The 144,179-nt window shown below is 44.0% G+C and overlaps 5 protein-coding genes across 10 annotated transcripts in view; 4 read left to right on the top strand and 1 right to left on the bottom strand.

Moving 5' to 3' along the window:
• The first annotated feature begins 1,442 nt into the window (after nucleotides 1-1,442).
• Nucleotides 1,443-2,876, top strand: LOC138802180 (hemoglobin subunit beta-2-like). 2 transcript variants are annotated; one of them, XM_069985358.1, is made up of 4 exons: nucleotides 1,443-1,533; nucleotides 1,699-1,929; nucleotides 2,229-2,451; nucleotides 2,708-2,876. In XM_069985358.1, exons 2-4 carry the CDS (start codon nucleotides 1,838-1,840, stop codon nucleotides 2,834-2,836), a joined length of 444 nt encoding a protein of 147 aa, XP_069841459.1. In that variant the 5' UTR covers nucleotides 1,443-1,533; nucleotides 1,699-1,837; the 3' UTR covers nucleotides 2,837-2,876. The 2 variants fall into 2 exon arrangements, with proteins under 2 accessions (XP_069841459.1, XP_069841458.1); XM_069985357.1 differs by having other exon boundaries at nucleotides 1,443-1,929.
• Nucleotides 2,877-22,961: 20,085 nt separating this feature from the next.
• On the top strand, nucleotides 22,962-24,394 carry LOC138802179 (hemoglobin subunit beta-2-like). The gene is made up of 3 exons (XM_069985356.1): nucleotides 22,962-23,066; nucleotides 23,286-23,508; nucleotides 24,238-24,394. Exons 1-3 carry the CDS (start codon nucleotides 22,975-22,977, stop codon nucleotides 24,364-24,366), a joined length of 444 nt encoding a protein of 147 aa, XP_069841457.1. The 5' UTR covers nucleotides 22,962-22,974; the 3' UTR covers nucleotides 24,367-24,394.
• A 21,726-nt stretch (nucleotides 24,395-46,120) lies between these two features.
• LUC7L (LUC7 like) lies at nucleotides 46,121-66,918 on the bottom strand. 3 transcript variants are annotated; one of them, XR_011364564.1, is made up of 10 exons: nucleotides 66,727-66,918; nucleotides 63,436-63,530; nucleotides 62,031-62,129; nucleotides 59,553-59,663; nucleotides 57,769-57,912; nucleotides 54,182-54,358; nucleotides 53,351-53,439; nucleotides 52,808-52,992; nucleotides 52,135-52,547; nucleotides 46,121-46,553 (listed from the first exon to the last, which is right to left on the bottom strand). XR_011364564.1 is itself a non-coding variant. In XM_069983641.1 (9 exons), the coding sequence occupies exons 1-8, from the start codon at nucleotides 66,785-66,787 to the stop codon at nucleotides 52,830-52,832; spliced, it is 939 nt and encodes a 312-aa protein (XP_069839742.1). In that variant the 5' UTR covers nucleotides 66,788-66,918; the 3' UTR covers nucleotides 51,784-52,547; nucleotides 52,808-52,829. The 3 variants fall into 3 exon arrangements, 2 of the variants coding, with proteins under 2 accessions (XP_069839742.1, XP_069839743.1); XM_069983641.1 differs by lacking the exon at nucleotides 46,121-46,553 and having other exon boundaries at nucleotides 51,784-52,547; XM_069983642.1 differs by lacking the exon at nucleotides 46,121-46,553 and having other exon boundaries at nucleotides 51,784-52,547; nucleotides 52,825-52,992.
• Nucleotides 66,546-109,002, top strand: FAM234A (family with sequence similarity 234 member A). Of its 2 annotated transcripts, none has more exons than XM_069983640.1 (12): nucleotides 66,546-67,019; nucleotides 81,175-81,466; nucleotides 88,092-88,205; nucleotides 89,972-90,163; nucleotides 90,420-90,550; nucleotides 98,313-98,445; nucleotides 100,455-100,596; nucleotides 102,155-102,295; nucleotides 103,907-103,985; nucleotides 104,496-104,648; nucleotides 105,831-105,927; nucleotides 106,734-109,002. In XM_069983640.1, the coding sequence occupies exons 2-12, from the start codon at nucleotides 81,199-81,201 to the stop codon at nucleotides 106,937-106,939; spliced, it is 1,656 nt and encodes a 551-aa protein (XP_069839741.1). In that variant the 5' UTR covers nucleotides 66,546-67,019; nucleotides 81,175-81,198; the 3' UTR covers nucleotides 106,940-109,002. The 2 variants fall into 2 exon arrangements, with proteins under 2 accessions (XP_069839741.1, XP_069839740.1); XM_069983639.1 differs by having other exon boundaries at nucleotides 81,172-81,466.
• A 34,479-nt stretch (nucleotides 109,003-143,481) lies between these two features.
• Nucleotides 143,482-144,179, top strand: part of MRPL28 (mitochondrial ribosomal protein L28) — a 7,886-nt gene continuing 7,188 nt past the window's right edge. Inside the window, exons 1-2 of one of the 2 annotated variants that reach the window (XM_069983636.1) lie at nucleotides 143,482-143,587; nucleotides 144,158-144,179. The exon at nucleotides 144,158-144,179 is cut by the window's right edge and continues 277 nt beyond it. In XM_069983636.1, coding sequence (XP_069839737.1) covers nucleotides 144,169-144,179 — 11 coding nt within the window. In that variant the 5' untranslated portion in view covers nucleotides 143,482-143,587; nucleotides 144,158-144,168. Of the gene's footprint in view, nucleotides 143,588-143,608; nucleotides 143,755-144,157 lie in introns of those variants that run through there. The other variant, XM_069983637.1, reaches the window with a different exon arrangement.

Raw genomic sequence — 144,179 nt, 5'->3', positions numbered from 1 at the left:
ATGGTTGGAATTTTTTAAAAGCCATCAGATACAAGAAAAGTTATACATGTTATATATCGCTGTAATCGTAACGACTTGAGGAACATGAATAACCATTCAGTTTTACCATAGGGCAAACGGCGTAAATGCAAAACTCCCCGAAATCAGAACAAATTCCTTTTTTTTTTCAATTTGACAGCGCAAATGATTTCCAGTTTCGCAGCATATTTTATGGAAAAATAATGCCTGTCATTGCAAAGTACAATTGGTGTCGCAAACAATAAGGGCTCATGTGGGTCTCTAGGTGAAAAAATGCAAGCGCTATGGCCTTTTAAACATAAAGTGGAAAAAGCAAAAGTGCAAAAACGAAAATTGGCTTTGACCTTAAGGGGTTAAACTCTTACGATTGGTAATCAAAACAAATACTAGATGAGAGCAGATGAGTGGACTTGAATAGTCATCCATGTGACACAAGGACAACTCATCTGAGTAGTCCACTGAGGGAGAAATGGCTGGATGGTCACAGCTGGCAGAATTTGCTGCTGGGGCCTCTCTGAGCAGAATACCTGGAAAACAACTCTGGGAGCAGGACCCAGTTGATGGCTGCAGTGCCTGCATTGTAAAATGGGTTATTTCTGATAAGACAAGCAATTCTTCACATAGCATATTTCCTGGAAACACTGCATACAGCATGACATCATGTACAAGTTTATTGTAGTGTTCCCAGGGCACACTGTGAAGAAGACTTGGTTTATTCAGGTGTATTCAGCATGACACTGGTACATTTTGTCTTGCAGCCAAAGGCTATGTTCACACAACATATTTTTTTATTAATAGAACTGCTACTTTTTCTTAGTGAAATGTGTTGCATTGAAGTCAATGCAGACAACGGAAGTTGTTCAAACAATGTACTGAACAACTTCTGTTGTTTGATACGGCTGTTGAAATAATTGAAATGTCAATAATTTCTGGTCGTTGCACATTGCTGTCAATGATATTTTCAATAGCACGGACATTGTTTGACGCTCAATACAATACAATACAATTCAATGCTTTTGAGTGCCAAACAACAGCAGTTGTCCGTACATTGGGTGAAGTTAGCCTTAGGGTACATTCACACACAGTATTTCTGTCAGTCTTTTTTCAACCAAAACCAGCAAAAAAAGCAAATTTTTCCATTATAATTTTGCCCTGTCAGTTACAACCCTGATTTTGGATGAAAAAATACTGACCAAAAGACTGACAGAAATACTGGGGGAGATTTATCAAACATGGTGTAAAGTGAAACTGGCTCAGTTGCCCCTAGCAACCAATCAGATTCCACCTTTCATTTTCCAAGGGGCCTGTGAGGAATGAAAAGTGGAATCTAATTGGTTGCTAGGGGCAACTGAGCCAGTTTCACTTTACACCATGTTTGATAAATCTCCCCCTATATGTGTGAACATAGCTTTAGGTTGACTTTTATGTGCTAATATATTACAGTGGAACAATTACTAAATTCTAGATGTTTTGTATGCTGACTGTAAATGTCTATTTACCGATTGCAGATACCATGTAAGATTATATCATGTGTAAGATTCCCCCAAATAATTCTCCTGAACAGGCCATATTTTACCCCAATAAAAAGTACAATGCTGGACTATAAATTGATCACTGATAAGGAGTAACACTGTGTGTTAAGCAGTTTTGAATAGCTTAGTATGTGCTTTTTACAATCAGACCAATTGCTAGAATAGCTAGAAAGTGACACAGCAGTAATGAAGACTGGGTGGACCTCTAGAATGAGGAGTATAAAGGGGACGGTCCATTGCATGGCTTCACTGGCATTTGCTGTGCACAGTATCACTAAACAGCCATCATGGTTCATTGGACTGCTGAAGAGAAAGCTGCCATCACCTCCACATGGAGCAAGGTCAATGTTGAACAGGACGGCCACGATACTCTGTCCAGGTAATACTTATAAATTATATTAAATATGTATTACAATGCATTCAGCTGTATAATATTACGTTGGGTTGTTTAATCTATAGACTTGATTCATAACTTTTACTTAGCTTGTAAGATACACTGTAGCACGTAACTGGATTTAAGGTTCTGTAATAAATTGACTCTTCAGTCTCTTACCTGTTAATGTTTCCACGATATTATATTACTCTTATACTCTAAGCAACAAACAGTTAAAGGATGTAAATGGGTGGAAAATTAGGATCATAGTAAATGTTTTTCTTTCTACTGTTGTGTATCCCTAGGGTGCTGATCGTGTACCCCTGGACCCAGAGATACTTCAGCTCCTTTGGAAACCTCTCCAATGCCACCGCTGTCTCTGGCAATGCCAAGGTGAAGGCTCATGGCAAGAAGGTGCTCTCCGCTATTGGTGGTGCCATCCAACACCTGGATGATGTGAAAGGTCACCTCGCTGACCTCAGCAGGTCTCATGCCCAGGAACTCCATGTGGACCCCGAGAACTTCAGGGTACGACAAGCACTGCAACTTTTATAAGCTAAATTTTTACATAAATATGAATATTGGTATCTACTTTCTATAAAATTATTATCTACAAGTTTAAAAGCAACACTTATAATAAAATAGTATCTTGTTGTGATAATAACTTCACATACATCATTTTTTTTAAAATGTAGGACAATTACAGTTTGGGGAAATATTACACAATATTGGGGCATTTATGCTAAAAACTAATATTTTTTTTTTTTTTTTTTTTTATCCACAGCGTCTGGGAGAAGTTCTGGTCGTCGTCTTGGCCTCCAAGTTGGGATCTGCATTCACCCCTCAGGTCCAGGCTGCCTGGGAGAAGTTCATCAATGCCCTGGTGGCTGCTCTGAGCCATGGCTATTTCTAAATCAATGTGACAAAGCTTTCTGAACATTATTCCATCTATGTTCCCAGAGACTTGCAGAATAAACTTTTATTTTGAAATTTATTAAAAGACACAGCTCATATTGTCTGTCTTTTTCCGTCTCACAACATGATTTATTTTAAATATTGAACCCTGAAATAAGTATTGTCCAAATAAACTTCTCATAAACAACACTTATCAACTATTCACTGGATAGGGGGTAATTGTGTGGTCACTGGAGGTCCTAGCACTGAGGGAGGAAGGTCCCAGGTCTCCCCTATGAATGGGGTGGCAGTCACGCATACACACTGCCTCTCTATTCACTACCTATGTGGCTGATAGAGATGCACAGTGTACCAAGTGTTCGGACCCCAGCAACTATACATTTAACCCATATCAACTGGACATGAGGCAAATGTTGCTAGTGGGACAAATGCTTCAATGGACAACAACCTCATACTGCACAATGATGAAAGCAGTAAGTGATATGGCAGTTATATTAGAGGCATGCTGTATATAGCACCTTACTATCTCTCTAAACACACATACATACAGTACATACACACACATACACACACAGATATGTGTGTGTGTGTGTGTGTGTGTGTGTGTGTCTCTGTGTGTGTCTCTGTGTGTGTGTGTGTGTCTGTGTGTTATTGTTATTTTTTTTATATGTTTCTACACAGTTGATATATGTATAATCATAGTCTTGTTAAAGGGCTTTGGGATGTAAAATGGATGTGTGATTGTTGGGGTCTCAACGCCCATACTACTACCTGCAGCCCTATCGCATCAGTAACTGCCATCCATGTGCATACAGTTGTCTCTGCTACTGCAGCTCAGCTCCATCTATTTGAATGAGACACTGCCTGAGTATTGCAGATCACTGGAGCCACCAGAAATCCCAAGGATATTATAACCCCAGAAGTGCCAATTATAGAGGACCTATAACCATTAAGCATAATCAGTTATATTACAATACTATTACGCACTATGGTCTGATGCATGTTCATAATAAATCACTGTGTGCAGAGGCTCCTGTTGGCTGCAATCTGTGGGTCACAACCATCAGCTCTGAAGATCCAGTAATATATCTGTCTACAGCGGCAGGTATCAGAAGATTGTCTCCTTACTGTACTACAACTCCCAGCATATCCTGATTGCTGCAGACTGTCAACTTGGGCCTCGACCAAGTGATGCTATTGAGATATATATATATATATATATATATATATATATATATATATATGCCAAGACCGACATTACTGACCAAATCCTGTATACCAACCAATATTGCCAATAATACTAGTATCCAAGGGAGAAATATTACCATATAAAGCAACAAATGAACACACGCTACACCAAACAGTGGTTTTCAATTGCTTATGACTTCATTTTCTCATTCGTATTTTTCAAGGACAATTACATGTCTCATAATGAATAAAGTCACTTAAATTTTACATCACCCAGTGGCAAACGGTAGCAGAGTCTCTTAGTATGCGTCCTAATTCAGCTTGTAGCCATCAGGACACACTTCCCGGACGGGAATAGAAAGTCCAACTTCATGGAAGTTGGACTTTCTATTCCCGTCCGGGAAGTGTGTCCTGATGGCTACAAGCTGAATTAGGACGCATACTAAGAGACTCTGCTACCGTTTGCCACTGGGTGATGTAAAATTTAAGTGACTTTATTCATTATGAGACATGTAATTGTCCTTGAAAAATACGAATGAGAAAATGAAGTCATAAGCAATTGAAAACCACTGTTTGGTGTAGCGTGTGTTCATTTGTTGCTTTATACGGAATCTGAATGTGGGCTGTGGAGCTGCCTAATTGAACACATATGTGAGACCCAGTTGGTAGGATCCTATTCCCATACATATGAACGAGAAATATTACCTTCACATCATCACCCCTACCATCACCACCATATTCCTGACCAAATCCTATATACTAAGACCAATAAAACACAGTACCGGATCACAAGAAACAAATATTACCACCACATACTGAGTAATGCTACTGAATACACAGCTCTACACAGGGTCTGTACACCATATACACTCAGTGCAGTTATATCAAGTGACTCACAGGGGACGTCTTCTCTGATCAGAGTTCTTCCCTTTTCATTTTCTTCTCTATCTGCCCAGGGCGATTATGAGAACTTCTCCGAGCCACGAATCCACAGAATCTGCCAGAGAAACATATTAGGCTCCTCACGCTGGCATCGTCCTCATCTCTCTACAAACTGCACATCTGTATTGGCCCCTTTCTGCCCTCATTTAGTGGGTAGGCTGACTCTATGTGATCCCCCTTATAGATGGACCCCTGTATTATCCCCCTTATAGATGACCCCCTGTGTTATTCCCCTTATAGATGGCCCCCTGTATTATCCCTCTTAGAGATGGCCCCCTGTATTATCCCCCTTATAGATGCCCCCTGTATTATCCCCTTTATAGACACCCTGTGGTATCCCTCTTACAGATGCAACCCTGTGTTATCCCCCTTATAGATGGCACCCGGTGTTATCCCCTTTATAGATGACCCCCTGTATTATCCCCTTTATAAAGGACCCCCTGTGTTATTTCCCTTATAGATGGCACCCTGTATTATCCCCCTTATAGATGTCCCCCCCTGTATTATCCCCCTTATAGATGGCCCCGTGTTATCCCCCTTATAGATGACCCCCTGTGTTAGAATGAGACAATCTAGTCATCAGGAGGTTAAATGAACCTCCTTTGAGCCAGACTGTGCTTAGGGGGGATGACGATTACACGGTGGGAAGGAATGGTTAACATACCCCCTGGTCTTCTCCCCATCTTCCTGTAATTAGCTGCTGAATAGGGACAATGATGGGTGTTCTGCTCATGGCCTATTTTTTGTGTGTTTTTCCTTTTTCTTTTTCAGATATCGGTATCCAGAGGATTACATTGGATTCGGTGGACTACATTGATGACCAGTGTTGTTGTTTTTTTAACAAAATGGTCAAAGAGGGGTGTGGGTATGTTACTTTTTAGAATAAAATACTTTTTCTCTATTGTGTGGTGTTTCATTTGTATTTTCTTACAGGCTTAGTAGTGGAAGCTGTCTGATAGATGGCATCCATTACTAAGTCGGGGCCTAGTGTTAGCTGGTATAAAATGACTAACACTAATCCGGTGTGAGCTGATTCTCCACACTGTAAACTGTAAAAACATGAGAAAACCCTGCATCCACTGCATTAACTAAGCCTGGCATTGTCTATGACAGAAAAAGTAAAGAAATAGATTTATTTTAACTGGAAGGAGCCTCTTTCAAAAGTGATTTTTTCTCTATTAGTCCATGTAAGTACTTAAAGGCGTCCTACTCCCTGTAAGCTATAAGGGTATGTTCACACTGAGTAAATTAGGCAGAATCCCATGGCGGAACTTTCCGCAGCGGAATCCCGTCTGTCTCAGTGTGTCATTGCCCCTCTATGGGAGAGACTGCGCTCCTCCACTGCCGTCACTCTCCGCTCAAAGAAGTGACATGTCACTTCTTTGAGCGGAGAGTAGCGGCAGTAGCGGAGTTTTTTGTTTGGACGGCCGTCATTTTGCGGCCAAACAACATCTGTCAAACAGCCTAAAAAAGACGTTGTGTGGTTGTGGCCTATCATTGTTATATAACCAAATAGCTTTATTACATTTATGGGGCCTTTCATGTGATGTATACACGGTTCAAAATAAAACTTAAATGTACACCTTAAAGGGGTAGTGCAGCGTTTTTCTTTTTCCGCTGAATTAACACACATTACAAAGTTATATAACTTTGTAATGTGTGTTAATAGGCGGTCTGGCCCCGATCCCCCCTTTTCCACCCCCTGGAAGTTAAATAAAGTATACATAAAAAAACACTGTCAACCCCGTTCTCTTCTCCCGGGTGCCATCTTGGGTCAATGTTGTCACAGCAGTGGGCGGTCCTGGTCTCCTTCCTCTTCGCAGTTTTCCGCAGCAGTGAATGGGAGAGGGAAAGGCTGCTGGTACACATGCGCACCAGCAGCCTTTTCATTGGCTGGAGTGCATCACATGGCTTCCAGCTTGCTCAGCCCTGATTGGCTCAGCTTGCTGGAAGCCATGTAATGCGTTCCAGCCAATGTGCATGCGCACCAGCAGCCTTTTCTTTCCCATTCACTGCACCCGGACCCGGAATTAAGGACGGCGGACGAAGATGCGGCCGGAGTGAAATTCGAATGTTGATTGTCACCAGTGGAATGTTAAGTATATTTTCTGTGTATGTCTATGTTTTGGGGGGTGATACATGATACAGAATGCAACAATTCAATTCTCCCAGTTGCTCTTGTAAATAGTATACCCAGCTTACTCCCACTCTGGTAAAAAAAACATGGCATTTTACAAAGCAGCCACTATTATCTCTGATGTTAACAATTTAACAACACAAGTGTAAGTGATTCATTTCCAGACCCTCCCAAGATACCATGACTGCAAACCACTCAAATGTTATCTCATTTTTCCAGAAAAGCTAACTAGGCAGACCTAACTATCTCTTGACACTAGAATGGACAAAACTGTAACACTATATGTAGGCAAACCATTGTTTATTAGGTGCTAAAACCATTTTACAATATTTATAAGGTTATGTTCACACTACGTAAGAAAAAGAGGCGTCCACTTTTGCAACTTAAAAAGACATCCGTTAATTGACGTCAATGGAATGATGGACATCCAATGCACACAGTGTATTTAATGACAGACATTGTCTGCGCGAACATCAAATTAATGATCATGATAATAATAATTTTTATCCAACATCTTTTGCAAACACCAGACGTTATTTTTTAGTTGTTTACTTTTTTTTTTTTACTGTTCAATAGACTTTTCAATTAAAGACACACCCAAAGGTCAATTAGTCCACCCAAACTAGAATAATGTACCGACAGCCGTCATTGCACAGACGGGCAGTCATTTTTTTTTTCAAAAATGGAGAGGAAAAACCATTGTGGGAACATAACCCAAAGATGCTTTCACACTGTGCAGTTTTTTCAGCAGTTTTGAAGAAGAAAAAAAAGGGTGTGGATTATAATGAATATGATGTTAACATCAGATGCTACTTCTGGTCTTTTTTTTTTCTTTTTTATTCCATTTCATACCCGGAGTGACTAGAGGTAGCATTTGTTCATATTAATATTATATCATATTAACTATTCTAACTCATTCTGATTCACACCTGCTTTTGACTGCTGCAAAAACTGCACTATGCTGTGTATCACAAAGTTTAAACCAAAAAAATGAAGTATTGAAGTATAAAAAATGAAGTATTAAAAGTGATTTTTTGTTGTTGTTAATTTTTATGTGTTGTAAGGAGATCTGAAAATTTTTTTTAATTCTTTATTAGATTTTTCAAATTAAAAAAAAAAAATTACATACAAAGCAGGGACCCGCACAACCCGAGACCCTGCCAATATATACAGATACATTCTCGCACAAGGGTAAATCTTGCCCATAGGTCAATCCCAAAATCCACATGTACAAAAATAAAACATCCTTATATAATCTAGATATATATATACACATTATAGTTTAACATAAGACCCATGCCCCGGTGCCATGTATCTTTCCACAACGCATGACATTTCCTACAAAACCCCAGACCCCCCCAACCCCAACCCCGGGGACCAGTGAGAGAGTGAAGAGAAGGGAAAAAATAAACAAACCAAATATTACAAAAAAAATAACAAAAAAAACAAAACAAGAACTAATGTTAACTCAAAAGTTGCCTAAACACAAAATTCATTTATCGATGCCATCTTTGCCACATTCTCTGATGGCGGTTCAAACCAACTATACTACGTGAATAATAAATTTTTTCATATCTATATATTTTGTCAGCCAGTTGTTCCCATTCCTGAATAGCGGGGGCATCTTCCTCAATCCAGTGTCTCATCAAGATGATCCTTGCAATAAGCAGTAATTTTGCTATAATAGTCTGTTGTTCGGGAATATAGATAGTACAGCCCAGAATCAAAGTAACAGGGTTATATGGAACAGTCACCTTTATGCGATCTCGGATCCCATCCACTATCTTACTCCAATACCCCTGTATCACTCTACATTCCCATAATAAATGCACATCATTAGCCTCTAGTGCCCCACATCGTGAGCATGTTGGGTGATGGGTTTACCCCCATCTTCCAAATAGTATATGGAGAGTAATATATTCTTTTTAAAAAATTTTATTGTGCCAGTCGGTGTAATGCTTGTAATATTAGACCATTCGTCCTCGGAAATTGTGCCAATGACCCGTTCCCATTTATATTTACTCTCCTTTTGTATTTTTTCTGGGAAGGTGTTAGGAATAATCTTATATAAATTCCCCAGTTCCCCTCTTCTTTTCCCCCTAAGACGGAATAAATTAGTGATAACTTCATGTGATTGTACAGTAAATACTTCCTGTTCTTTTGTGCATCTCACTGCGTGACAAAGCTGCAAATAATAAAACAAGTGCTGTATTTTTAATGAGAATTTTTCCTGCAAAGATTCAAAACTCAGCAGGGATCCATCTTCAAATATCTGTGCTACCTCCATAATACCCTTTTTAATCCAGAATTTTTTAGTGTCCATCTTATTTAATTCGGCTAAGTGCGGATTATCTCATAGTGGGGTAAATATAGTGCTCCCCTTAATTAAACATATCTTCTTAACATTATTTCATGTTTTACTCCATAGCCTCCTATAGGTCATCTTTATTTTTTCTTTCTTACCTGTATCTAGTGCACTCAAAAGGTTTCTATGAGAAATTCTTTTCAGACCAATAACATGAGACCCTTTTACTGAGTAATTGTTTCTTAGTATATTATGTAGTTGAATTGCCAAAAAATAAATTTTAAAACCTGGCAATGATAACCCCCCTCTGTCTTCTCTAACACTGTAAGATGGCTGTAACATATCCTAACTCGCTTTTGCCCCTATATTAACCGGTTCAGGAATACCTCTATCAGTTTGAACCGCTTGTCTGGGATCCATATAGGAGTAGAACGGAGTACATAAAGAATCTGTGGTTGTAAAACCATTTTAACTAAAGACATGCGGTCTGCCTGAGATAGTGGAAGTCTCAGCCAAATTTCTATTTTTTTTTCCAGCCTGGACAACAACGGTTTTAAATTATATTCAACAAATTTTTTGGGATCTGATGTCAAATTTATCCCTAGGTATTTAAGACATTGATCTTCCCCTACTCTCTTGAGCCCGTAGTCAGGCATATGAACATCCTGTCCGACCATCAAGAGGGAGTACTTAATCCAATTGATCTGCAGACCAGAAATTAACCCAAACTGGGCAATACATTCTATCACCTTAGGGATGGCCCTTCGAGGATCCCGGACTGATATCAACATGTCATCCGCTTAAAATATTATTTTCCCCTGAGGCCCTCTAAGACCAAATCCTTCAATACTGGGATTCTGCCACAGAGATATTGCCAAGGGTTCAATGTATAATGCATAGAGAAAGGGGGACATGGGGCATCCCTTCCTGGTCCCACGAGATAGTGTGAACCAGCCAGAGAGGCCACCATTGACCACTAGTCTCGCCCTGGGAGAATCATACATCATCCTAATCCATTGAATCATAGTTGACCCGACGCCAAAAGCCTCAAGGGCCCTCCAGAGTTAGCCCCACTCCACCCTGTTGAAGGCTTTGACAGCATCCAACGACAGGATGGAGCAGGGCCCTGTTCCTCCTGATTGCATATCAGAAAATACCCTTTCGATGTTAATAAACGCCGATCTTTCTGGCATAAAGCCATTTTGATCCTCATGGATTAGGGAACTGATAATACTTCTAAATCTTAAAGCAATAATTTTAGCAAACCACTTTATGTCTGAATTTAATAAAGAAATTGGCCGATAAGAGTCAATCTCTCTAATATCTTTGTACTTCTTGGGAAACACGACTATTGTAGCCTCAAGCATAGAAACTAGTAATTTTCCTGTAGCACAAGCATAAGTAACCACTTCATGGAATATTGGCAAGATATATTCAGAATATTTTTTATATAACTCGGACGGAAGTCCATTTGGACTTTTCAGAGGAGATCTGAAAAATTAAATAATTTTTTATATTTCCCAGTGATGGCCACCAGGGGGAGCTCCAGCAGGTAAGAGCAACCTGAAAATCATCTGCTTAAAAAAAGTCCCTGCTCAACTGTTATGACATCATCTCCTCTCTCCTCTTTTCACAAGGGAACAAAGACAGGAAAGGTCATAAAAAGTGTATTGCCATGCAGCGCCATTTTGTTGTCCCCACAACAGTACACATACAAGAGTATCCCCAGCCAACTTTATAATACACCTCAGTTGCTGCAGAACCTCATCATACACCTCCTAGTTCTCCCAAGACTGCATCCAGCTTTTCCATTTACCTGGAGCTGATAAGCCCGCAGCTGAGTATAGCATTTCGCTCCTATTATGAATTGTAAAAGCTCTATGTGTGACAGTTCATACATGCACACTCATACAGATAGCTCATAAATGCAAACTCCTACAGACAGTTAATACATGCACACTCATACAGACAGCTCATACATGCCCATTCATACAGACAGTTTATACATGCACACTCATACAGACAGCTCATACATGCACACTCATTATAGACAGCTCATACATGCACACTCATACAGACAGCTCATACATGCACTCTCATACAGACAGCTCATACATGCACACTCAGACAGCTCATACATGCACACTCATACAGGCAGCTCATACATGCACACTCATACAGGCAGCTCATACTTGCACACTCATACAGACAGCTCATACATGCAAACTCAAACAGACAGCTCATACATGCACACTTATAAAGACAGCTCATTCATGCACACTCATACAGACAGCTCATACATGCACACTCATACAGACAGCTCATACAGGCACACTCATACAGACAGCTCATATATGCATACTCATACAGACAGCTCATACATGAACATTCATACAGACAGTTCATACATGCAAACTGATAGACAGTTCATACATGCAAACTCATACAGACAGCTCATACATGCACACTCAAACAGACAGCTTAACTCCTTTACTTCAGGTGGCATCACTATTATACAGTTGGGTACATAGGGAGCAAATGGCTGAAATGCTGAAAGTCATCAGTATTACAGAAAGGTGGAGATACAAAATGTATTGTCACATTACGTCTTCCATCCAACAATGTAGCAATACGACATCTCTTCCCATTTGCCGCACATGTTATGCGTATGTCCCGATGGTGGCCCAAAGAGTGTCCTAGAGGTCTCTATTAGAATCACAGGAAAACACAGCAGACTATGCTTCCCTAAACAGTGAACTGCTTAGTATGAACAGCGTCTAAGAAGGCCAATCTGCCACTATAATGGTCTATAGCCCCTATATCCCCGTAACATGTCATCTTCCTTTACAGGTGACAGACAGGTCAGGGTGGCACCAAGCCTGATAGGAGACAATTACCAGGAGGCCTGAGACACGGCCAGCGGGAGATTCAAACAGCGATAGTCACCGGTGGGATGGTAAGTATATATGCTGTGTGTGTCTGTGGTTTTTTGTTTGGGGGGGCCGGAGTACTCCTTTAAGGAATTAGGACTGAACCAAAGTTGCATTCTGGGGGTAAACGCAATGCCTCCGTCTGTTCACTTCAATGCTCTGTGTGTGCCGTACAGCGTCTGTGTAGGTGTTGTAAAATTACAACATACACAGATGCTATTCAACACGGTAGCCCCCTGTGCACAAGCATTACAGTGTTTGATGACACATGCCAAAGAAAACATAAAAAATACTAAACCACTTATTTTTTATAATTACATTTTTTTTTTTTATGAAAGAAAAAAAAAAGTGTCACTTTCCCTTTAAGGCTATGTTTCCACACAGTATTTTTGCTCAGTATATTGGTCAGTATTTTGCAAGCAAAACCAGGAGTGGATTTAAAACACAAAAAGGCTCTGTTCACCCACTGTTAAACCTGAATGGATGGCGGTCATTTAACAGAATATAATTGCTATTATTTTAAAACAAAGGCTGTTATTTGCAATTAAATGGCGGCCATCTACTCATTTTTAACAGTGTGTGAACAGCTTTTCTGTGTTTTCAATCCACTCCTGGTTGAAAATATGTGACAACAAATCTGCTGCAGATCCTGTACGTGTGAATGGACCTTAAAGTATCACTGTCGTTGTAACTTTCCAAATGTAAATCAACAGTAGATGTGAAATAAAGCAAAGTTTGCTGTATACATTCATTATTTTTGTTGTTGTCATGCTGTAAAACAAGGCTACACTTACCAAAAATCCAGGTCCAGTCTCCTAAAGGCAGATTTTTAGTCCTGCGCTGGTCGATAAAACAGACTAAACACAGGAAGTGCTGTGTTTTCCATGATAACTGTAACAAATGGAGTCGTGGATCCGCTGTACCGTAACCAGCGATGGCTTAAACCACACCAGGGAGCGGAGTCTAAGGGGCCGCTGGTTTTTACGGCAGCCCGCCGCAAGGCGGAATGGGCTTGCTGCGGCAGGTGACCCCCAGGTCGCTACCCCTGGCTTGGTTTGCTGGTGACGGCGGGCAAGGTGAAGCAGGAGCAGTAGGCAGGAGATGGTGCAGATAGTGGTCTTAGGCGTAACCGCAGGTGGCGGAGGCGATGGACAGGAACTACAGACAAGGGCAGCGGACAGGAACAACGGACAAGGGCAGCGGACAGGAACAATGGGGAGCTGGGCCAAAATGCTATGGGAAGCATATAGAGGCTCTAACATGAGGGACAGGACATGCTGGGATTTATAGGGAGTGATTATGTGCAGACACCAATTAGGGGCGGACTGGCCCTTTAAATCTGTGACAGCCGGCGCGCGCGCGAGCCCTAGGAGGCGGGGACGCGTGCGCCAGCTGGGACAGACGGAGACAGGAGCGGGAGTTCTCTGTGTGCTCAATGCCATGCTGTGTCTGGCCTAATTTTTGGGAGGCTCACTTGCTTCCTCACTCACTTTTAATGGTTCTCTGTGTGCTCACTGCCATGCTAGGTCTGGTATAATTTTTGGAAGGCTGACTGGCTACCGCTTCTACTATGTTCACTCTGTCCTCACCGCCATGCTGTGTCAGGCTGAAATTTTTGGCTGGTTCATGATATGCTACCTCTGTTTTAATGGTTCCCTGTGTTCTCACTGCCATGCTGTGTCAGGCTGAGTTTTTGGTGGTCCATATGCCTACCTCTGTTATAACCAGGCTGTTGCACAGAATTAGGCATAATGGTGCCATTAGGCAGCCTCAGAGGCATGCATACAGACTGCCCCTGCTGTTTCCTGTCCATTTCCGTGGTATTTCCATCATTTTCTGAGGTTGACAGGTTTTCACACGACCTTCCCCCTACCGAACTTGGGTCCCCTGCAAAAATCAATGTGGTTCGTTACTCGAAACGAGCACTCGAGTATCAGGAGATATTCGTCTCGAGTAACGAGCACCCGAGCATTTTAGTACTCACTCATCACTAGTAATAATCTAAATAAACGGAAACTAGAGAGAAAGGAACAGCTGCACATCCCATCTATGGCTGATACTAATGCCGCTTGGCTATAATAGCCCCGTGTACCAACGGGGTCCTCTGGTTCACACGGGTCCCTACGCTAACTTCACACCGTGTCGGTCAGTAACCGCCACCCCCGCAAAGCGTGCACGTGCAGGGTAGGGGGGCCATGGAATGGCTCTGCAACACCCATGTCACAGGACCAGACCCAAAAAGCACCACCAGAACCCGGCCAGCACCACCGGCGGGGGAGGCTGCCCCCAAACGACACAAGTATGGATATGGTATTACACTTACCACTGCTGCACTCACAGAGTGGGGAAGACATAAGGTACTGACATGTGAGCACAGGCATATCCTGCTGATTTTGGTCATGTGGGTCTTATAAAGGAGTGCGAGCTGTTCAGAGAGGGAGAACTGTAAAACACGTAAACTAGAGAGAAAGGAACGACTGCACTACTAATGCCGCTTGGCCTATATTAAAAATCAACACCAGAGTGTCTGTATATGATTTGATGGAACCATAATAGCCCCATGTACAAACGTGCAGGTCCTCTGGTTCACACGGGTCCCTACGCTAACTCCACACCGTGTCGGTCAGTGACCGCCACCCCCGCAAAGCGTGCATGTGCAGGGAAGGGGCAACCCCCATGTCACAGGACCAGACCCAAAAAGTCCCATACTTGTGTCGTTTGGGGGCAGCCTCCCTGCCGGTGGTGCTGGCCGGGTTCTGGTGGGGCTTTTTGGGTCTGATCCTGTGACATGGGGGTTGCAGGGCCATTCCATGGCCCCCCTTCCCTGCACGTGCGCGCTTTGCGGGGGCGGTGGTCACTGACCGACATGGTGTGGAGTTAGCGTAGGGACCTGTGTGAACCAGAGGACCTGCACGTTGGTACACGGAGCTATTATGGCTTGATCAAATCATATACAGACACTCTGGTGTTGATTTTTATATAGGCCAATAGGCCCATAGATGGGATGTGCAGCCGTTCCTTTCTGTCCAGTTTCCGTAATCTAAATAAAACTCATTATTTTAAAAGAATAACATTCCTTAACCCTTAGAGGACCAGGCCAATTTCAATTTTTGCATTTTTGTTTTTTCCTCCTTGTGCTTAAAAGGCCATAGCACTTGCATTTTTTCACCTAGAAACCCACATAAGCCCTTATTTTTTGCGCCACTAATTGTACTTTGCAATGACAGGCTGATTTTTTTCATAAAGGACACTGCAAAATCAGCAAAAAATGTAATGCGTGGCGAAATTGAAAAAAAAAATCGCATTTCTTTTGTTTGGTTTTTTTTCATTTTTACGCCGCTCATCCTGGGGTAAAACTGACTTGTTATACATGTTCCTGAAGTAGTTACGATTACAACGATATGTAATATGTATAACTTTTATTGTATCTGATGGCCTGTAAAAAATTCAAACCTTTGTTAACAAAAATATGTTCTTTAAAATTGCTTACAGGCTTACAGCGATTTTATCCTTTGGTCTATGGGGCTGTGTGTCATTTTTTGCGCCATGATGTGTTCTTTCTATTGGTACCTTGATTGCGCATATGCAACTTTTTGATCTATTTTTATTACAATTATTCTGGATTTGATGCGACCAAAAACGCGCAATTTTGCACTTTGGGATTTTTTAACGCTTATGCCATTTACCTTGCGAGATCAGGAATGTGATAAATTATTGGTTTGGGCGATTACACATGCGGCGATAACAAACATGTTTATTTATTTGTTATTATTTATAACATGGGAAAAGGGAGGTGATTCAAACTTTTACTAGGGAAGGGGGCTTTTTATTAATAACAACACTTTTTTTTTTACTTTTACACTTATACTAGAAGTCCCCCTGGGGGACTTCTAGTATAAGCACTCTGATCTCTCATTGAGATCTATGCTGCATAGATATACAGCATAGATCGATGAGATAGGCACTATGATTGCTTCCGGCTGCTGCAGCCGGAAGCAATCGAGTGGCGAGTCGGGATCAGCGCCACTACGGCGCTGAGCCCGCACAGAGGAGGAGGTGTGGATCGCTCCACCCCACTAGACACCAGGGATGGCTGCATTCAAGTAATCGGATGCAGCTGTCAACTTTGAAAGCTGCATCTGATTACTTTATTAGGCTGGGTTCACACTACGTATATTTCAGTCAGTATTGTGGTCCTCATATTGCAACCAAAACCAGGAGTGGATTAAAAACACAGAACGAATCTGTTCACACAATGTTGAAATTGAGTGGATGGCCGCCATATAACAGTAAATAACTGCCATTATTTCAATATAACAGCCATTGTTTGAACGCAGCCTCAGTGGGCACGGCGATAGGACTGTGCCCGCTAATAGCCGCGGTCCTGGGCTACATGCGGCACCCGGGACAGCGGCGGTTCAGATCGTGGCCACTGGGCGGCCCCGCTCTGAACACATGTAGGCGGCCCTGGACGTACAGGTACGTCCAGGGTCGCCTAGGGGTTAATTTATTCATTTCACCTCCAGACCCATATGGGGTCTTATTTTTTGCAGCACTAATTTGTAATGAAATGCTACATTTTTCCATAAAATATGCTGCAAAACTGAAAAAAAAAATTGGGGGGGTGAAATTGAAAAAAGCTATTTTGCACAATTCAGTTTATGTGGCAAAACTGACATGCTATGTATGTTTCTCAAGTCAGTATGTTTACAATTATTTAAAGGCAATTTATACAACTTTTATTTTATTTTAGTACTTTCAAAAAATTTAAAAATTTAAAGAAAAATAAATGTGTTTAACCGTTTAAGGACGGGGCCAATTTTCATTTTTTCCTCCTTGTGTTTAAAAGGCCATAGCACTTGCATTTTTCCACCTAGAAACCCACATGAGCCCTTATTTTTTGCGTCACTAATTGTACTTTGCAATGACAGCCTGAATTTTTGCATAAAGTACACTGCGAAACCAGAATAAAATTCAAAGTGTGGTGAAATTGAAAAAAAAATGTTTTATTTGGGGGGATGGTGTATTTACGCCTTTCGCCCTGGGGTAAATCTGACTTGTTGTGCATGTTTCTCAAGTCGTTACGATTAAAACGATATGTAACATGTATAACTTTTATTGTATCTGATGTCCTGTAAAAAATTCAAACCGTTGTTAACAAATATATGTCCCTTAAAATCACTCTCTTCCCATGCTTATAACGCTTTTATCCTTTGGTCTATGGGGCTGTGTCAGGTGACATTTTTTGCTCCATGATGTGTTCTTTCTATCGGTACCTTGATTGCGCATATTCGACTTTTTGATAAATTTTTATTACATTTTTTCAGGATTTGATGCGACCAAAAATGCGCTATTTTGCACTTAGGAATTTTTTTGCGCTGACGCCGTTTACTGTGCGAGATCAGTAATGTGATTAATTAATAGTTCGGGCAATTACGCACGCGGCGATAGCAAACATGTTTATTTATTTATTTACTTTTATTTAAAACCTGAGAAAAGGGGGGTGATTCAAACTTTTATTAGGGGAGGGGGCTTTTTACTAATAACAATACTTTTTTTTTTTTTTTTACACATATACTAGAAGCCCCCCTGGGGGACATCCAGTATATACACTTTGATCTTTCATTGAGATCTTTGCTGTATAGTTATACAGCAAAGATCAATGAGATCGGCACTCGTTTGCTTTCGGCTGCTGCAGCCGAACACAAACGAGTGCCGAGCCGAAGACGGCGCCATCTTGGAGCGGTCCCCGGCCGGCAGCAGTAACGGAGATCGCTCCTCCGGGATAACGTCCCGGAGGAGCCATCTCCTCCATTAGACACCAGGGAAGTGCTGCATCCGGTAATCGGATGCAGCTGTCATGTTTGACAGCTGCATCTGATTACTGTATTAGCGGGCACGGCGATCGGACCGTGCCCGCTAATACCCGCGGTCCCGGGCTACAAGCGGCACCCGGGACCGCGGCGGTTCAGAGCGGGATCGCCGCGCGGCCCCGCTCTGAACACCTCTTACGGGCACATGACGTACGGGTACGTCATGCGTCCTTAGGGTAGATTCACACGTACCGTTTCGCAACAGATCCGCAGCAGATTTAAATAAATAAACACAGCATCAAATCTGCACCATCAACTTTATTCTGATCCTTATAACACTTTTATTTTTTAGGCTACAGGGCTGTGTTAGGTGTAATTTTTGCAGCGTGATCCGCAGTTTTTCTCCGTACCACATTTACATATATGCAACTTTTCGATCACTTTTTTTGCACTTTGGGCAATCCCACACGTGGTGATAGCAAATACAGAGCGTTTTGCAAGAAGATATCAGTTTTTCAAAATTGTAACTTGGTTTAAGAGCATTGCTTTGGTTTAAGAGCTCCCTGTACTGGGTGGGAGGAGGGGCATGGCCTGCATAGGTGTCTACAGCTCTGTACCCTGACCCAGGAAGCCTCCATCACGTTCCAAATCATAGCAGATCCACTTCCTTCCTACTTCATGCTACCTGCAGTTTCTGTCAGCCCTTGTTTCCCATCCTCTCCATTCCTGCTAAAATATGCCTGCACTTAAACTCAGCCATGCACTTACACTCAGCTATACACACTGCTGTATAGAAAAGTCTCTGTCACTGTCCTCCTGCGCAGCTCTGTGATTCTCACTTCCTGATTGGTCCATGCTGATTGGTCCATGCTGGTCCCTTCCCCATTGCTTTCATGTGACCACACAGACATCTGACTGCAGCCCTGCTTCTCTATTCTAGCCTGTTGTACTACACTACTGCATTATGGGGATCTACAGTTATATCCTGTATCTACAAACTGTTGCTGTTTTTCAGGTTTATGCACTTACTATACATTATAAACCATATGCTGGTTGCTATACTGTACAGTAACTTATCACATATTCAGCTGTTTCTAAATGTTTGTTTCTTCTGTTCTACATGTTATTCAGAATAATAAATCATTATTTTGGGAGTGTGGAACCAATTGTCTGCATTTCAGGAATTTATTATGGGAAAATATTATTTGGTTTAAAAGTGGATTTGGATTACAAGCATGGGCCTGTAATCCAAGGAACCACTGTATATATTTTTTGTTTATATTTTTTAATTTTAAAAATAGAAAAAGGGGGTGATTTAAACTTTTATTATGGGATGGATTTAAATAAATATAAAAAGTTTTTTTTCCATTTGTGTCACATACTTTTGTAGACCCCCCATCCCCAGATGAGTACTATGAGCAATACCATGATTGCTCATAGGGATCAAAGTAGCACATTTGTACTGCATTGATCCATTGTATCTGCAGTTGAATATTAGAACCTGCCTTCAGCAGCCCCTAACAATCGTCAAATACAAGAAGCCCCGAGGCATAGAAGAGGACATGAGCTTCCTGTAGTATGGATAGGCTACTCACAATCTCTGTGGGGAGCCCATCTGGCCACCAGAGCATCAATGAAAGGTAACCCAGGCCATTTAAACACCATTGTGAGTTTTAAATTGTTTAGCCGAGCGTAGCTGATAACATAGAGAGGGGTGACGTCATGACACCCCCCTATACCCCCTTACAGGAAACTCTATGTCATGGTGCTCATGGGGGTTAAAAATGAAACAAAAACGATTATTTAATGACACAACTTAAATGACACAATTCCCACAGTGTACTTTCCTACATTCATGTGTATGCTAAGTCATAGCTTTAAGCTCCTGGGCCACAGAGCAAACTCTTTGAGCTTCCCCTCTACTGTGAGCCATGTATAACATTACCTTTTATTTGATCGCCTATTAAAGCCCTGAAGGGTTAAATTGTGAATTCTATTCTTCAAAAATAAAGTTCAGAAAACCATCTGACACTAGAAGAAAAACAATACATTATTTAAATCATCCAATGAAAGTTGTCATGCTACTTGCTTCCCAGTGACAACTTATCTGTATTTATCTTGTGCCGGAATGAACATGTCTTACGGTGCTATGTAGAGATAATCCTGCAAGTTGCTCATATGATACCAGACCATTTACACATTCTGCACGTAGGCAACTAGAGAAGTGATCCTATTCTGACATCTAAAGAATATCTCTGTTGAGGCATGTATAGCAGAACTGCTTATGCGGGTTATATACATTATATACATGAAGAAAAAGATTGTGTGTTGTCCTTGTGCAAATATAGAGAATGAGGAAATATGTGATATATTATTGAGAAAAGGCTCTAGGGAATGGAAAAGAAAGCAATTTAGCAAATGCTTTGCATTATCAAAATTGCTTCCTTTTGAAGTTTGGCCCCTTGGTGTCCCTGTAGTGTTGATAGTGGTTGCCTATGTTCCTGACCACCGCTCTCTGTTCTGAGAGGGCCAGGTTGTAAGCCATTCGGGTGGTCGGGACCTCAAGAAGCAGTAAGTAAAGTTTTACTCCTCTTGAGCTTACACACGTCTCCAGGGCTTAAATTGTCCATGAAGACATGTAAACTCTGTGGAAGACACAGCCAATTGTCCAGCCGATTCATCCCGCCAATCCCAAGCTCCCCCGCTCAGAACCAAGAGTTTAGCAGGGACACAGCAGTGCTGAGAATTCCCAGCAAATGGGTAAACCCTTTTGACTATGGATTTGGGCCCAAAATTGCAAATCGGCAAAATCTTTATAATAGCTGCTTCATTTATATAATGGTGACATATTCTGGCAGTGAAGAAGCAGCTTCTAAATTCAGTACAATGAGACCTTGTTGGCTGCTTTGTATAGAAAGCTACATCTTTGTCTTAGACAGCTACTCAAAATGTAGGGCAAACTAAAGTAATTCTAAACCAAGCCAATACTGGTCTTTAGTCAGGTAAGTGGAAACTTGCTCGTCTGATGTGGTACTCCATTTTTTTTTCTTTTTTAAATAGTTTATAAACAACCTGAATGTGCATACTAATAGGTAAATTCTAGGTCAACTGCATTCAAACTGGATAGTATGTTGTATAGCTATAGAATGCGGCCATGCTGGTTAGTGTGATTTCAAGTGTAAATAAATCACCAACAGCAAGGCAACCCCACACCATCACACCTCTTCCCCCACGCACACAGAAGAAGCCTTAATTCCTGCAGTCTCCTTTGAAATGTTTTCTTTTTTTATGTGTTTGTGGCCTGAACTTAATGCAGCATTTATTTTGGCCACTAGTAGGCGGTGTTGTCATAAGTTTTCTAAGGATCATGCACTGAGCATTCTCATAAAAGCATAATTCATTATAGTTCTTTACTGTTCTTATTACTGCACAAAAATGTAAAGGTACAGAATTTTTGTGGTTTAGTTTTTCAAGCAAGTAACAGATTTTCTGCCACATTTTATACTACTATTACTGACCAAAAAGGGCTGTATAAGAGCCACCCCCTCTTGGTATAACACAGCATCCAGTGCTTGGTAATAATGGTACAGGCTGAGTCCAGGACATTGTGTTAGCAGAACAGTAAATGCTCACTACCTGGCAGTTATCCATATTCTTAATGTCCCATTGACTTTCTTACCTTTTCTATAACTTTTGCTGCCTGGGGTTTAGACGTTAGACTGTAATCCTTTTTTTTTTTTAAACCTGAGAATGTCTTCCCTCGAGCAGTGTCATAAAAAACTGAGAGCAACAGTCCCGACTTTCATAAAGTAAATGTATATGTGCGGTAAACAGACAAAAAGTAGCTACTAGGTGCCTACGTTCAGTACATTAAACTCAATGGACTTGCTGGTAGTGTCCACTGGTACACATAGGAATTTGTCACAATGTTGATCTATAAATGTATTGCCAAATCATGAGGTGTACAGCTCCTAAATGTGCGGTAACATACAAGCTATAAGAATTTGCACCCTTTGATCTCTGGATTCATGATTTTATGAAAATGTGTTTTTTGTGTACACATGTACATTTTATACAGATATACGTGGGCTATATAGTCCTACGACACTTCTTACATGTATAGGAAAGAGAAGTACAAGTCCTCCCTATATATTTTCCATCCCATTTCAATCTGCTTCTTGTTTTGGCACAAAAACTGCCATGTGTTTCCAGCCTCAGCCACACACTGGGGCATAGACCAGGTCACTATTAATATGGTGCCATGACAATAACATATCTCCCCTATTATAAACCCTTTAAGGGAAATAACTTAATAGCTAAAAATATATTGCAGCATCACTCAACAATTGTTAGCTATAAAATGGGAATTTCTAAATGAATGAATGAATAAATGACTACTCCCTTGTTGTTAAATTAAGAAAATAATGTGAACTTCAGAGCTCTGACTGGCATAAGTAAATATTTAAATACTTTTCTTTAGGCAATTACTATATGTTAAAATGTTTATATTTATACTTTGAATAACTGATAATGAAACTGTAATGGAAAGAAAACTGTGTGGTTAATAAAACACTAAAACGTGTGCAGGAACATTTTGGTAAAATGTATAAATCATAAATGTCTAAAAAAAAAAAATGTAAAAAAGAGTCACTAGCTACGCAGCGGTAGGTAGGGTGGAGAAGAAGAAATATGACACAGCAAAATGAAGACTGGGTGTGACGCTGCAAATTTGCTATAAATCAGGGCAAGGATCCCTAAAAGGCAGAAGCATCTTACTTCTCGCTCAGAAGCCTCTGCAGCCACTTACATTCACCCACCAACATGGTTCACTGGACAGCCGAAGAGAAGTCCATCATCACCTCTACCTGGGCCAAGGTCAATGTGGAGGCTGATGGCCTTGAAGCCCTGACTAGGTAAGCACATTACAACACATCATCCTATACTTTATCTGTTACAGTATGGCAGTGGTCATAATGCTTATACACACTCCAAAAGATTAGGTTAATTTATAAAAAATAATAATTCAATATAGTTTACAAGTATTTTTATATGGTTGTTTTATTTAATTTAGTTGCACTATGTTTTATATACCTACATCAACTGTAATTCTTTCTTTCCTAATACCTGACTAGGCTGCTGGTCGTGTACCCCTGGACCCAGAGATACTTCAGCAGCTTCGGAAACCTCTCCAATGCCACCGCCATCTCTGGCAATGCCAAGGTGAAGGGTCATGGCAAGAAGGTGCTCTCCGCTGTTGGTGGTGCCATCCAACACCTGGATGATGTGAAGCATTACCTGGCTGACCTCAGCAAGTCCCATGCCCAGGAACTCCATGTGGACCCTGAGAACTTCAAGGTATGATTTATTTATGCTATCTGTTGTACATAGAAACACAGGTTAATGTATAAACTTAAATTACAAGAAAAACATTCTAACTAGTTTTCAGTTATGTTAAAAAAAAACAACTTTTGACACGTCCTAGAGAAATATGAAAAGTATTGATCAGAGTCTGAGTGTTGAGACTAGGGATGGTCCGAACAGAGTTCGGTTTGGGTTTGTACGAACCCGAACTCTTGGCAATGATTCCCGCTGTCTGCCCTCTTCGTGGAGAGGGTGGATACAGCGGGCGGACCGCCTGGAAAACTGGGATACAGCCATAGCCTGTATCCCAGTTTTCCAGGCGGTCCTCCCGCTGTATCCACCCGCTGCACGGAGAGGGCAGACAGCAGGAATCTGTAATCGCTAAGAGATTTCAACACTCAGCCCTGAAGGGGCTATAGGCAGATTATTAATAGCAACAGCACACTGCTCCACCATATTAATTTACATAGACCTGGTTTGGTTCTACTGCATATGGTTTATTTGGTAGTAGTTTGACTGTTGTGTTTTTTTATACTTTCTTTCAACCAGTTGAACACAGTTTTTATTCATATATAAAATTAAAAGTTATATATTAGTTGGGTCTCATTAAAGGGGGCGGTTGTCCCCAGGCGTTTAGCCTGAGGGATTGGGAGTATATGTTATATGATATGCACTTACAGTACAATGCTAGAAGAATTTACTGTTTTATTTATCTATTTGCAGCGTCTGGCAGAAGTTCTGGTCATTGTCTTGGCTGGCAAGCTTGGATCCGCTTTCACCCCTCAGGTCCAGGCCGCCTGGGAGAAATTTAATAATGTTCTTGTGGCTGCTCTGAGCCATGGATACCATTAAATCCACTATGTACAACATACCTAACATCTTGATGGACAATTATAGTTGTCACAATGTGTAACTACCAATAAAGCATTGATTGTACAAATTTAACGGTCCCATGGGTTCATATTTTATTTAACTATGTCATGGTGGTTCTATGTGGTTATTTAATATGAATATATTACTGTCTATAAGCTTGATCTACGTAATATATAAGCACAGATATGTATCCATAAAAAAAACTTTTCCAACAAAAAGTAAGCAATCAGTTATTACCTTTTTAGCCATGGCTCGAATAACAACGTGAATCAGATTGGTTACTATAGGGGCGCAAAAGGGCTAAACAAAAAACAGTTAGGGGTAACTTATCATGTAACCCTATTAAAGAGCATTTAAAAGAAATTATAATTAAAGGGGTATTCCCAATTCAAAGGAAATGGGATGACAAGCTGACTGGATTCCGGCCACTAGGACCCCTAACCCCACGAAAACGGATGAAAATGATCCCCTGAATGAATGGCAGACACTGCGCTCCATCCATTCCTGGGACAGGTCTCCTCTGTTCTTGTGAATAGTTGGGGTCCTAGCGGTTGGAACCACAGTGGCCAGCTTGTTATCCCCTATGTTGTGGATAGGGAATAATTTGGCAATTTTGAAATCTCCCCTTTTTCTGTTTGTTTTGTAGAGAGCCTATAGTTTTAGTGATATGTTGAAAACTACATTTCCCATACTGCCCATATCTTCCTCATCTCAGTTGACCACCAACCTCTTATTCCCCCCTTTCATTCCACCTACTGAAAAAGTAAAAAACAAGTTTTATCAAGCACATATGCTACAAGGCGTTTGCAGTACACACAGTGTGGTAAAGGTCAATGATATCGGCAGCATGTGCACTTCAAGGACTTAGTGAGCTAAATGGTCTGCTCACTGAACATGTGTCAGAGCTGAATTGTAACCCTGCTCAATACAAGGTACATAATTCATGATGCACAGTACCTTGGCAGAAATCTGGCGTATTCCTGATCAGTCTATGCATGCAACATTGCAGACAGACACAAACTATCTTCCTTAGGCTATGTTCACATATAGTATTTTTGCCAGTCCTTTGGTCCGGACAAAATTATAATGGAAAGATTTGTCCCGCTTAAGTTTTTTAACCCGCTTCTGGTTTTGAAAAAAGACTGATTGAAATACTATGTGGGAACTCGGGGTGTTTAAGTACATACATTTACTTACACATTGCACTTTTGTCATTGACACAGGTAATTCATGGATGATGGGACTGTAAGGTCAATTATTTCTCTGTGATTTGCAATAACATCACAAGAAAAAGCAATACATATGACACAAACAAAAAAAAGGTTAGGAATATTAGAAAAACCTCACAAACCATGCATTTACAATAAGCCCTATGTGTCCCACTAGGTAACTCAGAATTACAGGATTAAGATAGCATTATGCTTGTGCACACAAAGGGGGGGGGTTGTTATCAATTAATGTAAGACTTCGGTCTTATAAAATGCTGTACCAGCTCCAGAGCAGGTACAGATTGTTTCTATGATTTGCTCCTACTAGAAGATATAATTATGATATATCATAAGCGAGGAGAGGCCACACCTCTGCCCATCAGACAAGCAGGGTGTACGTCGAACAAAAGGTGCTGTTTTTTGTGCAAACAGCTTGGCGCAGTAAAGATAAATCCCCCCTACAGTATTTTTTTTTTTTGTTATAACATTTTTTAAAAGTCAGTTGTTTTTTTTAAGGTTTTAAAATATTTTATTATTCTATTTGTGTACTTTAACCCTTTGAGGACCAAGCTCAAAATGACCCAGTGGAGCGCACCAATTTTCATTTTTATGTTTTTGTTTTTTCCTCCTCCTCCTAGCACTTTCAGTTTTCTGAAAGGGCCATGTAAGGGGTTGTTTTTTTCAGGACTAGGTGTACTTTGTAATGGCACCTTTCATTCTACCTTAACATGTATGATGGAACCAAAATTTTTTTTTTTTTTCCAAATATTTTTATTAGATTTTTCAAATTTTATCTATAACAATACAGTTACATATCAAAGGAAGACATAAATAGGATACAATATAGTAAGTTTGAAAACAATTTTGCTATAAAAAACAATAGAATCTAAAGAACAAAAATTAATGCTCTACAGGATCGAAAGAAATATAGATAAAGAATCTCTATCTTTAATATAATTAAGGAACTCTGAGTACTCCTAGGGTGCCCCTTGCCTCCGCCGTCTGATACCAAACAGTATTACAAAATTGTTTCATAACAGCTTCCCTCTCCTCCTGCGACATAACCTTTATGAGAAAAAAATTCCATTTTTTAATGAAATTTTTTGTGGAAACATCTTTGTTGCGGATTGCATCCAGCATTTCCCAATGAAGAGTTTCTTTAAGCGAGGTTGTTAGCTCAGAAATAGTGGGAAGTGTGTCAGAGATCCAGTGGTTTAGTAAGCCTTTTAAGGCTAATAACAGAGTAAGATGAATACATTTTGAGGCTATAGGTTTCTCAGAGGGATCTCCATCCCCGGCCACCACAACATGAAAAACATAACTGAGTAGAGTTAGAGGTATGGATTCATTCCATGTATTCTGAATAAAGGTTTGTACTAATTGCCAGTATGTCTGAATTTGAGAACAAGACCAAACACAGTGTAATAAATCTGCGCTAGGTTCTTTACATTTTGGACAATATGTCAAGAAATCATCTGGCATGGTGGAGTAAGAAAAGTTAAAAGCGTAAATTGCCTTATGGAGTAGCCAGAAGTGGATTTCCCTCAATTTCACACTGGGAGTGGCTGCAGTAACATATCGGATGCTATTTAGCAATTTTTGTTCCAAATTATCTGTTTGTATTTCTGCAGCCCATTTCCGGAGAAAAGGGGGAGGAGATTTGTGTAAGGAATCAACACATATCCTACGGTATATTTGTGAAATAGATAAGGTGAGAGAAGAATAGGAGCATAGAAAATCAAAATCATTCGTTTTTTCTGCCTTTGCACAAGATTTAACTCTATTAATAGCAAAAGAACACAGTTGTTCAAATAAAACCTGGTGATGGGGAGGGATAACATACATGTCTCTAAATTTTTCCCAAGATAACAACTCTCCCTTATCTGAGTCCAGTAAGTTACTTAAGTCAGTGATTTGTTTTTGTTTCTATACCATATAGTCAGGATTGATGTTACCATGCAGAAAGAGGGGATTGTCCCATAATGGGAAAAACTTAGAAAGACTAAATGGGAGTTTATACAATTTTCTTAAAGCTTTCCATGTGGCCACGGTATCAGCGATAATAACATTGTGTTTTAAATGTGAGGGTAGTTCTGAAATAGAGAAGTGAAGAAGCAAAGCCAAAGGCCAAGGAGAAGAAAGAGCAGACTCCAAGGAATAATTAGAAAAGAAAGAAGTACCGTTAATCCAGTCTCTGATGTGTCTGAAAATGGAAGCCAAATTATAGAATCTGATATTAGGTAATTGAGCACCACCTTTATGTTTGGGGAGGCTGAGAGCATCATATGCTATTCTTGGTCGTTTTGACCTCCAAATAAATTTGGTAAAGGCTGATCTGAGTCGAGAAATATCCTTATGTTTTAGTAGTAAGGGGATCATTTGTAAGGGATACAATAATTTAGCAAATGACATCATCTTAATAAGATGAATACGGCCTAAGATTGAAAGGGGTAAATTTTTCCACCTATCAAGTTCTTGTTCTATTTTTTGGAAGATTGGGATATAATTTAATGAGTAGAGAGAAGAAGGGGTATGTCCAATTTTAATTCCTAAATATAAAAGGTGTTGTTTTAGCTATACCTATACCTTCAGGGTAAATATGGGGAGCCAAGTGTGGTATTAAGGGTAACAATTGGCTTTTAGTAATATTAATTTTAAAACCAGAAAATGAGCCAAAGTTTTTCAAGATTTTTAAAACACCAGGGATGTGTGATGTGGGATTTTCTAGGAATAATAAGATGTCATCAGCGAAGCAAGCTATACTTACTTCTTCATTGCCTACTTGAATGCCTTTAAATTCGGGTGTGAGGAGAAGAAATCTAATTAAGGGCTCTAATGCTAAATCAAAAAGAAGGGGGGACATTGGGCAACCTTGTCTGGTTCCTTTAAGGATTGGGAAAGTGTCAGACAAGAATCCAGGTGTATGAATGCGAGCTATTGGGTTCAGGGCCGCTTTAACCAGAGGGCACATGGTGCACGTGCACCGGGCCCACTGGTTAAAGGGGCCCCCCGAGCAGGCCGGCCGTTGCTATGTGCGACCAATGCAGTCGCACAGGGCTCCGGCCACCAGCCTGTCAGGGGGGAGCGCCATGGATGGGTAATCTACTTACCCCTCCATGGCGCCCCCTGCATGGCCCCCCCGGCGTTCGCCGCTGCCCCCGCCCGCTGCTGCTGCGGCGCTTCAGCGCTGCAGCAGCAGTGACACTGACAGAGAGAGAGCCATTGGCTCCCTCCCTGTCAGTCCCTCTTGAGGCTGCACTTCCTGCGGTCACAAGAGGCCGCACTCTCCCTCTAGCGCCCGACGTCACTGGAGCGTCGGCGCGAGGGTAAGGGGAGTGCAGCCTCTTGTGACCGCAGGAAGTGCAGCCACAAGAGGGAAGAGAAGAGGAACGCAAGGACCTAGGTGAGTAACAGTGTTTGTTTTTTTCAATGTTATATGGGAGGGGGAGCTATATACTATGGGGGGGGGCACAGGGGGCTATATACTATGGGGGGGCACAGGGGGCTATATACTATGGGGGAGGACAGGGGGCTATATACTATAGGGGGGGACAGGGGGCTATATACTAGGGGGGAGCACAGGCGGCTATATACTACTGGGGAGCACAGGGGAGCTATATACTATGGGGGAGCACAAGGGGCTATATACTATGGGGGAGGACAGGGGGCTATATACTATAGGGGAGGACAGGGGGCTATATACTATGGGGGAGCACAGGGGGCTATATACTACTGGGGAGCACAGAGGAGCTATATACTATGGGGGAGCACAAGGGGCTATATACTATGGTAGAGCACAGGGGGCTATATACTACTGGGGAGCACAGGGGGCTATATACTACTGGGGAGCACAGGGGAGCTATATACTATGGGGGAGCACAGGGGGCTATATACTACTGGGGAGCACAGGAGGCTATATACTACTGGGGAGCACAGGGAGCTATATACAATGGGGGAGCTTAGGGGGCTATATACTATGAGGGAGCACAGGGGAGCTATATACTATGGGGGAGCACAGGGGGCTATATACTATGGGGGAGCACAGGGGAGCTATATACTATGGGGGAGCACAGGGGAGCTATATACTATGGGGCAGCACAGGGGAGCTATATACTATGGGGGAGCACAGGGGAGCTATATACTATGGGGGAGTACAGGGGAGCTATATACTATGGGGGAGCACAGGGGACTATATACTACTGGGGAGCACAGGGGTCTATATACTATGGGGAGCACAGGGAAGCTATATACTATGGGGGAGCACAGGGGAGCTATATACTACTGGGGAGCACAGGGGAGCTATATACTACTGGGGAGATCAGGGGAGCTAAATACTACTGGGGAGCACAGGGGGCTATATACTACTGGGGAGCACAGGGGGCTATATACTATGGGGGAGCACAGGGGGCTATATACTATGGGGGAGCACAGGGGGCTATATACTATGGGGGAGCACAGGGGAGCTATATACTATTGGGGAGCACAGGGGGCTATATACTATTGGGGAGCACAGGGGAGCTATATACTATTGGAGAGCACAGGGAGCTATATACTATTGAGGAGCACAGGGGTCTATATACTATGGGGGAGAGCACAGGGGGGCTATATATTATGGAGAGCACAGGGGGGCTATATACTATTGGGGAGAGCACAGGGGGCTATATACTATTGGGGGGAGCACAGGGGGGCTATATACTATTGGGGGAGAGCACAGGGGGGCTATATACTATTGTGGGAGAGCATAGGGGTCTATATACTATTGGAGAGCACAGGGGGGCTATATACTATTGGGGGAGAGCACAGGGGGGCTATATACTATTGTGGGAGAGCACAGGGGGGGCTATATACTATTGTGGGATGGCACAGGGGTCTATATACTATGGGGAGAGCACAGGGGGGCTATATATTATGGAGAGCACAGGGGGGCTATATACTATTGGGGAGAGCACAGGGGGCTATATACTATTGGGGGGAGCACAGGGGGCTATATACTATTGGGGGAGAGCACAGGGGGGCTATATACTATTGTGGGAGAGCATAGGGGTCTATATACTATTGGAGAGCACAGGGGGGCTATATACTATTGGGGGAGAGCACAGGGGGGCTATATACTATTGTGGAAGAGCACAGGGGGGCTATATACTATTGTGGGAGAGCACAGGGGGGGCTATATACTACTGGGGAGAGTGCACAGGGGGGCTATATACTAATGGGGGAGCGCACAGGAGGGCTGTATATAACTGGAGGAGCACATGAGGGGCTATAAACTACAGGGACACCTTAAAACTATGGAGGCACAGAGGGGTGTAACTATGTAGGTGTACAGAGGGGTGTAACTACTGTATAGGGGTACAAGGGACCTAACTACTGTATGTGTTGGAGCCTAAAATATTTGTCTGGCAGATTCTGGATAGAAGATTCACAGCCAGGAGAAGACTTCAAGGTGGCCCAGGCTGGATGGAGAGAAAAAGAAAAGGTGACAGACTCTGATCGGAGAAGATGCCCCCGGTGAGTCACTGGATGTAACTGCACTCTGTTATAGGGTTGTAGTGTTAGGGGTCATGATGTGGCGGTATTATGTAATGGTATCATTGGTGATATCTTTCTGTTTTGTTCAGTGCAGTTTTTATGTAATATGTAATCACTGTATGGTGGAAATAGTGTTATAAGGTAACTACTGTATGTATTGGGGCTCTTAATACAGTGTGGGGGCAAATTCAGTACATTATACAATGTGCCGAAAGGGAAGGGGGGGGCCCACTCTTGAGGGCTGTGCACTGGGCCCACCAATGTATTAAAACGGCTCTGATTGGGTTATTGTATATGGTACAGATAAGATCTTTAAAAGGTCCTGTAATGCCATAACGAGAGAGGGTCACATCCATCCATTCCCAGTTAAGATTATCAAATGCCTTTTCAGCGTCTAAGGCAAGCAGTCCTGGTGAATGGTTTGGATTTTACCTTCGTCGTACTAATTCCTGTACGGTTAGAACTGTCCTAATATGAGTTATCGCTGAGCGGCCCTTTATAAAGCCAACTTGGTGGCTACTAATCAACTTAGGGAGAAATAAAGCAAGCCGGTCAGCCATAATTTTCGTAAGAATTTTTAAATCTTGATTTATAAGAGAAATAGGCCGATATGAGGATGGAAGTTGTGGGTCTTTCCCTTGTTTATGGAGTAAACTAATATAGGCCATTTCCCCTGAAGGTAACATGCATTTATTATCTACTATATGTTGATATACTTTTTGGAGAGTTGGAACCAGATCAGTATTTAGAACTTTATAAAATTCCCCACTAAATCCATCTGGCCCTGGTGTTTTATTATTATGAAGGGAAGATATTGTTTTAGAGATATCCTCAGGAGAGATGGGGGCATTTAATGATGCCAGAGAAGATTCATCCAATTTGGGAAGATTCAGAGACTGGAGAAACTGTTGACCCGCTAAAGGATCTATAAGATCAGAAGGGTAAAGGGATCGGTAAAATTTTTGAAGAATATTAGAAATAGTTTTTGGATCAGAATGTAATAAACCATTATGATCTTTCATATTTTTGATATGGGAAATAGGGTGTTTACTCTTTGCTAAGTTAGCTAATAATTTTCCTGTTTTATTACCATATTTATAAAGACGAGAAAAATAGTGATCTTTATATAAATTATTACGTTTTTCTTGAGCTAATTCAAATTCCTTTTTTGCTATACACCAAAGGGATTTATTTTGTTCAGAAGGTAAAGATAAGAAGGTAGTGTATGCATTACGAAGTTTAGTAGTAAGAGTATTGTAAGAGGTGGTCGCTTCTTTTTTACGTGCAGAGAGATAAGAAATTATATTGCCCCTTAGTACAGCTTTGGCAGTTTCCCAGAACAGTATAGGAGTTGTGGTATGTTGCGAATTAGTGTCGCAAAACTGTGACCACCATTTTTGAAGAAGATTTTTGAAGACTTCATCTGAAGCTAAAACTGCTGGGAATCTCCAAATAATGTCTGTTCCTTTAGGGTAAGAATCACGTAGGGTTAAAGTAATCGGAGAATGGTCAGATATAACCATATCATTTATGAGTCATCTAGTAGGCTCAAGGCTCCCTGTGAGACTAACATATAGTCAAGTCTGGACCAAGCCATCTGAGAATGTGAGAAAAAAGAAAATTCTCTTTCTTCAGGATGAAGATGACGCCAGGAATCCACTAGATGAGTACTAGATAACAAATTTGTTAAAAATAATTCAGGAGGAGGAGAATTCCTTGTCAGAGGAGTGGAACGTTTCCTATCTTCATGCGGGTGTAAAACTGTATTGAGGTCACCTCCTACTATTATTTTGGATTCACCATCTTGAAGAAAGGACGATTCTAAGTGTTGGAAAAATGGAGCTCGTCTGTTATTAGGGCCATAAACATTATATAAGCTTATATGTCCAGATGGAGTATCCAAAATCATGTGGTGAAATCTCCCTTCTGAGTCTGAGGTTTGAGAAACAATAGAGTGGACAAAATTTCTATGAATAAGAGTTACCACACCACACTTCCTATTTTGAGCAGGAGATCCAAAGACTTCACCTACCCAAAACCTTTTCATTCTAACATAATCTGATTCAGACAAATGAGATTCCTGTAATAACGCTTCATCCGCTCCCAGTCTTCTAAGGTGTTTAAGGATGAGCACTCTTTTGGAAGGAGAGCGCAAACCTTTTACATTCCAAGAAACGATTTTCATAAAAGCCAGGAGCGGATAAAGTGATAAGAGGCAGGCACCCCAAGAGCACACAGCAGTAGTAGGGATAAGAAAAATATAGATGAGAGATTCATGTTACAATTACACCTGAGAGCATAAAAAATGAAAAAAACCTTACATAATATATACAGAGAGCAGTATAGCAATAATATTGCAATATATCTAAATCTTACAACTAAATAAGCGAAAGAAAGTTGGTATAAGACTTCACTTTTTTCACACAGAAACATACAGAGTATTCGCTGACTCCGAGCGGGCATATAGCCTGGTGAGAAAATAGAAAGATACAAGAAAAAGAAGAAATAGAAAACAAATAGAAACATGGCGAGAAAACGTAACTGGCTAATATCAATAATACTACATAGCAATATCTCTTCCTATACATTTTCCTATTCAAGCAGGATTTGTACAAGTAAACAAATGCCATGACTAATTTGGTAAAGGAAAACTCTTTCTTTAAGGTGAAACCTTAGGAAGTCATAGTAGAATAGGAGGAGCATAAGTAAAGGGAGAAAATGATGGAATATAAAGGAATAGGAGATATAAATAAATATCTGAAGTAAGATGATGACTCTTGTTAGACATGTTAGTCAGTATAGTTCATCACTCCATATCTGCTGAAGGAGATGTAGGACTATCAAGACGTCGTCTCTTGTTCTTATCCCCAGGGGGAGTAGCAGAAATCGGGTCTCTCAAATTCTCTAGGAGAGATGAAGCTTCTTCAGGGGTCTGGTATACACTGGTAGATCCGCCTGATTTGAAGACTTTTAGAATAGCAGGGAAGAGGAGTGCAAATCTAAGTTGCTGCTGTACTAGAGCCGTACATATTGGTGCAAATGCTTTTCGTTTTTGGACTACTGTAGCAGAATAGTCATTGAATATCAGAATTTTGTGACCTCCTATAAGAACTTCAGTTTTCATTTTCCTAAACGCCTGTAAAATAGCAGCTTTATCTGCATAATTAAGATATTTGACTATCACTTGTCTCGGTTTGTTAGTAGTCGCCTTTTTGGAAGGGGTTAAAGTGTTTGCTGGAGGGCCTATACGATGTGCCCTTTCTACTTGACAAGAGCCTTGTAAACCTAGGGTCTGTGGTAATTCTGAGGTACAGATGATGGATAATTGTGACAGTGGTATGCTTTCAGGCAGACCTATTATGAGAAGGTTACTCCGTCTTGATCTATTTTCTAGATCATCTGTCTTGTCCCTTAATTTTGCTGTAAGTTTCATAGTTGTTTGTAGCTTAGATTTAGTCGTGGCTAGTTCATCCTCCACTAACCCTAGGCGCTCTTCTAATTCATGTATTTGGGAGGTATGATGAGAAATGTCTCGCTGTATAGTAGATAGTGAGGTCATTATAGTGGCTTCCAAGGAAGCAGTAATGTCTGGTATTATTATTTTGGCCACTTCTATGGCTAGTGATTTACAGGAAATAGACAGTCCAGGAATAAAAGATTCAGTGTTGGGGTCATTTGTGACCATTTCAGAAGAAGCAGGAGGTGAATGATTTATATTTGTGTCTCCTGTGGTGATGTGCTGCGCTGCTGTGTGAGGAGACACAGCCATCTTGGATTTTGTTTTCTCCCTCTGTGGGAGAGGTATAGAGGAAGAGGGGGCTCTGTGTTGCTTCCCAGCGCGCTGCTGTTGTTTCTCCATGTCCCTAACGGGTAGAGGAGTATGTCAGGCGCTCTGGTATTTACCGTGGTAACGGGTAACAGCTGGGAGCCGAGTCTATAGCGAGTTACTGTGGGAGCTCCTTCACAGTGCTGCCATCCTGTGCGCGCTGGAACTGGAAGTCCCAACCCCAAAATATTATTTATGAAAATATAAATTGGTGAAATCGAATGAAAAAAAAGAATGCAATATGGTAACTTCTAGGGGGTTCCTGTGTCTACGTAATGTACTATACAGTAAAAGTGACATGATACCATTATTCTATAGGTCAGTCCAAACACAACCACATGCAGGTTTACACAGATTCTCTGTTATATATATTTTTTTATGGAATCCTTTTTTTTGCAATCAATTATTAATAAAATGTGACGCCTATAACGGTTTTAGTTTTTTACCTAAGGGGCGCCATGATCTCTACTTTTTATCAATACCATATTTGTGTAGATAGGACATTTTGATCACTTTTTATTGATTATATATATATATAATGTAACAAAAAATCAGCAATCCTGATGCTTTTTTCCCTCTTCATTTACGCCATTCACAATACAATTGTTATATTTTAATAGATCGGACAATTACACAAACTAGGGTATATAATATGTTCATTTATTTATTTTTGTTTTATTTATATAATGGGACAGGGGGTGATTTTAACTTTTATTGAGGGAGGGGCTTTGGGGGACTTTTACCTGCAATCATTAGATTGCATACACAGTGCGATAGGCGCTCTGCTCATTGAGCCTGCCTGTGGCAGACTTAATCAGCAGAGCGCCGATCGGACTGCACGGAGAAAGGTAAGAGCCCTCCTTCGGTCCGTGAAAGCGATCTGGACCCCCACAGTCACACTGCGAGGGTCCCGATGGGTAAGTGACAGGAGATTGCGGCATTTAAGGCTTTAATGACACACTGCGGCGCGATTGCTGCAGACTGTCATTAACGGTGAGGGCCTCCACCTGCTATGAAGCAGGATAAACATCCAGGACGTACAGTTATGTCCAGGGTCATCTGGTGACAGGTGGCCAGGGTGTAACTGTACAACCAAGGTCGTCTAGGGGTTAAATGAGTAAAAAAATTGTTCACAAACTTTTCCAACTGATGGAATTGATTACATTTTATTTTTGTTTCCCCCCCCCCCCCAGCTATGGCAGAGAAAGAAATAAAACACCTTTAAACATTCTACCCTAAACTGCCTTCCATTTTTCCCAAATCTTCTTAAAACTACTTTTTTTGATGCTCGAGAAGCTATACTCTCATAACTTTTAATGTTTTCCACTAAATTAGACCATTCCCTCACCTGTGGGGTGACATCGTCCATCCAGTGCCCTACAATAAGGACCTTTGCGCGCAAAAATTTTTACGTAGTGTTCCTCCCTCCCCATCATCTTCTACTCCTCCGAAAACAATCTTGGCTGCTGTAAAATGAAGCAACCTGCCCAAGCAGTGTTCCGCATGAGTTACAGATTTAGTCCAAAATTTGTCTTAGGGCAAGACCAAACTTAATGTACAAGATCTGCCCTTTCTTCTCTGCATTTTCTCCAGCATATCACCTTATTTTCATGTATCTCAGACAGAAATCTTGGTGTGTAATGTAGGCAGTAGAGAAGCTTTAAGTGAATAATTCTATGAGCTTACCAAAATTTTTAACACTTAACTCCCAAGTCTGTTCCGAAATGTATCCCAGTGCCTTTTCCCACTTATTCCGTGCTCTAAGTGAGACGTTTTAACCTCCCCTATCAACAATCTATAAACCTTAGTAAGGCGTTTTCTCCTATGCGCACTAAGCATTCTATCACCTCCTGCGAATTAACTTGTAGGGAGGACTTGTGCTTCTCTTTCCTGTTGGATCCTTCTTCTGGATTTGGCACAAAAACTACAAAGTGCATTTGAAGTAACTTAGGTTTTAGAACTGAATTCAGTAAGATTTTTGGACACAGTTGGTGGAAGTTGGTAGAGGGGAACTTTTTTATCTTTAACCCTTAGACGACCCAGGGCGTATAGTTACGCCATGGAAGTCTGTCCCCAGACGACCTAGGGCGTAACTGTACGTCCTGGGTGGTTCTCTCGCTATGAAGTGTGCTCCGGAGCGGAGCGCGCTTCATAGCAGGTGGGGGCCGGCTGCAATCAGCAGCCGGGACCTCACCGGTAATGACACACTGCAGCGATCGCGCTGCCGCGTGTCATTAACCCCTTAAACGCCGCGACCACAGCGTTTAAGTGTAAGTGACAGGGGGAGTCCCCTGTCACTTACCGATCGGGACCCCCGCAGTGTGACTGCGGGGGTCCCGATCAGTAAAACGGACCGCCGGAGGTCTGTCACCTTCCTCCGTGCGGTCCGATCGGCGATCTGCTGCACTAAGCCTGCACAGGCAGGCTCAATGAGCAGATCGCCGATAACACTGATCAATGCTATGCCTATGGCATAGCAATGATCAGTGTGTGTAAACACACTAGCAGGCCCGGACTGATAATCCGGCAGGCCGGGCAAATGCCCGCTGGGCTGCTCAGATTATCAGTCCGAGGGCCGCCGACCAACCCCCCTCCGCTAGCCCTACCGGCCGCCGCCGCTCTGAATCTGCTGCTGCTGTTGTCTGCTTACATTTTCCGTCATCAGCAGCCCGATGCAGACCGGCCCCGGAGTCTCACAGCTCCAGCCCCGCGGCGCCTGCACCTCTCTCATCTACTGCTCTGTGGCCGCCAGTAACGGATGACGTCACACGTCCGCCGACGTGCAGTAGATGAGAGAGGTGCAGGCGCTGCGGTGCTGGAGCTGTGAGACTCCGGTCTGCATCGGGCTGCTGATGACGGAAAATGTAAGCAGATAACAGCAGCGGACCAGAGAGGACCGGAAAGAATCTGCTGGATCCGAGGTGAGTATACTTTTGTTGTTTTTTTTACAATGTGGGGGCTGTACAGAGAGCCACATTTACTATGTGGGGGGCTGCATGGGGGGGGGATAATATGCTGGGGGCTATACTATGTGGGGGCTGACTACACAGGGACCTATACTATGTAAGGGGCTACAGGGGGGGGTAATAACATGTTGGGGGCTATACTATGTGGGGGCTGACTACACAGGGACCTATACTATGTGGGGGGCTGCATGGGGGGGATAATATGTTGAGGGCTTTACTATGTGGGGGCTGACTACACAGGGACCTATACTATGTGGGGGGCTACAGGGGGGGGTAATAACATGTTGGGGGCTATACTATGTGGGGGCTGACTACACAGGGACCTATACTATGTGGGGGGCTACGGGGGGGGGGGGTAATAATATGTTGGGGGCTATACTATGTGGGGGCTGACTACACAGGGACCTATACTATGTGGGGGGCTACGGGGGGTTGTAATATGTTGGGGGCTATACTATGTGGGGGCTGACTACACAGGGACCTATACTACGTGGGGGGCTACATGGGGGGGTAATATTTTTGGGCTATACTATGTGGGGGCTGACTACACAGGGACCTATACTATGTGGGGGGCTACACAGAGGGGGGATAATATGTTGTGGGCTATACTATGTGGGGGCTGACTACACAGGGACCTATACTATGTGGGGGGCTACAGGGGGGGATAATATGTTGGGGGCTATACTATGTGGGGGCTGACTACACAGGGACCTATACTATGTGGGGGGCTCCAGGGGGTGGGAATAATAGGTTGCGGTTATACTACGTGGGGGCTGGCTACACAGGGACCTATACTATGTGGGGGGCTACACCATGGCGGGAATAATATGTTGGGGGCTATACTATGTGGGGGCTGACTGCACAGGGATCTATACTATGTGGGGGGCTACACGGGGGGGGGTAAATTTTTGGGGGCTATACTAGGTGGGGGCTGGCTACACAGGGACCTATACTATGTGGGGGGCTACACCGGGGCGGGAATAATATGTTGGGCTATACTATGTGGGGGTTGGCTACACAGGGACCTATACTATGTGGGGGCTACAAAGGTAGGATATACTTTGCGGGCTACACAGGGGAAAGGGCTATACTATGTGGGACTGCACAGGGCATCTATATTATGTGTGGGGGCTATATTATTTAGGGGCTGCATATGGGGACCTGTGCTTTATAAGTTCTGCTGCTCAGTGGGACCTATGGTATATGGGGACTGCTGCTCAGGGGAGCCTACTATAGGGGAGCATTGAAGTTGCCTATATAATGACATAACACAGAGGGTCTAATACTATATAGGCACACGGAGCTGCTTGACTACTATCTGGAGGCACATATTGGGCCTGACTGCTTATGTAGGAGCACAGAGGGGGCACTGTTACTGTGTAAAGCAATGGGGAATATAGGGTTATGATGAGGTATAAGGTTAGGATGGTGCTGCAGCGTGGAGCCTAAAGTCTTTGTCTCGCAGATTCTGGGGAGATGAGTGATGGCTGGAATAATCTTCATGATGGGCTAAGCCAGATGGAAAGAAGAGGAAAAAACAGACAGCTGTGACTACCATGAACGTCACTTATGATTCATGTAGGAAGACACCTCCTGTAAGTCACTGGATGTAACTGCACTATAGTCACTTTTTGGGTGCATTTACACGTACAGGATCTGCAGCAGATTTGATGCTGGGTTCCGTCATTGAGTAACAATGATATCTGCAGCATGAAATCTGCTGCAGATCCTGTTTGTGTGAACGTACTCTTAAGGTCTGTAGATCCATTATATAGCTGGATCTCTACCTCTATGTGGTCACTGCTAGAGATGAGTGACCTTACAGTAAGTTTAGGTTCACATGAACCCAAATGCTCTGAACTTCATCTCTAGTGAATGCTGAGGCAGAATATTAAATTTTATATACCGGTAGTATAAAGGGAATATTAATTTACAGTACAGCAGTATTATCCAGTCACTGTATGGTGATGATGGTAGTGGTCATGGTGTGCCGTATTATTTGTCCTGTGTATACTTATTTTATTGGTAATACTTGTGTTCACATAGTGGATTTATTCAGTGACAGTATAGTGGTATTAGTCATGTTGTTGTGATGATGGTAGTGGTCACAGTGTTGAGGTATTATCTGTTACTTGTAACTCTTACATAATCCAGTCCTACAAGGAAAGTGGATTATGAAGAAACAAATAGGCTCTGTTCACACACAGTATATGGGGCCATTTAAAACTCTATAATGGCTGGTGTATGGGACTAAAAACCAGAGGGAAAAAGGGACCAGAAGCAAAAATTTTTTATAAAAATCAATTTTGTTTCAACTTGTAACAATGGGGGTTTCAACTTGTAACAATATCAATGTCTTACTAAATATATAGATAGATGGATAAATAAATAGATAATAGATAGATAGATAAAGAGATACATAGATAGATAGATAGATAGATAGATAGATAGGAGATAGATAGATAGATAGATAGATAGATAGATAGATAGGACATAGAGAGATAGATAGATAGATAGATAGATAGATAGATAAAGAGATAGATAGGAGACAGACAGACAGATAGATAGGAGAGATAGATCATAGATAGATAGATAGATAGATAGATAGATAGATAGATAGGAGATAGATAGATAGAAGATAGATAGATAGGAGATAGATAGATAGAAGATAGATAGATAGATAGATAGATAGATAGATAGATAGATAGATAGATAGATAGATAGATAGATAGGAGATAGATAGATAAAGAGATAGATAGAGGTAGAGAGATAAATCCAAGAATTCGCAGCGCTTCCATATGGTGAAAAAACTTGCGGTATTTTATTTCAAAAAATCATCATCCAGTGCAATGTTTCTATCTCATCATGAGACCTTTCTCAAGCATTCTTGAAAAAATAAACAAAGTGGAGGGACTGTGGTGAAAATGCTATAATACGTCTTATAGCATGTATTTATTAATATGTACATTAAACACAAACATGAAAAACAGGTTTTATACTTAGATGATTATAGGTAAAGATATAGGAGGTACGGGGTAAAGGTACGAGATGGGTTACCCCTAGTTTAACCCTGCCTATTGCTGAAGTGGGACCCCCTGGTTTAGGCGTCCCCAAACAACAGGAGGGACTGACCCTGTGCTAGGGTTGTGTAGGTCTTTCCCGTCACAGATGTCAGTTGTCACTGTGTCTGGTAATATAATTTTGTATATTACCAGACACAGTGACAACTGACATCTGTGACGGGAAAGACCTACACAACCCTAGCACAGGGTCAGTCCCTCCTGTTGTTTGGGGACGCCTAAACCAGGGGGTCCCACTTCAGCAATTGACAGGGTTAAACTAGGGGTAACCCATCTCGTACCTTTACCCCGTACCTCCTATATCTTTACCTATAATCATCTAAGTATAAAACCTGTTTTTCATGTTTGTGTTTAATGTACATATTAATAAATACATGCTATAAGACGTATTATAGCATTTTCACCACAGTCCCTCCACTTTGTTTATTTATTCCTAAAAAGCCTAGGACTGTGGGAACTCTCTACCTAAGTTTAATCATTAGGTTCCCCGACCCAACTGCTAAGCTCAAGCATTCTTGAGAAAGGTCTCATGATGAAACAGAAATGTTGCACTGGCTGATGATTTTTTGAAATAAAATACCACAAGTTTTTTCACCATATGGAAGCGCTGCGAATTCTTGTATTTGTTTGAATAGGGGACGTGGTTCCAGTCTCCATTGCTGGCACTCCAATCACTTTTTCTGTGAGTGCACTCCATTCTGCTGTTTAGATAGATAGATGGAACTGAGGTGCAATACAACACAACACGACCTAAGGACACAGTGTGATATGGTATGTGGGCTGGAGGGGTGTGAGTGCCAGGGCTGATTTTCAGTCCCAGTCCGGCCCTGCACACTAGTGTATGTAAAAGTCCCCCAAAGGGACTTCAAATATGTAAAAAAAAAAAAAAAAGTTAAAAACACTAACACACTACCCCAAAACCCCTCCCCCAATAAAAGTTGAAATCACCCCCCTTTCCCATTATATAAATAAAACATATAAAAATAAATAAACAATTAAACATATAATATACCGTAGCATGCGTAATTGTCCAATCTATTAAAATATTACAAGCGTCATTGCGAACAGAGAAACGCGTACACGAAAATAGGGAAAAAAGTGCACGGATTACCGATTTAATGTTACATTATATATTAAAAAAAAATTAATAAAAAGTGATCAAAACGTCCGATCTTCACAAATATGGTATTAATAAAAACTAGAGATCATGGCGGAAAAAATGACACCCCATACAGCCTCATAGGTGAAAAAATAAAACTGTTATAAGCGTCACAATAGTCCCATTTTATTTATAATTGCCAAAAAAAAGGATTTCATTTAAAAAAAATATATAAACATTAGAGAATCTGTGTAACCTGCATGTGGTTGTGATCGGGCTGACCTATAGAATAATTGTATCATGTCGCTGTTACCATATAGTGTATTACGTAGACACAGTAACCCCCCAAACGTTACCATATTGCATTCTTTTTTAGGATTTCACCAATTTATATCTTCATAAATAATATATTTTGGATTCCATCATACATGTTATGGTAAAATGAAAGACGCCATTACAAAGTACAACTATTCCTGTAAAAAACAAGCACTTACATGGCTTGTAGATAGAAAACTGAAAGTGCTGGAGCTCTTAGAAGGGGAGGAGGGAAAAACGGAAAGACTAAGATCAAAATTTGCGCGTTCCACTGGGTCATTTTGGGCCTGGTCCTCAAAGGGTTAAAGGGGTACTCCAACATAATGTAAATAAATAAACCTGCTTCAAAAAAATATAGCTTTACTTCCTTAATGGTCTGCCCCAGTTCTGAAATCACCAAAAATCCATTTGTTAGGGGGGGTCTCAGCTCTGTATTTTGTGTTTGTATTGCCTGGTTGAGCAGTTGCTCAGTACTACAAGTTCCAGAAGGCTTTGTTTTCTCTCAGCTCTTTATCACAGCCCTCCTGACCAGCCCACTCCCCTTCCCTAACCATCCTGTCAGTTCCCTACCCAAAGCTGTTGCAAAACATCTGATTTCACTGTAGACTATTGCACAGTAAAGTTGCAACACCTGCTTCTTTTACTCTTTGTCTGCTCAAATCTAGAATGGAGGGGTTATCCAATGCCACTTTCTTGTCTCCAGTTCAAGTGCGGTTTGCAATTAAACTCCATTCACTTTAATGAAGCAAACCCCCGCCCAAGCTGGAGACAAGAGTGGTGCTGTCTCTGGAAGAAAGTGGCCATGTTCTTGTAGCGCTGGATAACCCCTTTAAACTCTTGGCTCGGGCACTAGGGAATAGGTTGACACGGGTAATCACTTCTTTGATTCACTGTGATAAATCTGGCTTCATGCCTGACCGCTCAACTGCCCTTAACCTACGTCGCTAACATGTGAATATACAGCTGGGGGCGGGAGATGCGGAGTGGCCATCGGTGGTCTCACTCGACGCTGCAAAAGCTATCAACAGCGTCGAATGGGCCTTCTTATGGGCTGTCATACAACGGATTGGTATTGGACCTGCCTATCTTAAATGTGTGCAATTATTAAACTCACAACCGATGGCGAGAGTAAGGGCTAATGTAGGCCTGTCTGAGAGGTTCTCGCTGGGGAGGGGCACAAGGCAGGGCTGCCCTTGTCGCCCCTTATCTTCGCAATCACCGTTCAACCACTGGCATGTTTATTGAGTACATCTACGGCCTTCCAAGGCTTCCACAGGGAAAATATAGAGGAGTGTGTTTCGCTTTACGTGGACGACATGCTCCTATATGTACGCGATGTACTCACCTCCCTCCCTAATATAATTTCTCTGATAAGAGGAGTATCGGACCCACTCTGGTTTATCCATAAATTGGACGAAATCTGTTATATTGCCTCTAAAGCCACTCTCGCCTGCTGCTTCGCTGTCTGCCACTAAATTGCAAGTTGTCACTGAATTTAAATACTTGGGAATTGTTATTACCCCATATATCACAGATTTTATAGGCAAAAATCTTTTACCTCTACTCTCTAAATTGATCTCCAAAATAGCCACCTGGTGTTGGCTTCCATTAACTCCCATAGGTAGGGGTAATCTATTAAAATCATTTTAATGCCCCAATTGCTATATATTATTCATAATTCACCTGTATGGATACCCCTACGGACCTTCCATAAGGTTTAAGGTATATTTCGAGATCTGGTTTGGTGCAAGTGGACACCACAAATCAAACTTGAAATGCTCCAGAGGAACAAAACTGCAGACGGACTAGCCCTTCCAAACCCTTATATATATTTTTGGGCATCTCAACTGCAGCAACTCCCGGGTTTGGGTTGTCACGAAACTATGGAGAGAATGGGGAGACTAATATCTTGGATTAGTGGTCATAGGTTACCTGTTAAGGCCCTACAAACGGGAGATTCTAAATGGAAGGGAAAAGTCCTCCCAACGTTAGTTTTAATGACGAAGGTCTGGACTAAAACAAAAGACATGTTTGCTCTTAAGGGCTTCGCTACCTTTACCCCATTATGGCACAATGCCCTCTTGCCGGAATTCGTTAAATTGGTGGGATTTTCTCCATGGCAGGATAAAGGGGTACTATTTCTGCATCAGATATTGCACGGCGGTGGGATTGCCACTTTTGAATACCTACATACTAACTTTGCCCTCCCACATTCCAGATACTACCAATATTTACAACTTCCTCATGGTTATCAGAAGCAGAACAGACAGACGAAATTGGAAACTACTTCCCATACAATGTTTAGTTATATATCCAAGGGGGACTCTGCCAAAGGCTTAGGGGCCTATTCCACAGAGCGAATCGGCCAAATCAGCCTGATTCGGACGATTATCGCTCCGTTGAGTAGAGAACGATCAGCCAATGATCGTGTCAGTCAGAGTGGTCTGTCAGCCCCGCAAGGCCGATCTGAAGCTGCTGCTACATGCGGGACGCAGGGAGAAGAAGCGCAAGAGAACACCTGTAGCCTGGTGAGGTAATGTATGTTGTTTAACAACAAGGGCTGCAAGGACATCGGTAATGATTGCATAGGGTTTATAAGACACCAGTGTTTCCACACAAAATAGGTGCCTGGCCAAATGCCGATTGTCTGTGATGTAAATCAGAAAATGCCTCATTACTACATATGATTTGGGCTAGTAGCCAACTAGAGGCTTTTTGTTCTGAGATCCTTTCATTGGCAAAACAGGTCTCATAGAAGTGGTTATGCTCACCTCCTAGTGCCCAAGCACCAGGGGGGTTTGGCAGCCCCACATATGTACCATTATTTTATGGCTTCTCAGTTGGTGTACGCTACCTGGTGGTTGGATTTGGATCTCAGTAATGCAGCAGTGGCCTTGGTTGGCTCATATAAGGGTCTGACTAACACACTTTATAGATACATCCCCTCCTCCTCTTGGCCTTCTCTGTTGTCCAGAGGGTGTGGTCGGTGGTATCCAAACTGCTGCCTTCTCCTCCCTTTTCTGCACGAACTCCCATGTGGCTGAACTCACATTTGCCTGAGCTCATAGGTCTCCCAGGTGCTGCTCTGTGGGGTAAACATGGGGTCCGTTATTTGTCTCACATATTTTCCCCTGCCAACGAGTTCTACCCCTTTTCTACCATGTGTGAATTATATGATGTACAACGTACAGCCTTTTTTCATTACCTGCAGTTACGGCATGCTGTTCAGACTGTTTGATAGCCTCACGGTCCCCCTAGAATTCATGCTGAGAAGCTTTTGGGTACCATGGACCTTACCAAACCCCTGACTCAGTTAGTTAATGTTATGCCCTAATGATAAGTCTCCATTTGAGAAAGCCCTTATGAAGTGGTGGGTAGATATCCCGACACTAAGTGATCTGAGGTGGAAGGAGGTGATACACTCTTATTACCCTACGGTGGTGCAAGGGACCGATTAAATCAGTTTCGTTTTCTACAGAGAACATACTATACTCCGGTGAGAATCAGGAAGATGGGGGTGATGTCCTCTGATACCTGTTTTAGCTGTCAGACTGACATCAAGGCTTTCCTCCACGCTGTGTGGGACTGTCCTAAAGTGCAGGCCTTCTGGCACTTCGTCCTGCAATTTCTGTCTGATCACTTTGAATTCCCATTTCTCTGTACCCCGTTTGGCTGGTAGGCATTATAAATGAGGTCACGCACAACAAATATTACAGATTATCCATCAGATTTCTTTTATTTTGCGCAAAAAAAAATAATTGCGATGGAATGGAAACGCACAGCTGTTCCTTCACTGGCTCGCCGGAAACAGCTAGTCAATAAATATGTCCCCCTGTATCAGGTCCTTTATGATGTTTAACTCCTTACGGGGTACTGGGGGGATACTGCTACGCCTCCACATATGGATGTTGAGTGTCTTGTCTTTGTAGTCCGCCCTCTTTATGTCCTCTTGGTTGCGTGCCCTTGCAGCAGGTAATTCTCCTCCTGGAATTACACCCAATGCTATTCACCCTGAGCCTCCAGTTGGTTACATTGGCTCCTCCTATTGTTTGTGATGCCTGATGGTGTGTTCATGTTCTAGTTCTCTGGGCGGATTGTGACTGGTTGTTACTATGCTTGTACACTATGTAAAAAGTTTAAATTCTTTAAAAAAAAAAAAAAAAAAAAGAACATCAGTGGAGAGTAAAAATCAAATGCTGGGCAGCTGCTGCCAGCACAAACACAATCATGGGGTACTATAAAAGACACAGAAGCTCACGCCAGGGTTGCAATGAAGTCTTCAGATGCAGCTGTCAAGCTGTCAGCTACATCTGAAGACTTAATTAGCGGGCATGGCGATCAGACCGTGCCCGCTAATAGCCACGGTCCGCTTTGAACCCCCCTAGGCGGCCCAGGACGTACGGGTACGCCCAGGATTGTCTAGGGGTTACGATGAAAGGTTTTACCATCATCACAGATGGGGATTCTTTACTGTAATATCAGTAAAACCAAGGAACTTCCTGCTACACAATGTTTTATGATTAACTAATAAAACAAGTTAAACAGACCATATACCTGGCTTCAAAATATAATTTATAGGTACTAAAATGTAAGTAAAGGTTGGGGATTTCTGGAGATGGGGCTTTGATCCAGGGATTTATTTTTTGTCTAGATCTTTTCCTTGTATAGGGGAACAGTTATTGCCTCTAGGTGGATTTCTGACATCTTCAGGATAAACATGTTAATATTATAGGTTTGACATGACTTCTTTTAACTATGTAAATATGTAACATGTCTAAATAATGCAAATTACTTTGCATAGAAAAATATGCCTTACAGGCCTTACGAACCTGTGGGACTGTAAAAGAAAGCATGGCCCTGACAAGAGAGCTGTCAACTAAAGCAATAAAAAGGATGATAAAACTTCTTGCAGATAGAAAATTAAGATAGATGTAGCAAAGGATGTTGGTTGTTCCCATTTCAGGTATAACAAAAAGCAGAAGGTTAACATACAGGTAGACCAAGCAAGACCTCAAAATATCAGGGTAGAAAACTTAAGCAATATGTCCTCCTGAAAACAGAAAATGCACAACATAAATTAAAACAGTAGTCACCATTTGTAAAAAAAAAAATGCAAATAATCAGCTGAATGATGTGGGACTTGAATGTAGAAAAGAATCTAGAACCAGTACTAATAGTTAAACAGAAGGAAACAAGGTTACTGTAAAGCCAGCGCTTCTCAATTCCAGTCCTTATGGCCACTAACAGGTCATGTTTTGAGGATTTCCTTAGTATTTCACAGGTGATATAATTATAATCAGGTATTATCACAGGTGTTTTTTGTATGGGATAGCCTAAAAACCTGACCTGTGGGTGGGCCATGAGGACTGGAATTGAGAAGAAATGCTGTAAGCTAAACTGAAATGACCAGGGAGCGTGGAGTGCAGGGCTGGGTGATTAATGAAATTAATTTAACCATCCACTGACACACAGGTTAAGCTTTCCCATCCGCGTGGTGACCTGTGACCTCTGCAGAGCCCGTGTGCATCCTCCTCAACCTCCCCGTGCAGCATCCACATTCCTCTGCAGTCTTCCCTTCCTGTTCCCCTGCTGGATTTTAAATAGGTAAAATTATTTGTCCTCTCATCTATCGATCTGCCTGTCTATATCAGGCATGTCAAACTCTGGCCCGCGGTGCCATTCTTTTTGGCCCACCACGCAAATTACAATTTGTATTACATCTGGCCCACAGACATTGCATTAGATTATAATATGGGTGGTCCAGACGGCTGCTTGGACCGCCCATTTTATAATCTTGTAGACCAAAGGACAGGACGGCCCCATATCCTTATATGAGAAGGTAAGTGCGTTGCCGTACCTCCATGGCAGAACCGGCAGGATGAGTTAAGTATGGGGGAGCTGTCCAGGGGTGACAGGTTCCATTTTACAACTATTGTAGGGGCTGGATATTATATAAGGGCTGGGGGAGGGCTGGCTACTGTATGAGACAATTGGGGGAGGGCTGGGCAAGTTCTCTGAACAGCCCAAGGCCCATAGTACAGGTGATCTGTCACTGGTGTCAATGTCACTGCTGTACAAACCACCCATGATGCCAAATGCTTTCTGCCATAGAGGAGCCAGCATACTAGGCCACGGGCCAGTCATCGCCATAGGATGGTGGTACATGTGTTATGGGTGGTTCATGCAGAGAGGAACCCTCCGTCTAGCAACACCAAGTGGTCTAGCACACCACGATTGCCTGTCCCTAGCAAAAGGGGGGGGGGGGGGGTTGGTGTTTAATCATGTCATAGCAATTTATCACATCATTTTTCATAGTGCACAACGATGGAAGACACACGCTGCTCTGATAGTGCCAGGAACACCACATGCACTCTTCAATAATTATCAAGGTTGGCCCCCAACTTTGTCCAATTCTTTTCATTTTGGCCCACTATGTATTTGAGTTTGACACCCTTGGTCTATATCATCAATATTTCTATGTCTTCTCGCTCTTTCATGATCAAGTCACAGTAGTGGTACCATTCTTTAGTGTCCAGCAAAAAATGTTATACTATGTATTCATAATCTCTGCATTGCATGACTAGCAGTATTTTGCAACCAAGGATTAGTATTTGCTCAGTATTTTTCGACCAAAACTAGGAGTAAATTAAAAACACAGAAAGGGTATGTTCAGACACTGCTGAAATTGAGAGGATGGCCATCATTTAACCTCAAATAACGGCTGTTATTTCAAAACAGCGGCAATGGTTTTAAAATAAGGACAATTATTTGCCATTAAATGACGGCCGTCCTCTCAATTTCAGCAGTGTGTGAACATAGCCTTTCTGTGTTTTCAATGCACTCCTGGTTTTGGTTGAAAAATAATGAACAAAAATACTGTGCGAGAACATGGCCTAAATATGTATTCCCATCCTATAAAGTAATGGCATGTCACTAGAAAATAGAGATTAAAATTAAGAATCGCCTAAATAAGAGGGCAGGGGAGGAGGTTTTATTTTTAGGCCATATCGCCCAGCCCTAGTAGAGTGTGTGATTTTTTTTGTGATAAATTATAAATCTGCATTGGCCAAGATGATGCTGGTTCTCATGTCTGGTGCCATTCTAGTACTCAATGGTATGACCAGCAAATAGATCACCATCTAATTAAAAATGTATTATGTAAATTGAAAAAACTTGTCCATGACAAAACTCCACTATGTCATCTGCCCTATGAGAATGTTGGAAGCAGCTTGAAGATATAGAATATTGTTTATGATTATTTGTGTGTCTGCCCCTCAAACAGTTCAGTCATAAAAATCTAAAGAGGAAAAAAAAATAACTAGATTTTTTTTGTTTACTCTCTAATTATATCCTCTACTTGAGCTGTGAAAACATACACTATTAATTAACATACTTAAAGGAGTGGTCCGGCGATAAAAAATTATTCACAGAATAACACACATTACAAAGTTATACAACTTTGTAATGTATGTTATGTCTGTGAATGGCCCCCTTCCCAGTGTTTCCCCCCACCCACGCTAGACCCGGAAGTGTGGTGCATTATACTCACCGCATCTCGTGTCGTCCACGGTCTCCGATCGTCAGCAGTGACGTCTTCTTCGGGAGGCCGGCGGATCTTCCCGAGTGCCGGCCACCCTCTGCAGCGTCATCCGAAGCTCAGCCGCGATTGGCTGAGCATAACTGTGCTCAGCCAATCGCGGCTGAGCAGCTGATGATGTGGCCGCGTCATCAGCCGCGATTGGCTGAGCACAGTTATGCTCAGCCAATCGCGGCTGAGCTTCGGATGACGCTGCAGAGGGCGGCCGGCACTCGGGAAGATCCGCCGGCCTCCCGAAGAAGACGTCACTGCTGACGATCGGAGACCGTGGTCGGCATGTGACAGGTAATGTATAGCGCACCACACTTCCGGGTACACGGGTGGGGGTGGTGGGACACGGGGAAGGGGGCCATTCACAGACATAACATACATTACAAAGTTGTATAACTTTGTAATGTGTGTTATTCTGTGAATAATTTTTTATCGCCGGACAACCCCTTTAACTTACATTTGATTCAGGTATGTTTTACGGAAAAAAAATATTTTAGAGAGGTTGTTGGCTCAACTAAATATTTCTAACATGGGCTTAGACTGGAATAAAAAAATGATGCAGGTTGTGAGTAGAAATCTCTTCTCAGTTGAGACCAGGCAGGAATATACATAAATAAATAAATACACACACACACACAATGGTACCTTTGTTTAAAAGTAACTTGGATTGAGATTGTTTTGCGAGAAGAGCTCAAAGTTTTTCAAAATTGTGACTTGGTTTAAGAGCTCCCTGCACTGGGTGCGAGGGGAAGTGGGGGAGGGGCATGGTATGCATAGTGGGGTCTACAGCCCTGTATTCTTACCCAGGAAGTTTCCCTGACCTTTAAAATTATAGCAGTTCCACAGGCTGGGGCTCACATCAGGGGACAGGACTGTGCAGGTAATCACTCAATAGCTTTACCCCCCTCTCTCCCTGGACAGAGGGCTGCTATTATGTGCTCACGCTATACCCTGCTCATTCCTTCCTGCAGTCTCTGTCAGCCCTTGTTTTTCCCATCCTCTCCATTCCAGCTATAATGTGCCTACACTTACACTCAGTTATACACACTGCTGCTATAATGTGCCTGCACTTACACTCAGCCACTGACACTACTGTATAGAAAGGTTTCTGTCACTGTCCTCCTGCACAGCTCTATGATTCTCACTTCCTGATTGGTCCAGGCTCAACACACACCCCTTCCCCATTGCGGTTATGTGACCACACAGACCTCTGACAGCAGCCCTGCTTCTCTATTCTAGCCTGTTGTACTACGCTCCTGCATTTTGGGGATCTACAGCTCCATCCTGTATCTAACAAACTGCTGTTTTTTAATTCTTATGCACTTACTATACATAATACACCACATGCTGCTTACTATACTCTTCAGTAACTTATAATATGACATATCCAGCTTTCTAAATGTTTGTTTCATTTGTTTTACATGTTATTCAGAATATAAAATTATTATTTTGGGGGTGTGGAACCATTTGTCTGCATTTCAATGATTTATGGGAAAATCTGATTTGGTTTAAGAGTGGTTTGGATTAAAAGCACAGTCCTGGAATGAATTATGCTCGTAATCCATGGCACCACATATATATAGATAGCGAATCGCTCATCTCTACTTCCAATGATATTCATTTAGTTTTAGAGAGGTTTTAGCAACTGTAAAGACCCTTTCAACAGGCTCCATCAACCAGTTAGAAGCCATAGTAATTTTTCCCCATCCAAAAACAGATCAGGCTCTTTTATTTCTCCTGAGCATGTAAATAAAGTGGGTCTAAATAAGGATGGCAGTCAAAAGATTTGTATTGAATAAAAGGCATTTTCTCTTTTATTTGCCAAGCCAACAGTTGAGTCTACATAGCTTAAACCACAGAGTATACAAACAGTATTGATCCATATTATGTAGCTTCAGCTAACACAATCTATTTGCTCATTACTACTTAGAAAGTGTAAACAGAAAGTGAGTAAAAAGATGCAACACATCCTATACATCTCCTCTTAAATCCATTCAGTTTATGCAAGGTAGAGAGCTGTAACACAGACATCAAGTGAAAATGATTTTTTTTTCTTTTAAGCCAAATTGAATGTTTTTGAACTTTCTAATAGAATACACTAAAACAAGAATCTGGTTTTACGTCTAGTATACGTACAAGGTTTTGAAGATTAATCGTTGATCAAATATAACTCGGATGTGGAAAGATAATAGGTTTATCTTCATATAGCGGTTTTTGGTATCTCATACTCCCCAGCTACCTCTCCTAAAATAAAACACAACCACGATGAACAAACTCTGTACACTAAACAAATATTTTAATTATACTTCAACTATTTTCAAAATTGGGGGCAAGCAGAATTGAGTAACATTACTATTTTGAAAAATAAAAAATTAAGTTTATCAAATGTGAGTTTTCAGTAAGAAAAAAAGCTTTATTATCATTTATAGAACATTGCTCGATTACTTAAAAATACAACACAAAGAATGTTATTTGAAGTACTGCAAGTTCCCCATATGCAAAATCAGACTTCATGACTGAGACACTGTAGTTGTGTAATTCCAGCAGATCTAAAATATAAAAAAAGAAGATGTAGTCCAGTTTACAATGCAAAACAGAAGATAATAACTACCATAATAATAACTATGATACTTCATTGTCACTACTCAGCATTGTAGTAGTATGCTATGAACAAACTGCTCTAGTTCAGTGTAGCACCATATTTATTCACCATAAATTCCATATGGATGCTATATGAAGACAGAGGATAAAACTGTTAGCCGGACAAGTCCCTCCCCCCCACGCACATAGCCAATGACAATGGCAATACCTATTTTGGCTGCTTACAGGAGTTACTTTCTTGAGCGCTCCCTATCACGTGAACCGCCATGGTGACTTTTATTACGACTTCCTGAGCGACTACGATGATGCCTATGCCGGTCTCTTGACCTCGATCTTCGTTTGTCACGAGAAGTTGATCGCGATCTTCGTCTCCTCCTGTCTCTGGACCGGGAACTGCAATTCAAACACAAGCAACTTCAGAGAAATCAGAAAAAGAAACCCTTCAAAAACATTCTGCCTACTTCCAGGCTGTGTGGTAACAGTTGCCTTTCCTTCTAGCTAGAGATAAGCAAAATGTCAGTAAATGTAAGCAAAACACTAAACTGATAGCTCTGCTGTCGATTCCAGTAGTCTGCATTATCAGTTCTCTAAAGTCTGAGATCGCCTAGGACTGTGCCAATTTTTCTGACAACTAAAATACTTTAGAACCAAAGCTAAATTATGCCAACTAAACTAATCAATGGCGGAGCAGTAATATTTGCTCATCTTTTTTAAGCAAAAAGTGGATACCATTTTGTTTCTAGACACTTACCGCTTTCCTGCTCTCTCTTCACGGTCTCGCTCTTCTCGTCTCCGCAAGCGTTCCTGGTTTCGTTTTTCCTGCTTGCTAGCAACTGTTTTCTAAATTTGATATAAAATACAAGCTCAGACTAGATATGTCATAAATTACTCATTGCAAAAAAAACAAGTCGTCCTGACGCTCCCACATTTCCCTTTCATTAGGATGGAGAGTGGCCATTCTAGGGATTCTGACAGAATTGTGAAGTGCTGTGGAATCTGTGGGCGTTATATAAATAAAATTATATATATTTTTATTTTATTAGGTCAGGATATTTTCTACTAAACAAGTTTTAATGTGTCACACAATTGGATGGTTGCGTTTCACAACCTATGGCTCAACATACATGATGTTACTCTTTCAGTTCTAGTGGAATAAGGACTAGAGATGAGCGAACCTCGAGCATGCTCGGGTTCATCCGAACCCGGGCGTTCAGCATTTGATTAGCGGTGGCTGCTGAAGTTGGATAAAGCCCTAAGGCTATGTAGAAAATGTGGATATAGTCATTGGCTGTATCCATGTTTTCCAGACAACCTTAGAGCTTTATCCAACTTCAGCAGCCACCGCTAATCAAATGACGAACGCTCGGGTTCGGATGAAATCGAGCATGCTCGAGGTTCGCTCATCTCTAATAAGGACAGATTATCTATACAGTTTAGTTTATAAGCCACACATTCTAATAAGTTTTCTAATCAATATGAAACAAAGCTCTGGGGCTACATACCACAAGTAATGACACTTCAAGTAATGAAAAGCTAAATTATCACTGAAAACACGATAAACCAGAGAAAACTTAATACTTACTCTCATTTGCTCAAGTTTCTCACGGATGAGAATAAAGCCTAGATGCAACTTTCCTCCAAAGTGATCTGCAAGTCGCCGATCATTGTCATGTAAGCCAAGGTATGCAGAACACACTTCACAAACCCGCAGTTTCTGCTGCTGAAAGCTGGATGCAGGCATTGAATTGCGGTACTCATCCTAACAACACAGGAGTAGATCATGTTTACAACTTTATGAAGAGTATCAAGAATACATTTTTCTGAATTACATAATTAAAATGACATAACAGCACTGGTAGGAGCAGCAAAAAAAAAAAAAAAAAACAAACAAAAAAAAAACACCTGGGGTAGGGCTGGGCGGTATACCGTGAAAATACCGATACCGTCTCTGGCGTCGGTTAACCGATCTCAACTTTGCCAGGACGGTATCTGCGGTATTTCACATGTTTGTGGTGTGCTGAGCAGGGATGCCGGCAGCCAGGCAGGACGTGGCTGCAGCAGATCGGATGAGGGATGACTGAGCTCCTACACTACAGCCCGGGGATCCGGATTATCTCCCCCCGGGCCCCAAGCCGTGGACACTGAGCCTGTGGAGAACAGCGGCGGAGTGCAGCCTCTAAGTGTCCTGCGCTCCCCGCCTAGGCCTCTCTCCCCAGTCAGCGCATGCAGCACAGAGCCGAGGACCGGGTGACTGCTCTGCCCCCTCCCCCTCCTGTCACTGCCGGGACCCGTCCAGAGGCTCCAGTCACTGTGCGCTGCCACAACTCTCCCCCTCTGTGAAACTAACAGCAGCTCTCATGAGGGTAAGGGTGGTATTACACGGGCCGAGCAGGGCCCGATAATACCTGTAAACGAGCAGCGATCTGCTAGATCGTTGCTCGTTTACTGGACCTATTACACGGCCCGATAATCGTTTGACAAGAGCTGCAAGGACATCGTTACCGATGTCCTTGCAGCCCTTGCTAAACTGGTATACATTACCCATCCACGTTCCAGGGCTGCTCCTGCGTCCGCTTCTCCCGGGGGTCCCGCGCGCTCTCTAGCGTCACAGCAGCCTGTCAGCTGGTAGGCCGCTCAGCCAATCACAGGCCGGGACCGCCGCGGCCTGTGATTGGCTGAGCGGCCTATCAGCTGACAGGCCTCTGTGACGCTAGAGCGCGCGCGGGACGCAGGGAGAAGCGGGCGGCAGGAGCAGCCCTGGAACACGGATGGGTAATGTATATCGTTAGTCGCCGGCCACGCACCGCTATTACACGCAGCGGTGCGCGGTCGGCGCCCGACGAAAATAGGTTCTAACCTATATCAACGATCAGCCGATGATCGTTGTCATCGGCTGATCGTTGCATTTATTACACGGAGCGATAATCGGTCGAATCGGGCCAATTCGGGCGATTATCGTTCCGTGTAATACCACCCTAACCTCTTCCTACTATGTGCCGCTGCCGTCCACACAGCCCTCCCCCCGTCACCAGTCTCCAGGAGGTACACTCTCCAGCCGCAGGGTTGTAGATCATCCCCCCCCAGGCCAGATAACGATAGAAGCGACAGTGTCTGTGTTGCAGCAGGTTACTGCACGGAGGAGCCGCTGTCTTGTTTAGCTGCCGTGCTCTCCTCTTATCACTGACACTTGAGGCAGAGGCTAACGGAGGAACGAGCAGAGCAGAGCTGTCACAGTTCATGAACATTACAATAGCAGAGCTGTCTCAGTAGTCTGCTGTGTGTGTATAGAGAGACCTGTCTCCCTCTCCTGAGTATATAGAGAGACCTTTCCCCCCTCCTGTGTATATATAGAGAGACCTGCCCCCCCTCCTGTGTATAGAGAGACCTGCCCCCCCCTCCTGTGTATAGAGAGACCTGCCCCCCCCTCCTGTGTATAGAGAGACCTGCCCCCCCCTCCTGTGTATAGAGACCTGCCCCCCCTCCTGTGTATAGAGACCTGCCCCCCCTCCTGTGTATACAGAGAGACCAGTCCCCCCCTTCTGTGTATAGAGAGACCTGTCCCCCCTCCTGTGTATAGAGACCTGTCCCCCCTCCTGTGTATAGAGAGACCTGTCCCCCCTCCTGTGTATAGAGAGACCTGTCCCCCCTCCTGTGTATAGAGAGACCTGTCCCCCCTCCTGTGTATAGAGAGACCTGTCCCCCCTCCTGTGTATAGAGAGACCTGTCCCCCTCCTGTGTATAGAGAGACCTGTCCCCCCTTCTGTGTATATATAGAGACCCGTCCCCCTCCTGTGTATATAGAGAGACCTGTCCCCCTCCTGTGTATAGAGACCTGTCCCCCTCCTGTGTATATAGAGACCTGTCCCCCCTTTTGTGTATATATAGAGACCTGTCCCCCTCCTGTGTATATAGAGAGACCTGTCCCCCTCCTGTGTATATAGAGAGACCAGTCCCCCTCCTGTGTATATAGAGAGACCAGTCCCCCTCCTGTGTATAGAGAGACCTGTCCCCCTCCTGTGTATAGAGAGAGACCTGTCCCCCCTCCTGTGTATATAGAGAGACCTGCCCCCCCTCCTGTGTATAGAGAGACCTGTCCCCCTCCTGTGTATAGAGAGACCTCTCCCTCTCCTGTGTGTAGGTAGCTGTATAACTCTGAGACCCCCTAATAATGACAATAGACTAAATTCACAGCCTTGTGTTGCTGCTCAGTGAGTTACTTTTCTTTTTTTGAACAAAATATCCCGAGTTTGGCATAGGCAAGTGGGTGTGGCTTGTAAAATGGGCGTGACTTACAAAGGGGCGTGTCATAGTTATCGTTTAATTATCGTTACCGCAGCTACATGTGCGATAAACGGCGATATTGATTTAGGCCAATATCGCCCAGCCCTAACCTGGGGTCACCTGGGGAAAGACTGAACTCTAGCTTACAATCCTGTTGTCTTTGTTAAAGGTGTAATTTAGAATGTTAAGAGTGTTACACTAAGGGCCATATAGCATAGGCAAATATAGCATTTGCTGTAAGTGAGCGCTGAACTGCTAGATTAGAGCTCGCTTACCTTGGCTATTACACTGCATAATGATTGTACAGCAAGGGCATCATTAGTGATGTCTGTGCAGCCCTTGCTTTGCATATAGACTATAATAATGTTTTACTTACCTCTCCATGCTCCCTGATGTCCTCCTGGCTTTTTGCCCGCTCACCACAGCTGCTGCTAAAGCTTCTAAACCAGTCTGAAGTAACAAGCCGCTCAACTGATCACTGTTGTGACAGGACAGCACCACAACCTGTGATTGGCTGAGCAACCTATTACATCAGAGACTGCTTGAGAAGAATTAGTGACGGCTGCAGTGAGTGGGGAACAGGCAGGATGAAACCAGGAAGCGTGGACAGGTAAGTAATAACTATTATTTTGTTCATACTTTCATCAGCCACTGTCCACGCACTTTCTAAAACACTGAGCGATGCGTGGACGGCAGTCGATTTTTACATTCTGAAAGACAACGATCAGCTGATAAGCTCCTCGGCTGATCATTGTCTTTATTACATGGGGTGATATCTGCTCGATTCTGCCTGATTGAACCGATAATCGCCCAGTGTAAAAAATGAAGCGTAAAACAGGCAAACCAGCTCAGAAATATTACTTGCATAAAAGGGAAACATGGACCCACCTCAGCCTCTCGCTTCCGAGCCTTTACTCTTTCCATCTCCATTAGAATTCTCTGTGACTCATCAACATTCCCTTCAGCTCCTAGTTGTTCAGCTTTTGCCAACAGTTTTCCAATCTCTTCATTCAACTCATGAACTTTTTCTGCCTTAAAAAGAACATAAAAATTAAAGTAAGAAAAATTATAAAGACATTTGTGAGCTGTGCATTTATTCTGATTATAATATAAATTATATACCTAGATCAGATATGAAAAACAACTATAATGGTCACTAATGTAAAACTGCACTGACGCATCGGTGACCCTAATTTTTCTTCAGCTTGTTTGAACGTCAAAGAGCCTGCAATCTATAATGCCATGGTAATGTGTGTATGCACATGTGTTTTAATGCTCACACCTATATAAGATGAGTAACTTTGTAAGTACTTGCATTGCTTATATCATACTGCTCCTGAATTTTAGCTTGTATTACACCTCAGAGGTGCATGGACAATTCTTGTTGCCACTAAAAATGCTAAGTAGGCTTGACGTACCGACAAAACATTGGCCAATAGAAAAGGGTCCCTTGTCCTAGAGGCATGTCACGGGCTAGGGTCTGTATGATCAGAGTCCTACTGACAGTTACAGAAAGGCTAAGGTTAGGCACTATAAGGTGCCCATACACTGTAAATTAAAGTTAATAAAAGAGAATGATTTTAACCAAAATGATTGTTCAATGGCTAACAATTATCAACAAACGATTGTTTTAGCCAACCAATGACAGATCATCTTCCGAAAAGTGAGGCATGTCGAACATTTTCAGATGATAGTTGGCAAAAATATTTTTCAGGAAATAATATTCTCAGGACAATCTCAAAGCAAGACATCATTTTTCCTTCACCTGATCACGTATGAACAGCTTGAAAAACTTCAGTGGTCAATACAGACTAAAATGTGTATGGTTGGGTCTATGAGAAGATCGCCCATCAGACGACTGTTTGTATAACAGCAACCTACTTTTATATGATGTCCATGGCCACCTATACTCCTCGGCTCACTGCAAGAGACAGATTACATAGACTAATAATGAAAAAAAGTCTCCTGCAGCAAGAGGGAAAAGGTGACGAGCCAGGGAATGAAGTGCAAAGATGACCGCTTTTCTGAGCTCTGACTAACAATCGGTGGGGGTCTAAGCAAGCAGTGACAGGGATATTGCAAGTAAAAACCAAGAATTTGAAGGACATGGTTACTTTGCCTAGCTATCCCATAAACATGCATGTTCAATGGGGACAGGGGAATAAGCCGCTGCTTTTATCTTCCCAAATACACAGATTATACTAAAACAAACAACCATAAACAAATATAAGGATATTAACAGTAGAAGTATCCAACATTCATCTGTGTACCATGGTTTTTAATCATTGCGCTAATAAGAACGTAGTGAAAAGTGTTCACAGCAACACACAATAAGTTTGGTGGGGGTCTAGCGTCTGTTACTCCACCGATCAGCTGATCGAAGGAGCCATGCATTATTTACCAGGTAGAGCCGTATTTCTTAATGGCTATGCCTGGTACTGCAACTTACTGAAGCTTAGTCCCATTTAAGACAGTCATTACACAGAGCTTTTCCCGGTAATGAACAGTCCACAGCATTTGTCCAATCATCACAGCCACTTCAAGAACATGATTTATGAGGTTGCTGGGAGTGAGACTACATCATTCTGATACTGCTGGCCCAAGGATAGGCCATGAATAACAAAGTGCCAGAAGAACCCTTTTAACTCTCGTTGGAATATTCGATGGAATACCTTTACGGCAACTTCCGCACTAATTTCCTCCTGTGTTTCAGCAAGACGTTTCTTTGCAAGTTCAGTTCTTCTATCACACTCCGCAATGAAGGTCTCCAAATGATCCATAGCCTAAAATAACAAATCGTACACAAAGTCAATAAATAAATGTATCTTTAAATGTGAGCTAAAAGACAGACAACAGAACTGCGACTCCCTAGTAATTTCCTTTTCATAAATGAGATCCTGTATGCATCCACTATTAGCTTTATAAATGTATTCTACTTTAAAGATAAGTGAACTATTGCTTACTACATACAACATCATAGCACGATTTACATGCAATCAAAAGATCTATAAATTGCAAATAACTAGAACTTAGGACAAAGAATGGTAGCACAAGTAGTATCTGCTTTACAGTAATAGGTATGTGAAATAGTATATAGCAATTCTTCCTGTCATCTAAGCCCCAAACGTTGTTATTCCCCAACAAATACACTTAACCAGCCTGCTGCTGGATACACTGCACACGGCTCAGATAACATCTTCTGCAGCACTGTACAAAATAATACAAAAAGGGAGTTAACAATAACATGATTTTTACATTTTCACAAACATGGTACAACAGGTAAAGGAACCTGCCTAAATCCAAAGGGAAACTAATTGGAAATAAAAGACCAACAAAACAGAGGGAAAAAAAAAAAAAAAAAAAAAAAAAAAAGCTAAAAACTAAATATAGTATTAAAATGTAGACATTTCCATATGCAGCCAACAAAGGTGGATATCTTATTTAAGACATTAGACACATCCAAAATGTCTATTTAGAAGTGAAAATTGCAAACTAAAGTTTTCTAGCTGTTCACCATCCAATACCTAGTAATGCTTCTATGGGGACACTTACATGTTGACAATCCTGTCAGAAAGAGATCACTATGTACTAGGTGATACAGGTGATACGTGCATAGGTGCACGTATCACCTATGCTGACTGTAGTGAAACTATTGCTGTGTAATAAAGGGACTGGATCAATAGTTAATAGTAGTTTTACTAATCAACAAGAAATGTTTTTCTTCTGATAGTATTTTTTAGTTTGTGTTCTGTTAAAAAGGATGTGGCCATCTTGCATGATCTGCTGTTAACACCACTCAGAGCTATGCTTTATAGCAGCTACATAAACCATAGAACACTGGTGTGTGGAGATTTTCATGAATTTCTAGGGGCCGTGTTCTGGGCATGTTCTGTGATTTGTGCAGAGGTCGATTGCCAAAGCACAAAAAGGATTAGACAACCCCTTCAAGGCTATGTTGTATTTAGGTAGGCACCTCTTTGTGTTTTGGACCCACATTTGGCGCTGATATCTCTGCAAATTATGCAAAAGTGATAAAATAAATTCTTACCACAGGTCAACTTCCACATGATAAAATCCCACAGAATGTGGATGACTTTTTTGCAGCACTTCTTTCTCGTGTGAACGTACCCTAATCCTGCCTGTAGTAAGAGCATTATGAAGTAATCTCTACAGAATTTATAAGACAATGGTCAGTGAGAAAAATGCAGGATCTATGGAGTATCTGTGTGTATATATTTTCTATGTGGTCCTATGCTTGGTTAAAAGGAAATGTACCATCAGGCCGGGGCTGAAGCACTGGAGGCGGGCTGACCCACCCCCAGTGGGAGGAAACCCCTGCCCCTCTATGACACAGCTCCATTAAAATCAATGGAGCCATATCATAAGAGGGGCAGGGTTTCTGCCCACTTGGGGGTGGGTACGATCACATGGCCAAAGAGCATGCCATTTGTGGCATGGACATTGTGCCAATTTGAATTGAATGGGAGACGGGGACTTTGTGCAATCTTGCTTTGAAGCTCTAGGACAGGATCCTTCTGTGTTTCTGATGAGTTGGAGAAAGGTAAAAGGCAGTGCGACATACAGGTAAGGCCCCGCACCTCTAGGTTTCTCACAACACCGTACTGGTTTTACCCTTGGTGAATCCATATTTAAAATCAAGTAGATAGTTAACATGTAAACCCTGTATTTACCACCAAGTGTCTGCTTTAATGCAGAGAATATACATATTACAATCATTGCAAAAGAAATCTGTCCTATCTGCCAGTACGACTGGAAATCAGGGCTGTGACAATAACCAGCACTTCCAAGTAGCTTTTATAAGGATAAGATAGCACTGTTTGCTTTCTGCTCCTAACTGGTGTGTCCTACTTGGGAAAACTTTTGGGATGGAAACATAGTTGATACCGAAGAGGGAAAAAATATATGATAACATTTACCAGAACACATCTGAACAAAATGAGTAACTGTATAATTACAGCAAAGAATCCTTCCAGAATACAACCCCTCAACCCCCCTCTGCCCCCCACAGGAACTTACGTGAAAATGAAATCAACAGCAAGACAGGCATTTAGTCACTTCCCTTTATCAGTGATTTTACAGGCATCCACACAGTTCAGTACAACACATAGAAAGAAACAAAAACAACTTACATCAAGCTCAAAGAACAGATCTTTTTCTTTACTTGCAATTTCATAATCGGCCCTCAGTGCCAAGTCATGAATCTTGGTGCACTCACCCAAATCCATCCTCTGGGGAAAGAAACAATGGTAAGCAGTTTTCAGGTTAGCCACATCAAAGCTGATCAACCACAAATTCATAGCTATTGCTCAGGATTTATTCTTAAAGGGGTATTCCACATAAATATAACTTTGCATAAGCCGCTGCCCTTGCTGAGACTAACAATTAAATTCATTCCAGTTATCTATTCAGTCTCCCTCCCCTGGTTCTGAGCTGCTGCTTTGTGCTGAAGACAAAGAAATATGTATGTGAGCTGTTCCCTCAGTCTCTGCTCTGAAGCCCCTCCTTCCCCCTCTTTTCCAAGGCGGCTCATATAAACAGGTCTCTGGCTGTGTCTGAAACTTTGTAGCAACTCTAATGTAGGGAGGGTTACTCACAGTGAGGTCAACAGCAACTTGACCTCAGAATAACCCTCACAACATTACAAAGTTGCAGATAAAGCATACCAGGGACTTGTTTACATCAGCCATCTCAGAAGGGAGCGAAATAGTTTCCTTTGTCTTCAGCACTAAGCAACAGGATCAGACCTAAGGGAAGGAGACTGAATAGATAATAAGTATGGAATGAATTGTTAGTCTCCCCATGGGCAGCAACACATCAAAAGTTAGAATATCCCTTTAAATTTCTTTTATCCTTCTAAGAATTTACTTAAAGGGGCAGTGCTGCTCTAAACTTTAATTCCCAAAATAAAACACATTACAAAGTTATACAACTTTGTAATGTATGTTATGTGTGTTCCCCCCCACCCACGCTAAACCCGGAAGTGTGGTGCATTATACTTATCGCAGTCAATGTCACAAGATGATGGCTGGGGGTCGACATGAATGCGGTAAGTATAATGCACCACACTTCCGGGTCTAGCGTGGGTGGGGGGGAACACAGGGAAGGGGGCCATTCACATACATAACACACATTACAAAGTTGTATAACTTTGTAATGTGTGTTATTTTGTGAATTAAAGTTTAGCGCCACACTATCCCTTTAACCTGGGGGAAAACAGAAAAACCCTATACTTATTTTCCTCGCTCCCTCTGCTGCTGCAGGTCTCTCAGAGCTGGTCCTGTTGCACAATGCTTCTTCCGTTTGGGATTCCGTACATGTATTATTCCATGCCATCCTCAAATACAAGAAGCTGAGTGTGACGGAACTAGTTTCATGTGAACAGCGGTGGACAGATGACAGAGAAAGACAAGTATAGGGTTTCTGTGTTATCAGTCTGAACATTTTTTTTTCCAGCACCTCTAAGAATACCTGTGTACAGAGAACCTGTTGGACAGCACATGCCATTGATGCAAACAAGAGAGTTACAAATCTCACCGTTCCTGCAAGTATATCATGAGGACAGCAGTCCAGGAGATGACTTTTGCAGACACGATCATCTGTAAACTTGACTCGCTGCCGGGTCTCATCACCTGCAGGACAGATAAGCAGAGGTCAGGCATAGGAAAAGATTGCTATAAACGGGAGCAAAACACAGAGCAAAGTAATTCTTTAAGATGTCAAGAGTTTACTACAGCTCTAAGGGCCAGATCTTTCCCTTCATTAGTTCCCGTATTTTCACAGGATATCCTTCTACTGATGCGCTGGGTCTCCTTTTGTGATCTTTCCATATTGGCTCTTAAAATTTGCACAAACTTCCCACGCATGACCAATGACATCAGGTGAAAGACAAATGATCTCAGGAAATATTTCGAGGAAATTCTTTCCTGAAGGTATGTTTGTGAATGAGAGCTCTTTCTTGAACACAGATTATTTCCTCGAAGTTCCAACACTGAAACCTCCTTTTCAGATGATACCAGCCTGTCATTGGTTGGGCAAAATGATCGTTTCTTTATAAATTTTGAACGAAACAGTCCATTTTCATGAAAGAGAAGTCAAGCAAAATTTTTTTTATTAAAGTATTGTATTGCCCCCCAAAAGTTATACAAATCTCCAAAATACACTTATTACAGGAAATGCTTATAAAGTGCTTTTTTTCCCTGCACTTACTACTGCATCAAGGCTTCACTTCCTGGATAAAATGGTGATGTCACGACCCGACTCCCAGAGCTGTGCGGGCTGTGGCTGCTGGAGAGGATGATGGCAGAGGGATGCTCAGTGTCCCTCCAGTGCCCTGTGTCCCTCAGTGTCCCCCTGCCATCATTCTCTCCAGCAGCCACAGCCCGCACAGCTCTGGGAGTCGGGTCGTGACATCACCATTTTATCCAGGAAGTGAAGCCTTGATACAGTAGTAAGTGCAGGGAAAAAGTAATTTATGTGCATTTCCCGTGATAAATGTATATTGATTTATATAACTTCTGGGGGCAATACAATACTTGTAATAAAAATTTCCGCCGGACTTCTCCTTTAAAGTGACTGTACCACCAGGCCCAGGCTGAAGCACTGGAGGTGGACCAACCCACCCCCAGTGGGAAGAAACCCCTGCCCCTCCATGACGTGACTCCATTAGAATCAATGGAACCCTATCATAGAGGGGCTAGGGTTTCCTCCCAGTAATGGTGAGTAGGCCCACCTCCAGTGCTTCAGCCTGGGCCTGGTGGTACAGTCACTTTAAGATGTCTCAATCAAGCAGAGCGCTATGGTCATATCTCATAGGACTGTGGGACAAAGGACGCAGCAATCTTGTTGCAATGGTCAATTACACCACTAATAGCGGACCCTACACCGAACCTGTATAGTTGTACAGTGACCTCTATCATCCTAGGATAAGAACGTCCATACACATGGATAACACACAATGTAAGAGGCCAGCAGCCCATTCCTGGCTTATATCAGAACGTCTTTCTCCTCCGATAGCCATGTATTTTCACCATGTTCTGGTAAGTGCAGCATGGCTGACACCAGTGCAAACACTACACCCCCCATCATGCTATGGGCTCCCCACCAGCAACATTTACCCTTCCTGCTGCCAAGGAAGCCGCCTGACACATTGTAACAGTGAAATACATGATGATCTTTTCAGGAATGGGATCTGATTGCTGCCAGCTGTATGCCATCTGGTGCGCAGTCTGCCCTGGCATATGGGAATGATATGGAGGCCAGTGCAGATCCCTAGGGCCCCCACCACATACACAGACACACTAGAAGGGGCCCCCACCACATACACAGACACACTAGAAGGGGCCCCCACCACATACACAGACACACTAGAAGGGGCCCCCACCACATACACAGACACACTAGAAGGGGCCCCCACCACATACACAGACACACTAGAAGGGGCCCCCACCACATACACAGACACACTAGAAGGGGCCCCCACCACAGACACAGACACACTAGAAGGGGCCCCCACCACATACACAGACACACTAGAAGGGGCCCCCACCACATACACAGACACACTAGAAGGGGCCCCCACCACATACACAGACACACTAGAAGGGGCCCCCACCACATACACAGACACACTAGAAGGGCCCCCCACCACATACACAGACACACTAGAAGGGCCCCCCACCACATACACAGACACACTAGAAGGGCCCCCCACCACATACACAGACACACTAGGAGGGCCCCCACCACATACACAGACACACTAGGAGGGGCCCCCACCACATACACAGACACACTAGGAGGGGCCCCCACCACATACACAGACACACTAGGAGGGGCCCCCACCACATACACAGACACACTAGGAGGGGCCCCCACCACATACACAGACACACTAGGAGGGGCCCCCACCACAGACACACTAGGAGGGGCCCCCACCACATACACAGACACACTAGAAGGGGCCCCCACCACATACACAGACACACTAGAAGGGGCCCCCACCACATACACAGACACACTAGAAGGGGCCCCCACCACAGACACACTAGAAGGGGCCCCCACCACATACACAGACACACTAGAAGGGGCCCCCACCACATACACAGACACACTAGAAGGGGCCCCCACCACATACACAGACACACTAGAAGGGGCCCCCACCACATACACAGACACACTAGAAGGGGCCCCCACCACATACACAGACACACTAGGAGGGCCCCCACCACATACACAGACACACTAGGAGGGCCCCCACCACATACATAGATACACTAGGAGGGCCCCCACCACATACACAGACACACTAGGAGGGCCCCCACCACATACACAGACACACTAGAAGGGGCCCCCACCACATACATAGATACACTAGGAGGGCCCCCACCACATACATAGATACACTGTGAGGGCCCCTGGGGGGGACGCAATAAGAGCACAGAAACAGTAAAGAATAGCCGATAACTTTCTAATAGGTTCCAATACTTTTCTCCCAGGGGCCAGGGGGAGGCCTCGCTTTATAACATCATAAATGCCGTATACAACCACCTCGGCTCTTCTCTATCCGCGCACCTAATGGACACGACAATAGAGCAGCTGGCAGCGCCTCAGCTCCACGTGTAGTAAAGAAGCGGCCGCCAGAGGGCGCCGCACAGTCCGGGAGCGCAGGCGGTTGTGTATCGGGCACGATCCCTCACAGGAGCCCCTTGCTCTCAGTAGTGTTAGTGGCCCGCAGAGCCCGGGGCTGTGTGCAGGCCTCCGTACAGCGACTCCCAATACCCTCACCCCCGCCGCGGTGCATCCCGCCGACCAGGCCGGCCCACTCACCATCCCGCGCCGTGCCCATCAGCTGGTCCAGCAGGGCCCTCATCTGTGCCTGAGCCGACATTATAACTGCTAGGTGGCCTGCCCGGGCACTCCGCTCTCTCCTCTGGCTGACGACTATCCTCCCACAGCCCAGTCAGGCGACCCAAAGCGAAGGATTGTGGGAAGACGGAAGGACCGGAAGTGGAGGTCCCATTCTCCTTTGTGTCCGTGCTGTAAAAGATAGCCAGAACTTTAGTTCCGCCTCTGCTGCCTTGTGTACGTGAAGGTGAATATTGAAATTTCCACAAGGAAGGGTAAGTACTGTATGGGGTGACTGAGGTGCTGGCAGGAGACACGAGGCACAGCACTGTGATACTACTGTATGTACGGTAACTGAGTATACTGGGGCTTGTAGTGCACTCTCAGCCAGGGCTTTAATAAGTTATGTACACGATGCTTATACACTGGTGGGATTGCTTGTGTGACTCGCAGCCTTACAGCACTGTAGTCGGGACAGTTGTGAGATGATAGTCAGCGTCTCCAGGCGGCCACACAGTCCGGGCTCTGCCCTGTTGTGGAGGACAGGCCTGGAAGTGACGCAGCGCCGCACAGTGTGGTTGTAGCCGGAGACCCTGAGGCAGGAAGCGCCCAGGAACCAATCATGTAGTTCCCCGAGCTGGGGAAGAATAACACTGCTGCACATGTATTATAAGGTATAGCCTTCACTTACGTAAGAGCAGAGCTGTAATAAGCACATGAAGACCCTTACAACACCAGGAGGGCTGGGCTAGTAAGAGACACCCAACACCAGGAGGGCTGGGCTAGTAAGAGACACCCAACACCAGGAGGGCTGGGCTAGTAAGAGACACCCAACACCAGGAGGGCTGGGCTAGTAAGAGACACCCAACACCAGGAGGGCTGGGCTAGTAAGAGACACCCAACACCAGGAGGGCTGGGCTAGTAAGAGACACCCAACACCAGGAGGGCTGGGCTAGTAAGAGACACCCAACACCAGGAGGGCTGGGCTAGTAAGAGACACCCAACACCAGGAGGGCTGGGCTAGTAAGAGACACCCAACACCAGGAGGGCTGGGCTAGTAAGAGACACCCAACACCAGGAGGGCTGGGCTAGTAAGAGACACCCAACACCAGGAGGGCTGGGCTAGTAAGAGACACCCAACACCAGGAGGGCTGGGCTAGTAAGAGACACCCAACACCAGGAGGGCTGGGCTAGTAAGAGACACCCAACACCAGGAGGGCTGGGCTAGTAAGAGACACCCAACACCAGGGGGGCTGGGCTAGTAAGAGACACCCAACACCAGGAGGGCTGGGGTAGTAAGAGACACCCAACACCAGGAGGGCTGGGGTAGTAAGAGACACCTAAAACCAGGAGGGCAGGGGTAGTAAGAGACACCTCCCCCCAACACCAGGAGGGCTGGGGTAGTAAGAGACACCCAACACCAGGAGGGCTGGGGTAATAAGAGACACCTCCCACACCACCAGGAGGTCTGGGATAATAGACACCTCCCCCAACACCGGGAGGGCTGGGGTAGTAAGAGACACCCAACACCGGGAGGGCTGGGGTAGTAAGAGACTGGTGATTGGTGAACTAATAGGAAACACCCCCCCCCCCCCCGTATGGGGTGACTGAGGTGCTGGCAGGAGACACGAGGCACAGCACTGGGAGGGCTGGGGTAGTAAGAGACACCCAACACCAGGAGGGCTGGGGTAGTAAGAGACACCCAACACCAGGAGGGCTGGGGTAGTAAGAGACACCTACCACACCGCCAGGAGGTCTGGGATAATAGACACCTTCCCCAACACCAGGAGGGCTGGGGTAGTAAAAGACACCTCCCCCCCCAACACCAGGAGGGCTGGGGTAGTAAGAGACACTCAACACCAGGAGGCAGGGCCGTTTTAATACACTGGTGGACCCCCTCTCCTTATAAAGCTTAACTGAATTATATTTATCAGGTATTATCACTGGTGCATTATACTCATCAGTGCATCAGGTTTTATCACAAGTTATAAAAAGGGAGTATGGTCGGGGAGCATTCCTATGTCAGGTACAATACCCCTAAACCTTTATGAATAATGGAGAGTGAAGCTAGTGGGGGCACATACAGACCTAATATCACCACTGGAACAGTTTCTGGCTATAACAAGTTCCCACTGTAGGGATTGGTGAACTAATAGCGACCCCCCCCCCCCCCCCCCCCCGGGAGTATGGGTGTGTAAGCTCTTGTGTCCCCCCAGTCCTCCTAGTCTGTAGGAGGAGGACTGGGGGCACAGGAGCTTACAGACTAGAAGGAGGACTGGGGGACATAGGAGATTACAGACTGGGAGGACTGGGGGGCCCAGGAGCTTACAGACTGGGGGGCCCAGGAGTTTACAGACTAGGAGGACTGGGGGACACAGGAGCTTACAGACTAGGAGGAGGACTGGGGGACACAAGAGCTTACAGACTTGGAGGAGGACTGGGGGACATAAGCTTACAGACTAGGAGGAGGACTGGGGGACACAAGCTTACAGACTAGGAGGAGGACTGGGGGACACGAGCTTACAGACTAGGAGGAGGACTGGGGGACACGAGCTTACAGACTAGGAGGAGGACTGGGGGGGACACAGGAGCTTACAGACTAGGAGGACTGGGGGACATAGGAGCTTACAGACTAGGAGGACTGGGGGCACAGGAGTTTACAGACTAGGAGGACTGGGGGCACCGAAGTTTACAGACTAGGAGGACTGGGGGACACAGGAGCTTACAGACTAGGAGGAGGACTGGGGGACACAGGAGCTTACAGACTAGGAGGACTGGGGGACACAGGAGCTTACAGACTAGGAGGAGGACTGGGGGGGGGGACACAGGATCTTACAGACTAGGAGGAGGACTGGGGGGACACAGGAGCTTACAGACTAGGAGGAGGACTGGGGGGACATAGGAGCTTACAGACTAGGAGGACTGGGGGGACACAGGAGCTTACAGACTAGGAGGAGGACTGGGGGACACAGGAGCTTACAGACTAGGAGGACTGGGGGACACAGGAGCTTACAGACTAGGAGGAGGACTGGGGGACATAGGAGCTTACAGACTAGGAGGAGGACTGGGGGACACAGGAGCTTACAGACTAGGAGGAGGACTGGGGGACACAGGAGCTTACAGACTAGGAGGACTGGGGGACACAGGAGCTTACAGACTAGGAGGAGGACTGGGGGACACAGGAGCTTACAGACTAGGAGGAGGACTGGGGGGACACAGGAGCTTACAGACTAGGAGGAGGACTGGGGGGACATAGGAGCTTACAGACTAGGAGGACTGGGGGGACACAGGAGCTTACAGACTAGGAGGAGGACTGGGGGCACAGGAGCTTACAGACTAGGAGGAGGACTGGGGGGGACAGGAGTTTACAGACTAGGAGGACTGGGGGACACAGGAGCTTACAGACTAGGAGGAGGACTGGGGGACATAGGAGCTTACAGACTAGGAGGACTGGGGGACACGAGTTTACAGACTAGGAGGAGGACTGGGGGGGACACAGGAGTTTACAAACTAGGAGGACTGGGGGACATAGGAGCTTACAGACTAGGAGGACTGGGGGCACAGGAGCTTACAGACTAGGAGGAGGACTGGGGGCACCGAAGTTTACAGACTAGGAGGACTGGGGGACACAGGAGCTTACAGACTAGGAGGAGGACTGGGGGACACAGGAGCTTACAGACTAGGAGGAGGACTGGGGGACACAGGAGTTTACAGACTAGGAGGACTGGGGGACACAGGAGCTTACAGACTAGGAGGAGGACTGGGGGACACAGGAGCTTACAGACTAGGAAGACTGACTCAGTCCTTCTAGTCTGTAAGATCTTGTAACCCCCATCATACTAAGACTAAGATCCTGGGAAAGCTGGGTGGCCTCAGTCATACAACAATATAAGATGCAGGAAAGCTGGGTGACTTCTGAATGGCAGTAAGAGTGTTAAAATACAACCCGTGGTCTGCGTCGGGGGTGGGGCTTGAAATCAGGGGGCGGGGCTTATCGGGACATACTTAGGACAGGTCCGGTGGGCAAATCCTCTGACAGTGGGCCCCCAGCTTTAATTCCCCCCCTCCACACACCCCCATCTCGCTACTACTTACATTCATCGTGCAGGTGCTGCTCCCCAGCCTCCACACACTCTGCCTGGGGAGAGGCTGGATGCTTGTAAAGTCTGCACTGCCTCCTGGGCTCCCCCGCAGACAGGGCCAGCAGAGCATGTAGTGCAGCCTGTAGCTGGAGCTGCTACCTGTAAGACCCGGTCACTCACAGGGTCTCACAGGAAGCAGCTACAGTCCTCCTCCTTCCCGACCACCACCAGCCCCACACTGACACAGGTGTCACAGAGCGCCGACAATTGTGTCTTCAGCTCCTTACCCTTCACTGCTCTCCTCCACGGGGGTTAAAATTTGTGGCGACTTAGCCGGGGGCCCCTGTCACGTGATCTGAACCAGGGGGCCCGGTGTAGTAAGAGACACCCAACACCAGGAGGGCAGGGGTAGTAAGAGACACCTCCCCCCCCAACACCAGGAGGGCTGGGGTAGTAAGAGACACCCAACACCAGGAGGGCTGGGGTAATAAGAGACACCCAACACCAGGAGGGCTGGGGTAGTAAGAGACACCCAACACCAGAAGGGCTGGGGTAATAAGAGACACCCAACACCAGGAGGGATGGGGTAGTCAGAGACACCTCCCCCCCAACACCAGGAGGGCTGGGGTATTAAGAGACACCTCCCCCCCAACACCAGGAGGGCTGGGGTAGTCAGAGACACCTCCCCCCCAACACCAGGAGGGCTGGGGTAGTAAGAGACACCTCCCCCCCAGCACCAGGAGGGCTGGGGTAGTAAGAGACACCTCCCCCCAACACCAGGAGGGCTGGGGTAGTAAGAGACACCTCCCCTTAACACCAGGAGGTCTGGGGTAATAAGAGACACCCCCACATCAACAGGAGGTCAGGGGTAATAAGAGACACCCCCCACACCACCAGGAGGGCTGGGGTAATGAGACCCCCCACACACACACACCACCAGGAGGGCTGTGGTAGTAAGAGACACCTAACACCAGGAGGGCTGTGGTAGTAAGAGACACTCAACACCAGGAGGGCTGGGGTAGTAAGAGACACCTCCCCCCACACACCAGGAGGGCTGGGGTAATAAGAGACCCCCCACACCACCAGGAGGGATGGGGTAATAAGAGACACCCCCCACACCGCACCGCCAGGAGGTCTGGGGTAATAAGAGACACCCCCACAACACCAGGAGGGCTGGGGGAATAAGAGACACCCCCCCTACAACACCAGGAGGGCTGGGGTAATAAGAGACCCCCCCCACAACACCAGGAGGGCTGGGGTAATAAGAGACATCCCCACCCCCTCCGCCCCACAACACCAGGAGGGCTGGGGTAATAAGAGATACCCCCCACACTACCAGGAGGGCTGGGGGAATAAGAGACACCCCCCACACCACCAGGAGGGCTGGGGGAATAAGAGACACCCTCTACACCACCAGGAGGGCTGGGGTAATAAGAGACACCCCCACACCACCAGGAGGGGCGGGGTAATAAGAGACACCCCCCACACCACCAGGATGGCTGGGGTAGTAAGAGACACCCAACACCAGAAGGGCTGGGGGAATAAGAGACACCCCCCCCCCACACCACACCGCCAGGAGGGCTGGGGGAATAGGAGACACCCCCCACACCACACCGCCAGGAGGGCTGGGGGAATAGGAGACACCCCCCACAAAACCAGGAGGGCTGGTGTAATAAGATACACCCCCCTCCCCCCCCCCCCCCCCCCACAATACCAGGAGGCCTGGGGTAATAAGAGACACCCCCCCACACCACCAGGAGGGCTGGGGTAATAAGAGACACCTCCACACACACACCACCAGGAGGGCTGGTGGAATAAGAGACACCTCCACACCACCAGGAGGGCTGGGGGAATAAGATACACCCCCTCCCCCCCCCCACAACACCAGGAGGGCTGGGGTAATAAGAGACACCCCCCACACCACCAGGAGGGCTGGGGTAATAAGAGACACCTCCACACACACACCACCAGGAGGGCTGGGGTAATAAGATACACACACCCACACACACCACCAGGAGAGCTGGGTTAATAAGAGACACCCCCACCACACCACCAGGAGGGCTGGGGTAATAAGAGACACCCCCCCACAACACCAGAAGGGCTGGGGTAATAAAAGACACCCCCCACACCACCAGGAGGGCTGGGGTAATAAGAGACACCCCCCACACCACCAGGAGGGCTGGGGTAGTAAGAGACACCCCCCACAACACCAGGAGGGCTGGGGGAATAAGAGACACTCCCCCTCCCCCCCAAAACACCAAGAGGGCTGGGGTAATAAGAGACACCCCCCCACACCACCAGGAGGGCTGGGGTAGTAAGAGACACCCCCCCCCACCACACCACCAGGAGGGCTGGGGTAATAAGAGACACCCCACACACACAACACCAGGAGGGCTGGGGGAATAAGAGACACCCCACACACACACAACACCAGGAGGGCTGGGGGAATAAGAGACACCCCCCCACACCACCAGGAGGGCTGGGGTAATAAGAGACACCCCCCACAACACCAGGAGGGCTGGGGGAATAGGAGACCCCCCAAAAAACACCAGGAGGGCTGGGGTAATAAGAGACACCCCCAAACCACCAGGAGGGCTGAGGTAATGAGACACACCCCCACACACACCACCAGGAGGGCTGGGGTAATAAGAGACACCCAACACCAGGAGGGCTGGGGTAATAAGAGACACACACGCACACACACCACCAGGAGGGCTGGGTTAATAAGGGACACCCCCACCACACCACCAGGAAGGCTGGGGGAATAAGAGACACCACCAGGAGGCCTGGGGGAATAAGAGACACCCCCCACAACACCAGGAGGGCTGGGGTAATAAGAGACACCCCCACCACACCACCAGGAGGGCTGGGGTAATAAGAGACACCCCCCCCCCCCCCCCCCCACAACACCAGAAGGCCTCGGGGAATAAGAGACACCCTTCACACCACCAGGAGGGCTGGGGGAATAAGAGACACCCCCCACACCACCAGGAGGGCTGTAATAAGAGAGACTCTTCACACTACCAGGAGGGCTGGGGTAATAAGAGACACCACCAGGAGGGCTGGGGTAATAAGAGACACACCCCACACACACCCCACAAGGAGGGCTGGGGTAATAAGATACACACCACCAGGAGGGCTGGGGTAATAAGAGACAACCCCTCCCTCCACAACACCAGGAGGGCAGGGGTAATAAGAGACACCCCCCCCACACACACACACACACACACACACACACACACACCAGGAGGGCCGGGGTAATAAGAGACACACACCCCCACACACATCACTAGGAGGGCTGGGGTAATAAGAGACCTCCCCCCACCACACACCACCAGGACGGCTGGGGTAATAAGAGACGCAACCCCACACCACCAGGAGGGCTGGGGTAATAAGAGACACCCCCCCACACACACACAAATTTAGGAGAGCTGGGGGAATAAGTGACACCCCCCACACCACCAGGAGGGCTGGGAGAATAAGAGACACCCCACACACACACACCACCAGGAGGGCTGGGGGAATAAGAGACACCCCACACACACACACCACCAGGAGGGCTGGGGTAATAAGAGACACACCAGCAGGAGGGTTGGGGTAATAAGAGACACCACCAGGTGGGCTGGGGTAATAAGAGACACCCCCACACACACACACCACCAGGAGGGCTGGGGTAATAAGAGACACCCCACACACCACCAGGAGGGCTGGGGTAATAAGAGACACCCCCACCACACCAGAAGGGCTGGGGTAATAAGAGACACACCCCCCACACACACATCACTAGGAGGGCTGGGGTAATAAGAGACACCTCTGCCCCCCCCCCACACACACACACACACCACCAGGAGGGCTGGGGTAATAAGAGACACCACACCACCTGGACGGCTGGGGTAATAAGAGACACAACCCCACGCCACCAGGAGGGCTGGGGTAATAGGAGACCCCCCCCCCCCCCACACACACACACACACACACACCACCAGGAGGGCTAGATTAATATGAGACACACCCCACACCACTAGACCACTAGGAAGACTGGGGTAATACCAGACACACCCCGCACCGCCAGGAGGACTGGGGTAATAGGAGACACCTTCACACCAGCAGAAAGACTAGGGTAATAAGAAACAACCCCCAGGATGACTGGGGTAATAATAGACACCCGCACATCACCAGGCTGTATCCAGGTTTTCCCGGACTCCCTAGAGCTGCATCCAACTTGTTCAGTGACCAGTATTCAAATGCTGAACAATTGGACTTGATCATGCTTGAGTAGCGCTCATTTCTGCATCATTTCCATATATTTGGGAGAGGGATAAAATTTTGTTTGCTAGACCTTTGGTGCAAAATCATTTATTCATCAGATTTGTTCATCCGTTACATAGTAACCTAGTTAATAAGGTTGGAAAAAAAGACAAGAGTCCATCAAGTTTAACCTACAGAATCCCTACTGTGCTGACCCATGGGAAGGCAAAAACCCCTATGAGGCAGCTGACAATTGCCCCATCACAGGGAGAAAATTCCTTCCCGACTCCAATGGCAATCAGAATAAACCCTGGATCAACGTATCACTGGAAATCTAATGTCCATAAACTGTAATATTATATTGTTCCAGAAAAGCATCCAGGCCTCCCTCGAACTTAATTAATTAGACATGACTTCATGTGGCAGAGAGTTCCACAGTCTGACCGCTCCAGTCCAGCTGTGTCCTTCTTATATACCAGTGCCCAAAACTGTACACAGTATTCCATATGTGGTCTGACCAGTGGGGCAAAACTATGTTCTCATCTATTTTATTAGCCTTAGCAGCTGCTGCCTGGCACTAATCACTAAATTTGAGTTTACTGTCCACCGATACCCCCAGGTCCTTTTTGGAAGTAGTTTTACCCAGTGTTTTTTTTATTTAGCACATAACTGTACTTATTATTTCTACTGCCTACTACTATTTTCTGTAATATTATATTATCCTCTTCTGTGGTGATTACTTTACCCAGTAACTGAGACCCAATCAGAATATGTTCCATCAATGACCACCCTCTGTTTTCTATCACACAACCAGTTACTTACCCATTTGCATATATTTTCCCCCATTCCCAGCATCCTCATTTTGTAGACCAACCTTTCATGCGGCACAGTATCAAATGTCTTTGAAAGTCCAGGTACACAACATCCACAGCCTCCCTCAGGTCCAGTCTATAACTGACCTCCTCATAGAAGCTGATCAGATTAGTCTGACAGGACCGATCCCTCATAAATCCAGGCTGGTGCTGTGTTGTAAGATTATTTTCATTAAGATACACCAGTATAGCATCTCTTACAAACCCCTCAAATACTTTACCCACTATAGATGTTAGACTTATAGGCCTATAGTTTCCAGGATCTATTTTCGACCTCTTCTTGTTCATGGATTTGTAGAATGTTTAGTCTAGACCAGCGCTTCTCAAACTGTGAGGTGCAGCCCACAGTCTGGTGAGGCGCGAGGTCCCTGCCTGCAGTCGGGAAGCCCCAGTCACTGCTGATAGCTGCCCGCTCAGCCAGGGATCCATCATCAGCAGCAGCACAGGAGTGGTGGAAGCAGGGTCACGTGATCGGCCAGGAAGAAGAGGGCAGACTCTCAAAGCAGCTGTGTGTGTATAAATATATACATGTGTGCTGATCTGTGTGTGTGTGTATATATATATATATATACACATACATGTGTGCTGATCTGTGTGTCTGTGTGTGTGTATGTATATACACTCACCGGCCACTTTATTAGGTACACCATGCTTGTAACGGGTTGGACCCCCTTTTGCCTTCAGAACTGCCTCAATTCTTTGTGGCATAGATACAACAAGGTGCTGGAAGCTTCCTCAGAGATTTTGGTCCATATTGACATGATGGCATCACACAGTTGCCGCGGATTTGTCGGCTGCACATCCATGATGCGAATCTCCCGTTCCACCACATCCCAAAGATGTTCTATTGGATTGAGATCTGGTGACTGTGGAGGCCATTGGAGTACAGTGAACTCATTGTCATGTTCAAGAAACCAGTCTGAGATGATTCTAGCTTTATGACATGGCGCATTATCCTGCTGAAAGTAGCCATCAGATGTTGGGTACATTGTGGTCATAAAGGGATGGACATGGTCAGCAACAATACTCAGGTAGGCTGTGGCGTTGCAACGATGCTCAATTGGTACCAAGGGGCCCAAAGAGTGCCAAGAAAATATTCCCCACACCATGACACCACCACCACCAGCCTGAACCATTGATACAAGGCAGGATGGATCCATGCTTTCATGTTGTTGACGCCAAATTCTGACCCTACCATCCGAATGTCGCAGCAGAAATCGAGACTCATCAGACCAGGCAACGGTTTTCCAATCTTCTACTGTCCAATTTCGATGAGCTTGTTCTGATCTGTGTGTGTGTATAAATATATAGATGTGTGCTGATCTCTGTGTGTGTGTGTATATATATACATATATATATATATATATATATATATATATATATATATATATATATGTGTATGTGTGCTGATCTGTGTGTGTGTGTGTATATACACACATGTGTGCTGATCTGTGTGTGTGTGTGTGTGTGTGTGTGTACAAATATATACATGAGTTCTGATCTGTGTGTGTGTGTGTATAAATATATAGATGTGTGCTGATCTGTGCGTGTGTGTGTGTGTGTGTGTGTGTATATATATATATATATGTGTGTGCTGATCTGTGTGTGTGTGTGTGTATATATATACATGTGTGCTGCTCTGTGTGTGTATAAATATATATATATATATATACATATACATGTATGTATGCTGATCTGTGTGTGTGTGTATATATATATATATATATATATATATATACATGTGTGCTGATCTGTGTGTGTGTGTGTGTGTGTATAAATATATACATGTGTGCTGATGTGTGTGTGTGTGTGTATATAGATACATGTGTGCTGATCTGTGTGTGTGTGTGTGTGTGTGTATATATATATATATATATATATATATATATATATATATATACCAACAAAACAGTTGAGTTCAGTGATTGTTGTGTTTTGTTGGTCTATTTATCATTGCCCCAGTAGCCAGAATCCTGCTCCACACTGACGAGGGGCAAATACCCCGAAACTGCAGTCTGTGGATGGATGCCTAGCCTTGGTAACCCTTGTCTTATGTTGTTATACTCGCCACAGAGTTAGACTTTGACTCACAGGGGCCACCCTGGTGTTTCCCTATTTAGGTCCCAAAGCTCGCAACAGAGTGAGGACCTGAGGGACTACGTATCAGGGTGGTTTGGTGCTCTCCCCACTAGGAGGCACCCTTGGCAATGGGCTTCCTTCTCTGGAGAGAGGGATATCTGGCTATTCCCGTGTTTTGAGACTCGCAACTGAGGCTCCACGGACCCCTTTTTTGCATATATATATATATATATATATATATATATATATATATATATGTGTGTGTGCTGATGTGTGTGTGTATATATATATATATATATATATATATATATATATATATATACACATGTGTGCTGATATGCGTGTGTGTGTGTATATGTGTATATATATATATATATATATATATATATATATATATATATATATACTGATCTGTGTGTGTGTGTATAAATATATACATGTGTGCTGATCTGTGTGTATACATGTGTGCTGATGTCATGTGTATACATGCATGTGTGATGATGACTGTGATATCTGTGTCTATACATGTGTAAAATTACCTATTTGTGGGCTCTAGTGGGGTTATTAATTATTTGTGGAACACCATTGAGATTATCAACTATTTGTGGCACACTCTGACAGTGCCAGGAGCATTGCATGCACAGAAATGGGGTAAGGAGGAGAAAGAGAGCTGCACCAAAAAGAGGACGCTAAGAATGGAATCATGCTGGTGTGTATGTGTGCGGGGAAGCTGGCAGGTGAGTAGAGGGCTGAGTCACAGAGGAAGGAGTGCTGCACTGTGGTGCTAGTTTACAGGTGGAGCAGTATGTGGTGTTGTGTTACTGCACGTGGAGCAGTATTTATTTCTGCACTTTGGTGCTGCTTTGGGATATAATGTGCACTACATGGTGGTATCAGGCAATGCATAGTAGTAGGTGTTTGTTGGTCAGGCCCGAGCATCAATATGGAACGCCAAGTGAGGCCCGAGAACAAAAAGTTTGAGAAGCACTGGTCTAGACTATAGGCTAAGGGCCCTATCCCACCGGACGATTATCGTTTGCATAATCGTTAATGATTAACAATCTCAAACGACCGCTATTGCGAAAGACTTGAAAACGTTCACTTATTTCCATGGAACGATAATAGTTACTTATGATCGTAATTGCGATAGTTTTTTCTTCGCTATTTATTCGCTATTGCGTTCGTATCCATTGCGAACGACCGAACGATGTCTTATTCAATGCGAACAATTTGCGAATGTTTTGCGAACGAGCAACGATAAAAATAGGTCCAGGTCTTATAAAGCGATCAACGATTTCTCGTTCGGTCGTTAATCATTAACTGCCTTTCAACCGAATGATTATCGTTTAGATTCGAACGATTTAACGATAATCTGAACGATAATCATCCGGTGGAATAGGGCCCTAAGCATCACACAATTTATAAATTCCCCTCCCACTGTGTACATTACACTGGTGTAGAAGATTAATGGTACTTTTACACGGAGCGATAATTCGCCCGATCGCACGATTAACGATTTTGAGTGAACGATGTTTTTTTTTATAACGATCAGCGTTTAGACAGAACGATACATCGTACGGAAAATTCGCTATGCAATCGTTTTGCGATCGTTTAAGCCTATCTCACACATAGGTGAAATCGCTGTAAGAATGTTTACACGGAACGATCTGCGAATTTTTTATGAACGATCAACGATGATTTGAGAACATGTTGAAAGATCAAAATGAACGATTTTTTGCTGGTCGTTTGATCGTTCGCTGCGTTTACACGTACTATTATCATTCGAATTCGACCGTTATCGTGCAAAAACGAACGATCAGTCGTGACGTGTAAAAGTACCATAAGTCAGTGCCATCACTGGAACATCATACAAGCTACATGTAGAGGTGGGCTTTATATATGAAAAAACAGTAGAAGCGCTGTTATGAAGTAGGAGTAATCCTAAAGCGTAACTGTCATTTCAGGGCCATTTTTTTGAAAACATTAAGGGTATAAACCCACACACCGTATACACAGCGTATTTACTGCTGCGATACGCAGCGAATACGCAGCAAAAACGCAACAAATACGCAACAAAAACGCAGCAGATTAGATCTAAATAACTGAACTCAGCATTAAATCTTCACCATCAAACTGCTGCGTATTTGCTGCGTATTTGCTGCGTATTTGTTGCGTATTTGTTGCGTATACGGTGTGTGGGTTTGTACCCTAAATGTCAACAGTTCAAGCGATTTTAAGAAACTGTAAGGGTGCCTTCACACCTACCGTATCGCAGTAGAAAATCCGCTGCGGATCCGCAGCAGATTTAACTAAATGAATGAACACAGCATTAAATACGCACTGTCAAATCCGCTGCGGATCCGCAGCGGATTTTCTACTGCGATACGGTAGGTGTGAAGGCACCCTAAAGAGTTTCCTTCTGGACTAAAAAAGCAATCTCCCAGCCTCCCCCCCTCACTGCAGAAGAAGCAGGATTTCTCTGTCCATTATGTGGCTTTGGAGAGGGGAGGGGCTGTTAGGAGTGAGTGAGCACGGAGCAGTCTTGCACAGCACAACACCCTGCAATTCTCTCAGTAAGTTCATAGATAAGCACTGACCTTTCTGACCCCAGAATCCTGCTGTTTAGGTGCCCAGAGAGTCGAGAAACAGCTGACCTTCATGTCACCTCTTCCTGCTCCCTCATCTCCCTCAGCCCCTCCCCCCTCCCATAAGGATAGAATGGAGAGAGCAGAACCCGTCTTCACTGGCTTCTTTGTAATGAAGACGTGTTTGCCTGATAATGCACAGATAAGAAGTCAGGGGGGGAGGCTGGGAAATTGCTTCTTGAGTACAGAAGGAGGCTTTTTTGGCTGATAAAACCTATTACAGAGTTTCTTAAAATCGCTTATACTACTGATTTCTGCAATAAAAAAAAAAAAATATGACAGTTACGCTTTAAATTCCCCACCACACTACTAATGTGATTTGGGGCAAGCAGCTGACATAGCCTGCCTTGCTGTGCTGACAGCTTCAGTACAGGCAGTGTTAGCAGAGCGCAGGCAGTGACTCATAAATGTGCCGTAATTACATTACATCTATGTTATCAATCACTTTTAAAAGTAAAAACAATTAGGATTTCTTAACAATCTATCTCCTATTTCCTCCAGCAGACAACTGTGCCTTGTGCCACGACCATGGACAAAAAGGATACAGAGGAAGAGGATCACCCTTTAAAAAATAATGATGGAAAGGCTGTAGAGAACAATAATGATATGAGTGGAGAAAAGGATGTGTGTATTAAAAAACCAAACAGGCTTTCTCGCCTGTCTAAAATTCGCACTGCCATGTTTTTTGGCTCATTGTTTCTTTGCCTTACTGCTGTATTTGCCTTCTCATTCATTATTCCTTGCCCAGTGAGACCTTTCTCTGAGAGAACTTGGAGCATACAGTATAACAACTCTGGTAAGTTTTTCAATGTAAATACAATTATCCGTGTATCAGTATTGTGTGTAAATCTGATCTTTAACAGCAGCATTTTTTTCTTTGTCTTTGGATGAAGCCAACGTGTCCATGTGACAGTGCTTATCTATGTCATACTATAATAACAACTAAACTCACTGCTGGGCACTTAATATGGTATTAAAGGGGTATTCCCATCTTTCTCAGGATAAGTTAGGGGCCTATTCCACGGAACGATAATTGGCCAAATCGGCCCGATTCGGGCGATTATAACTCGGTGGAATAGAGAGAACGATCAGCCAATGATCGTGTCATCGGCTGATCGTTCATTTAGGTTCAAACCTAAAATCATCGGTCGCCACCCGCGCATCGCTACGTGGAATAGCAGTGCGCGGCGGGCGACCGACGATTTAAAAACATCTAGGGAGATTTATCAACGGGATTTTTCTAGATGCAGTCTATTTCTGCTTTGGCAAGAATAGACTGGTCTATTAAAAGTGCAATTTACTATCAGAGATAAGCCTGGTCTATTTTCTGTGGTGCTGATTTGTTTGGCTCAGAATTGTCTCTAAATAGCCTCAGAATTGTCTCTAAGGGTACAAACGCACTTGACGTATTTGCTGCGTGAATCAGTCTTAAAAATAAGCAGGCAAAACGCAGGTTGGCTTTATACAATTGTTCTGCGTTAAAATACGCAATTGCGTATTTTTGAAGTGTGAAGCTTGTTGTTAGCAAAGCATCAGTTGTTAACAACCTGTGCGAAAAACGCATGTAGCTTCACGCTTCAAAAATACGCAATTGCGTATTTTAACGCAGAACAATTGTATAAAGCCAACCTGCGTTTTGCCTGCTTATTTTTAAGACTGATTCACGCAGCAAATACGTCAAGTGGGTTTGTACCCTAAATCGTCTTATTGCCCTGGTTCGCCTCCTAGGTAATGAGCATTTTCTTCTCCCTTTCTTTTTCAGATACCGGCATGCAGAGGATTACTACTTCAATGACCGGCGGACTTTAATGTGCAATAAAATGGTCAATGAGGGGTGTGGGGGTGTTTTTATTTGAATAAAAAAAATTTCTAGGTGTATTTGTGTTTTCTTTCATTACTTTATAGGCTTAGTAGTGGAAGCTGTCTGATAGACGGAATCCATTACTAAGTCAGGGCTTAGTGTTAGCCGGTATAAAATGGCTAACAATAACCCCCCCATTATTACCCCAGTACCCAATGCCACCAGGGGTACTGGAAAGAGCCGGGTGCCAGTGGTCCCAGAGCGTCAAAATTGGCGCTCCCGGACTGGGCGGCAGCAGGCTGGTAATATTTAGGCTGGGGAGGGCCTAAACCAATGGCTCTTCCCACCCTGGTATTACCAGGCTGCTGTTGCTTGGTTTTTAACCTGGCTGGTTATGGAAGGGGGGGGGGGATCCTATGCAGTTTTTAAAAAAAGTTAAAATAAAATAAAAAAACGCATAGGATCCCCCCCTTTTCCATAACCAGCCGAGTTAAAAACCAAGCAACAGCAACCTGGTAACACCAGGGTGGGAAGAGCCATTGGTTTAGGCCCTCCCCAGCCTAATTATTACCAGCCTGCTGCCGCCCCAGTCCAGGAGCGCCAATTCTGATGCTCCCGGACCACTGGCACCCGGCTCTTCCCAGTACCCCTGGTGGCATTGGGTACTGGGGTAATAATGGGGGGGGGGGGGTTTAGTGTTAGCCATTTTATACTGGCTAACACTAAGCCCTGACTTAGTAATGGATTCTGTCTATCAGACAGCTTCCACTACTAAGTCTATATAGTAATGAAAGAAAACACAACACACCTAGAAACATTTTTTTTATTCAAATAAAAACACCCCCACACCCCTCGTTGACCATTTTATTATACAGTAAAGTCTGCCGGTCATTGAAGTAGTCCAAACGAATCCGCGGTAATCCTCTGCATGCCGGTATCTGGAAAAAAAGCAACAGCAAGTAAGGGGTTAACACCCTGGGAGCCAGACTGTAACTCCCATGCCTATGCTGGAGATTACCCAGCGTTCCCAGCATCCTGTAAGGTTAACCCATACAGGACCCTGGGAAAGCTGGGTGATCTTCAGCATGGGCATGGGAGTTACAGTCCGGCTCCCAGGGACTTAACCCCCTGGGGACCAGACTATTCTGGCACTGCACCTGCACCAGCAAGGAAGGGGGTTAAGTGCCCCCTTCCTTCCTGCGGCAGATACAGTGCGCTCTCCAATGGGAGGGGGGATGATAGGGGCTGGGGCTTACCTGTTCCTGCTTCCTCGCTGTCCCGGTAGGCTCCGCCTCCATGGCAGTAAGCCCCGTCCCCATTGCGGGTCGGTACGGGGGCGGGGCTTACCTGCTGCTGCTTCCTCGGCAGTCCTGGTAACTCCCAGCCCCTACCATCCCCCCCCCCCCCCCTCATTGGAGAGCGAACTGCATCTGCTCCAGGAAGGAAGGGAGCACTTAACCACCTTACTTGCTGGTGTAGGTGCAGTGCCAGAACAGTCTGACTCCCAGGGGGTTAAGTACCCTGGGAGCCAGACTGTAACGCCCATGCTGGAGGTCACCCAAATTTCCCAGCATCCTGTAAGGGTTAACCTTACAGGATGCTGGGAAAGCTGGGTGACCTCCAGCATGGGCATGGCAGTTACAGTCTGGCTCCCAAGGGCTTAAGCCCCTGGGAGCCAGACTGTAACTTCTGTGTCGGGATTTTAAATTTCCCGCCCAGAAGCAGACTGCTATCTGCTTTTGGGTGGGAAACCCTGTAGGCAGGGAATCCCGGCTTAATTAAGGGGATTCCTTGCTCCTGTACTGCAAGGAGGGGTGCGCTAAGCACCCCTCCTTACTGTACAGCCCCAGGGGGTTAGTAGTGATGCTCCTGCATCACTACTTAACCCCTTACACTCCGTGGACCGGGTGCACTGCACCCGACTCACGGAGCAAACTTGCTCCACATTATAGGTGGTAAAATAGACCACCTCTAGTGTGGAGTGAGTTTGCGACACATGTGCGATTATTTTAGATAGTCGCACATGATAAATCATGCCTACTTTCAGCGTAAGCTGAAGTAGGCATGATCAGTCTATGTCGGGGAAAAGTCGCAAAATTTTGCGCAGCTATGCGGTTGCTCAAAATTTTGCAACTTTTCCACTCCAAAAAAAAGGTGTAAATTTTTAATAAATCTCCCCATCATACTTTACCTATCCAGGCTGCAGGTCTTCGGCGCTCCTTCTCCCGGTCCTACACGCAGCAGCAGCTTCGGAGCAGCCTGTCTGAGCTGACAGACATTAGGTAGCAGTCATTTCAAAGGATTTTTAAAACCTGCATGGTTTTGTTAGATTAACAATCCAAGAGCCTCCTCGATGGTGTGCAGCTATTTCTCATTCTCTCTATTTCTTGGGGTGGGACTAATGGTACTTAACGATTCCGAATGAACAATGTGTTTTTTATAACGATCAGCGTTTAGACGGAACAATATATCGTACGGAAAAAATTTTTGCGATCGTTTTAGCCTATCTCACACACAGGTTACATTGGTGAAAGACTGTTTACACAGAACGATCTGCGAATTGTTTGCGAACGACTGACGTTTTGAGAACTTGTTGAAAGATCAAAATGAACGATTTCTCGCTCGTCGCTTGATCGATCGCTGTGTTTACACAGAACGATTATCGCTCAAATGCTATCGTTATCGTGCAAATTCGAACGATAATCGTTCTGTGTAAAAGGACCATAAAGGCCCTATACCACGGGCCGACTGACAGATGCAAACGAGCGCTATTAGCGCTTGTTTGCTCCTCGTTCCCCGCTCGCTGCTGCCGCTATTCCACACGGCTGCAGCGAGCGGTTGAATGCGGGAGGGGCTGCAGGGGGCTGCCCGGGTGATCGCTGATCAGCCGGACAGCCCATAGGATACAGCAGCGTCTGCTGCCAACGCTTCTATTCCACGGAGTGACGCCAGCAGATCGTTGCTGTATCAGTTGTTTGTTTTTCAACATGTTAAAAAACAAACGACTGCAACGATCAGCCGACATAAACAATGTCAGCAGATCGTTGCTGTCAATTCTCGGGACGATTATCAGCCATCACAGCCAATATCGGCCGAATACGGACGGTAATCGTTCCGTGGAATAGGGCCTTAAGGCAGAGCTGTTTGACAGTAGTACACAAACAGGGAGCCAATCACAGCACAACACACAGTCCTTACTGCTAGGGCTGGTGAAAGTGCACTGAACAGCTTGAAGCAATTAAAGGGTTATATTAGCTGCAGCTTGAGAAGATGAAGGGAGGGGGGTTGATTATAATGTAGCACTATTTAAATACCGCAGTAGGTTCACTGGTATTTACACAAAGGCTGCCAGAGATTAGAGGAAAACCTTGATTTACCTTTCTTCAGCTAGTAGACGGGCTCACCTTGCATGTACACAGCCCAGGCTTTCTTACACTCTCTTCATCTTTTGTACAAAGCAGATGGTACATCCCATCCCCATTTCTGAGTTTTGTCCTGGGCTTTCTGTTACTAGAGGCAGTGATAACCTGACAACAGGCGGCAGATTACAGAGAAGTGAGACACCTAGTGGCCAAGACTTTACAGCTGGTTTTCTGGGGTAGAGAGTCAGTTTCAGTAAATAAAGTGATTTATACATGTTAGTAGTCACATAAGGTATCAAATGGAGGAAAGGTGTTATAAACAACAGTGACTAATAAAACGTCAGAGCTGCTGTCACAGTTTTGTAAAGTAATTCCCCAATGTGTTGGCAATATAGTAATAGTTAGGACTAACTAATACTTAACTTTTAATAATTCATTAAAAATTGTAGCAAAAAGGTCCACACTAACAACAAAAAGACATACACTAATGTGCTCTATATACAGTGAGGTAACCTACAGGGCAAATGTAGACATAGGGGAGATATCCCACGTTCCCAAAGGGATGCTAATACTTAGGGACTAATGGCCCGGTGTCAAAACACCTAGGATACAATTAAAGAGTCAGGGAGAAAAGGAGAGGAGAGTAGTGGTGCGCCCTGCTCTCTGCCCTAATAACCTCTTGCCCTGCCTTTTGGGGAACCCACCTCCTTAACAGGGTGGCCCCAACCACGGTGACAGTCCCTTCCTTATTGCACGTGCCCAGTAGGAAACAAGAAGCACAGAAGACAGAAAAGAGTGAAAAAACGGTGTATACTCAAAACCACCTTAAAAACAACCAGCAAGAAATATCATATTATATACACAGTACCTATTATATATAAGCTGTGCTTGTTCCTACACAGCGCCTATATCAAAAGCTGTGTTCGTTCCGACGCGTTTCAGCCATCCCAATTGTGGATGGATTCATCAGGGAACACATATAGCACTCCAAAAGGATGTGCTTAAACCAATTCCTGCTGTGAGGGATATCCTTTCATCATAACAAATACATGGACCTCTTAGGAATGGTACAACACAATATAGTGGTAAATGATTCGTACTCAATATGGTGACAGCAATTAAGGAGATAACAAAGGAGAACAAAAGAATAACCCCAAATAAATAAACGGATGAATATAGCAAATAGTTGTACTTAGCTATACAGATGGACTGAAGTTGTGCTGCCTGCGAAGGTCCATGTTCACCCCACGATGACTGTAGTCACCCTCTCATCGTGGGGTGAACATGGACCTTCGCAGGCAGCACAACTTCAGTCCATCTGTATAGCTAAGTACAACTATTTGCTATATTCATCCGTTTATTTATTTGGGGTTATTCTTTTGTTCTCCTTTGTTATCTCCTTAATTGCTGTCACCATATTGAGTACGAATCATTTACCACTATATTGTGTTGTACCATTCCTAAGAGGTCCATGTATTTGTTATGATGAAAGGATATCCCTCACAGCAGGAATTGGTTTAAGCACATCCTTTTGGAGTGCTATATGTGTTCCCTGATGAATCCATCCACAATTGGGATGGCTGAAACGCGTCGGAACGAACACAGCTTTTGATATAGGCGCTGTGTAGGAACAAGCACAGCTTATATATAATAGGTACTGTGTATATAATATGATATTTCTTGCTGGTTGTTTTTAAGGTGGTTTTGAGTATACACCGTTTTTTCACTCTTTTCTGTCTTCTGTGCTTCTTGTTTCCTACTGGGCACGTGCAATAAGGAAGGGACTGTCACCGTGGTTGGGGCCACCCTGTTAAGGAGGTGGGTTCCCCAAAAGGCAGGGCAAGAGGTTATTAGGGCAGAGAGCAGGGCGCACCACTACTCTCCTCTCCTTTTCTCCCTGACTCTTTAATTGTATCCTAGGTGTTTTGACACCGGGCCATTAGTCCCTAAGTATTAGCATCCCTTTGGGAACGTGGGATATCTCCCCTATGTCTACATTTGCCCTGTAGGTTACCTCACTGTATATAGAGCACATTAGTGTATGTCTTTTTGTTGTTAGTGTGGACCTTTTTGCTACAATTTTTAATGAATTATTAAAAGTTAAGTATTAGTTAGTCCTAAGTGGTCCCCATACGCCGGTGATTTTTCTAGTTTGTCTTGACCACTGGACCTTACGCTACTATGGTGTAACGGCACCTGTATTTCCGTTATTTGGATTTTCAATATAGTAATAGACCATTCTTTTCTTTTGAGAACAGTTGGTTATCCTTTTCTGGCTACAGAAGACGTCAACAAAGATAACGTGCAAGATGTTCTTTTCCTTTTTAAAACCGACATTGCCAGCAAATTAAATGTATCCTGCGCGGATGAAGGTAAATCCTCTGTCTGATGCTCTGTATTTATAGAAAAGCTACCATTTTATACAATGCTTACTCCTTAAGGCTGGGTTCACACACTGTATACTTCAGGCTGTATTTGGTCCTCAAGTCAGGTCCTCATAGCAACCAAAACCAGGAGTGGATTGAAAACACAGAAAGGCTCTGTTCACACAATGTTGAAATTGAGTGGGTGGCCGCCATATAACGGTAAATAACTGCCATTATTTCAATATAACAGCCGTTGTTTTAAAATAACAGCAAATATTTGCCATTAAATGACGGCCATCCACTCAATTACAACATTATGTGAACATAGCCTTTCTGTGTTTTCAATCCACTCCTGGTTTTGGTTGCTATACAGCCTCACAAATACAGCCTCAAATATACATAGTGTGAACCCAGCCTTATAGTGCAGCCTGTGAAGAATGACAAGAAAGCAGCTAGTTAGCAGCCACATCCTGTAACCACAGACATGAGGGCTTTCTTTATGCCTATATATATCTATATAGCAGCAGCTGCCATTAGAGGAATGATGGGAGTTTTATGTATACTGTAATTATAACACTGGATGCAGTGAACCCCCATGTTTCCTTTAATCTTGCCTGCAGATAGCCAGCAGCTCATCTTTTATCCCTGTACACATGGAACATAAACCAGTATAGTACAGCCTAGACTATTTATTAGAGAATAATATAAAAGCTTTTGTGAGTGTATGTAAAAGAAAAAAACAATACACACTGCTTGTGCAGACCCATTGGAGGATAAGAGAATGCATATGCAGCGTATGCTCCCCTTGTACTGGATAGGCTTAACACTATTGAGCACTTTGTAACAGTAGGGATGCAGCCTTTCACCACCCAATAGCTCGTGCAGTCTTCGGTTTTGTGATAGCAGAGAATAGGGTGAAAGATTGGTCATTGGATTTGGAGCAAACCCTCAGTGAGGACCCGACGGGCAAATCTTGTATTCCACAGGAGGATCACCCAACACAAACTCCACACTTGCAATAGAAAATAAACTTTTATTGGCAATGCAATTCGAGGAGGCAATCCTCCTCTTCATCAGGCAAGCTTTTGTATATGTATATAACCCGCTGCAAGTATGTAAACCCATGCAAAATGACAGTACCAGGAATTGCAGCGGATTTCGGTGAGGAACTCGCAACGTGAATTCCGCTGCAATATGGTTTGTAAAAACAAGGCTATGTTCACACTACGTAAAAAACATGGCCGTATTTTAAGACAACGGCCGTTATTTCGCAAATAACGGCAGTTGTTATGAAATACGGCCGTGTTTTTTACGTAGTGTGAACTCACTCTAAAACTGTTAGCTTCAGTTCAGGTTCCAAACTGCTGGCACTGTTAGATAGCTGTAAGGGCAAGAAGACACATTGTATCTTTCATATATCCATCTTTGGTTCCATAACATAGAAAAATGCTTTTATTTTCTTTCTCCTTTTTGTGTACACGAAAAAAGGAATGTGTTTTGATCCATTTTGTTATCCCTTTTTTTTTTTTTTTTTTCTTTTTTTTTTTTTTTTTTTAATAATGAAAAAATGGATCAAAAGGGATACACACAAATGCAATGTTTTTTTCATCTGCTTTAAACAGATCTCAGCCTTACTAAGTGTTGACAACCCGTTTCCATGTTTCTTGTTTGGGATTCATTATTTCAATAACCGTATAAAAAAATGAGGATTAGTCACCAGCAGCTACAGATAACTGATGTATCACTGTAAAAGGTCTCTTCCATCTTTGCAGGCTTCCAGTCACCATGCTTCTTCTTATCTGCCCTGTCTGGAACTAATGGAAGCGCACTGTGGGTCAAACCTATTTCAGATGGTGATGTGCAGTTAGTGGAGTGTGGTATCCATAACCTTGGTGGTGTGAACAGTGTTGGTTGTGTTGGTATAAGGAAACCTGGAGTTATATTAGCAATTGATTCAACAACAGGTAAGAGTCAATATGTACAAGTTCACAAGTATAAAAATGATTATTTGCCAAAATCCACTTTGATTAAAGTGTATTGTCTATTACACCAAGTAATTTATATAAACATGGCAGCCTGGGTCCTACAGTCTCCAATGTACTCCATTCTATATACTATATTTTGTTTATATTGCTATTGAGAAGCCTTTACCCATTCATAAAGCTCTATTATTCATGGCACCCTTATATTCGCCATACATCAGATCATCTTGTGTTGCAGGACATGCTTTGTGGGAAAAGCCAACTGGATTTGCAACTGAGTTCACTCTTATAAAACCGATGCTGAAAGTTCCAGATGTGGATAGGGATGGTGTAGAAGATCTCATGGTTTTTCTTTTTGCAGAAAATGAGGTAGGGAAAAAATACATACAATATAATGTACAGGTTACAATGCATTGTTGTGCTGTAGGTGTAATACAAACACAGGATAGAGGATAACTAGCTGATTGTTGGGACCCCCTGATCTTGAGAATACAGCTCAAATGGCCCCTGCATGAATGGAGCCGTGGTGCACATGCTCACCCATAACTGCATTCATTCTCCATGGGAGTGCCAAACATTACCAAGTGCTCGAACCTGGGACATTTTTCAAATACTGGAAACAGGAGTTTTGGGGAACATAGCTTGGAAAAAATTGGTAATGGTAAAGACCTTAGTCAGAACATGGGACTGGCTGAAAAAAGCACTAAATAATCAGGGAACAATGGAGTTTGCCCCACTGTGGTTAAATGATGAGTTAGGGGAAATTAGGAAATTGGGAGTAGTAAAAGTACTGGAGGAGGTGGGGGTGAATACAGTTAGAGACATAATGGACGGAAATAACATCAAAAGTTGGGATACTCTAAAAATAGAATATAGGATAGAGGAAAGACATTGGTTCTCTTATGTTAGATGTAGAAAAGCGTTAGTTGTAAGTCAGAATAATAGTAAGCTGCAAGTATGTAGCCCCAGCCCACTAGTGGAAAAACTAAGGGGCGGGACAATCAAAAAGAAAGAGATTACAACAATATACTCGCACCTTATGGCTAGGTTCACACTATGTAACTGTGCGGCTGTATTTTTTATGCGGCTGTAAATGTGCGGATGAAACTCCGGCCGTGGGAAAAAATAGACATGCGGCTCAAAACATACGGTCATTTACTTTGAAATCTGGTTCAACTAAAGATAACAAATAAAATCTTAAGAAAGTGATGCAAACACCTCTGGATGCATCTGGGAAAGCAGGGAAACAGTTTACATGAATTGCTATTACCGGGGTTTGCGATCCTCTGCACTAATGCAATGTCTCTCATGGTTAATCTATTAAAATAATAAAACACATTTTCGTTGTAATAAAGTGCCTTTCGTTGTTCAATAATTAAATTTAAACTAATCCATCATTTTGCAATTAAATATACTGTTAAAATAAATAGATATATAAATAAATGTATATTTATATATATATTTATTTTTTGACAGTATATTTAATTGCACAATGATGGATTCGTTAGAATTAAATTATTGAACAACGAAACTGAATTTATTTAATCGAAAATGTGTTTTATTAATTAAATATTAATTAGTACAGGAAGCTCCATAAGCCGTTAATTCATATTGCCGGCAAAAGAGCATTCTGTACTAATCATCACTTTACTTTAATGAAAACATCAAATGTTTCTTCTAATTATGTTATCACAATAGCATTATTAGAAGAAACATTTAGAATTATATGTGCGCTCAGCTGATTGGCTGATCGGCTCAGCGCACATATAATGAGCCGGTCCGCAGTACAGTGACTTCATTGTGCTGCGGACCAGCAAAGAGGACACATCGGGTGAGTATAGAGCTCTCCCCACCCCCTCCCCAGCACTGCACCCCTCCCAGCAAGGAAGGGGGGGTCAGTTAACCCCTTCCTTGCTGGGATGGGTGCAGTCTGACATCAGTCTGGCCCCCAAGGGGTTAAGGGGGATGCAATACATCCTCCCTTAACCCCTTGGGGGCCAGACTGTAAGCAGCGATCTGTAAAGATGCTGCATACTGTAAGGTGTACAACACCGCTCACAATGATGGGTGTTGTGCTCCTGTTTGTGTGTTTTTTGTGTGTTTCTCCCTTTTTGTTTTTCAGATATCGGTATCCTGTGGATTACGTCGGATTCCGTGGACTACGTCGATGACCAGCGTTTTTTTAATGTTTTTTTTAATAAAATGGTCAATGAGGGGTGTGGGGGTGTTTTTATTTGAATAAAAATTTTATTTAACTTGTGTCTTGTCTTTATTTCTTTACTTTATAGACTTAGTAGTGGAAGCCGTCTAATAGACGGAATCCATTACTAAGTTGGGGCCTAGTGTTAGCCGGTATAAAATGGCTAACACTAACCCCCTATTATTACCCCAGTACCCAATGCCACTAGGGGTACTGGGAAGAGCCGGGTGCCAGTGGTCCCGGAGCGTCAAAATTGGCGCTCCTGGACCGGGCAGCAGCAGGCTGATAAGATTTAGGCTGGGGAGGGCCTAAACCAATGGCTCTTCCCACCCTGGTGTTACCAGGCTGCTGTCGTTTGGTTTTTAACCCGGCTGGTTATAAAAATAGGGGGGACCCTATGCGGGTTTTTTTTTAAAATAAATAAATAATTAAAAAAAAACCGCATAGGGTCCCCCCTATTTTTATAACCAGTCGGGTTAAAAACCAAACGACAGCAGCCTGGTAACACCAGGGTGGGAAGAGCCATTGGTTTAGGCCCTCCCCAGCCTAAATCTTACCAGCCTGCTGCCGCCCAGTCCAGGAGCGCCAATTTTGACGCTCCGGGACCACTGGCACCCGGCTCTTCCCAGTACCCCTGGTGGCATTGGGTACTGGGGTAATAGGGGGTTAGTGTTAGCCATTTTATACCGGCTAACACTAGGCCCCAACTTAGTAATGGATTCCGTCTATTAGACGGCTTCCACTACTAAGTCTATAAAGTAAAGAAATAAAGACAAGACACAAGTTAAATAAATTTTTTATTCAAATAAAAACACCCCCACACCCCTCATTGACCATTTTATTAAAAAAAACATTAAAAAAACGCTGGCCATCGACGTAGTCCACGGAATCCGACGTAATCCACAGGATACCGATATCTGAAAAACAAAAAGGGAGAAACACACAAAAAACACACAAACAGGAGCACAACACCCATCATTGTGAGCGGTGTTGTGCACCTTACAGTATGCAGCATCTTTACAGATCGCTGCGTACAGTCTGGCCCCAAGGGGTTAAGGGAGGATGTATTGCATCCCCCTTAACCCCTAGGGGGCCAGACTGATGTCAGACTGCACCCATCCCAGCAAGGAAGGGGTTAACTGACCCCCCCTTCCTTGCTGGGAGGGGTGCAGTGCTGGGGAGGGGGTGGGGAGAGCTCTATACTCACCCCGATGTTGTCTCTTCGCTGGTCCGCAGCACAATTAAGTCACTGTGCTGCGGACCCGCTAATTATATGTGCGCTGAGCCGATCAGCCAATCAGCTGAGCGCACATATAATTCTAAATGTTTCTTCTAATAATGCTATTGTGATAACATAATTAGAAGAAACATTTGATGTTTTCATTAAAGTAAAGTGATGATTAGTACAGAATGCTCTATTGCCGGCAATATGAATTAACGGCTTATGGAGCATCCTGTACTAATTAATATTTAATTAATAAAACACATTTTCGATGAAATAAATTCAGTTTCGTTGTTCAATAATTTAATTCTAACGAATCCATCATTGTGCAATTAAATATACTGTCAAATAATAAATATATATATAAATATACATTTATTTATATATCTATTTCAGGGGTACTCAACAACTTTTAGTGAAGGTCCACTTACCGGGGTCTATTGTCAGGTGAAGGTCCGAGCTGAACATCAGTAGGAAACGTGTTTTGTTACTTTTCACAAACGTTCAACTATTTATATACAGAATTGCTGCTTATTAGCGGGAAAACTGGCATTTTTTTCTCTCTCACCAGGCCTTTGATATTAGGTACAAAGGGGGTGACTGCCCTGGTAGTATATAGCCCCCCTGTTGCTCCCCCAGTAGTGTATAGCCCCCCCTGTGCGCTCTCCCTCAGTAGTATATAGCCCCCTGTTGCTCCCCCAGTAGTATATAGCCCCCCTGTGCGCTCTCCCCCTGTAGTATATAGCCCCCTGTGAGCTCCCCCCAGTAGTATATAGCCTCCCGGTGCGCTCTCCCCCTGTAGAATATAGCCCCCTGTGAGCTCCCCCCAGTAGTATATAGCCCCCCTGTGCGCTCTCCCCCTGTAGTATATAGCCCCCTGTGCGCTGTCCCCCAGTAGTATATAGCCCCCTGTGAGCTCCCCCCAGTAGTATATAGCCCCCCTGTGCTCTCCTCCTGTAGTATATAGCCCCCTGTGCGCTGTCCCCCAGTAGTATATAGCCCCCTGTGAGCTCCCCCCAGTAGTATATAGCCCCCCTGTGCTCTCCCCCTGTAGTATATAGCCCCCTGTGAGCTCCCCCCATTAGTATATAGCCCCTGTGAGCTCCCCCGAAGTAGTATATAGCCCCCCTGTGAGCTCCCCCCTGTAGTATATAGCCCCCTGTGAGCTCCCCCTGTAGTATATAGCCCCCCGTGCGCTGTCCCCCTGTAGTATATAGCCCCCTGTGAGCTCCCCCCAGTAGTATATAGCGCCCCTGTGCTCTCCCCCCAGTAGTATATAGCCCCCTGTGAGGTCCCCCCAGTAGTATATAGCCCCCCTTGTGCTTTCCCCCTGTAGTATATAGCCCCTGTGAGGTCCCCCCTGTAGTATATAACCCCCTGTGCGCTCCCCCCAGTAGTATATAGCCCCCTCAGTAGTATTTAGCCCCTTGTGAGGTCCCCCCTGTAGTATATAGCCCCCTGTGAGGTCCCCCCTGTAGTATATAGCCCCCTGTGCGCTCCCCCCAGTAGTATATAGCCCCCTCAGTAGTATATAGCCCCCTGTGAGGTCCCCCCTGTAGTATATAGTCCACCTGTGCGCTCTCCCCTTGTAGATGCCCCCCAGACAGAAAAAAAAAATAACAAAAACAACTCACCTAGCACCTCGTTCCCCGCTGCGGCTGTCTTCTTCTCTTCCCGTCGGTCCGGCCCCCGGCTGATACGCGCTCTGTAGGGATGTCCCGGGGATTCCCCAGCAGAGCGCGCATCAGTGATCTCAGCGTACGCCGCCGGCCTGCACTTCCGGGAAGGACAGGCCGGCAGCGTACACTGAGGTCTGTGGTGCGCGCTCTGCTGGGGAATCCCCGGGACATCCCTACAGAGCGCGTATCAGCCGGGGGGCCGGACCGACACTGCCCCCAGCCCCACAGGCGTACTGACATCTAAGGACAGTACGCCTATGGGGCGGGAGGCAGTGCGGTGGGGAGCGGGACCTCCTAACCGCCCCGGGACGGACCGGATCCGGGGCGGTTAGGAGGTCTGACCAGGGTCCGGACAGCTGGCCTCCGCGGTCCGGGTTCGGACCGCGGTCCGCCAGTTGAGGACCCCTGATCTATTTATTTTAACAGTATATTTAATTGCAAAATGATGGATTCGTTAGAATTAAATTATTGACCAACGAAAGGGACTTTATTACAAAGAAAATGTGTTTTATTAATTTAATATATTAACTATTAGAGGCATCGGCATTCGGCATCATTGCCGGCTATTTTTGAAGTACTCCGTACGGACCGCCTGTCAATCCTCGGCCGCATGTCCAGCCGCAAACAATGGTCTTGTTCATTTTTTACGGGTCCGTTTACGATCGGGCCGTAGATTCATACATAGTGTGCACTGTGCAGCCGTATATCCTATACTTTCCAGCGTACGCATGAACCATCAAAAATACCGCCGCACAATTACAGCCGCAAATACAGCCGCACAGTTACATAGTCTGAACCTGGCCTATAAAGGAACAACAGATTGGGATAAAAAGTAAGGAAAAATGGGAGGGAGTAATTGGGGAAATAGATGAGAGAAGGTGGGAGAAAGTGCTGAAGAGTATTAAGGAAGTCTCAAGTGTGGGTAATCATAGAATTATTCAATTTAATATAGTACATCAATTATATTACACCCCAATGTTCCTTTGTAGAATAGGGAAGCGAAAGGATGGAAAGTGTCCAAGATGTGGTTGTGGGGAGGCGGATTTTGCACATATGCTTTGGACATGCAGCGTCTTGCAAGAGTACTGGGGGAGAGTGCACGAAAAAATTGAAGGGAAGAGTAAGGTGAAATTTGAGCTGAACCCGGTCACTGCTTTGTTGGGAGACACCACTAACATCATTGCGAGAAAAAGGAGTAAGAAAACTGTACAAAAAATGCTTTTCTATGCTAGATTTATTATAATTAAACAATGGATGGCTCCGGGGACTCCAAGTTGTGAAAAATGGGAAAGATGTTATGAAATGTATGAGGGAGTAGGGAATTAGAGGGGAGGGGGCGAGGCGAGCTTTATATATATATATATATATATATATATATATATTTAACTTTTTTTTTGGGGGGGGGGAATCAGACCGGGGGGGGGGGGTGGAGGGGTAATTTGGGTATTTTTTTGTATGGTGGTTAATTTGTATTACGTGCTTGTATATGTAAAATTGTTATAATTAAGTAATGATGTCACTTTTGTATGGAAAGAGAAACAGATTGCTGAACTCAGGGAGAACAGCCAAATGACAACACTGCCGGCTGCTAATGAAAGCGCTCAATGCAGTGAAGTCCTAGGTGCATTGCCCCCTGGGAAACATGAGTATGCAAAAGAGGAGTCCTGGGGGCTGGGTCCTTCCCGGAGGGAGATCTGGCTAGTCCTGTGTTTTGAGACTCTTCAATGAGGCTCCACGGACTCCTCTTTTGCATACTTTTGTATGGGAAAATATTGAAAAATAAATAAAAAGATATGAATTTTAACATTACCAAGTGCTCATTGTGGTTATAGTAGAAAATAGACAGTAAATGGAGCACTGGCCAATGTCAGGGGAAATGTGACCTCGATACATGTAATAAGTGGGAGCCCAGCATTTGGACCCCCAACAATCAGCTAGTTTTTTTTATCTATCCTATGGTATGGGGATAATTTTTAATGTTGGGGGAAAAAATTTAAGGCCATCAATATTAAAACATGCAAATCATTTTAAGGCTGCGTTCACACTACGTATATTTCAGTCAGTATATGTATATTTCAATCAGTATATTTCAGTCAGTATTGCAACCAAAACCAGGAGTGGATTAAAAACACAGAAAGGATCTGTTCACACAATGGTGAAATTGAGTGGATGGCCGCCATTTAATGGCAAATATTTGCTGTTATTTTAGAACAACGGCCGTTATATTGAAATAATGGCAGTTATTTACTGTTATATGGCGGCCATCCACTCAATTTCAACATTGTGTGATTAGAGCCTTTCTGTGTTTTTAATCCACTCCTGGTTTTGGTTGCAATACTGACTGAAATATACGTAGTGTGAACCCAGCCTTAAGGGGTATACCCACCTGGGGTGCTTATGGAATATCCACAGGATACTTCAGAGGTAGGACCCAAACCTATCTTCACATTGAGGGCTCCCTGAATCCAGAATTCTGCTGGATTTGTTGTTACCAGAGTAGTACATTGTGGGAGCTCAAATGACAATTCACATTTTGATGACAATTGACTGAATGCAAGACTAATGGGGCAAGTTCACAATAAACTTATCAGAACATAATGCGTTCATATTGGCACTCAATGCTCTAATTGTCAAACTCACATATGACCCCACATGTAAAATCCCGTCCCTTCTCCTAAGAAAGACGCACCAGTAACATAGGATTGTCATGTAGATGTTATATTGGATGCCACATGTCTTCATTCTGCAACAGCTTTGGATATAATGCCTTTTTGTCCTGTAAAAATATGAGATGTAAACATGGAACTTGCTGTTAACATAACAAGTTCAATAGAGTGTAAAACCGCAAATACATCTTACTCAGAATGAAGGGATAAACATTATACAAACACCTTGCTTCTGCCAGACCTTGGGTTTTGCCCTGTTTGCTTCTTCCAGGGAAACCAGTTGAATTGTGACAGGAATTATGTTTTTTATTACATTTATTATTTTTTGTAGAGACAATATTAATTCTTTGTTCTCTTTTTATAGCTGCAGAGTGCTGTATTTTCAGGAAAGAATGGAGACCGCATCGGACAAGGGTGGAGAATTGGTACTGACCAACCAAGTGGTTATTATACACATGTGACAAAGTCGAAGGCAAATTATGTCCTCTTCTACAAAGGTGAAATAACGAAACCACATAACAATGAATACACTTTTTTATACTTTTGTTGTTATGAGCAACATTTTGTTCATATATACAGTAATCCCTCAACTTACAGTGCCCCCAAGATACAATATTTTCAACATATAATGGTCCTTTTTGGACCATCGTAATTTGAGACCAGACTCAACATACAATGCTACAGAAAGTCCAGATCTGCGGAACATGTAAATAACAAGATGATCAACCAAGAAAACTGGCCATTTTACTCATAAAAGCCCAGTATTACTGGAGTGCCTGCACTGGTTGGCTGTCTAGTAATTCTCCACAGTACTGTGTGATACTACTTGTCCTGTGCTGCTCTGTACCTGTGCCAGGATGAGTTACTCCTTTGGGCACCAGGTTAGGGCAGCTTCATTTTATTTCTCTGGGACCCTGTGTGATCTGTACAGGACCCTGAACACGCTCCCATCTTTTACTTAGAAAGGCACTTACAGTCTACAGTAGCTCTTTCTGACTGTTTTATGTAAGAACTTGCTTCATCCATATTAGTTATCTGCTTATTTTCCTTTCTTTTTTTCTCTCATTTTGAGATGACATTTTAGGTGATTCAGAACCAATAACCAGTTTTCCATTAAATTTTGGTCTCCAGATACAATATTTTAAACATGCAATAGTCGTCCTGAAACCAATTAAAGGACAACTCCGGCCAAAACTATTTTTTAATATGTTATTACTTATGGAGAGTTAGACAAATTTCTAATGTACATTAATTATGGCAAATGCACATATAGGGCTATTTCCCTTAATTTAGTAGATCAGGGAGACTTCAGATTCTCTAAAAAAAAGTGACGTCACAAACCGGGGGTGTAATTACAATGGAGTGTCCAGCAGGGGTGCACTATTTATAGAAGTCAATGAGTACCATTGACTTCTATATATAGTGCGCCCCTGCTGGACACTCGATTGGAATTACAATGGATGTATGTGTAAATGGAATATACAGTGTTTTTGATTGAATACATTTATGGAATACTTTGGGGAGCAAGTGTCCTTGCTCCCCAAAGTATTCCATAAATGTAATCAATCAGTACATCACAGTAAGCCCACCGAACCACCGCCGCCCGCCTGCCGAAGCTCTGGACTACACTCAATTACTACTCTCATCACCTGCTCATAGTATGAGCAGGTGATGGGAGGTAGTAGCTGGGTTATATGGCTGAGATCGCCGCTGCTGATGCCGCGCAGGGGGAGCCACTCATCACTGCAGCTATCATCCCCCTCCGCTCCCCCCTCCTGCTTCTTCCTGGATCCAGCCAAAGTGTACACTATGTGATGGCTAGCTCTCCGCCCGGCCGCCACTCTCCGATCACACGTGCCGTCTCCAGGTCCTTCCTGGTGACCCCGGCCGACACGTGTGATTGGAGAGCGGCGGCCGGGCGGGGAGTCAGCCATCACATAGTGTACAGTTTGGCCGGATCCAGGAAGAAGCAGAAGGGGGGAGTGGAGGGGGATGATAGCTGCTGCACAGTGATGAGCGGCTCCCCCTGCGTGGCAGCATCGGCGGTGGCGATCTCAGCCATATAACCCAGCTACTACTCTCTCATCACCTGCTCATGCTATGGGATCCCGCCTCCTTCACTGAGTGGCTGAGCAGACCTGAGACGTCACGTCTCGGGCCCGCGTCAGACACCCAGAAGCGGCCGAGAACCAGGCACCGGAGCGCCGCGATGCGGGACCCGCCGTTGGAACCGGGGAGGACCCCTTTAAGGGAAATAGCCCTATATGTGCATTTCCCATAATTAATGTACATTAGAAAGTTGTCTAACTTTCCATAAGTAATAACATATTAAAAAATAGTTTTTGCCAGACTTCTCCTTTAATATCGTATGTTGAGGGAACACTGTATGTGTGTGTATATGTGTATATACACTATATATATATATATATATATATATATATATATAATGTTTTTCTCCCTAACGTGTGTGTGTGTTTATGTAACAAACTTTAGTCTCCTCCAACAGGTAGCTCCATTGCTGCTTATTCTGTCAGCGAGCTTTGTTCTTACACTGCGGTACTTGAAGCCAAACCCACTGCACAGGATCCTGACTGGGAGGCACAAAGGAATAGTTCTGCTGGGTTTATTCCTGTAGTAGCTTCTTCAAGGTTATATATATACTATAAACTTTTTGTTTTCATGTAACAAAGCATTGATATTGTTCTTCCACTATATGAAGAGAAAGATTCCATAATTATATACACAAAAACATATCCGCTGCCTATCAGACTAAGTGAAAAGTTTTCAAGCCCAAATGCAGGATTCTGTTGAATTAAAAGGGTCTATCCCATGGAAAAAATTGTGTATATTTCAACACTATGCTTTAATCTAAATATGTCACTCCTATAAATGTATTAAATATTCTTTTTCTGTTATGACATATCTTACATTAGTGTCAGTGGTAGCACCCCCTGTTTCTTCAGGTGGACCCACAAGTTCTATTTTCTGGCCTTCTCATCAGGTGCATTAATACTGTACTTGTGTACATTTGTATATCATATACTTCTTTTATATACCATATACTTCTATAAGTCCGCATATGTAAAGTAAGAGAATACAGTACTACACAGAAATTAATGGATCTATGTGTATAATAATTTTTCTCATTTGAAATAGAAGAAATCTTGAGAATGCACTCACCATAAAAAGCTTTCTTTATTAGATCCTTAAAATCACAGACTTGTAGCAGACGACGGCACAGCACGCCAGCACCCTCCACTGATCGTTACAGCTGTTTCGTGCTAATCACAGCACTTCCTCTGACCATTGATTTTAAGGATCTAATAAAGAAAGCTTTTTATGGTGAGTGCACTCTCAAGATTTCTTCTATTTCAAGTGTTTGATGGACCTTTTTTTCGAGATGTTTGCACCACTTGAACAGCGTTCACTATCCGTTCCCCTATAGCCTGCAAAAATCCCGTCCCAGGTGTCCTGTAGTGCCGACCGCTTTGCCTATATATATACTTTTATAATTTTTCTCATGGTTTCCCTATATACGTTTATAGCTTTGCATAAGGAAAATACTTGAAGCACAACTAATGAATAAGGATATGGTGGGGACAATGGAGAAGAAACTTTGGGGAAGTTAGCTGTATGTGAGGCACTACTTTGTATACCACTCAGTGGAAGGAGTCAGGAGAGGGGATCTGTGGTAACTAGGGATTTATCACGGCCAGACTGCAATTCACTCCTAAGAAATATGTCGGCAACAGTATATACTAAAATGCAGAAATGGGTTTTCTGGTATTTAAAAAAAAAAAGGACTTATCCCTGTATTGTATGTACTTGCGACTACTGAGCATAGAGCACCATTGTGGTGGGTGATAGCGGAGTGGGGCAGTGCATACTTCTATTACATTCATTGCAGTAATACCACTTTTGCCACTGTGTATGTGACTACAAGGGAAGGAACTGCATAAAAGCGCTTACTAAACAGCTATTCTTCTGAATCTAATCCCTGCATTTCTTCAGTCCCGTTATAATAGAGAAACTAGCTTATCCAGAAACAGGACTTTACACTGAATGCAATGTGTAATGAGAGATATTATTATAATTTGGTAACGGATTGCATCCACGCTGTTAAGTCAAATGTATTATGTAACATTTGGTGTTTTTCCTATTTATTATATTTCTCTGTAGATTACATGGTTTTTGTTTTTGTTTTAGCTCTGGTAAAATTCGCTACATCTTAAGTGTTCCTGGAAGATACTATAACAACATTTTAGTTGTGAGATCTGAAGTTTCAGAACTGCTGGATGGTCAAAAGTTTCAAACTCTGTGGACTGTTAATACAACCAGCATTTTAAGGTAAGATTTTTATTTTTTGTATGTTTTTATTTATTTATTTATTACAGAAATAACAAATGTAAAAAATGTATGCAATGATGTTAACCCCTTCACTATAGCCTTATGGCTATATACGTTCCTACATGTGATGCCCCACGCATTAGGAACGTATATATACTTCAGCAGCTTGGAGGGGTTTTATTGTGTGTGGGGCATAATGATAGGAGCTGGGGATAATGATAGGCAGCCGTGACCACACACACATCTATAGCAATCACAGCATTTAAAGAAGTCCGTGACAGGATGAAAACGTGTCACTGACTGATCAGGACCCCGGCAGTTTGATCACTTTCCCTGACAGGCGAGGAGAAATACTTACCTCCATCCTGTGGGATCGGTAATCTTCTCATAGAGTCTGCCGCGGCCAGACACTATGGGAAGATCGCTGTGAATACTGATCAATGCTATGCAATGGCATAGCATTGATCACTATATGCAATCGAATGATTGCATGTAATAGTCCCTTAGTGGAACTTATAAAGTGTAAAAAGAAATATTTTTAAAGTTTAACATTTTTTCTAAAAAAAACCCTCCTCCAATAAAAAATTTCAATCGCCCTCTTTCCCACTATGAAAGTAAAAATATGTAAAAAACAAACAAACATATTTGGTATCATAGCATGCGGAATTGTCCAATCTATTAAAATATAGCAATATTGGTCCCGCTCTGTGAACATCATAAATGAAAAGAGAAAAATTGCATGTGAAATTTATGGAAAGCATAATAATAATAATAATAATAATAATAATAAATAATAATAAGCCTAATAAGTTCCCACTCCAGTGATATTCCAGTATATCATGAATGTAGGGCATGTAAGTAGAAGCATACAATGGGGATTTCCCCATCTCAAACAATATTTTGAAACAAAAGTCAACAACAGTGGTGGATATACCCCAACAAAAGTCAATGTCTCAATAACTTGACCTGTGCCCTTGAGAATCAAATACAGCTTGACAACGACGTCTCATGCAGTTTGCAAGTCTGCTGGATTAATAATGTTATTCAGGTAGTGTGAGCTTGTCACTGTAACATTTACAAAGTGTAGGCAGTTCTGTATTAACACAGAACACACCTGCCTGTAACACCACCAAAGGCAACAGTGGCTGATGCATAGGGCTCTCCCTCTACGCTAGATGAGGGACCAGTGGGCTTAGTGCTGTTCAGTGATGAAAATTAATTCATGCTGAGCAGAAATGATTGCTGCTAACAATGTTGGGGACATCAAGGGCCTATTAGGTGGATCGATTAGCGTTGATCAGTAAAATAGCATTTATATGCAGAGGCTTTTCAAGGGTCAATCAATGGTGTGGCCTTCTAAGCTCATTATAGTCTGATATACCTTTTACATAGAAAGATGTACAGCCAAATAACAAGCAACTTGTTTGTCGGCTGATCGCTGGACCTTTTACAAAGGTCAGTTATCAGAGTCAGTAAGAGTTACTGCCTGCTGATATAATTGACCTATTATTTTATTTTTTATTTTATTTTTGTGGCATAGGTTTTGTAAAACACACACCTACTTCTTTGTGCTACAGGTTTTTAAACTGTAGTATTTTTTTTTTCTTCCAGTAAACCAGCCCTGGGATTTTTCAAGAGAGATGTTTTGTCTATAATGATGGAGCTGGAGACTGGAATGAACAGAAAGAAGGTTTGTTATAGTTAATGTACAGATACAAAATATTTCTGCATTATATCACTTTCCCTGTGCATTGCTGGATATCACTGTATAGGTATGTACTATGCATAGTTTATTTGCTGTTTTGTTCATGGTATACCTTTGTATCTTTTTAAGTACTTTTTCTTTTTTGTTCAGTGTTTCATGTTCTTATAAGTGAGTGGTTATCTTAAAGGTTTATAAAAAATTGTAAATGTATTATCAAATTAAAGGTCCTTCATTACTTTTCAGTCTATACTGTATATAGCCAGAAGAAGTGTCTGGCTGTGCTCTTTACTCCCCGGCTGGCAGCCCGATCTGACTCATTGCCTGTCTCCTGCTAAGAGACAGATCAGGCGACCAGGAAGGGAGTAAAGCGCACTGCCACGGCCTTCACACATGTATGTGCAGTTATCTGGATGTAATTTTGTAAGTAACTTTCAGGATATTTTAAGCTTTGAACCTCTGTATTCTTGTATCGGTAATGTTCATCTTTGTGTTCAGATCATTATTATAGACAGCAATACTGGGGCTTTGCAGTGGGAGTTTGATCTGAATTTGGGAATTGCCAGACAAAACCCTGCCGTACTGAATACAGGAGACCATCGCTCAACATTTTTGTTCTGGGGAGTGAACTCTCCAGATTCCACCAACATTGTAAGTTTCTGACAATTTACCTTTACACAGAGCTACCTTATAGCAGCTCTACATTCACAAAAAATCGTTGTTAGGGGATCTCCAAAATAGCAAGAGTCATGAAACTTTAGGATTATGTACAGATTCATATTTTAGTGTTTTCATTTTTAACCATGCAGTACTTCACATGCATACTGCGGTGTAATTGTAAGGGCTCGGCCACACTAGCGATTTTACATGAAACTGACGGATCCGTTAATTTTTTGTAAACGGATAGCTAAAGACAGATTTGCTAACGGATGTCAACAGATGCAAACGGATAGCCAAAAATGTTAGTGTATCCGTTTATTTTAGTAGAATTAGCGGAAGCTTGCCCTCCGTTTGCTTCCGTTGTCATCTGTTTGCAATTCCGTTCGTGTTAGTTTTTCACTGGGTTTTTTTTCCAGCTCCTCCCCTTCCTTCAAAGAAGAACTTCCTGTCTTCTCTCCCCTTCTGCGCATGCTCCAACTAGAAAACGGAATGGATCCGTCACCATTGACTATCATTATTAAAAAAAACGGATTGCATCGATCCGTTTAAGTTCTGTTTTTGAAAACGGAAAAACACTGCAAACACAATTTTTTCGTCCGTTCAGAAAGACAGAACTTGAATGGATTGCATGCTAACCGAGCACTATTTGGTCAAACAGAGCACAATAAAATATCATTGAAACCTATGGGGATTATAATGGATCCGACAATTTCCTTTTCGCTTTCTCTAAAACGGAAAAGGATGACAGAATGGTGCCGGAAGGACGAACGCTAATGTAAACGTAGCCTAAACCACTTACTTTATACACTAAGAGGGCAATCTGGAAAATACATTTTAAGTTTGAGGCTTCTGGATGGAGATGATGCAGGGAAGTGAAGCATGCTACCGCACACGTTTCCTTACTCATTCTCCTGATCAGACCAAGACCGATGAAAATTTTTCACATGTCCCTATGACATGCAAACTTTTTTTTTAAATGAAAGGTACACTATAAATGTAAAACCAAATCTCTGTTTTCTTATTACCTTCTTTGCCACATCAGGTCAGTTCACTTTTCATTTGCAGTGCAAAAAAACATTGGGTTGGTGACATTTCTTATTATGGTTTTATTTTTCTCTGCTTTTTTTTTACTTCTCTGGAAATACATTAACGTCTAATGTTTTTCCTCTGTAGACTGAGTTAGAAGAAAATCTGTTCATGTTTCATCCATCACATCCAAATGCCCTTCTCCAACTTAACAACCATACTGAAAATATCATCATGTTTAGTGGTAAGTTCATGTTCTAAATAATAAAAAAAAGTGCTTCCTCCCCTGCCCGAAAAAAAATGCTATCTGGGGCTACTTTTAGATAGTGTACCTGTGGGTGGGAGATTGTTCACTGCTAGACATGCCTCTATGAGGCACGTGAAGACATATTGCCCTCTGACAGCATTGGACTGAGAGCAGCAGGATGCCCACTATTTAGGCCATACTGAACAAGAAATTAGGAGGTGAAAGGAGCGGTCATTATGTGAGGAAACTTAAAAATGGTGGACAGACTTTGGATGGCCAACTCAGAGCACCCCTAGAGAGGGCCATTTGATCCTGGCACAAGCATCTGCCATGGTTTCTATCTTGCAGCTCTACAGAAAGTCACAGTGTAGCCTACGCCTTATGGGAAACTGTATCAAAGACTTTACTGAAGTCCAGATAGGCAATCGCTACAGCACCACTTTCATCCAGCACTTTTGTGACATACGTAAAGAAATCAGTGAAATTAGCCTGACATGATCTACCCTCAGTAAAGCCATGCTGGTGTGGGTTGATCAAGCTGTTGGTTTTTAGGTGGTCAGTTTCCATTATTGTTACTACTACAGTCACATTATTGTCACGCTAACTATTTATCTTTAAATTGGCAAGTTCTCCTAACACATCAGCCTAAATATGTCATTGATATTATTCTTTAGCGGTATGCTGGTCTCAGTTGAACATGCACTATAATTTTTTATCTGTGTTACATCTTTGTAAACCAGGAGTGCTAGAGCTATAATAAAAAGATGTTATTTTAGTATTAACCATCTTGTTGTATTTCCTAGCTGCCCTGTTTGAGCGGAGCCGACATGCATGCTACATATTGATCACAGGTCCCAACACAACCGAGGACCCTGGCACTTTGATAGTTTCTAAACGGAAGTTAAAGGAGGACATCAGCCATTCAAAAGTCATATGGTTTGGCACTGAGGAGGTCAACACTGAAGGGATAAGAGATGATTTTTTTAGAATGAGATACTCTAGTCACTAGCATGAAGAACCCAATGTAGTGAACTTCGGCAAATAAATTTTACTGAATGAATTCAGTCCTCATTATTTGAGGTTGTATGAAACTTTCATGTTATTAGATTCAAGGGAAATGTCCGGCACTAAGAAGAAACATTGTTAGAAGCACTATAAATTTTCTAATACAAAGTTAGTGTCAACCTTCAGACCTGGCTCTGCAAACTTACCTTTATAGATTTTGATGTGATTGCCCAAAGAGCCAACTCTAAGACTAGGTAGTTGTAATGTATCTGCTTTCTGTAGTTGCTGATATTTACTTCCAGTTGTTCTTGCATCTGGTCATAATTCCTTATAACATTCTCTACATCTAAATACAATCACATCCAATCAGATATTATTAATTTGGTTAGTGTAGGTTGACCCTGGCAGCCAAAATATGTAACTTTGTTGTATCCAGTGACAGCGGGACCTTGAAGAGGGTAATGCGCCTAGCTATTAATAGGACAGGCTGCCTACATGGAATGTATTTTGGTCTGTTAACAATAAACATTAAAAATAAATCCAGGTGAATGAACACACACATATATATATATATAATATATATATACTCAATGACTTCATGTTTTACTATTAGGCTATGTTCACACATGGTACGTTCAACGGCTGTTGTTTAATACATTGTGTGAACAGTAGCCGCTGTTTGCAGGGACATTAATGCAACACATGTCTTTGTGACAAGAATGGCTGCTGTTTTAATTAAAATCAACTGCCCTTTTTGTCACAAAAATTCATTGTGTAAACATAGCTTTACAGTGAATGTTCACCATAAACAACAATTCATTTTGTTTTTTAGTTTTTTATCTAAATGGATGTAAAGTTGTTTACTGGCTAATTTCTTAATATGCCATTATTCTGCAGCTCTGTTTCCCTGATATAGAGCACTGAACTGGCTGCAAACTAATATTATATTACTATTAAGTTCAGTGGATGAAGAGTATGCAGCAAGCTAATTCTAATAATAGTTGCAATCTGTCAACCCAGGGTATTTTAAGCTTACAACTTGGTATTAAACATGACCACTCAATTTAACTTGGTGTTGCCACCCTACAAGGCTTTTCCCTAAAATATAAAAATGTAGTTGATCGGATCAGTCCCTGGTAAGGGAGGTGTACGCCTCTTAGTAAAGCCAGTTGACCCTGCTTCTAGCGCAGCTTTTGTGCAAAAATTTACACCTGCTTAGAGCAGGAGTCGATTCTTGTCTGGTTTGCATCTGTTTCCAGATGTGAACCCTAATAAATCGGGCACGGAAGGGAGCCATACCTCCTCCCCGCCGTGCCGCACCCACCTGCCCACCTATCAGGCAGGGACGCATGTGTGAACTTGCACATTTTAAGACGTGAACAAGGCCTAATAACCAGTGTGGTTTGTAGTGTACCACTTGAAGAAAACAAGAAAATACAGAGCTAGATAAATAGAACAGCACATACCCTATGGCATAATTCTTGATATCTCAGGCTTAGGAGACAGGTGGCATTGTATATTTGTTCTCTGTTTAGAGGACAGCATGGAAGGCACGGGTTTCAACTTTTATTTCCTCTTACTCAATTGCTTTTATTGAGCTCCAAAATTCTTACACATTTGCCCAAGAAGAGCAAAAGTAATTTTACATAATTGTTTGTATTATTAATAAGAAAATAAGAAATCAACTTATATATTTTATGAGCTTTTATTTTTTAAGTTAATTAATATATTTAATTATAAGCTAAGGTGCTGCACTTTACTTTAAATGTATAGATCTGTGGTCTGGAATTAACACTAAAAATAATTTATTAAGAAAAAGAATACAATGCTTAATGTGCCTTTAACTGAATACTGTGTATTGGGGTGTTTTCTTAAAACAGCCTTTAATTCTAGCTGCTTATGACGTGTGACTATAAGATAATTGAGCAAATGGGCAGAAGAAAGATTACCTGAAAATCAGAGCTGAACAATCCTGATGTAATATAATGAATGTAATAAATGCTGAGGACTGTGAAGAATCCTGTATGTCTGCTGTGCATAATAAATGATTGTTAATATTGACTATTACCTTGATTCCTTTGTTTTTGTTGTGTGCATGGATTTATAGTATTGTGAGCAAAACACTGGACAAACAGCAAAGAATTATTCAGTAGGAATAATTGTTTTAATTTATTCATAGGTGATTGAAGCACATTACAAAGTTATATAACTCAGGGCCAGGCGCCTTTCTCTTGACAAATGAGAAATGGCCGCCATTACCTCAGCTAATATCAGTTCATCTTTAGAGATGAGCGAACCTCGAGCATGCTGGAGTTGATCTGAACCCGAACTTTTGGCATTTGATTAGCGGTGGCTGCTGAAGTTGGATAAAGCCCTAAGGCTATGTGGAAATCATGGATATTGGCTGTATTCATGTTTTCCAGACAACCTTACAGCTTTATCCAAGTTCAGCAGCCCCCGCTTATCAAATACCCAACGTTCTGGTTCGGGTTCGGAGTCCATGTACTCAGCCATCACTAAGACTGAATAATCTCCCGTCCCTAAGTATAGTAAAGTTCAGTATAGAATTGAGCTAAGCGTGTACCTATATCATTCTTAGTAGGAAAACTATGCTCCCTGATCATTTCTAATCTTAATCCCAAAAGGAGTGCATGGGATACTGAGTGAAAGTCTCATAGACTTTGACACTGAAGGTTCCGTTTAAACCAGTGCTTCTTAAACTGTGAGGCGACCTCACTATTGAGGCGGCCCCTAGTTGTTGGTGAGGCCCAGCTGGGGAGCCAGTTTTCACAAAGTAACTATAATCTGCACAGTCCTTTTTCTGTTTGCAGAAATCTCCATTTTAACAACATTATTAATTTATTTTGAATCCGACATAGGGAGAGAGAGGAGCGGCTGCACATCACACCTATGGCTGATACTAATGCTGCTAAGCCTATTTAAAAAAAACAACTTCAGGATGTTGGAATATGAATTGATCAAGTCATATCGCCCCGTGTACCAATGTGCAGGTCTCCTGGTTCACACGGGTCCCTACGCTAATTTATTTTGAACTTGCTTTATTAGTATATAGGGCTTGGGAGACGGGTGAAAGGTAGCCCTAGCAATGTTTTCAGCTTTTAAATGTACTTTCACCACAGATGGTGAGGCCCAGGCATTGCCTTGGTCTGTTGGGTGAGGCTCCAATAGAAAAAGTTTGAGAAGCACTGGTTTAAACAGTCCAAAGACTAGCCAGAAAGAAATACAGAAAATTGGTCAGCACATCCAAAAGAACTATTATAACTAAGTAGGTGCACGCTGAAATGGCTGAAATGCAGATGCAAACAAAAAAAGTACAACAGCAGACTGCAAATGCTAACATAAATGTATCATATAGATATTTCTAAATTGCAGTACTGCTATAGAAAAAATGAGGTTCTTGGCACATGATTTGATCAAATAATGTGTACCATCTCACTACGGTAAGGTCACCTCAATACAGATATGCCTCCCCTGGGCTAGTACTAAGCCTACAAATTCTGAACAAGTAGGATCTAGCTTTCCCCTACTTAAATCAGCCATGTGGAGTGCAAGATGCAAAATGGACACTGCCACTTCTCGTTCATATAATATAGAAATATAGTAAGGCATATCTATAGTGTAGGATCCTGTATCTGAGGGCACCTTATTATGCTCCGGGCTGGCCTTAGGGGTGTGCACAGGGCGCATCACCCATCAAACAAAAGGGGGCGCCGCTGGGTTAATGTCGGACAGGCTGCTATGAGTCACTGGATGTAAATACACTCTCTTATAGGGCCTTTAGAGATAGTGGTCACATAGTGGTATCATTGGTAATGTCTTTATGTTTTGTTCAGTCTTAATATGGAGGTAATATGTAATCACTATATGGTGGTAATACTTATTGTCAACAATGTTGTAAGATAACTGTGTATGTATTGGGGCACTTTGAAGGCATTATACTCTATGTGTAGATTTAGGAGTATGTCTTTAAAGTTTATGTGGGCAGTAAAAATAACTAGTAGTGCACTACTAGATACAATATTAATTGGTTCCAGGACGACGATTGTAAGTTGAAAATATTGTATGTTGAGACCAAAATTCTATGGAAAACTGGCCCAGGTAGAGAGCAGCACAGGACATGTGGTATCACACTATACTTAGAGAATCACTACTAGACTGCCAAACAGTGCATGCATTTCACTAATACTGGGATTTTATCAGTAAAAGGGCCACTTTAATTGGTTGATCATCTAGTTATTTACATGTGCCTCAGATCCTGACTGTCTCTAGCATTGTAAGTTAAAATATCTATATTATGCATATATCTTAGTATTTACAGTTTGCTGCTGTACTTTGTATAGATAAATAAGTCGAGCATAACCTGAGAACATCAATACTGCAGATAGTATAAAACAGGGTGATATAGCAATCCTTCCAGTTGAGGGCCAGAAGGATTAGCAGGGATGTAAGGCTAGGTTCACACTGCGTTTTTGCAATCCGTTTAAGGGATCCGTTTTTTTTTTTTTTAACGGACAAAAAAAATAGTGTCAGCAACGTTTTTGAGTCCGTCAAAAAAACAGATCCACACAACTGCATCCGTTTTTGCACTCCGTTTTTTTCAAAAAACGGATGAAAAAAACGGATTGCAAAAACGCAGTGTGAACCCAGCCTTACAGTACAGCCTCTCAAATACACAGTATCTCACATACTCCATATACCTGAGACTACTGAAATAAAAACATACAGTGGAGAGAGCACATAGAATCCCAAGCAAACCCCCTGTGGCGGGAGGGGCCCCTAGGCCTTTAATAGCCAGAATATTGTCTGCCAAAGACAGAGATATTATCCTCAGGCAAGGACGGAGCGAATGAGATAGACTGTATAATGCCAGCAAAGTGGCAATATAACCAGACTTCACCGCAGAATCTAATAAGGCTCAAATTAATTTTTCTGGAGTCAAGAAACGACTGAGAACTATGGGATTACAATATTCTATGATGTTTCCAGCTAAATTGAGGGTGGTGGGGGAAGGAAAGGTGTGGTTTTTTGTCACAGCAGAGGAAGTGGGGACATGGCTGGATACTCTCGGCAAAAGGTGACTTATGATTTATTATATTAGAAAATGGCGTGCTCAGGGGGTGGGATTCCTGGTGTAGAAATCTGTGGCCCTTGGAGGGAGCACAGGTTACAAGGAGGGGGGAGAGGGGGGGGACTTCCAGATAGAGGGGGCAGTCTAGATGTTAGTTATTGTTTTTGCTCAGGGACTATTGTAAATGTATGTAGTAGGATGCGGGGATGACTACTAAAGTAATGGTGTGGAATATAAGAGGTTTGGGGGATAAACTTAAAAGGCACACAGTTTTTGGAGTCATTAAGAATCATTTACCTGGTATAGTTTGTTTGGTAGAAACACATGTCACAAATTCAACTTTATATTATTTTTCTAGAAATTTATGGTATTATCAATATCACTCAGTTTATTTAGTTTACTCGCGTGGAGTAACCGCCTTAGTGCACAAAGGGGAAAATTGGGAAGTATTTGAGGAAAAAAAGGACACAGAAGGCAAATTTGTTATGTTATATTGTAACATAGGATATTTAAAGTGTATTTTAGTGGTTGTTTATATTCCACCCCCGTATTCATCCTCCATCCTACAGAAAGTCTTTGGGCCACATGTATCATCCGGCGAATGGATGATTTTCGGGGGAAGTGCCGATTTGCGTCTTTTTTTAAGCAAAAATGGCGGATTTGCGAATAAAATATTCGCAAATCGTCACTTTCCGCCGAGTACGCCAGGGGGCGGAAAGGGGGCGGAAAAGGGGCGGAGAGTGGGCGGAACGGAGGGCGCGGACTCAGAGTCCGCGCCATTTATCATCCGTTCCGCCAAAATGTACGCCGAAAACCTACTCCAGTCCTCAGCTGGCATAGGTTTTCGGCGGTGCGCAACGGCGCGCACTGGATTTATGTAGAGGCAGTCCGCCTCTACATAAATCTCCGTAGCGCCGGAGCTGCGGGGGCATTTTTACGTCCGCGTAAAAAACGCCGGACTTAATAAATGCCTCCCATTGAGTTTATGTGTGAGAAGGAACATTGTCCTGTCTTAGTACTTGTAGATATGAATTGTGTCATGTGTGAAAGTAAGGATAGGGTGAGGGAAAAAGAGGTAAAGTATGTTCCTAAGGTAACCCCGCTTTTTAAAATCTGTGAAGAAATGGTTTTAAGGGATATTTGGAGGGAAAAACACCCATCAGCTAAAATATACTCTTGTTATAATAAATCATTTCACACAAGATCTAGGATAGATATTGCATTAGTTAATGATCAGATGGTAAAGTATGTAAAAAATATTAAATACAGTGCCAGGGGGCGTGGCCTGGCTATGGAGGGGTGAAGACACGTTTTCTGTAGGCTCCGCTGACAGGGCGCCAAACAGCCTTCCTATACACCCCTAATCAGCACCAAGACACCCTCAAATGGTGGGTGGCCGGCGAAAGCCAAGACCCAGCACCAGTTCCGCCCGTTCCCGGCCCGCCTGCGGCAGTTTGGAGCAGTATTTCCCCGCCGCGGACCGCGGCCTAGCTGTCCGGCCTGCAGCCTCCATACTCCCCGACTCTCGCGTGACCAGAGCGTCCGCTGCCGCCGCTCGTGCCTGTCCGGAGCGGAGCTCCTGCAGCCCGGAAGGTGTCCTGCTATCGGCAGCCGAGGAGGTACGTGCTCCGGTCCCAGAACCCCCCGCACTAGTGATACCGGGCTCCCGCTGTGCCGTCCGTGCGGGACTTCCGGCGGCTCCCTGCCAGCTGTCTGACGCTGTCTCGGGAGCAGGAGACCACCGGTCCCCGGATTGTGGGAGCTGAGGAGAGCTGCTTGCCACAGACACAGCAACATCTGGGCTGCAATATGTCCTCACTCTCTCCTGCTGCACTACCATTCTCCTCCACTAGGGACAGTATGATGAACAGTGCTGGCTCTGCTATATCTATTAACCCCCGGGAGCGCTGCTTTCCCCAATAATCCCCTGTGTGTTGCCTCATCCAGCACCTCTATGAACACTGCTGCCTCCATTAACCCTGAGTGTGCTACCTCATCCAGCACTACTGTGAACACTATGCCTTCCATTAACCCTGTGACCTCCGCTGCACCAATTAACCCCGTGCATGCCAATATGGAGTGGGATTGGAGAGAATACATGAAACTACTCCCTACGCGTTCGGACATGGAAAAGTTTGTGGAACGCTTGGAAACTTCCTACAAGCAAGAATTGAATTCTCTGAAGTCTGAGGTCCATACGTTGGAGACGAAAATCTCTGATGTCGCAGCTGACCACAATTCCTTAGTCTCCACTGTGGATAATGTCCAGGCTACGCTTGCTAATCAGGAGAGTCAGATCCGGCACCTTTATAGACTCCATGATGATGCTGAAAATCGGAGTCGCCGGAATAACATCCGTATCCGAGGGTTGCCAGAAGCGACTCGAGCAAATGATCTCATCCCATCTCTCCAAGATTTATTCGCTTCCATCCTCAAACGTCCACCAGGCGCAGAGTTTGAAATTGACAGAGCTCATCGTACACTGGGCCCGGTCTCTCATGATGTGAATAGGCCTCGTGATGTCATCTGTAGGCTCCATCATTACAGAATAAAAGATGAGATCATGAAGGCGGTGCGCAACATGGACTTTGTTGACTTCGATGGAGCTCAATTGATCTTTCTCCAGGATTTGTCCAGAGCTACGCTGTCCCAACGACGTTCCCTCAAGCCTCTATTGGAGCTGCTCCGTGAACGTGATATACCATACTCTTGGGGCTTTCCTTTCCAGCTGGTAGTTCGCAGACAAGGCAAGCGGGTCGAGCTTCATACTCCAGAAGATTTACCGGCCTTTCTGATGGCATTGGATCTTCCTCATATAACTTTGCCGGACTGGGATCCGCTACTGTCATTTCCTACTGGTAGGCCTGTTCGCCCATCTGGAACTGCTGCCCCGGATGATTGAGGACGCTATGCAGATCCGGCATTTTCATGCTTCACAGAGCCTTCCATGCCGTGGATGTATCTTTTTCTTTCCTTCTTGGTGTTGGCTACCATATGTTATGTTGTTATTTTTCTCTGGCTAACTTGATTGTGTTCAGTGTAGTTAATATGTACTTACTCTAGATAATATGTTTCCCACATCGAATGCTCTTTGTGTGGGGAGGGGTTTCGTGGCCTGGCCGCCCACCACGAGGTGTTCTGTTATGCTTACATTTTTTGCCTGCATTTCTGAAAAGTGTATTGTTTATTAGAATTTTCCATTTTTGGTGCCCTGTCGCGGACTCGCAGACCTTCCTCTGTTAGTCCGTCTCTCATTAGTTTAAGACGCCTTAGGCGTTCTTGTACCCATTTGGGTTTTTTCCCGGTAGTGTAGCTACTACCTGGATACGGAGGTTTTCTTCTACGGGGAACCTTCTATTTCCGACTGCAGGTTCAGTCTTCTGCTCTGTGTTTTCGATTCTCCTTTTATCTCTCTCTCTCTCTTTTTCTTTTTCTTTTTCTTATTCTACTTTTTTTTTTTTTTTCTCCTCTTCTCCCCTCTTTGGGTCTTCTCCTGAGGTAGGGGGATGGCTGGGATGGACATTAAGCTGGCGTCTCTCAATGTCAGAGGACTGAATGTCCTGCAGAAGCGGGCTCAAATTATCTACTCTATGCATAGACAAAAAGTACATATCTTACTATTGCAGGAAACGCATTTTAAGACCTCACAGACTCCGTGCATGCGTCTCAATTACTATAATGTCTGGTCCCACAGCACTAATCCTACTGCCAAATCCAAAGGTGTCTCCATTGCTTTGCATAAGTCTCTGCCACATAAACTGCTAGATACTCTGGTTTGCCCTCAGGGACGATATGTTTTCCTCAAAATCGAGATACAAAACCGGGTGTACACTATTGGAAATATATACCTTCCCAACTCCAACCAAGGTGGCACGTTGCGTACTATACTTAGGACTGCCTCCACCTTTATTGACGGTTTGTTGATTCTGGGTGGGGACTTTAACCTAGTTATGGATCCTTCCCTGGATACCTCCTCCGGCAGGACCGCTGTGCCGCGCTCTGAGTATGCGTTGGCGAGGTCGACCCTTAGTCTACATACCCTGGTTGATGTTTGGAGAATCCTTCATCCTCAGGATAAGGATTTTACCCATTATTCTGATGCACATCGCACATATGGTAGACTGGACATGTTTTTTGTGGCGCAGTTTGCGTTGACTCTGAGCCCTGCGGCCAGCATAGGCACTGCCCTGTGGTCGGATCATTCTCCTGTCTTTTTATCCTTGCAATTGCCGGGGTTGGTACCCAGGGAATGGTCGTGGAGACTGAATGAGTCACTTCTTCGGGATGTGGCATGCAAAGCGGCTGTGTCACAGACAATACAGGACTTCTTGCGAGATCATGCTTCTGATGACACCCCCCTGCCTCTACAATGCGAGGCTCTTAAGTGTGTTGTTAGGGGGACTCTGATTCAGCATGGGGCTTAAGAGAGAGAGGAGCGCAAAAATTGTAGCGTTGCTAGGTCGGGTTGAGGCACTTTCCACAGCCCATAAACGGAATGCCACTGATGAGAACTGGACTGCACTGACCCTGGCTAGGGAACAACTAAAAGATACTCTTGCTCAGTCCTCCTCCTCTCAGCAGGAGCGGTATCGTAGCTTTCTCTATGAACATGCCAATAAGAGCGGCAGAGCTTTGGCCCGCTTGATTCATCCGAGAACGCAGATTACACACATCCCTAGTCTCCTTGATCACCATGGCAAGGAGGTACATAATCCCAAAGAAATCACAGCTCTTTTTCGCTCCTATTTCTCCTCTCTCTATAATACTAAGGGCCGTTTCTCGGAGCTGCCAGTGGAGGAAATGGAGACTAGGGTGTCCGCTTATCTGCTAGACACGGCATTACCTACCGTTCCTGCGGAGTCGGCTGAGGAATTGGAAGCTCCCCTCACGGAGGATGAGTTTCGGGCAGCCATTACTAATACTAAAGGGGGTAAGAGTCCGGGGCCTGATGGCTTTACTGCCGGATTTTTCAAAACATTTAAGGAATTGTTAGTTCCGTTTATGACTGAGTGCTTTAATGACGTTTCTGTTTCCTGTCCCTTCCCTCGCCAGTCCTTGGAGGCGCATGTGGTGGTCCTGCCCAAACCTGGTAAGGATCCCAAATACTGCAAAAATTACCGCCCTATTTCCCTCATCAACTGTGATCTCAAACTCTACGCTAAGGTATTGGCAACTCGTTTGAGTCTCCTTATCCCCCAAATCATCCATGTCGACCAGGTTGGTTTCGTCCCGGGCAGGGAGGCAAGGGACAATACCCTTCGCTGCTGTCGTGGGCTGGCCGTTCGGGATCCCCTCTGTGCTTACTCTCAGTTGACGCTGAAAAGGCTTTCGATAGAGTGCATTGGGGGTTCCTGCGGTCGGTCCTGGCAGGGGTGGGACTTGGTCCGCATTTTGTAGATAAGATCATGGCGTTGTATTCCTGCCCGTCAGCCCGTGTTCGGGCCAATGGCATACTCTCTAGCTCATTTACGATTCACAATGGTACACGCCAAGGTTGTCCCTTGTCTCCCACGCTTTATATTCTCACAATGGAACACCTGGCTGTGGCCCTACGGCAAAATCCTACAATCAAGGGGGCAGTATTTGGACAGGACCACCACAAATTGGCACTCTATGCGGATGACCTGCTTCTATATATATCCTCTCCTATCACTTCCCTTCCCTCCATTCTCCAGGAATTTCAGCGGTTTGGTGACCTTAGTAATTTTAAGGTCAACCTGTCTAAAACTGAGGGTCTCAACATTTCAATCCCACAAGAGACATTTGGTGTGGTCAGAGCCTCCTTTCCTTTTCAGTGGCATGCGGACTCTATTGTGTATCTGGGGGTTAGAGTCCCCTCCGCTCTTAGCTCTCTCTTTGCCTTGAATTATACTCCCCTGCTGAATAAGGTCTTGTCGGAAATGACCTCCTACTTCTTAAAACCAGCTTCCTGGTTTGGGCGGATGGCTATTGTAAAAATGGATGTCCTTCCAAAACTGCTGTACATCTTCCAGACTGTACCCATTGTCGTGCCGGTGGCCTTTTTCAGGACCCTGCGCCGTGCCATCACAAAATTTATCTGGGGCAAGAGCAGACCACGGATCAAATACTCCACTCTCACGCAGTCCAGATCCCTGGGTGGCATGGGTCTCCCTGATTTACGCTCTTATCATGAGGCGGCGGTTCTGCGTGGGGTCCTGGACTGGGTACACGGCAGAGGTCTGAAGAGATGGGTGGACCTGATGTTTTCCCTGTGCCCGGTTGACCCCTCTATCCTTCCCTGGATACTTCCTGAAGACCGTCAGGTTTTCTCAGGTCTCCCTTTTTTGATGTCTCATACGCTTTGTGTCTGGGATAGATGGGTCGCTAAACGGGGGTTATCTGTTACCCCTGGGCCGCTCTCCCCTATTCTCCAGAATCCGAAATTCCAGCCCGGATGGCAGACACACACGTTCCTGTTATGGGACTGATCTGTCAGTCCTAGAATACGTGACTGCATGACGGGCAGGACAGTTTCTTCTTTGGCTTCTCTCCAAGCCCAGTCTGCAAGAGGTCGGCTGTCCTGGCTGGAACATAATCAGTTGGTCTCTTTCATTCAGGCCCTCTTCCCACGGGACACTTACAACCCGGCACTCACTGACTTCGACAACCTAGTTGTCTCCACATGTGCCATTCCGCATTGCATCTCGGTTATTTATCAGATCTTGATCAGTACCGCTAACCCTGACAGAGCTTCTTTCTTTGATAAATGGGAAGCAGACCTCAACACCTCTTTTGATTCACAGTCTGTCCAGACGATATGCGAACTAACCCACGGCATTTCCATGGCTGCTAAAGCTAAGGAAAAGAACTACAAAATTATCTCAAGGTGGTATTACTGCCCGGTCACCTTGCATAAAATGTTCCCTGAGGCTTCGGACCGCTGCTGGCGGTGCCTAACGGAGGCTGGTGATATGTTACACATTTGGTGGGCTTGCCCGGGGATCCGTGACTTCTGGGACAAAGTCTTGGGAATCTACAATGCGTACTCTGGACAGACTGTCGTCAACTCTCCTCAACTGACTTTGTTATCTAAACTACCGGGTTCTCTCTCTAAGTCCAAAAAGGGACTCTTGCGACACTTTATGACTGCTGCTCGCATGGTCATCCCCCGGCACTGGAAGACTCCCCTTGTACCTACCCTGGCAGAATGGATGAGTGAGCTTAGAGACCTTGGCAGAATGGAAGAGTTAGTGGCTGAGGCCCATGACCGATCTGACAAATTTGAGAAAATATGGTTTCCTTGGCGCTTGTTCATGGATTCAGAGGAGTTCCTTGCTCTTATCCGCTAAATCCTGACATTCGGAGGTTCTGTGTTTCTGGGATTGGCGAGTCTAACTGACTGTAGTAGCCATTTTCCTCCCCCTGCCGTCCCCCTCCCTCCCTCTGATCTTCTCTTCATCTTCGTTTTCCTTTTGTCCTTCTTTTCCCTCCCTTTTTTTTTTTTTTTTTCTCCAACCTGCATATCTATCACTGTTACTTTTTGCTGGTGGTTCTGTTTGGTGCCCTGAGCACCTCTAGCAGCATTATGCTATAATTGATAGCTGCTTCTATTTGTATTCTTTTATTATATTAGAAAACCTGACACCATGCGACTTGCAGGTCGCAGTTTATTGCATGTGATTTAATGTGTATCTGTTATTTTGCATGGTTGCCAATAAAATCAGATTATACATAAATACAGTGCCAGAGCGATATCAGACCATGCCCCTTGTTGTGGATCTAATGACTGGAGAGAAAAGTAGTAAGCCGTTGTGGCGTTTAAATCCCTACTGGTTTAATTTGCTGCAAAATAAAGAAAGTATTATGGCGGAATTAGAGGAGATAATACAGAGTAACTGGGGTACAGCCTCTGATAATATTGTTTGGGACACAATTAAGGCCTTCCTGAGGGGAATCTTGAGTAAATGTATAGCTGGAAAGAAAAGGGAGTTTAGAAAGGAAGAAAAGTGTGTGAGGGATAGGGTTATAAAGTTAGAGGCTGAATTTACGAAAGATCCTTGGGATAAAAAAAAAAAACTGAATGGCTGCAGGCGCAGGAGGAATATAGTAAAGTATTGGAGAATAAAGCTAGAAATATGATTTTCTTCTTAGGCAAGGAAAAATTCTTGGGTAGTGGTAAACCTAATAAACAGACAATGGCCCTACTCCAAAATCACAAGGGGAAGAAAGTTATTTCAGTAGTGAGGAATGAGGTGGGTAAATTAGTTTGTTCTCCAACAGGTATTAAGGAGGTCTTTGTGAACTATTATCAGGGGCTGTACCAATCAGAAACAGATGCTTCACCAGAAGAAATAGAATCATACGTGAGTAAGTTAGATCTTCCAGCAGCAAGGTCCCTAAACAAGTCAGGATTTCAGGATATGCCATAGATACTTTACCTTTAGGAGTGATGCACTGAAAAATGGTGATGGTGCTTTTTTGCCTTTTTTTTCAATTATTTTTGTTTTGCATCTAAATGCTTCAATAATCTGACCTAGACAGTAGCTAGGATAGAAGTGTTTACTGGCAGGATATGTCAGACAGTCAAGGTCTTGAATCGTTCACAGATCTAATCAGAACCAAGGGCCTTGGTTCTAAAGAGAAAGTATCATAAAACAATCTGTACAAGAGCTGGAATTTAAGGGGTCCCACAGCAATTAAACAAAACTTCCTTAGCCCCTTCCAGGCCAGGCTCATTACACACACCCCTCCCCCCTTCCTGACTAGACACTTTTTGTTTAGTTTTTTTTGTTTGTTTGTTTTTTCTACATGCATTAAAAGTTATAAAGTATTTTCCTGATTAGCAGGTAATTTTTTTTGTGATATATTGAGCTTTATTTTTAAGATTTATTTTTGCATCTGGGAGCAGGGCCATATAATCAAACATTGGTATCTTGAATAAAACCTAACATTTAATCAATATAGTAAAATAGTCCTAACAACACACCCAGTGTAATACCTCCAGCACAAACGGCCTCACAGCTCAGGGCAATAACATATAGGCACTAGAGATGAGCGAACCTCGAGCATGCTTGAATCGATCCGAACCCGAACTTTCGGCATTTGATTAGCGGTGGCTGCTGAACTTGGATAAAGCCCTAAGACTATGTGGAAATCATGGATATAGTCATTGGCTGTATCCATGTTTTCCAGACAACCTTAGAGCTTTATTCAAGTTCAGCAGCCCCAGCTAATCAAATAACGAACGTTCGGGTTCGGATCGACTCAAACCCGAACCCGGTTCGCTCATTTCTAATAGGCATACATCTCCTGGCCCAACCGCTTATATATATACAATGCCAGCTGTAGATACAGAGATTTCCACCTGTAGATGCATGTGGTAGTAGATCTAGTGTGTTACACAATCACATGTAGGAGCACTGGACCCCAAATGTCCCTGTTGTGGGTGCACTCAAACTGTCCCTTCTGCCCTGTTCTATTCCACTTAAAAATGCTCTATACTTACCCTCTGATTAGCTCCCTACTTAAAGGGCAATGCTGGCCAAAATCTATTTTTTTATGTGTTATTTCATAAGCAGTAAGTTAGACAAATTCCTAATGTACACGAATTATGGCAAATGCACATATAGTGCTATTTCCCTCAACTTAGTAGATCAAGCAGGCTTCAACTTCCCCCAAAAAATGTGATGTCACAACCTGATCTATACCTGAAGGGTCCAGCAGGGCAGGGCCGCTTTAACTAGAGGGCCCATGGTGCACGTGCACCGGGCCCACTGGTTAAAGGGGCCCCCCCGAGCAGGCCGGCCGTTGCTATGTGCGACCAGTGCGGTCGCACAGGGCTCCGGCCAGCAGCCTGTCAGGGGGGAGTGCCATGGATGGGTAATCTACTTACCCATCCATGGTGCCCCCTGCAGGGCCCCCCCCGTCCGCCGCTGCCCCCGCCCGCCTGCTGCTGCTGCGGCGCTTCAGCAGCAGCGATACTGACAGAGAGAGAGCCATTGGCTCCCTCCTGGTCAGTCACTCTTGTGGCCGCACTTCCTGCAGTCACAAGAGGCCACACTCTCCCTCTAGCGCCCGACTGGAGCGTCACTGGAGCGTCGGCGCGAGGGTAAGGGGAGTGCAGCCTCTTGTGACCGCAGGAAGTGCGGCCACAAGAGGGAAGAGAAGAGGAATGCGAGGACCTAGGTGAGTAACAGTGTTTGTTTTTTTCAATGTTATATGGGGGAGCGCATATACTATTGGGGAGCACAGGGGGCTATATACTATGGGGGAGCACAGGGGAGCTATATACTATGGGGGAGCACAGGGGGCTATATACTATGGGGGAGCACAGGGGGCTATATACTATGGGGGAGCACAGGGGGCTATATACTATGGGGGAGCACAGGGGGCTATATTCTATTGGGGAGCACAGGAGGCTATATACTATGGGGGAGCACAGGGGAGCTATATACTATTGGGGAGCACAGGGGGCTATATACTATGGGGGAGCACAGGGGGCTATATACTATGGGGGAGCACAGGGGGCTATATACTATGGGGGAGCACAGGGGGCTATATACTATGGGGGAGCACAGGGGAGCTATATACTATTGGGGAGCACAGGGGAGCTATATACTATTGGGGAGCACAGGGGGCTATATACTATTGGGGAGCACAGGGGGCTATATATGGGGGAGCACAGGGGAGCTATATACTATGGGGGAACTATATACTATTGGGGAGCACAGGGGGCTATATACTATTGGGGAGCACAGGGGGCTATATACTATTGGGGAGCACAGGGGAGCTATATACTATTGGGGAGCACAGGGGAGCTATATACTATTGGGGAGAGCACAGGGGGCTATATACTATTGGGGAGCACAGGGGGGCTATATACTATTGGGGACAGCACAGGGGGGCTATATACTATTAGGGGGAGAGCACAGGGGGACTATATACTATTGGGGGGAGAGCACAGGGGGGCTATATACTATTGGGGGAGAGCACAGGGGGGCTATATACTATTGGGGGAAGAGCACAGGGGGCTATATACTATTGTGGGAGAGCACAGGGGGGCTATATACTATTGTGGGAGAGCATAGGGGGTCTATATACTATTGGAGAGCAAAGGGGGGCTATATACTATTGGGGGAGAGCACAGGGGGGCTATATACTATTGTGGAAGAGCACAGGGGGGCTATATACTACTGGGGATAGTGCACAGGGGGGCTATATACTAATGGGGGAGCGCACAGGAGGGCTGTATATAACTGGAGGAGCACATGAGGGTCTATATACTACAGAGACACCTTAAAACTATGGAGGCACAGAGGGGTGTAACTATGTAGGGGTACAGAGGGGTGTAACTACTGTATAGGGGTACAAGGGACCTAACTACTGTATGTGTTGGAGCCTAAAATGTTTCTCTGACAGATTCTGGAGAGAAGATTCACAGCCAGGAGAAGACTTCAAGGTGGCCTGGGCTGGATGGAGAGAAAAAGAAAAGGTGACAGACTCTGATCGGAGAAGACGCCCCCGGTGAGTCACTGGATGTAACTGCACTCTGTTATAGGGTTGTAGTGTTAGGGGTCATGATGTGGCGGTATTATGTAATGGTATCACTGGTGATATCTTTCTGTTTTGTTTAGTGCAGTTTTTATGTAATATGTAATCACTGTATGGTGGAAATAGTGTTATAAGGTAACTGCTGTATGTATTGGGGCTCTTGATACAGTGTGGGGGAAAATTCAGTACATTATACAATGTGCCGAAAGGGAAGGGGGGGGGCCCACTCTTGAGGGCTGTGCACTGGGCCCACCAATGTATTAAAACGTCCCTGCAGCAGGGGGCGCAGTATATTTAGAAAATGACATGTAAAAAAATAAAACATTGACCTTACTGTGCTTTCTGCTGCACGGCAAAAAATTCAGCTACCAGGCCCACTATACGTGCATTTCCCATAATTAGTGTACATTAGGAATTTGTCTAACTTTGCTTAGGAAATAATATATTAAAAAATAGATTTTGGCCGGAGTTGTTCTTTATTGTAATAAGACTTGCACAAGTGGCCAAGTAGCCTAGCAGTTGCTGAGAATACATACAAATAGTGGCACAATGGCCCAAAGACCCCCAGCTCCCCAGCTTCTTGGGGGCAGGGACAGATTGTTTCGGCCCTTTTTTATTTAGTAATATCTATATTTTTTTTATTTTTATATATGTATTTTCTATTTTATATATTGGAGGGTATTTCACATTGCAGTATTTTTTTCCTTTATTGATGATTTTCCCTGTAACTAGGGCTGCCATATTAGCATCAGTTACAAGAGCAGTATAACCCCTTAACATGCTCCAGAGCTGAGCTAGGTCTGGTTAGGCTGCATTCACACGTTCCTCTGTTTGCTCTGTGAAACACGGACGACACATACAGTGAATGCTTGTCCTGCACTGTTTCCCCTCACTCACTGAATAAATATTTTACACCTTCATTCACACTGGGTGAGTTGTGTCAGACTCAAGGGTCGCCTTCATCCCCTTCACATAACCATAAGAAGAAACGATACTGACACATTTTGCTTTGCTTATTCTTTCATGTACAGCTGTGCGGAGATGAGGACTTCAGCAGCAAGGACGCCAAGACGGAGTCTAATTGAAGTGCACACGGGTGATTTATACTGAAAAGTTGTAAAGTTATTTATCTTTGCAAAAATGAATACATGAAAGAATAAGTAAAGCGAATGTGTCCTCACTGCATGATGTATCAATATCCTGCCGGGAGCGGGGAAACCGTCTGAATCTCTAAGGCCCTAAAGCATGAGCAGCTAGCTCCTGAGTCCAGTCTCCTGCCACTCCTAGATCCTCCTGCTGAAACTAGAAGCAGAAATGGCCTCCTCCAAAGTTCTGATCTCTGCTGATCCAGAATTGGACTATGCAGAGGACAGGATTCAAGAGGCAGCTGCTCCTGCCTTTGGCTGCAAAATGGGGGTGGGGGGAAGGTGTAGGGCCTCTGATCATCATGGCTTGACACATCCAGAATGTGATCCAGTTGATTCTCCCCATTTTGGGCAAACCAGCTATTCAAATCACAGCGAATTCACCAGAACTGGGGAAAATGATCTGAACTCCAACTGCTGCAAAGGGTCTTCTTGCTTGGACTTCTGGCCCCAGGATGCTCCTGCTGATCAGTGAGGAGAGGAGTAACTCTCTGAAGCCTCCTCCCCCTGCAGGAGGAAGCTCTGCCCACAGCCTATGTCAGCAAGAAAGTGTGTACAACATGTATGTGTGTGTCTCTGTATGGGTATATATGCCTGATTGTATGTGTATATGTGACTGTATGTATGTGTCTAACTGTATATGTGATTGTATGTGTCTCTATGTATGTATGTGTCTGTCTGTGCATATGTGACTGTATGTGTCTCTATGTTTGTATTTGCCCAGGTATATATACAGTATGTGTATGTTTGTGTGTATGTGTCTGAATTTGTGTGTGAGCTTGTTTGTATATATGTGTGCCTGTATGTGAATATGTGTCTGTATATTCAAGTCTGTGTATGGTTGGCTTTTCATACATATAGGGAGGTGGAAAATGCAAATAATGAAGAAAAAAAAGCCAAGGACAGAACGCATGCATGTGATTTTTAGTAACATTATGGTGGTATTATGAAATCATTTGTAGGTGGTAATATGTGGTGAGGATTTGGCGATATCATTTGTCCTTTGTATAGTGTTATTATTGGCCTTGATATACTGGGTTTTATGCTGTAAAACTGATTATTGTAATATGTGCTCATGGTGTGGTGGTATTATTTGCTCTATATATAACACTGCTCTCATTATATGGGATTTGGTATACTGTATCCTTGTATACTGTATAGACTGTATAGTTTGCTGGTACTGTTATACATGTGGCAGATTTGAAATGCATCACCATTTTTGAATTTAGTTTTTTTAAATAAAGTTATATAGATGCACGGGGGGACTTGTATGATTCATGTGTGCTGGAAGAGTACTTTGTACGCCAGGGCTACTTTTTAGTCCCTGTCTGAACCTGCTCCCAGCCATCTGTCATTTCTTAACCCCTAGATGACCTAGGGTGTACCGGTACGTCCTGACCTATGAAGCGTGCTCCGGAGTGGAGCGCGCTTTATAGGAGGTGAGGGCCAGCTGCAGTGAGCAGCCCGGCCCTTACTGTTAATGACAGGCTGCATTAAACCCGGCGCGACTGCAGTGTTTAAGTGTAAGTGACAGGGGGAGTCCCCTGTCACTTACCGATCGGGACCCCGGCAGTGTGACTGCGGGGGTCCTGATCTTTGTAAAGGACCGCCGGAGGTCTCTCACCTGCCTCCGTGCGGTCCGATCGGCAATCTGCTCACTGAGCCTGCACAGATACACTGATCAATGCTATGCCTATGGGGACTTAAAATGTGTAAAAAAAAAAGCAAAAATGTTTTTACTAACACCCCAAAGCCCCTCCCCCAATACAAGTTTAAATCACCCCCCTTTCCCATTATATAAATAAAACATATCAAAATAAATAAACATATAATATACCGTAGCGTGCGTAATTGTCCGATCTATTAAAATATAAAAAACGTCATCACGAACTACGTAGACGAAAAGAGGGGAAAAAATGTCAGGATTACCGATTTTTTGTTACATTATATATTAAAAAAAATAATAATAAAAAGTGATCAAAACGTCCGATCTTCACAAATATGTTATTAATAAAAACTAGAGATCATAGTGGAAAAAATGACACCCCATACAGCCCCGTAGGTGAAAAAAATAAAACTGTTATAAGTGTCACAATAGGCCCATTTTATTAATGATTAATTGCAGAAAAAAGGATTTCATTAAAATAAAATATATAACATTAGAGAATCTGTGTAACCTGCATATGGTTGTGTTCGGACTGACCTATAGAATAATGATATCATGTCGCGATTACCATATAGTGCATTATGTACACACAGGAACCCCCCAAACGTTACCATATTGCATTCTTTTTTACGATTTCACCAATTTAAATCTTCATAAATAATAATTTTGGAATTCCGTCATACATGTTATGGTAAAATGAAAGATGCCATTACACAGTACAACTATTCCTGTAAAAACCAAGCCCTTACATGGCTTGTAGATAGAAAACTGTAAGTGCTAGAGCTCTTAGAAGGGGAGGAGGAAAAAACGAAAACGCAAAAATGAAAATTTGCGCAGTCCACTGGGTCATTTTGGGCCTGGTCCTCAAAGGGTTAATTTATGCTCCACAGAGAAGAAAAAATGGGTAATCCCCATGTATTTTTTATTGTACAATAAGCATAGCAGAAACACTGATTGTAAAAGACATGTGGAGTAGGATAGTTCAGATGTCCTCATTGCTTCAATGGCTACTAATGTAGCACTGACCTATAGTTAACCCCTTAGCAACCCATGGTGTACCTGGTACGTCACGGTGCCACTAGGAGGGTACAGAGCTCCATGAGCCCTCTGCACCAGGCTGCTCCCGACTGCTATCGGCAACTGGGGACCGCAGCTATTAGCCGGTGTGGGCCGATCTACCATGCCAGCAAATTTAACCATTCAAACACCATTTATCTGACAGATTTGTAAAGCCAAAGTCAGGAATGGATTTGAAAAGAGAAGAAATCTCAGTCTTTCCTTTATGACCTGTTCTCTGTTTATAGTCCGTCCCTGGCTTTGACTTCAGAAATCTGTCAGGTAAATTTCTCTGCGTAAAGGCACCCTAAGGAGTTTTCCTCCGATACAGTGGTCGAAGAGGCCTTTTGGTAATGTGCTGTACAGGCCTTACATTACTGGGTTTTTAGACAATTATCCTTCAATCAAATGCTTAGTGTGTGTGTGTGTGTGGGGGGGGGGGCTACAAAAACATTAAATTTCCAAAAACTAAGACAGGACTTTGGGGACATAGCAAGAAAGACAGATGTGGTCAGCGCCCAGTCTTAGGTCCCTATTACACCAACAGATTATCTGACAGATTTTTTTTAAGCCAAAACCAGGAATGGATTTGAAAAAGAGGAGTTCTCAATCTTTTCTTTGTTATCTGGTCTCTGTTTATAGTCCATTCCTGGCTTTGGCTCAAAAAATATGTCAGATAATCTGTTGGTGTAATCGGGCCCTTAGAAATTCATGCCTTCTCATGTAGCTTTATGCATATTGAGCACGAAGGGAGAAGCCCCTGGATTACTGGGGTGTCCATAGCAAAGCAAACAACAGGATTCCTTCAGCTCATATAAAATATTCAAAATTTATTGTAAGTGTTCTTAAATGAAACAGCCGACGTGTTTCGAGCCAACCTGGCTTTTAATAATGGCATCTGAGGCTGGGATAGATCAAAGGGAAAAATGCATCCTATTGATTATCAGAAATGATCTGGCTCTTGGAAGCCATGTTGTAGGGGAACAGGAAGAACACAGCAGTGCTATGACAAGCGTCGCCTGTCGCATACCATATGGGAATAAACATAGTAGAAATAGGAGAAAACCAATGTAGCTAACTACAAATGTTAAGGGTGCAATAAATGATAAGAAAAAGCAATAACCAAAGTAATAACCACAGAGTGGGATAATATCATATAACAGAGGGATTTGGAGAAGCTGGAGGCTAGGGCAGAGAAATGGCAAATTAAGTTAAATGTGGATAAATGTAAGGTTATGCATTTGGGCCATAGAAATAAAAAGTACAGTTATGTGAAACACTGGTTAAAACTGCTCAGTACCAGGCAGCAGCTGCCAAGGCTAATACAATAATGGGATGCATCAAAAGAGGTATAGATGCTAAAGTTGAGAAGATAGTTTTGCCTTTTTATAAATGACTGCTCAGACCACATATGGAATACTGTGTACAGTTTTGGGCACCAGTATATAAGAAGGACACAGCTGAACTGGAGCGGGTACAGAGGAGGGTGACCAAGGTCATTAACGGAATGGGTGGGTTACAGGACCAAGACAAGTTATCAAGCTTGGGGTTATTTACGCTAGAAAAAAGACGTCTTAGGGGTGATCTGATCACAATGTACAAATATATAAATGGACAGTACAGAGATCTTTGTAGTGGTCTTTTTACAACCAGGTTTGTAACCATGACAAGGGGGCATCCTCTACGTCTAGAGGAAAGAAGATTTCACTATCAGCACAGACGCGGATTCTTTACTGTATGAGCAGTGAGACTATAGAACTGGATGATTCATTAAATAGGTTCAAGGGAGGCCTGAATGCTTTTCTTGAAAAATATAACACTACAAGTTATGGGCATTAGATCTCTGATGATACATTGATCCAGGGATTTATTATAGTGCTTGAAAAAGCGCTATATTGTAATCTGTATTCTTCTTCTTCTTCCGTTTCTTCTTCCAGCCATTCTTCTGCAATTAATACAGCCCAAACCGCTTTGCGTGCAGACTCTGTTCAAACTGCGTGGCCACACTGTAAACGCTAACAGCCAATCACAGCACATATGCAAATAGCTGAAATATAGCAGCCAATAGAAATTCTAAGGTCTTGTCAGTCAATGCCTCACAACATCCACACAGTCACATGTCCAATATCGGCCAATAGAAGATGGAAAACATGGAAGGTCATACAAAGTAAAGGACAGGGCACTACTAGTTTAAAGAGAACCTATCATCTAAATTTCACTGTCCCTAATATTAAAGTATATCTTTCCCTAAGTCTATCTATGAAGATACAGACTGCCTTTGCAGTCTGTATCTTATGCCTTACCTACTCTTTCGTATCTGTGTAAGCAAGGCTGGGCGCCGCCATCTTGATGACGTCATTTGCGTTCCACAGTTGGAACGCAAGTTGCGTCGTCAAGATGGCGGTGCCTGGCCTTGCTTGCACAGAAACAGAGGAGTAGGTAAAAAAGAAGATACAGACTGTAAAGGCAGTCTGTATCTCTTATGAAGTCTACTTATGAAGATACAGACTGCCTTTGCAGTCTGTATCTTATGCCTTACCTACTACTTCGTGCCGGTGCAGCAGGGCCGGCGCCGCCATCTTGATTACGTCTTTGCGTTCCACCGCTGGAACGCAAGTTACGTCATCAAGATGGCGGCGCCGGCCTTGCTGCACAGAACAGAGTAAGTAAAGTAGAAGATACAGACTGTAAAGGCAGTCTGTATCTTCATGAAGTCTATTTATGAAGATACAGACTGTCTTAACAGTCTGTATCTTCTACTTTACCTAATCCTCTGTTCTGTGCAGCAAGGCCGGCGCCGCCATCTTGATGACGTAACTTGCGTTCCAGCGGTGGAACGCAAAGACGTAATCAAGATGGCGGCGCCGGCCCTGCTGCACCGGCACAGAGTAGTAGGTAAGGCATAAGATACAGACTGCAAAGGCAGTCTGTATCTTCATAAATAGACTTCATGAAGATACAGACTGCCTTTACAGTCTTATACTTTACCTAATCCGCTTGTTTGGTGTAGCTAGGCCGGGGGGGGGGAGGGGCGCCATCTTGACGTCATCAAGTGACGTCATCAAGATAGCGGGCCCCCACCGGCCTTGCTGCCGCTCTGCATGACGGGAGTTTCCTGTCTCGCGCCGGCTCTTTTCAAAAGAGCCGGAGCGAGGCAGGAAAGTAAAACAGAAATATTTAAAAAACGCAGCTTTAAAATTAATTAATTATATTTACAAATATTGTTAAAATTAGGATTTACATCTAATTAGGGAATAAAAAAAAATTCATTTTCGCCCGTGATTGGTTCTCTTTAACCCCTAGACGACCCTGGACGTAGGGTTACGTCATGGAAGTCTGTCCCCAGACGACCCATGACGTAACCTTACGTCACGGGTGTTATTCCCGCTATGAAGCGCGCTTCATAGGAGGTGGGGGCCGGCTGCAGTGAGCAGCCGGGACCTCACCGGCAATGACACGCTGCAGCGATCGCGCTGCCGCGTGTCATTAACCCCTTAAACGCCGCGATCGCGGCGCGACCGCGGCGTTTAAGTGTAAGTGAAAGGGGGAGTCCCCTGTCACTTACCGATCGGGACCCCCGCAGTGTGACTGCGGGGGTCCCGATCGGTAAAACGGACTGCCGGAGGTCTCTCACCTGCCTCCGTGCGGTCCGATCGGCGATCTGCTACACTGAGCCTGCACAGGCAGGCTCAATGAGCAGATCGCCGATAACACTGATCAATGCTATGCCTATGGCATAGCATTCATCAGTGTATAAATAAGACTAATCTATGTACAAGTCCCCCAAAGGGACTTCAAAAGTGTAAAAAAAAAAAAGTTCAAAACACTAACACACTACCCCAAAACCCCTCCCCCAATAAAAGTCTAAATCACCCCCCTTTCCCATTATATAAATAAAACATATAAAAATGAATAAATAGATAAACATATAATATACCGTAGCGTGCGTAATTGTCAGATCTATTAAAATATAACAAGCGTCATTGCGACCGGTAAACGGCGTACACGAAAAGAGGGGAAAAAGTGCGCAGATTACCGATTTTATGTTACATTATATATTAAAAAAAATCAATAAAAAGTGATCAAAACGTCCGATCTTCACAAATATGGTATTAATAAAAACTAGAGATCATGGCGGAAAAAATGACACCCCATACAGCCCCGTAGGTGAAAAAATAAAACCGTTATAAGCATCACAATAGGCCCATTTTATTAATATTTAATTGCCAAAAAAAAGGATTTCATAAAAAAAAATATATATAACATTAGAGAATCTGTGTAACCTGCATGTGGTTGTGTTCGGGCTGACCTATAGAATAATAGTGTCATGTCGCTGTTACCATATAGTGCATTACGTAGACACAGGAACCCCCCAAACATTACCATATTGCATTCTTTCTTACGATTTCACCTATTTATATCTTCATAAATAATATATTTGGAATTCCATCATACATGTTATGGTAAAATGAATGACGCCATTACACAGTACAACTATTCCTGTAAAAAAACAAGCACTTACATGGCTTGTAGATAGAAAACTGAGAGTGCTAGAGCTCGTAGAAGGGGAGGAGGGAAAAACGAAAGCACTAAGATCAAAATTTGCGCGGTCCACTGGGTCATTTTGGGCCTGGTCCTCAAAGGGTTAAATATATAAATTTAGTAATATGGGTTGCTCAACCCAATATGACAACCTAGAATATCACAAACAAGAAAAAGTATGTCATATACAAATGGGTGGCACATCCATAATCAGAGACTCTATTCTCAAAGGTATAAACAATAATTCTTTATTAATATTTCAACCTACAAGTGCAAAACAGACATATTAAAATCATTTAAAAACACAAAAGACAAAACATAGGACCGTGTCTGATAACCACGGTGCCAGAACACACCAACAGATACCAATGTAGTACCCCCTCCTGTTGACCCGAACGATAAGTAACATCAAAGAAAAATGTGTGAGTCAATAAATATGCATGTTTGTGTATGGGCCTATACTCCAATGGACACAAAGCCAAGATGGCACACGGTAACTGAAAAGACCAAAGGAAAGTATAGGTAAATATCACGATAGGAGGGAGTCCATCTCGGGGTTCAGGAAAGGTCCTTGACCCCTTCGTGCTGCAGCTAGTTTGGGCCTTAATGACCAGGCTAATTTTTCAAAATCTGACCTGTCTCACTTTATGCTCTTATAGCTCAGTGATGCTTTAACGTATGCTAGCGATTCTGAGATTGTTTTTTCGTGACATATGGCACTTTATGTTAGTGGCAAAATTTGGTCACTATTTTGTGTGTTTTTTGTGAAAAACATCAAAATATCATGAAAAATTGAAAAAATTTGCATTTTATGAACTTTGAAATTCTCTGCTTCTAAAAAAAGAAAGTCGTAGCACATAAATTAGTTACAAAGTCACATTACCAATATGTCTTCTTTATTCTGGCATAATTTGGTAAACATATTTTACTTTTTTAGGGTGTTATGGGGCTTAGAAATGTATCAGCAAATTATCACATTTTCGTGAAACTGATTTTTTTAGGGACCAGTTCTTTTTTTAAATGGATTTAGAAGTCTGGTATCCTGAAAACCCCCATAAGTGACCCCATTTTGGAAACTACACACCTTAAAGAATTAATCTAGAGCATTTTAACCCTACAGGGGCTGGAGGAAAGTATTCACAATTAGGCAGTAAAAAAATTGAAAATTTTAATTTTCCAATAATATATACGTTTAGATTAAAGTTTCTCATTTTCAAAAGGAATATGAGACAAAAAGCACCCCAAAATATGTAATGCAGGTTCTCTTGAGTACAACGGTACCCCATATGTGGGCGTAAACCACTGTATGGGCACACAGCAGGGCTCAGAAGGAAGGGAGCGCCAATTAGCTTTTCCAATGCAAATTTTGCTGAAGAAGTTTCTGACGGCCAGGTGCGTTTGCAGTGCCCCTGTAGTGTCAGCAGAGAGAAAAACCCCCATAAGTCACCCCATTTTGGAAAGTACACCCCTCAAAGAATTCATCTTGGTGTGTGGTGACCATTTTGACCCCACAGGTATTACAGGAAAGTATTTAAAAGAAGACAGTAAAAATGAAAAACTCGAATTCTTCCAATAATATGTTCGTTTAGTTTGAAATTTCTCAATTTCACGAGGAACAAGAGGAAAAAAGTACCCCAAAATTTGTAACGCAGGTTCTCCTGAGTACAATGGTACCCCATATGTGGGCATAAACCACTGCATGGGCACACAGGAGGGCTCAGAAGGGAAGGAGCGCCAATTAGCTTTTTCAATGCAGATTTTGCTGCAGAAGTTTCCGAGCGCCAGGTGCGTTTGCAGTGCCCCTGTAGTGCCAGCGGAGTAAAATCTCGCCATAAGTCACTCCATTTTGGAAGTGCACCCCTCAAAGTATTCATCTTGGTGTGTGGTGACCATTTTGACCCCACAGGTATTAGAGGAAAGTATTCAAAAGTAGACAGTAAAAATGAAAAACTAAAATTTTTCCAATATTATGTTCTTTTAGTTTGAAATTTCTCAATTTTATGAGGAACAAGAGGAAAAAAGTACACCAAAATTTGTAACGCAGGTTCTCCTAAGTGAAAAGGTACCTCATATGTGGGCATAAACCACTGCATGGGCACACAGGAGGGCTCAGAAGGAAAGGAGCGCCAATTAGCTTTTTCAATGCAGATTTTGCTGAAGAAGTTTCTGAGCGCCAGGTGCGTTTGCAGAGCCCCTGTAGTGTCCGCAGAGTAAAATCTCCCAATAAGTCACCCCATTTTAGAAAGTGCACCCCTCAAAGAATTTATTTTGGGTTGTGGTGAGCATTTTGACCCCACAGGTGTTTGAGGAAAGTATTCAAAAGTAGACAGTAAAAATGAAAAACTCGATTTTTTCCAATAATATGTTCCTTTAGTTTGAAATTTCTCAATTTCTCGAGGAACAGGAGAGAAATGTCACCCCAATATATGTAAAGCAGGTTCTCCTGAGTAGAACGGTACCCCATATGTGGGCATAAACCACTGCATGGGCACACAGCCGGGCTCAGAAGGGAAGGAGCGCCAATTAGCATTTTCAGTGCAGATTTTTCTGAAGAAGTTTCTGAGCGCCAGGTGCGTTTGCAGAGCCCCTGTAGTGTCAGCAGAATAGATTCCCCCCAAAAGTCACCCCATTTTGGAAAGTGCACCCCTCAAAGAATTCATCTTGGGGTGTGGTGACCATTTTTACCCCACAGGTATTAGAGGAAAGTATTCAAAATTGGCCAGTAAAAATGAAAAACTCTAATTTTTCCAATAATATGTTGGTTTAGTTTGAAATTTCTCAATTTGACGAGGAACAGGAGAGAAAACGTACCCCAAAATCTGTAACGCAGGTTCTCCTGAGTACAACGGTACCCCATATGTGGGCATAAACCACTGTATGGGCACACAGCAGGGCTCAGAAGGGAAGGAGCGCCAATTTACAGGAGCAAAATTGCAGCTAGTAATGGTTATTAGAATAGCGCAGTTACTAAAATAGAATTAAAAAAAATGAGATTACAGGTAATGTGGGGTGGTTACGGGCAACCAGGGGTGGTTATGAGCAACCTGAGGTGGTTACAGGTAATCTGGGGTGGTTACGGACAACATGGGGTGGTCACGGGCAACCTGCTGTGGTTACGGCAACCTGGGGTGGTTACAGGCAACGTGGGGTGGTTACGGGCAACGAGGGGTGGTTATGGGCAACGTGTGGTGGTCACGGGCAACCTGCTGTGGTTACGGCAACGTGGGGTGGTTACAGGCAACGTGGGCTGGTTACAGGCAACGTGGGCTGGTTACAGGCAACGTGGGCTGGTTACGGGCAATCTGCTGTGCTTACAGACAATCTGGGATGGTTACAGGAAACGTGGGGTGGTTACGGGCAACCTGCAGTGCTTACAGACAATCTGGGGTGGATACGGGCAACGTGGGGTGGTTACGGGCAACCTGCAGTGCTTACAGACAATCCGGGGTGGTTACGGGCAACGTGGGGTGGTTACGGGCAACCTGCAGTGCTTACAGACAATCCGGGGTGGTTACGGGCAATGTGGGGTGGTTACGGGCAACCTGCAGTGCTTACTGACAATCTGGGGTGGTTACGGGCAACGTGGGGTGGTTACGGGCAATGTGGGTGGTTACGGATAAACTGAAGTTCTTATAGGCAATCAGGGGTGGATACCTGTTATCTGGCATGGGCACCGCAATCTGGAGGGGGTCATTGGCAATTTGGGGTGGTCAGAGGCGCTGTGGCGTGGTCAGAGGCGACGTGTGGTGGTCAGAGGCAACGTGCGGTGGTCAGAGGCGACGTGCGGTGGTCAGAGGCAACGTGCGGTTGTCAGAGGCATCGTGGCGTGGTCAGAGGCATCGTGGCGTGGTCAGAGGCAACACGCGGTGGTTACGTGCAATCTGGGGGGGGTTACATGTAATCTGGCATGATTACGGGGAACCTGGGGGGTTATGTGCAACCTGGAAGGGTTACAGACAATCTGGGATTGTTACTGATAAACTGAAGTGCTTATAGGTAATCTGGGGTGGGTACATGTAATTTGGGGTGGTTACGGGCAATCGGGAGGGGGTCACTGGCAATTTGTGGTGGTTACGGGCAACGTGCGGTGGTTACGGGCAACCTGCGGTGGTTACGGGCAACGTGCGGTGGTTACGGGCAACGTGCGGTGGTTACGGGCAACGTGCGGTGGTTACGGGCAATGTGCGGTGGTTATGGGCAACGTGCGGTGGTTACGGGTAATCTGGGGAGGGGTTAGGGGTAATTTGGGAGTAAACTGCAATTATTACTATAATAAAAAGTGTGTGTTTTATTTTTTTGTATGTTTGTCACTTTTTGTACTTTACATATTCATTTTCACTGTATTACTATGATTACTGTGATATTTTCTATCTCAGTAATCATAGTTCAGTGACAGAGACCAAATTGGTCTCTGTCACTTTAAATTTTCAGAGTTGGCTGGTTGTGAAGCGCATGCGCACTTCATAACCAGCCAGGACGTCGAGGAGGAAGGAGCTCCGTGGATCCGGTGAGTATATGGGGAAGGGGGGGTGACTGGGGGACGGGGGTGACAGGGGGGGTGGGGGGCGACTTGGGGGGTGGGGGGACATCACTTTTTATCCCCTGTCACCAATCATTCATGGTGACAGGGGATAAAAAGTGCCTGGATGCACATGGTACAAGCGATCAGCGGTATATAGTATATACCGCTGATCGCTTGTACCGGGACCAAACAGGGGGGTCCCCGATGACTGCCCCATGCTCTCCGCTACCTCCGGTGGCGGAGAGCATGGGGCTTTCATTCATTTTAACTTTTACATCGCTGTGAACCGACATTAGTCGGTTCACAGCGATGGCGTCGGCCATCTTGGAAATGATGGCCGCCGGGGGAGGGGGGTTAGTTATTGGGGCACTAGGGGGTCTGATCTGAGGTCTGGGGGACACTTATTTCATCTCCCCCCGCCGTAGATTCACGGCGGGGGGAGATGAAAGGCGGCGGCGGCACCGGTAATCTCCTTTACCGACGGTCGCCGCTATAACGTTAATAGCGGCGATCGTCGGTAAGGGGGGGGGCCGGGACGGACCCCACACACTGCCCCAACCCCTCAGCTACCTCCGGTAGCCGGGGGGATGGGGTGGGGGCCGTCCCGGCCCCGCAGCCTTATTCTCTGCCATCGCCGTAAAAAGCTGATGGCAGCAGAATAAGGACCATTAGTGACCGCCGTAGAAAGCCGTATCGGCGGTCACTAAGGGGTTAAAGGGGTATTCCCCCCCAAAATATTTTTGCATTAATACGTTGCCCACCCATAGCTTTCCATCTTTCTAATATCAATTTATTATGGATTCTGCACAGTTTTGCTGTTATCTAGTTGCGTTCACCCCCACCAAACGCATAGAATCATCAAATCTCAGTCCAACCCGTCACCACTCCCTGCTCCTGGCCCCCCACCCTACATGTTGGCATCACGTGTCCATTGACGTGTCCCTGCCCATTGGAGGGAGGACACTGACAGTTGCCCCCCTGCTCCCCGGAAAACTATGCCCATGTGCTGCCCCGGACTCACCTGCGGCACCGACCCCCCCGCCCTAGACTCACTCGCTGCACCGACACCCCCCCCCCCCCGCCTCGGACTCACCTGTGGCACCTTCGCTAAACTCAACCCCGCCACTAACGTGTCCCCCACCACCACCAGAACTCACCCACGGCACTCCGACTTCCTGGGCGATGTGTACCTTAGCAGAGTGGCAGAGCTTCTGAACCCCCCGGAGCCCACCGGCCACAACACCGCCCCCCCTTCCCCCCGGAACTCACCGGCCGCAAGACCCCCCCCCTGCCTTCCTCCCCAGAACTCACTGGCCGCAATCTGCAAACACCCGAGCCGGCGCAACTCTATCCCCCTCGGGACTCACTGGCCGCAATCTGGCCGCATGTAAACATATATTTATTAACAATGGTTTGAATTTTTTACAGGCCATTAGATACAATAAAAGTTATACATGTTACATATTGTAATCATAACGACTTAAGGAACAGATATAAAAAGACATTTTTTACCCCAGGGTGAATGGCGTAGAAACAAATACCCTCCAAATAAAAAAAGTGTTTTTGTTTTTTTTTCAATTTCACTACACATTTAATTTTTTCCTGCTTTTGCAGTGTACTTTATGAACAAATTCAGTCTGTCATTGCAAAGTACAATTAGTGGCGCAAAAAATAAGGGCTCATGTGGATTTCTAGGTGAAAAAATGCAACTGCTATGGCCTTTTAAGCACAATAAGGAAAAAACCAAAACGCAAAAATTGAAATTGGCCCGGTCTTCTAAGGGTTAAAGGGACGGTACCGAAGCCGCTCTTAAAGGGACGGTACCCAAGCTGCTCTTGAAGGGACGGTACCCAAGTCGCTCTTAAAGGGACGGAACCCAAGTCGCTCTTCAAGGAACGGTACTCAAGTCGCTCTTAAAGGGACGGTACCCAAGTCGGTCTGAAAGGGAGGGTACCCAAGTCGCTCGTAAAGGGACGGTAACCAAGTCGCTCTTAAACGGTCAGTACTTAAGCTGGTTTTCAAAGGATGGTACCTAAGTCTCTTTTAAAGGGACAGTACTTAAGCTGGTCTTAAAGGGACAGTATATAGGTCCCTCAAAGTGTTGGCATCGAAGTTGCTGTTTAAGGGAATGTACCAAAGTTGCTCTTAAAGGGACTGTACCAAAGTTTCTCTTAAAGGGAAGTCACTGTTAAAGGGGTGCTTTTTTCAAGCACTATGTATTTCCCTGGAAATGTAAATCTAGTTCTGGTTGCCATTGGAGTCGGGGGGGAGTTTTCTCCCTGTGATGGGGCAACTGGCATCTGCCTCATAAGGAATTTTTTCCTTCCTCTGGATCAACACTGTAGGGTTTCCCTATCTTGAACCTGATGGACTCTTGTCTTCTTTCAACCTTATTAACTATGTTAGGCCATGTTCACACAGTTCACATAGTGTGCACTGACAGGGTTTCCTACGGCCGCTATTTACTAAATAGCGGCTGCAGAGAACTGACATGTCAGTTATTTGCGGTGCCGCAAGAGATCCTGGCCGGAGCGTATACTATGTGTATACACAACGGCCGGGATCCCATACAAAACTATGCAACATAGCTTTCTGTAAAAAGTACATCCGTTGTTGCCGATTGCAAAAACAAACATACCTTTACGTTGTGTGAACATAGCCTTACTATGTAAGATATTGCATCTGTGTGCCCTGCACAAAATCACAAGATAGGATATGATGCAAATTGACAATGAAATTCCTTTGAATTACTCATATCAAGGGTCAAATCATATTATCTTTCCTCAAAATTCCAAGCTGACAGCGTAGTAAGAATAATCTTCCCAGAACTTATTGGACCAAAGAAATAGATTTTCATTATTAAAGCAATGTTGATTTAAATGAATTCTCAAGTTTTGGACAATAATCAGTTTTAAAAAGTTTCCACTAACAGCCTACTGATGGGTTGCTTCCATGCAGTGTGTGAGTAACATAGAAAGCATTTTGCACGTTTGTTAGTGGCACATGTGGTACGGTATGTAGTGAGAATGTTATTGACACAATGGGCATGTGATGAATACGTTAGTGACACATGGGATATGCGGCAAGTATGTTAGTGACACGTGGTGTGTGATTAGTAAACGAGTGGTACATGTAGTAGGCATGTAATTGGCACATGTGGTATGTGATGAGTATGTTAGTGGTACATTCAGTATGTGGCAAGTATGCTAGTGGCACATGTGGTACATGCAGTATGTGGCAAGTATGTTACTGGCACGTGCAGTATGTGGCAAGTATGCTAGTGGCACATGTGGTATGTGATGAGTATGTTACTGGTACATGCAGTATGCGGCAAGTATGCTAGTGGCACATGTGGTATGTGATGAGTATGTTACTGGTACATGCAGTATGTGGCGAGTATGTTATTTTGGCTCATGTGGTATGTAATAACTAAATGAGTGACACATGCGGTATGTGGCGGTCATGTTAGTGGCACGTGTGGTATATGATGAGTATATAAGTGGTACATTCTGTATGTGATTGAGTGCCACATACAGTATATATCTATTGTGTAAATGGAGTATGTCTACTGTTTGATGGTATGTTTGCAGTATTAGTTGTGGTAGTGATTAGCATGTGCAAAAAACAGTAAATATCTTTAACATAAACCAGACAGAAAGTGGGCCTCTGTATGCGGTATAAACGGGCCAGAGCTGTATTCTAGTCCCAATCCAGTCCTGGCTGACATCATACTTAGGTTTTCTTTAACCCTTTCACCTCAGCCATTTGGCTATATACGTTCCTGACAGTAAAGGGGTTTTAATGTGTGCAGGGCTGTTTCAATGTGACACACTACTGTCCCCAGACCCGGGCATAATGACAGTCGGTCCCGCAGCTGACTGTCATTAACCCTTTGAGGACCAGGCCCAAAATGACCCAGTGGACCGCGCAAATTTTGATCTTAGTGTTTCCGTTTTTCCCTCCTCCCCTTCTAAGAGCTCTAGCACTTTCTGTTTTCTATCTACAGGCCATGTAATGGCTTATTTGTTACAGGAATAGTTGTACTGTGTAATGGCGTCATTCATTTTACCATAACATGTATGATGGAATTCCAAATATATTATTTATGAAGATATAAATTGGTGAAATCGCAAAAAAGAATGCAATATGGTAACGTTTGGGGGGTTCCTGTGTCTACGTAATGCACTATATGGTAACAGCGACATGACACTATTATTCTATAGGTCAGTCCGAACACAACCATATGCAGGTTACACAGATTCTCTAATGTTATATATTTTTTTTAAATGAAATCCTTTTTTTTGGCAATTAATTATAAATAAAATGGGCCTATTGTGACGCTTATAACGGTTTTATTTTTTCACCTACGGGGCTGTATGGGGTGTCATTTTTTCCGCCATGATCTCTAGTTTTTATTAATACCATATTTGTGAAGATCGGACGTTTTGATCACTTTTTATAAATTTTTTTTAATATATAATGTAACATAAAATAGGTAATCCGCGCACTTTTTTCCCTCTTTTCGTGTACGCCGTTTACCGTTCGCAATGACGCTTGTTATATTTTCATAGATCGGACAATTACGCACGCTACGGTATATTATATGTTTATTTGTTTATTTATTTTTATATGTTTTATTTATATAATGGGAAAGGGGGGTGATTTCAACTTTTATTGGGGGAGGGGTTTTGGGGTAGTGTGTTAGTGTTTATAACTTTTTTTCTTTTACACATTTGAAGTCCCTTTGGGGGACTTGTACATACATTACTTTGATTTCTACACTGATGAATGCTATGCCATAGGCATAGCATTGATCAGTGTTATCGGCGATCTGCTCATTAAGCCTGCCTGTGCAGGCTTAGAGTAGCAGATCGCCGATCGGACCGCACGGAGGCAGGTGAGAGACCTCCGGCGGCCCGTTTTACCGATCGAGACCCCCGCAGTCACACTGCGGGGGTCCCGATCGGTAAGTGACAGGGGACTCCCCCTGTCACTTACACTTAAACGCCGCGGTCGCGGTGTTTAAGGAGTTAATGACACGCGGCAGCGCGATCGCTGCAGCGTGTCATTGCCGGTGAGGTCCCGGCTGCTGATTGCAGCCGGCCCCCACCTGCTATGAAGTGTGCTCCGCTCCGGAGCACGCTTCATAGCGGGAGAAACACCCAGGGCGTAAGGTTACGTCATGGGTCGTCTGGGGACAGACTTCCATGGCGTAACTATACGCCCTGGGTCGTCTAGGGGTTAACCCCTTAAACGCCATGATGCACAGCGATTGCGGCGTTTAAGGTAGTCAGTGACAGGAAAAGGACTTGTCGCTGACTGATCGAGACCCGATCACTTGTACCGACAGGCGGGGGTAAGCCACTTACCTCCGTCCTGTTGGATCGGCATTCTGTAGATAGAGTCTGCTCTCAGGCATTCATCAGTATATGCAATCAGAGCATTGCATATGGAAGTCCTCTAAAGGACTATATACATGCAAAACAAAGAGGGGGATTTATCAAACATGGTGTAAAGTGAAACTGGCTAAGTTGCCCCTAGCAACCAATCAGATTCCACCTTTCATTTTCCAAAGACTCTGTGAGGAATGAAAGGTGGAATCTGATTGGTTGCTAGGGGAAACTAAGACAATTCTACCTTACCCCAGTTTGATAAATCTCCCCCAAAATGTGTAAAAAAAAATTAGAAATCAGTGACATCACCCGCTGGCCTTTCCACCCTGTTCCACTCCCTGGGTGCCAGGAAAAGCTGGATCCAATCCTGGGAAACTCCTCCCAGTTTCCCAGGACTGGATCCAGCTGGAGGAATGGCAGGGAGCGGAGCAGGGTAGAAAGGCCAGCAGCTGATGTCACTTGCCAATCAAATGAAGCTATTTGCTTCGTTTAGACAGGAGATTCGCTCATCTCGTCTCCAGTTCAGGTGTGGTTTACAGCTAGGCACTAGAGATGAGCGAACCTGGAGCATGCTCGAGTCAATCCGAACCCGAACTTTCGGCATTTGATTAGCGGGGGCTGCTGAAGTTGGATAAAGCCCTAAGGCTATGTGGAAATCATGGATATAGTCGTTGGCTGTATCCATGTTTTCCAGACAACCTTAGAGCTTTATCCAAGTTCAGCAGCCCCAGCTAATCAAATGCCGAACGTTCGGGTTCGCTCATCTCTACTAGGCACTATTCACTTCAATGAAACTGAATGGCATAACCCCACCGAAACTGGAGAAAAGAGTGGCGTTGTCTGGAAGAAAGTGGCCATGTTTTTCTAAGGGCCCTATTACACTTGTCAACAAATGTTCACGGGAGAAAAGACTGGGAGGAAAAGCAGAAAGGAACTTAAAGGGGTTATCCAGCATTAGGGCCCTATTACATCAACAGATTATCTTGACAGATTTTTTTAAGCCAAAGTCAGGAATGGATTTGAAAAAAGGGAGAAATCTCAGTCTTTCCCTTATTACCTGTTCTCTGTTTATAGTCCATTCCTGGCTTTGGCTCAAAAAATAATCTGTTGGTGTAATAGGGCCCTAATGCTGGATAACTCCTTTCCGCTTTCCTCCCATGAACATTTGTTGACAAGCCCCTTTTATCTGAAGGTAATACTACTTGTTTTCCATGTCAATGATGTCTATAGGATGTAATACTCCTGCTAGTCTGACACATGACCATGAAGAGAAGTGGTGCATAACCCATTGGGGACTATGTAAAAGCCGCCAGTGCCAGCTGTGCCTCTCAGTATATCCAGGGCAGTCGGAGAGGCCACCTCAGAAGTCTAGGACAGCCCAGCACTGGCAGAGGCCTACAATTACACCTGTTTTTGAACCTAAATTGTCGTCAATTTGACGCGAGCGAGGCCCCGCCCCTTCGTACAAATAGCGATTCATAAAAATCCCAGAAGCAGAGCCCGACTCATGGTGAGAGCTGCGCAGAGCAACAAAAACACGAGATCGCCAGTGTTTGTAGTACCAGTCTACGCCAGGAGAGGGCAGCAGAGCTCCAAGCATTGTAAGCCACTTGATTTCAATGACAGGCTACGTCATAACACTACGACCTAAGCGGAAGGCGGCGGCTGTTGTGAGCACGTGGTTCCTTCCGGGTGTCCTTGTCTTGTCATTAACAGAGCGACAGACAGGTAGGTGTCATGTGTAAGTGACAGCTGCAACGGGGCAGACGTTCCCGGTGTCCTGACCGCTGTGTGTGCGGTATATGTCAGTGTATCATACGGTTATAAAGCGGCAGCATTGTTGGCTGAGCTTTGTGTAGGAGAAGACCGGTCTGTGTGTCATGTGATGTATAATGGTAATTGTCAGGAGGGACAGGTGACAGGACGCTGCTGGAGCCTACATCTCCATGTAATGTATACCCCTCCTGAAGGCCTGACCTTTGGCCTCAGCTCTGGGAAGGTCTGAGGCCTGGCCAGAGATGCCCCATACACTACAATGGAGCTTCTGAAAGTAGCCAAGCCCTGTACTCTCCTATAGTTAGAGAATACAGTGGGAGTGGGCATACTATATGCAGGGGTGCTGGGAGTGTGTACCCACCCTGGCCATTTCTGATGGTAGAGTCCCAGACAAAATATGTAATGTCCTGTAAGATGGTCTCATTGTTGGAGGATTGTTTCTGTGCCACAAGGCTCCTATAATCCCATACTGAGCAATTTGATTCTAATTCAATGAATGTCACTGTTGTTCCTATGTTTTAGTGTAACCTGTGATGCCTCTTCA

The sequence above is a fragment of the Dendropsophus ebraccatus genome, chromosome 9 (genome assembly GCF_027789765.1).
Source record: "Dendropsophus ebraccatus isolate aDenEbr1 chromosome 9, aDenEbr1.pat, whole genome shotgun sequence".
NCBI lineage: Eukaryota > Metazoa > Chordata > Amphibia > Anura > Hylidae > Dendropsophus > Dendropsophus ebraccatus.
This window is presented reverse-complemented; position numbering and strand designations above follow the sequence as displayed.

What these genes read in the sequence shown, in the direction of transcription:
- LOC138802180 (XM_069985358.1), top strand. Translation starts at nt 1,838, where the DNA reads ATGGTTCATTGGACTGCTGAAGAGAAAGCTGCCATCACCTCCACATGG. An exon ending in GGCCACGATACTCTGTCCAG is followed by an intron (nt 1,930 to 2,228) that starts GTAATACTTATA and finishes GTGTATCCCTAG; the next exon opens with GGTGCTGATCGTGTACCCCT. An exon ending in TGGACCCCGAGAACTTCAGG is followed by an intron (nt 2,452 to 2,707) that starts GTACGACAAGCA and finishes TTTTATCCACAG; the next exon opens with CGTCTGGGAGAAGTTCTGGT.
- LOC138802179 (XM_069985356.1), top strand. Translation starts at nt 22,975, where the DNA reads ATGGTTCACTGGACAGCCGAAGAGAAGTCCATCATCACCTCTACCTGG. An exon ending in GGCCTTGAAGCCCTGACTAG is followed by an intron (nt 23,067 to 23,285) that starts GTAAGCACATTA and finishes ATACCTGACTAG; the next exon opens with GCTGCTGGTCGTGTACCCCT. An exon ending in TGGACCCTGAGAACTTCAAG is followed by an intron (nt 23,509 to 24,237) that starts GTATGATTTATT and finishes ATCTATTTGCAG; the next exon opens with CGTCTGGCAGAAGTTCTGGT.
- LUC7L (XM_069983641.1), bottom strand. Translation starts at nt 66,787, where the DNA reads ATGTCGGCTCAGGCACAGATGAGGGCCCTGCTGGACCAGCTGATGGGC. An exon ending in ATCTGTTCTTTGAGCTTGAT is followed by an intron (nt 59,664 to 62,030) that starts GTAAGTTGTTTT and finishes TTGTTATTTTAG; the next exon opens with GCTATGGATCATTTGGAGAC. An exon ending in GAAGAGAGAGCAGGAAAGCG is followed by an intron (nt 52,993 to 53,350) that starts GTAAGTGTCTAG and finishes TTTGAATTGCAG; the next exon opens with TTCCCGGTCCAGAGACAGGA.
- FAM234A (XM_069983640.1), top strand. Translation starts at nt 81,199, where the DNA reads ATGGACAAAAAGGATACAGAGGAAGAGGATCACCCTTTAAAAAATAAT. An exon ending in CATACAGTATAACAACTCTG is followed by an intron (nt 81,467 to 88,091) that starts GTAAGTTTTTCA and finishes TTTTGAGAACAG; the next exon opens with TTGGTTATCCTTTTCTGGCT. An exon ending in AATACAACCAGCATTTTAAG is followed by an intron (nt 102,296 to 103,906) that starts GTAAGATTTTTA and finishes TTTTTCTTCCAG; the next exon opens with TAAACCAGCCCTGGGATTTT.